Consider the following 141,082-nt stretch of genomic DNA (forward strand, 5'->3'; position numbering starts at 1 on the left):
GCGGGCCAGCCTCAGCGGGGCCACTGGGGTGGTCACGCCCTTTGCCCCGGGCCTGGTTTAATGCTTGGCTGGCGCCATCGTGAAATTCCTGGTGGGTTTTGGCCAAGGGGCCCCATGTCTTCCCTGTGCACTGGGTCCCCCAGATTATGGAGCTGGAGCGGCGCACGGCACTGTCCTCGGGGTAAGCAGGGCCTTCTCCCTAACTCCCGTGAGGACACAGCTCCCCGGGGCGAGGTGGCAATGCCCGCTCCTAATCTGCGGGTGTGAACGGACTTTCCCTGGCAGGTGTGAAGAGTGAGATGGAGCACCTGCCAGTCAGCAGAGGCTGGGTTCTGCCGGGTAACAAAACTCCCAAACCCGGGGGCTGAACCCAGCAAGGTGGGTTTTTCATACGGGTCGACCCGAGCAGCATCCGTCAGCTCCTTCCCAGAAGTGACACAATCACTTGGACTCACATTTCATCAGCCGAGGCAAAGCCATGGCCACACCAGCCTCGAGGGGCCAGCAAGGACAGGCCTGGACACATTTCCCAATCAGGGAGTCTACCACCATTGCCTCACCTTTTCCCCACTGATCTTAGTTGCCAATTTATCACGTCCTGTAATTTATTGGTATAATATTTGGCCCTCTTTTAATGTAGTCTTTCTGTTCCACTGATTTGCCTTTTGATGCCTGTGCAGAATTACTGTTTTAATTTCTGTAGCTTTATAATCTCACTTAATATCAAGCAGGGTAAGTGCTCCTTCATCATTCTCCTTTAAGATTTTTTCTGGTTATTATAGATATAACAGATGTGATAATCACTTTCAAGTCTCCCTTACTCTTCCTATGTGACTTTTTTGTTCTTTGTTGGGTTTGATTTTTGTCTTTATTCTTTTTGTTGTTGTTTTTCCTGTGATTTTGATTCAAATGGAATTGTATTTGTAGATGAATTTATGTCACTTTATAATATTGAGACTTATGATTTAATAGTCTTCTAAGTATCCCTGTAAGGCTTTATAATTTTCTTCAAATACAATAGTAGCTTCCTGTTATTTGATCCCTAGATATTTCATTTTATACTTATAGTGAATGAGACCCTTACTTCATTGTGTATTTTAAGTGTTGTTCTAGCATAACAGAGGAGCTCTTGATTTGGGGATTCCTTGTAACCAACACCCCCCGCCCCCAACTGAAGCCTCTCATTAGTGCTTGTGCTTTTCATTAAATTCTCCTGGTTTTTGCAGATTGCAATCAATTTATTTACAGACCTAACTAGTTTTTCTCTCCTTGTTCTCACCGACTCTCTCTTTTTAACCGATGCTATACGTCTCATTTCTACAGCAGGAGTGGAACTTGCTGTGTTGCCTGCTCACGGCCACTACTTTCCGCGACCCCTGACCGCTCCTCTCCGGCTTGGTGGCAGCTAGAATACTCTGTGCCTGCTGACTCAGGGAAGCGATGACACAGCAGACTGCAGGAAAAGGAAGTCATGTTCTTGGAATTCTCAGTTTCTGAAGCCTTTGTCGGGGTATAAATAAACCTGGAAGAGCAGATGAGGCGACAGCCAGCCTCTGTGCGACGTTCCCGCTCAAGGAGCCCAGCCCACAGCGGCCCACGGGCTGCTTCCTGCTGGATGTGAGGCGCTCAGCACAGAGACAGAGAACAAGCGTTTAGCAGAGGCACAGCGATGTGACGTTGCCGCAACATCCAAGTGCACGACTGGCTGGCGCGTGTCCCTGAACAGTGTGTGGAACGAACACGTTAATCCACTGACAACTGGAAAGGAAAGAAAACTGCCCCTTCATCTCGGTTTGGTTAAGTACTTCTCTAGACTAACTAAAGGTCTCTGGGTTCAGGTAAGAGGAGGTGTAGAAGGAAGCAAGTGGGTCAGAAGCTTCTACTTGCTCCTGTCCCCTGTCCCCCACCCCCTGAAGCCCAAGTACTGCCATCACTGGGGGTGGGCCTGGAAATCGGGGGTACTAAGACGCGGGACAACCTTTCACTCTCCTCGAAGTTCACTTAGTCTATTCAGGTTCTCCACGTTCTTCTGCATCAGTTCTAGTAACTTGTATTTTCTTATTTAAAAAACCCACGTCATGACAGTTTCCGGCTCTCACGTTTAGTTGTCCTGCTGCCCTCTCCCCTGAACCCTGAGCCCCACCTGAGGGCAGCCCGGCGTCCCCGGCGCACCTGCGCGCCCCTCTAACTGCCGCGGCCAGGACGCGTCTATCTGCACCCGTTCCTCCGGGTGCGGCAGCAGCTTCCTCCACTTTTCCTCACTCGTCTCCTTTTGTGCTCGCTCTCACCAGCCAGGGCCTCTTCTCAGGTTTACCCCAAGGAGTCTGGTCCCGTCTCAGGAACAGGGGCGGGCTCGACCGAAGGCTGGGGTCCTGGTTCTAATCTCCCACTCCCGGGTAATGAAGAAAAGCCGCGCCTTCTCTGGGCGACTTCCCAGAGGTGGAGCGGGTAGAGAGGGGAGGCTGAGCCCTGCGGGGCAGCGGTCGCGCTTCCCGGGCACGCCGGCGCCTTGACTTCACACTCTAGAAAGTTCCTGCTGCAGCCCTGAAGGCCTTGTCCAGGGTCCCGGCCTCCTGCGGCTCCTTCTCCTCCAGCAAAAAGCCACACTCCCTCTGACCCAGATCTTCCCGCACCTGTCGCAAGGAGCTCCACCCAGCCAGGGCCAATCTAGGGCACCGAGAAACACCCTCCAGCAGCCAGAAAGCCCTGGGGAGCAGATCTGATTACAGGGTGACCCTGGAGGAGACGCGAAAGAGAAGTCAAGCGGTGACAGGCTACAAAACTCACTTTGTTCCCTCCACTCTGTTTTCCCAAGTCCCATGTCCCCACCACTACTAGGGGGACTTGAAAGAGAATGAAAAAGTTCTAACCAGTTAGACTGCTTTGAAAAAAATAAATTCTCCAAAAGGACGTGCGCTTCGAGACTGAAGGGCCCAGGGTTGGTAACAGGTTGGATGAAAAGAGGCCAGCGTCAAGGCACATCATTGTGGCGTTTCAGAGCACTGGGCACAAGCCCACAAGCACCCCGACACTGAGCACAACTCTACAAGCACCCAGAGAGAAGAAGAATGGGTCCCCAGCTACACAGGAACCAAGAGTCCCGTGGAAGTCACGCTGGAAGCCTGAGGGCACCTGTGAGAGACAGGGAGGGCGGTGGGATCCCAGAAGTTCCTCGAGATAAGCACTAGGAGATGGCAGTTTGTGCTTGGATGAGGGACAGAGATACACGGGAAACTGTGCAGACGACAACCACACCAACCAGAACACCCAAGAGGGCCAGCTCCAGGAAACAGAAAGCGGGGTGGGAAGGAAAAAGGAGTGCCGCTCTACACACGCCTCGGCTGTGGATGGCGCTTACCTGGCCTTAGCAACATCAGCCCTTCCTGCCCGGCCCGGCGAAACAAGGACACAGTCAAGGCGGGACGGATGGGGTGTCGGAAGCACCCGGGGGACAAGGAGAGGAGAGAGCGAGACCGCGGGTAAGTCAGCTGACGAGGCCTGACAAGGAAAGCTCGGAGGGGTATCGAAATATCTCACGGGCAGCAGACTTGGCCCAGTGGTTAGGGCGTCCGTCTACCACATGGGAGGTCCGTGGTTCAAACCCCAGGCTTCCTGACCCGTGTGGAGCTGGCCCATGCGCAGTGCTGATGCACGCAAAGAGTGCCCTGCCACGCAGGGGTGTCCCCCGCATAGGGGAGCCCCACGCGCAAGGAGTGCACCCTGTAAGGAGAGCCGCCCAGCGCAAAAGAAATTTCAGCCTGCCCAGGAATGGCGCCGCCCACACGGAGAGCTGACACAGCAAGATGATGCAACAAAAAGAGACACAGATTCCCGTGCCGCTGACAACAGAAGTGGACAAAGAAGAACACACAGCAAATAGACACAGAGAACAGACAACTGGGGCCGGGGGTGGGGGGGAAGGGGAGAGAAATAAATAAAATTAAAAAAAAAAAAGAAATATCTCACATGGAGACACCAAGTCAATACCAAGAAAGGCAGCTGGGAGACGCCAGTGGCTTCCTCGGTGGGGAGAAGGGGAGGGCTGCGGAGGACTGCTGTTTGGTTCTCCACACCTAACCTTGTGGAACTAGGTGACGTTAATGTATGTGCAATGATCAATTTCAAGAAAAATAAAACTAAAAAAAAAAAGGAAACTACGAAAGTTCCTCATTCCTTAGCTGGTAACAACTAGTTCCATGTCGCCAAGTCGGCCTTATCCCCCAGTCCTTCCAACACCCAGCCTGTGGGCCCAGCGCACAGCACCCATCACCAGTGTTGGGCCAGCTCAAAGCCCCTCCCCACCTGCCCGGGATCTAGCTCTCGAGCCCCATCTCAGCCAGACACTTCAGGGTTTGCTGAGCCTCCTTTTTTTCTCCAAGTCACTTATCAGAAAAACAATTTTCTAAATTTTTCAATTTTTCTAATTTTTCCAGGCAGAAACAGCCTAGGAAAAAATATTCCAGGGTTTAGGACACACGGGAAAGGCTGGACATCACCCAGAAGAGAGAGGGGCACAGGAAAAGAATCCTGACCGCAAAACTGAGCTCAGAGCCGCAGCTGCTACTGCCCCCCCACACACACTTTACACTTCTGGGGGGGGGGGGCGGGGGCTACAGACAAAGGGGGCCTAGGGACCCGCCGCCCCACGAAAGGGGAGAGGGGGGACACAGTCTAAGGCGACTCAGCTTCCGACCCACAGGTCTGGTGTCCAGAGTCCAACAAGCGCCCCAGGCAGGTGGCCGGTGCATTGTTTGCCTTGGGAGACCTCCCACCCTCCCAATCTCCCCTCTACCGGCCAGGACAGGCTGTTGAGGACTCAGAGGGGAGTGGACTTACTTCCTACCAGGACAAGGGAAGGGGCTGCCAGTGGAGGCTGGAGAACTGCCCTGAGAGGTGGAATCCCGAGGCTCCTGGCCTCCGGCCATCCTCTATCACACTGACCTGTCCCCGGCCCAGCAAACACTCCAACCCCACACCGAACTGAGAAAGCGGCGGCGGAGCGCCATCTGCTGGCAGGCCACGGAAGTGCATGTGAGGAAATGGGTGAGTAAGAGGCTTTTCCCAGCCTGTCCAGCCTCCCTCCCCAGGACCCTAGGAAGCGGGTCTGCACCCACGGCTGGGTCCAGGGCACAGATCTCAACAGCAGGGGCAATCCTGAAGAACCAGGGTGAAGCAAAAACCAAAGGACAGCAGAAACACCTTCAGCCACTAAATCGCTACAAAAGAGAAAGAAATTGAGGATCTGAGTAAACTCACCCCTAATCAGATGGCTAGACAGCAGCAAAAAATTATGAGCCATACTAAGAAAATGGAAGAAATGGCCCAAGAAAACGATTTTATCAAAGTCCCAGAAGAGATGCGGGATTTGCAACAACTAATAACAAGATGCACACAGATTTCCAAAATCAAATTAATGAGTTGAAAGACAATATGTTTTGTGCTATCTATTTATCTTTAAAAAAAAAAAAAGACAATAAAAAATTTATTTTTCTATTTTTTTAATTTTTTAATTTTTTGTTAAATAGATCACATAGAATGTTACATTAAAAAAAAATAAGAGGTTCCCATATAAAGCACCCCCCACCCCCATCATCTTTGTAAATTGTATTTTTTTGAAGATACATCACAAAAAAAGTAATTTAATTTTAAAAAGAAAGACAATATGGCTAAAGAAATAAATGACATCAAGAAGACACTGGGCAACCACAAAGAATTTGAAAACCGGAATAGAAAAGTAACAGAGCTCATGGGAATGAAAGACATAGTAGAAGAGATTAAAAAAACACATTAGATAGGGAAGTGGACTTGGTTCAACAAATAGGGTGTCCACCTACCATATGGGAGGTCCAGAGTTCAAACCCCGGGCCTCCTGACCCCTGTGGAGCTGGCCCATGTGCAGTGCTGATGCACACAAGGAGTGCCATGCCACACAGGGGTGTGCCCTGAGTAGGGGAGCCCCATGCGCAAGGAGAATACCCAGTAAGGAAAGCCACCTTGTGCGAACAAAAGTGCAGCCTGCCCAGGAATGGCACTGCACACACGGAGAGCTGACACAGCAAGATAACACAACAAAAAGAGACACACATTCCGGGGCCGCTGACAAGAATACAAGTGGACACAGAAGAACACACAGCAAATAGACACAGAGAACAGACAACCGGGGTGGGCGGGGAGGGGAGAGAAATAAATAAATAGATCTTTAAAAAGAAATCAGTAAATATATTGAGACATATGAAAATGAGAACACAACTTATCAAAACTTATGGAATACAGTGAAGGAAATCTTGAAAGGGAAATTTATAGCCCAAAATGCCTATATTAAAAAAAGGAGGGGGAGGGCTAAAATCAAAGATCTAACTGAACAACTGGAAAAACAAGAAAAAGAACAGCAAATGAATCCCAAAGCAAACAGAAGAAAGGAAATAATAAAGATTAGAGCAGAAATAAATGAAATATAAAGAAAATCAACAAAACCCAAACTGGTTCTTTGAGTAGATTAATAAAATTGACAAACCCCTAGCTATACTAACAAAGAAAAAAAAAAAGATTCAAAAAAATACAATCCAGCCCCTACTTGACATAGATGTGCAATGGACACAACCAATCCAATGTCCACAGAGAAAATGTGGCATTGGTGTGGGAAGGGTGGCCATGGTGGCTGCTGGGTGCAGGGAATGAGAGGAAGAGATGAGATGGCGAGGCATTTTCGGGACTTGGAGTTGTCCTGGGTGGTGCTTCACGGACAACTACAGGACACTGTAGATCCCCCCAGGGCCCACTGGATGGAACATGGGAGAGTGTGGGCCATGATGCGGACCATTGACTATGGGGTGCATCGATGCCCAGAGATGTACTTACCAGGTGCAATGGATGTGTCATGATGATGGGAGAGAGTGTTGCTGTCGGGGGAGTGGGGGGTGGGGGCGGTGGGGTTGAATGGGACCTCATATTTTTTTAATGTAATATTTTTTTTAAAAATGAATTAAAAAAAAAACTGAAAAAAAAAATACAATCTGAAATGAAAAGGGGGAAGTTTCAACTGATCCCACAGAAATAAAAAGGATAAGAGAATACTATGAGAAACTGTATGCCAACAAACTAGATAACCCAGATGAAATGGACAAATTCCTAGAAGCACACAAACAATCTACACTGACACTAAAAGAATTATAAGAACTTAACAAACCAATGGCATTTAAAGAGATTGAATCCATCTTCAAAAATCTCCCAACAAAGAAAAGTCCAGGAACAGATGACTTCACAGGTGAATTCTACTGAACATTTCAAAAAGAACTAACACCAATCCTGTTTAAACTCTTCCAAAAAATTGGAGGAAAAATTACCCAACACACTTTATGAAGCCAACATCACCCTAATACCAAAGTCAGATAAAAACACTACAAGAAAAGAAAATTACAGACCAATCTCTCTAATGAACACAAATGCAAAAATTCTCAAAAAAATGAAAAAATAAAAATACTTGTAAATCGAAATCCAGCAGCATATCAAAAGACTTATACATCACGACCCGCTGGGATTTATTCCTGGTATGCAAGGTTGGTTCAACATAAGAAAATCAATGTAATACACCACATCAACAAATTGAAGGAAAAAAACACCACAATCATCTCAATCAATACAGAAAAGGCATTCAACAAAATCCAGCATCCTTTCTTGATAAAAACTCTTCAAAAGATAGGAATAGAAAGAAAATTCTTCATTATGATAAAGGGCATATATGAAAAACCCAGAGCCAACATTTTACTCAATGGGGAAAGGCTGAAAGCTCTCCCTCTAAGATCGGGAACAAGACAAGGATGCCCATTGTCATCAGTTATTCAACATTGTCCTAGAAGTTCTAGCTAGAGCAATCAGGAAAGAAAAAAAAAATTAAAGGCATCCAAATAAGAAAAGAGGAAATAAAACTCTATTTGTGAACAATATGATTGTATATTTAGAAAATTCTGAAATGTCTACCATAATGCTACTTGAGCTAATAAATGAGTTTAGCAAAGTGGCAGGATATAAGATCAGCACGCAAAATTCAGTAATATTTTGTACATTAGTATTGAATAACCTGAGGTAGAAATCAGGGGGTAAATTCTATTTACAATAGCAACAAAAAGACTCAAAATACCTAAGAATCAATTTAACCAAAGAACTACAGGACCTATAAGCAGACAACTATAAAACAATGTTAAAGAAATTAAAGAAGACCTAAACAAATGGAAAGATATTCCATGTTAATGGATTAGAAGACAAAATCTTGTGAAGATGTCGATCCTACCAAAACTTATTTTTATATTCAATGCAATACCAATTAAAATTCCAACAGCCTACTGTACAGAATTAGAAAAGGCAATTACCAAATTCATTTGGAAGGGAAAGTGCTCCTGAATAGCCAAAAGCCTTCTAAAAAGAGGGACATGGAGGAATTTCACTGCCTGACCTTCAAACATTACAAAGCTACAGTGGTCAAAACAGCATGGTATTGGCAAAAAGACAGACACATTGATCAGCGGAATAGAATTGAGAGACCAGAAATAAAACCTCACCTCTGTGGCCAACTGGTTTTTGACAAACCTACCAAGTCCGTGTTAACAGGACAAAAAATCTCTTCAATAAATAGTGGTGGGAGCACTGGATTCCATAACGAAAAGAAGGAAAGAGGACCCTACCTCACTCCCTATACAAGAATCAACTCAAAATGGGTGAAAGACCTAAATATAAAAGCCAAGACCACTAGAACTATTAGAAGAAAATGTAGGGAAACATCTTCAAGACCTTGTGGTAGCTGGTGGTTTCTTGGACCTTATACCCAAAGCACGTGCAACAACAACAAAAGAAAAACTAGATAAATGGGGCCTCCTCAAAAATTAAACACTTTTGCACCTCAAAGGACTTTGTCAAAGGGGTGAAAAAGCAGCCGACTCAATGGGAGAAAACTTTTGGATCACATGTCTGATAAGGTTTTAATATCCATGATATGTAAAGAGATGCTACAACTCAACAATAAAGACAAATGACCCAATTAAAAAATGGGCAAAAGGCTTGAACAGACATTTGTCCAAAGAAGAAATTAAAACGGCAAAAAGGAAAAAAAAACCATGAAAAAATGTTTGGCGTCACTAATGATAAGGGAAATGCAAATCAAAACTATAGAGATGTCCTTTCACACCTATCAAAACAGCCACTATTAAAAAGACAGAGAACTACAAGTGTTGGAGAGGATGTGGAGAGATAAGTTTATTCATTGTTGGTGGGAATGTAGAATGGTACAGCCACTGTGGAGGACTGTCTGGCAGTTCCTAAAGAAGTTGAATATAGACTTGCCACGTGACCCTGCAATGCCACTACTGGGTATATACCCAGAAGAACTGAGAGCAGTGACATGAACAGACATCTGCATACCGATCTTAATAGTGGCATTATTCATGATTGCCAAAAGTTGGAAACAACCCAGATGTCCATCAACCAATGAATGGATAAACAAACTATGGTGTATTCACATGGTGAAATATTATCCAGCTGTAAGAATAAAGTCATAAAGCATATGACAACATGGATGAACCTGGAGGACATTATCTTGAGTGAAGCAAGCCAGACACAAAGGGACAAATACTCTATGATTGTGTTATTATGAACCAAATATATTGTGTAACATATTGTATGATTCCATTGTATAAAGTAAAAATATAAATCAACTTATAAAGATTTAGATTAGTGGTTTTGTAAGGCTGGAAAGGCATGCTTAAGGGGTGTGTTTTCCTTTTTGGAATAATGAAATGACTCTATAATCTTTTTGTGGTAATGAATGCTGTAGCAGTTTGATATGGTTATGAACTCCAAAAATAGATATTGGATTATGTTTGTAAACTGATCTGTTCCTGGCATGATTATGATTAGGGCTTTGACTGGACCACCTCAGTAGTGTGTTGAGTCCCTTCCCCTTGGTGGGTAGGGACTCACAGATAAAAGGCATGGCAAGGGACAGAGGTGGAAGCATTTTGATGTTGGAGTTTGATGCGGGAATCTTGAGCTGGAGCTCTGGGAAGTAAGCTCACAGAGGAAAGAGAAGCAAGCCCCAGGAAGAGAGGATCTGAGCCAAGAGAAGAACACAATGAAGAGAGATGGCTCCTTAGACACCTGATAGTCCACAGCTGACCCTGTGGAGAGAGACAAAGTCTAGAGAGCCTCATAGACCTGAGCCCAGAGAGAAACAAGACCTGGGAAGAGAAGAACCTGGGAAGCCTGAACCCTGGCAGCCATCGGCAGCCATCTTGCTTCAACACGTGAAAACAGACTCTGGTGAGGGAAGTAACATGCTTCATGTCCTGGCAGCTGCAAGCTCCTACCCTTTTATAAAAGCCAGCAGGCTTCTGGTACTTTGCATCAGGACCCCTTTAGCTAATACAAATGCCCAACATTGTGATTATACTGAAAGTCACTGACGATACACTTCAGATAGATCGTATGGTATGTGAATATATTTCAATAAAACTGCTTAATAATTGTGCAAGAATCCCCAGAAATAGAAGGTATGTACAGCAGGGGAAACAGATCGAGAGGTGGAGAATTTTCTTCTTTTTATTATTATTGAAATGAAAATGCTCTAATGATTAAAGTGATGAATGCACAACTATGTGATTATACCAAATACCACAGATTGTACCCTTTGCATGAAGTGTATGCTTTATTAACATGTATCAATAAAACTGACTTGTGGGAAACGGACTTTGGCCCAGTGGTTAGGGCGTCCGTCTACCACATGGGAGGTCCGCGGTTCAAACCCTGGGCCTCCTTGACCCGTGTGGAGCTGGCCCATGCGCAGTGCTGATGCGCGCAAGGAGTGCCGTGCCACGCAAGGGTGTCCCCCGCGTAGGGGAGCCCCACGCGCAAGGAGTGCGCCCCGTAAGGAGAGCCGCCCAGCGTGAAAAGAAAGAGCAGCCTGCCCAGGAATGGCGCCACCCACACTTCCCATGCCGCTGACGACAACAGAAGCGGACAAAGACAGAAGCGGACAAAGAAACAAGACGCAGCAAATAGACACCAAGAACAGACAACCAGGGGAGGGGGGGAAATTAAATAAATAAATAAATCTTTAAAAAAATAAAAAATAAAAAAAAAATAAAAAAATAAAACTGACTTGTTTAAAAAAGTACTCTCAAGTCCTGAGCCTCGGTGAGCAGGACGTGGGAAGTAAACACGGCTCCACCCTGCCAACTCCCTAGGTGGACCTGCAGACTTTGTACCCCCTTGAGTTTTGTTTCTAGATAGCAAAATCGTAATCTCTTCCCACTGAGCAGAGCGATGGAGCTCCCGCCTGCTACATGGGCGGTGGTCCCGGGTTCGGTTCCCCACGCCTCCTGGAGAAGACGAACAAGACAACGGTGAGCTGACGCAACAACATGATGCAACAAGTAGACACAAAGAGGAACGACAATGAGAGACACAACAAAGCAGGGAGCTGTGGCTCAAGCGACTGAGCACTCTCTCGCGCATGGGAGATCCCAGATTCGGTTCCCAGTGCCTCCTAAAGAGAAGACAAGCAGACAGCAAAAGGACAGAGAGAGCAGACAGTGAGCACAAAGGGGGGTGGGGGTGGTAAACCAAGTAAATCTTTAAAATAAAATGAAATAGAATATGTAAGGAAAGTGGCACAATGTATGCCAAATATTCTATACAGCACCAGAGGATATAATTATGGCCAATACATAGTCAAAGGGAGTCTGATTTTGGCTCAATACAAGTTAATTCCAGAACAATCCCAACTGGAACGAGATTAAGAACACTGAATGTTCAAACAAAACAGCAAGGGCCCTTGGTCGGGGGACCCTCAGGAGATTCCTGCCTCAGGCAGGGAGCTGGTGGGAACCTGACTCCTCTGGTCTCTTCCCTCAGGACCTTATGATGACCACAGGAACAGGTGGGAAACTGCACCTATCCTGAGCACTGACAAGAACCTGTGGTCACGTACAAAGTTAGAGCATCTCAACAGTGGAAACCAGGTTGAATTTCTAAGCTGAACAACCTTGGCGAGTGACACCAGGGGAGCAGATCTTTACTTGTCACTTTATACCTATTCTGATTTTTTTTTTCTTACCAGCAGCAGCAGCATTATTTTTATAAAAAGGATCAAATAATATGACTAGGCCCAAGTCTTCCAACCTGAGCTTTGCCTTGCCCACCTGCTCACACGTTTCTTGTCAAGGCCCAAGAGCTCTAAGAGGACTGGAACCCTGGGCCACCCTCCCATCAATCACCTTGGCGCTGGCCTCAGGCCACCTCCTCCATGTTCCTCCAGGTCCTCTCTCAGTGAGCTCCTCCAGGCCTGCAGCTTCTCCATTTGTCAGAGCACTGACCCCTCCGTTTCAGATGCACACAACAGCCTGCTCGACAGCCCCCCTCGGGCACTGACTGCACATCTTAAAAATCTGTTCTACCCACAGCCTTCTAAGTATCAACTGATGACACTTCTAGTCATCCAGGTCTAAAACTTGGGGTAAAAGAATGACGACAGTATCAGCTACCTAAAATAGAGGTAGTCCTGGGTACTGAATAAAAAACATCCTACAATCATTAAAATGTTTCTGAAATATGTTTCAAGTTAATTCATTTTAATTCCTTTTGCATACAGGCCACTTTTTCAAGCTAGGACACAGAATCCCGCTGAGCCAGGCTGGTCCTCTGGCGGTCTCGGCCCGGCTCTCCATCTTCAGCAGAATGCCGTAACAGCACAGGGCGCAAACAAGGGGTGTAAAGAATGTCTTCATCCAGACCTTTCTGGATCAGAGCGACCCGAATCACATGCCGGCCGCCTCATCAGTGAACCTAGCAGAGCTGGCCAAGGACTAGCGAAGGGAAAGTGTTTACTTCGTGAAAACCTACTGTGAGGTTTTAAAATTCCCCAACTGCTGTCGATAAGCAAGCTAGTAAATGTACTGCAGATGCACCCACATTAATATATGATTTTACCTAGCTCTTCCCTAGAATACAAAGTTAGAGGAAAGTGTAGGAGGTAAGATCCTTAGATATTTTCAGAATAAATTCCTAATAAGAAATGATACACCCTGCATTCTCCCACTGGACAGGAGGACCACTTAAACGAGACGGTCAACCTAAGGAGGCTGGGGGCGGCCCTTCCCACCAGGGTCGCCTCTTCCCTGCCCACGCACGCTGCTATTCCTGCAGGGAATAGAGGGAGACGTGACGGGACCCTGCCAGCCCGGGGGGACAAGGCGTGCCCGCTCAGCTAGCAGGCTCCTGGGCGGCTCCTGGACAGACCGCGCAGCCCGCCCTGGCGCTCAGCCCTGGCTCGCCCTGGCTGGGGGCACCTCGGGGCTGGGGTGCTAGTCGTCGAAGTCGGGGATGTCGTCGTAGGAGTAGCCCCGGTAGCCCTGGGAGGCGTAGTAGGCGATGCGCAGGTGGTAGAAGCCGGGCAGGAACACCAGGATGCCGATGATGAGCACGGGCACGGCCCGGTCCGCCCCCTGGTGGCACAAGGAGGCAAGCGCGTCAGCACCAGTTCCCTTTCCACACCCGCTCCTGTTTGGGGCCTCGGGCTTCCCACAATGTTTTCTTTAGGCAGTGCCCTACCTAAAGGTTTACACCTTTTTTCCTCCTGATTATAAACTGTAGGAAAACTGCAGAGGACCAAAAGTTATGGAGAAGAAAATTCATCCATTCTCATCCATAATTATTTTGCTTTATTTCCTTCTGCTCTTTGAAATATTTTAGTTGTGACCACACCATATTCTGTATCCTGTTTCTTATTACAAGTAAATGCCAATGTTGAAAGCTCCGTTTTTTTAGGAGGTACTGGGGATTGAACCCAGGACGTCATACATGCAAAGCAGGCGCTCAACCGCTGGGCCACACCCACTCCCCCTCTTGCTGTGTTTTAACTATAATGGTTGTGTAACACTCCTTTGTAATGGGTGTACCATCACTCACTAACCACCCCAACCCCAGCCGTGGATACTCTGGTTTTTCCCCACTTTCTCCCTGGCGTGGGATTCCACAAGCAAATCCACTGGCAGAGGAGGGAGGAGCTGTGCTTAGAATCTTCACCAGTGGGATTCAACTTCTTGAGGAGTTCCATGAGGGCAGGGATTTTGTTCATCCCTTTACAAATACACAACAGATGTTCGATAAAGATGAAACCAAAAATTGGATTCACCTTTGTAAAATGTTTTAACTGCCTCAGTTTTTCAGGTGCAGTTTTAAATGTTTCTACAGTTAAATTTAGCCTCCTTTTCTCCATTGTGATTTTTTTCTCATTGTTTAAGCTTAGGAAGATTCCCTCATCTAAAGATCTAAACCCAATGTAAAAATCTTCTTTTAATAGGTATATTTAAACAGTACTGATTACCTATTTACTTTATATGGCTATTTAAAAAATTAAATAAGGTAGTACACATTAAGGCAAGTGGCCCTATCTGACACATCATGACTCAATAAATGCGTGCCTAACCCTACACAAAGGGCCACCTCAGGCCAAAGACAGGAGAATTAGAATATCAGAAAGAATAGAGAAGTCGGATGTGGCTCAAGCTGAGCACCTGCCTCCCACACAGGAGGTCTGGGGTTCAGTTCTGGTGCCTCCAAAGAACAAAAAACAACCAACCAGCAAATAAATGGGGGAAAAAACCAATCAGGGGAGCTGATGAGGCTCAGTGGTTAAGTGCTGGCTTCCCACCTTCCTACATTCGCCCAGTACCTCAAAGAAAAAAAAAAAAGAATACGGACAGCAACTACCACATCTGACTTACACTGTTACCATATTTTACATTTCTACCTTTCTGGTTCTTTTACCTTTTGCACTTACTGTTTACTGTATGTCTCTAACTGGCCATATCCTAAGGACAAAGAAAACTGCAAAGAAAGCTTACAGTGCACTCAGCAGTCTTACACTTAGCAATCATACTGCTATTGTTTGCAGCTATTACACGTACAATGCAGGATAAGGCAAGGAAGTAATCATGTCATCATCCTTGTAACAGACACACACAAATATATATATATATAAAATCAAGACAGTTAGGCCTAACCTCTACCAACTTAAATCTGCCCTGTAAATACCTGTATGAAACCCTTTCTCCCCTTCTTTTCTAAGGATGCGTACTTCCCTACTGTCACTGAAGAGGCCAGGAACCACCACCACCCACAGCAGCAAGCGCCATCGACGCCCAGGCTGGCCGCTAAGCCTCCCTCTCCCTGAGGGACACCAGGGTCCCTCGGGGAGATGGCCGTTTGGGCAGAAGGCAGGGGACACAAACGGGACGTGGATAACTTGCTGTGCTCCGAGGGTCGTGTCTAAAGGACACGGGAGGAACCTGGAGGCCCAAATACGGGCAATTTAGAGATGAAAAAGAATAGAGGTGCAACTGATTAAAACACAAGCACGCAAAACTGTGAGTGCACGATACTGACACACTCCTAATTCTTTGGTCACCTTTGGAGGTTGGTAGGTACATTTTTATAAAATGTTAATAAAGAGAAATAATCAAGTGCTTTCCTACCTTCCCTAATATGCAATGTAGTTTCAGAGTAAATTTCAGCTAAAAAAGAACTCTAACACTGGATTCACTAGTGGAAAAGGTGATGGGGGAAGTTTACAACAACGCTATTAGGCTGGCGACATCTGAATCCAGTTTCAGCATTTTAGGACAATTACGTGTGCCTCTTACTGTTATATACAGCAACAGTTCTCCAAAACGGTCCTGCGACCACCAGCACTACCGGGAACTTGTTAAAACGCAAACTCACCCCCCAAAACGCAAACTCACCCCCCACCCCACCCGCCTACTGAAACGGGATCCCTGGGGGAGGGACTGAGGCACTGAGAAGACCACATCTCAATAAAGCCACCAGGTGATTCTGGTTCTCACTCAAGTCTGAGAAGCAATATGCTACAGGAAACAAAACCTGAGCAAGCACCTTAATCTAATAAACAGTTTGCAAGTAATGTGAGGAATAGAGAAACAACATCAATGATATTAAAAAGACAGTGGCCCTGGGAAGTGGCTCAAGCAACTGAGCTCCTGCCTACCACGAGTGGTCCATGGTTTGGTTCCTGGTGCCTCCCCTAAAGAAGACAGAAAGCGGGCACGATGGGCAGGTGCAGCAAGGTGACAGAACAAGATGATGCAACAAGAGACACAAAAGGAAAACAAAATGAGAGACCCAACCAAGCAGGGAGTAGAGGATCCCAGTGCCTCCTAAAGCAGACAAGCCAGACAGAAAGCTAACACAATGGGCAGGTGTGGCAAGCTGACCCAACGAGAAACACAAAGAAAAACAAAATGAGAGACATGAAAGCAGGAAACAGAGGTGGCTTAAGTGATTAGGTGCCTCCCTCCCACATCGGAGGTCCCAGGGTCAGTTCCTGGTGTCTCCAAAAGAAATGAAGAAGACGATCAGACACAGCAAGTGCAAACGAGGGGGTGGGGAGAAATATATAAATAAAATAGGGAAGCGGATGTCACTCAACTGATAGAGCCTACCACATGGGAGGTCCAGGGTTCAAACCCAGGGCCTCCTGACCCGTGTGGTGAGCTGGCCCATGCGCAGTGCTGATATGTGCAAGGAGTTTCGTGCCATGCAGGGGTGTCCCCCACATAGGGGAGCCCCATGCACAAGGAGAGCACCCTGCAAGGAGAGCTGCCCTGTGTGAGAAAAATGAAGCCTGCCCAGGAGCGGCGCTGCACACACAGAGAGCTGATGCAGCAAGATGACGCAACAAAAAGAAACAGATTCCTCGTGCCACTGACAAGAATGCTGGTGGACACAGAAGAACACACAGTGAATGGACACAGAGAGCAGACAATTAGGGGTAGGGGGAAGGGGAGAGAAATTTTTTTTAAAAAACCTTAAAAAAATAAAAAGGCAGTGGCCCTGGAGTTATGTAAACACTATTAGAGATGCAAACTGAAGAAATACACTTAGAATTTCCCAGCAAGACGGTATATCTGGTATTTGTTTTAAGAGACAGGAAAAAACTGGGGGGTGGGGAAGAACAAAACAAGGTTAGCAAAACGCAGACAAGCGTCAGTGCTAGGTGGTAGCTACGTGGGTGTGTGTTACATTATTCCCTCGAGTTATTTTTAAAATTTCTGTAATTAAAAAGTGAAAAAAGGGAAGTGGATTTGGCCCAGTGGTTAGGGCGTCCGTCTACCACATGCGAGGTCCACGGTTCAAACCCGGGGCCTCCCTGACCCATGTGGAGCTGGCCCACGCGCAGTGCTGATGCGCGCAAGGAGTGCCCTGCCGCGCAGGGGTGTTCCCTGTATAGGGGAGCTGCACGCACAAGGAGTGTGCCCTGTAAGGAGAGCTGACCAGTGCGAAAAAAGTGCAGCCTGCCCAGGAATGGCACCACACACACAGAGAGCTGACACAATGACGACGCAACAAAAAGAGACACAGATTCCCCGTGCCGCTGACAAGAATACAAACGGACACAGAAGAACACACAGTGAGGGACACAGACAGCAGACAACTGGGGAGGGGGCGTGGAAGGGGAGAGAAATAAATAAAACATGAATCTTAAAAAAAAAAAAAAAAAAGTGAAAAAACCTGAAAGAAAAACCAAAGCAAAATATCTACTGGCGAGCAGATATAGCTCAGTGGTTGAGTGCCTGCTTCCCACGTACAAGGTACCAGGTTCAATCCCTGGCACCTCCTGGAAAAAAAAGATCCATTACTCATTTTCTTAATGAATCGTTGAACTAACATCTTTATCCTTCTTTCTGAAGAAGTCTTTCATAAACCACACAAGTGGAATGATATTTGCTGCAAGGGGAGCTCACCTTCTCCTCCACCTCTTCCACCTTCAACAGGCCCTCTCTGTAGCCCTGGGGTTAGTCTGCTAAGGCCTGCAGGTGCAAGGTAGCCAAGGAGCTTTGCCCCAAGGAAGCCTCACGGGGACCTAACCTTACAAACCAGGTGCAGCCATTGTATTCTGGTAGCAGAGCTGCCTCCAAACCCATTGACACTGCACTTAGGCCCAAGCTGTGCTCTCCGGGCAGTCACAGGACCTCATCCCCATCCCTCGGCTGGTGTGTTGAAGGCATCAGTGAATTACGCCTGAATAAGTTCAGAATTTGGAGGCTGTGCGCTGGCGCTGAGGGACAGTCCAAGAGAAGAACCATCACACACCACCCCAGGTCTCTCAGGACTCCCACCGAGGCTCCACAGGTGCTCCAACCAGAGCCACTGCTGGAACACGCTCACCAGGAGCCCAAAGCCCCAGGCCGACCCGAGCCTCTTCTCCCCAAGCGCTGCCACCTGCTGTGGCCCTGCAAAGCTGGGGCAGCACGCTGCCCGCCATGGCCAGACGTCCTGGGTGCCGGGCTCAGCTCTGCTGTTTCAAACTCTTAACAGTGGGCGAGGTGCCCGCCTGCCACCACCCACCGCAACGGAGCTCTGCGACAAGTCTGTTGTCACTCAAAGGAAGAAAACCATGTTTCACTATCAGAGACCAAAATCTAAGAAACCCCTCTTCTTCTTTCTGCTGTGAATATAGAACAAGAGCAACCTGGCTCACGTTCGCAAGCTCTCACGGCACATTCCTGCGCGCTTACCCCCTTGCTGATGTAGCCGGCCAGCAGGAGGGAGCCAATGATGATAAGAAAGGCACCGATCAAAAACAGCACGGTGGCAAGTGCGATGGCTTTATAAGGAATCTTAGGAGGGCTCTTCTTGAACTGGAAAAGAAACAGGGAGGGGAGACAAGGAAGCACGTTGTGGAAATACCAGGGCTCCAGCACTTTAAAAGCAGGGAGGATAAGAACCAACTGGCCATTTCATTCGTCCTGACACGTGTCCTACCGCCCAGCGGCAGCTCTGGGCCACAAGCGGGGGCAAGAGATAACGCTCCAGCAATGGCTCTCGCAGTCCCTCAAGGAGTCCAAGCAGGGTATCATCCTTTCTAGATCTAGTCTCATCCCACAGCCATTCCCTGTACCGTGAGGCACTATTCTCTTACAAATACAGAAACCACTGCATGTCATTCTCTCATTAGACACAATATTTAGTAAATGCTTTCTATGTACCACGCACTAATCGATGTGAATCTAAGTGTGAATATAAGAGTCAGTAATTACTGACACTCAAAAGTAAGCCAGCAAATACTTAATGGTTTCAGAAACAATTTCAGTTTTTTCTAAAACATTAGTTGCCTGCCCCGCAGAGCAATTAACCTGCCTGTGAACAAGGTCATCATTAAAAGTTCAGAGACACACCTTAAGGGTTTGGCTCATGGTTGTTTCTGACCTATTTGGCTGGAAGCTTCCCAGATCTACTTTTTAAAATCTCTCCTTCAAGTGCAGGTCCAGACAGTTCAAAGAATAACAGAGTTATTGATATTTAGAAGGAAAGTTCTTGCTACTTGTTCCTTGGCCCTAGGTTCCACCTGGACTATTCCATTCTAAGGGAAAATGGGAAAGAGGAGATGCCACCCTACTATTTTATAAACGATGATGAGGGTAAATACAAACTTAATAAATACTCTCTGTTTTACTTACTGTTTGCCACAAAGAATACCTTTAATAAATTGGATCTCATGACATCAGGAAAGAAGGAAGTTCCCCACAATCTGCTGGCTTCAGCAGTTAGTTTCTCCCTTAAAAGATGAACTGGCTTTGACTAAAGTGTACACAAACTGGTAATAGAGTCCTTAAAGAATATTCTACTTAGCAATGTACAAGTTGATTTTTCTCCAGATAAACTAAATAAAATTTACAATTAACGGGTTCTTGCACCTAGACTGTCATTCTATGATAACTATAAATTCTTAGTAAGGGACAGTCTTGATTTGAACCTGGCCTGCCGAGGTCCCTGCCTCTGCGGGCTACAGCTGGAAGGGTATCAGAGCTGAGCTTCCTTCCTTCTGGTCCCTCTAATCCCCGGGGACAATTAGTAAAACCTCCCCCTGGAAGGTCTTCCTGCCGACTCAAGAGAAACATGGCCAGCCAGTCTCACCCACTCTCTTCTGCATTTACCTGAAGGTCAATGTAGCCATCGTCTGTGCTGGAGAGCCTGGAGTACTTCACTTTACTACTGGGGATTCCAGTAGCCAGGTTGGTACGAGACGGCATCATAACAAGTTGACACAGCTACAGTCTGAAAACAAAGAAAATGATTATCGTCTGCAGACAATGACTGTGTTATATCCAACGAGTTCAGGACTCTCCCATGCTTCGCATACATTCTCATTACATGTCCTCTCTAGTTTGTCCTCTAGGCTCAAAGGGCAGGTGTGAATACAACAGTACACAGCCAGTCACTTTGCTCAAAACATCCCCATCTCGGGGAGTGGATATAGCTCAAATGGTTCAGCGCCTACTTCCCATGTATGAGGTCCCTGGTACCTCCTAAAAGCAAAACAGACCAACAAATGGAAAAAAACAACTCCTGGGGAACAGATGTGGCTCAAGTGGTTGAGTACCTGCTTCCACATGGGAGGTTCCAGGTTAGGTCCCCAATGACCCCTGAAAATAAACAAATAGTAAACAAACAAAAAAACCAAGTCAGGGCAGCTGATGTGGCTCAGTGGTTGAGTGCCGGCTTCCCACATACGAGGTTCTGAGCTCATTTCCCAGCCCCAGTACCATAAAAACAAAACAAAACAATACAATACAAAACAAAACACCCCTCTCACTGGGGAGCAGATGTAGTTCAATGACTGAGTACCTGCACCTGCTTTCAGGTACAAGGTCCTGGGTTCAATCCCTGGTATCTCCTAAAACATAAAATAAAAACCCCATCCCACTTACCATGTTGATACAGATTTGCAGGTTCCCTAAATGGAGGAAATGTGAAACTCTTAAGAGAAGACTACCCGAAGGAGGAACCATCTACCACCCAGAAAAACAGAGGTCGGTGGCAGAATGAGAACATCCCAAGCAGCTGCTGACTGCTTTCCTCTCCGGCACTGAGTGGAGTGAAAGCCAAGACATTTGCCAAGAGCAAGACCCCATATTATCTTGTCACCAACACTTCTACCTCCGAATTTTTCCCAAAGACAAAAAAGTACGAGGAAGTGTGGTGAATTAAATCCAGGTCCACCTGACACTGAAGTCCATACTCTCATTCACTCTGCTCTAAAGCTGCCTGCCCCTGCTTTATAGAAAGAGAAAAGCATATCCAGGTGATTCTCGTAACTGCCAGGAAGCAAGGGATGAAGTTAGACAATGGAATACACTTCCATTAGCATTTTGCCTATTTCCCCCTGATGGATGTTATCCTCTTAGTGCAAAGCATCCATAAAGCTTCCTGTTGTAAATCTGGAAAAAGCTACAGTCTATCAGTACGTGCCAGGGCCTTCTGCTAAGTCTGCCTCTCTGCCCCACCCCAAAAACAAAGCAGCGATTTCGCTTTCCAGATTACTTTTGTAGTTATGCAAAAAGACTAAATAAAAATCTGGTTTGTTGTTCAAAATAATCAAAGCAGACATCAGTAATGAAATCATGGTCAATTTAGGAGTTAGCAGACATTCTTTAAAAAAAGAAAATTACATGTTTCAAGAAGCACAACATAAAAAAACAAAATGTGGGAAGCGGATTTGTCTCCATGGATATAGCATCCACCTACCACATGGGAGGGCCAGGGTTCAAACCCAGGGTCTCCCGACCCGTGTGCAGCTGGCCCACGCGCAGTGCTGCTGCGCACGAGTGCCCTGCCACGCAGGGGTGTCCCCCACATTGGGGAGCTCCACAGGCAACAAGTGCGCCCCGTAAGGAAAACCACCCTGCGCGAAGAAAGTACAGCCTGCCCAGGAGTGGAGCTGTTAGGCCTCAAAGCAGGGCCTTTATGGATAACCAGACATGGCATGAAGAAAAACTTCAACACGAGAGTTAGGCACACTCACATTTATTATGTCTGCAGAGGTAAGGAGCCAAGGCCAGTCCAAAGTGACTCAGACCTGACTCCCTGTGCTGCAATTTCACTCTTGATTAAATACCCAAGTTACTACTTAGCATTTGCTTTGATTATGCATTAGTTTTTATGCATATGGATGAACACACATAGCTGGTTATATAATTGTATGATTAGTATGTTCAGGAAATCACGCTTGCACACACATTGCATGATCAAGAAAGGGGCGGATAATGCCACCCCTCGGGGAATTTTACTTTGTTAATTAAGCGAGTTGAAGTGAGGACAGCAAGGGCCTGCTTCTGCGCAGGTCCAGCCAACTGGCTAAAGCTGGTTTTCATACCTCATTGCTAGGATATTCTTGACCACCAAAAACGGAATTTGGCCCAAAGAGAGGGTTGCATTTCATTACCTTCTGATTTACATACAATTCTTTTCTTTGTATCCTAGCAACAGGGAGAGAAATAAGTTACTTTCAGGTATTTGGTGATCCTACATCCATCAGTGCCACACACAAAGACACAGCAAGATGACACAACATAAAAAGAGACAGATTCCTGGTGCCGCTGACAAGAATGCTAGTGGACACAGAAAAACACACAGCGAATGGACACAGAGAGCAGACAATGGGGGGAAGGGGGGAGAAATAAATAAAAAATAAATCTTTAAAAAACAAAATGTAAACTTTGGCCTTCTTCTGGTTTCACATTTTATAAATAATAACCATTACATAATAATGGCAGTTAGGACTCACCTAAGTGCTTTATGTATACTTAATTCTGAACATTCAAGAGTGTTTTAAGTGAATGGCAGTTAACCTAAAATAACTAACAATTTTAAGGAATTGGTGTTAAATGCTCATGTACCTTCTTGGTAAATACTGGTCCAGAAATCTAACATCGGAAAAAGAAAAGTAATGATGATTTATATGCTCTTCTAGAAAGGTTAGATGAAACTATGTCGAATACTAGGTTTCTGTGTGTTGCAATCCCGATAATCTAAATTCTATAAAAAATGTATTAAAGTTCAAATCTACCAATATGTCGTCGTCGTCCCCGCCCCCCCGGCATTTAAACACTTCCGAGTTGTGCCTAATTTTTTTAAATTACACATCCTGCCAGTAAGTACTTATACACCTGCATCAACACATTAAAGATCGAAAGGGAGGGCGGGGAGCGGATGCTTATTAGCGGCGGAATAAAGTCCTATAAGGAGAAATGGAAAGACCTAAATCAATACAGTATTCTCTAAGGACCAGGCCAAGTTACCAGCTTTTTCCCAGCTCCACTGCAACCCGCAAGTTTCCCCAGCACCTGACGGTCGCAAGACTTGGAAGGGCATTTTGGAGCGCTTGGCCCACAAACACTACTATCCTGCCCGTCTCCAGGTTCGCGAGGAAGGGAAAGAGAAAGGGACGCGACTTCGGGCGTAAACCAGACGCTTCTGGAAAGAGCCAACGGTCAGGGCGGACGCCACCTCCCCGGGGCCGAGGCCTAAGCCGCCGCCCCAGCACCTTACCCGCGCGCAGATCGCCACAGCCGGCCGCCCCTCGGTCCGCGCCCGCATGGCACGCCCCGCCAACCGCCAGCGGCCCGCCACTAGCTCCCCAGCGCGGCGCCGGAAGTGGCGCGCCGGAAACGACGTCACTGGGTGCGCCGGCTCCTCCGCGGCGCGCGCCATTGTCGTGCTAGGCCGGCGTCCTGGGGTGCCGCCGCGGGTGTCCCCCGGGTCCTCGTTAGGCCCAGGGCAGCCTGCTAACCTGCAGCGTGGCTCCCTCGCTGACCCTTCGGGGGCGGCAGCCGAGGCGGTCAGTGTTGGGACCAACGGCCAGGCCGACCTCAAACCCTCCCGGGAGCACGCGGCAGTCCGCGGCGGCCGACGTCCCACCGCCGCCCTCCTGAGGAGCCCCACACCCTTGTGCTTCCGTTTCCCTCTCCTGGTCATTAGTTGTCCAGCCGAGGCCCGCCCACAAGGGACGATTTACTGCACACAATGAAGCTTTGAGAATGTAATTCCTTAGGAACTTTTAAAAAGTCAGGTTTATTAAGATATAACTTACATATAACAAAGTACAGTAGGATGAGTTTTGACAAATGCATAGTCCTGGTACCATCACAATCTCAAATATATACTCATCATCCCAAAAAGTCCCAACAGGGCTCTCTGCAGCCAAACCCTCCACCACCGTGGCAAACAGTAAGTTATGTGTATTTTTCAGCAAACTTTTAGTCATTTAATCAACACAAAATATACTGGAAAAAAAAAAGGGACAATTATGATAAAGCAAATCTCAATATGTAGTATGCCAGTTTGTGACCTTCTAGCACAGCAATCACTTGGAGTGTTTGTCTTTCTTTTCATTTAGGCTTTCCCACTTCCTTGGTTAGATGCAACAGCCAAGACTTTAAGCCATCTTCATCTCTTGAGACTCCAAAAAGGCCACTTGAATACCAGAGACATTTTTGTAAAAACAAGACTCCTTGGGGCCTATGACAGATGTGCTATAACTTGCACAACTCTTGCATAAAAGTTCTGGAAGCTGAGGAAACACTGCCCTACAAAGCAATGCTAGTCTTATGAAGCCCTCTCGACTTTCGGCCCAGCAACCATCTAAAAATGTTAATTTTGCTAACTAAAATGACTAAAATAACAAATATAGGATTTGTTCTACTCTCTGCTGTTCATTATTTGAGTTCAAGTTAGAATAATAGCAAAAAAGTTTAGCAAACAAATCCTCCCCAAGATTTATATCCCACTGTATTTGAAATACTTTCTACTGCTACTTCCACAAAATATATCAGGCTATTCTATGACTTTTAAAAAAATGAACACATTTACATTAAAGGGTAGCTTCAGCTCAACATTTCCTTGGATACTTGTAACAGTGATGGTCTTAAAAGAAGGCACTGCCCTATGACATCTGATATTCAGATAACTTTATTTAAATTGAAAACATTTAGCATCAATACTCTTATTAGAAAAATCATGAGTATTTCTAAGTAAGGCAGAAGTACTTTTAGGTTAACAAGACCAGATTGGACTTGGACTTTATTTTTAAACTAGAGCATAGAGAAAAAATAGGTTATTTACAGAAATAGTATCTACATATGTACTCAGAGGTACAGATTTGGTGACAGAAAAGACTTAAGTACACGCTGGCATCTCAGAAGCAGTTCACAAAGAGCTTTGTTTTATTTTCTCAAATTTGAAGTATATTTAAGATGCATCTTCATCCTCAATCTTGGGAGCCAAATAGTACTTTAAATGTCCCATATCAGCAATTTTATATTCTATAACTAAAAGAAGATGGGAATAGTTAATTATCAAGGATTATCAATACACTACCTAAAAAATAAGATACAACAAATTTATTATCTTACCAAGAGGTACATCTGCAGACATACTGAGTGTTACTGTAGGAGAGAGTGGAGTGGCTTTTGTAAAGAAATTCAGGTACCTCAGTGCAAAAGTTAGCTGAACTGGCTCATTCATCTCTATGTTAACCTAAAGGAAAAAGAAGATTCAGCATACTCAATTAAGCACATCAAAAAAGTTGCATCCCGCCACCCTTACACTGGGGCGGGCAGTCAGGCTGCGCAGGCTCTTGGTGGCCACGATGGCGGCAGCAGCAGCAGCTTCTTTTCCTTTTCTTTCCTTCCACTTCTCTCTTCCTCTCCTGCTCCTCCTGTTCCTTCTTCCCTTGCCCTGCTCCCCCTTCCATTCCTTCCTCAGAGGGTGTTAGCTCTCCTGGTCCATGAGCAGTGGCAGCGGCAACCAGGGTGCATCCAGTTTCTGCACCCAGATTTTATTGAACTGATCAAACATACATAACTTGTGACTGCTGGCTGGAATCAAGGTGGTCTGAATCCAAGATCGAACTGCCCTAGATTTCCAGATTTGTCTTCTACAGTTTCAGTGTTAAGTGCTTAGTGTTGTTTATAATTTAGGTGCAACTTTTATAAAACTCTATTTTGAAAAGCTATAACTATGGAGGTACTTATAAAGAAAGTTAATATTAACGGAAATGGTCTCCTTCACACCTATTTCTTTAAGGCTTTACTTGTTTAGAAAACCACAGTTATACTGCTTGCCTCACCAATGTCTTATACCAGTTTTACTTCTCCCATTTGTTAAATATTCAAAATTTGGGATTTTTTTTTAAAAAGATGGTAAAACAAATATATCAAAAACCTTTAAAAAAAAAAAAGTTACATCCTATTAATTCTTTAAAGATTTATTTATCCTCCCCACCCTAGTTGTTTTGTGCTGTCTGCTGTGTCCATTTGCTGTGTGTTCTTCTGTGTCTGCTTGTCTGTTCTTTAGTCAGCATCAAGAACTGATCCTAGGACCTTCTGGAGTGGGAGAGAGATGCTCAATCTCTTATACCACCTCAGCTCCCTCGTCTGCTGCATCTTACTGTCTCTCCTCTGTGTCTCTTTTTGTTGCATCATCCTGCTGTACCAGCTCTCTACATGGGTCAGCTCACCTTCAACAGAAGGCCCTCGGAATTGAACCCTGGACCTCCCATATGGTAGACGGAAACCCAATCACTTGAACCACATCCACTTCCTGTCATTAATTTTTAATACACTCTGGAAACAGGCACAAGCCACCACCTATAAAGTATTCTTGCTTTCCCACTCCCAAAACAAGAAAACACCCTTAAAATCATCAGGCCTCTAGAACTGACAATCGCTCATGAGTTTATAGGAAATTTGGGGGAAAATGTTGACACAAGGATGCAAGAGGTAAAATCCAGACTACAGGAAATTCCACAAGAAAAATAATGTTTCTTCAACAAAAATTGTAGTGGAGGGAAAAAGAGAAAATAAAAAGGAAACAAATGGAATGGATGAAAAGGAATTTAAGAGGAAAATCATCAACCAATTGATATGTATGGACCCCATTAAAATTCTGACGCCAACAAACTTTAAAAATAATTATTTTGGGTGATCTACGTATATTTTAAAAATAAACTAAAAATATATTTTAAAAAAATAATCAGAGGGAAGTGGATGTGGCTCAACTGACTGGGCTCCCATCTACCATATGGGAGGCCCTGGGTTTGCTTCCTAGGGCCTCCTTGTGAAGGCAGGCTGGCCGGTGCCCACAGAGAATTGACAGCCTATGCCCTGCAGACAGCTGGTGCAGCAAGATGACGCAACAAAGGGCGACAAGCAGACACAGAAGAACATGCGGCAAATGGACAGAGGACAATAAGCAAGCAGCGGGGGGGGGGGGGGGGGGATAAATAAAATAAATCTTTAAAAATAAAGAATAGATGTAGCTTAGTGGCAAAGCACTGCCTGCTTCCCATCTCTGATAACTACTTAAAAAAAAAAGTGGACACTGAAAAACACCTTAATATCAAAAGTTTTCATGTTTATACTTCAGATACACACTAAAATATTTATGGATAATGTTTGAGATTTGATTTTTTTAAAAATCAAGGTTGGCAGGGGAATGGAAATATAATTTGGGAGACAGATGGACCAAGCTTGGTTATCAGATGAGTTAAAGCTGGGTGATGACCAAATGGAGGCTGGGCTGGCCTTATTGCTGTCTCTACTTTTATTTATGTGTATAAAAAGTTAAATAAAAAAATTTTAAAAAAGAATAAGAAAAAGCCTAATTTACGTAAAGATTGAAAAATACATAAAATCTTGATTTGTGTCCCATTTGGCTATAGTCCAAATAGCCCTTACAAAAAGGAATCAAGAGGCTCAGAAACAGTTGTTAATTTTATTAATTGTACATGTGTCTGCTTTCAAATCTCTAGCAAGCTAAAGTCAGCATCCACACTAGACTCTTGTTATTAGATATTAGTTTTTTTCTTTTATCTTTATCTAAACTGAGTTTTAGTTTTATTTAATAGGAAGGTTGACAATTCATTCAAGGAAGAAGAAAACACTATCTGATACTGTATACTTACGCTATGCCAGACAATGTGCAAAACACTTTGAATATGTTGTCATTTAGTCCTAACAACGCTGAGGTTAGGACTTTTTTACTGTCCCTGGTTTACAAAGAATTAACTGAAACTCAAAGGCAAGTAAAAATTTTAAATATTTTGTGCAATCATAAGATATTATTTATTCATTTATAAGCACCCTAAGGGAGTGGAGGTGGCTCAAGGAATTAGGCACCTCCCTCCCACATGAGAGGCCCCAGGTTTGGTTCCCGGTGCCTCCTTAAAAAAAAGAGAGACCAGCACACAACAAACAGATACAGCAAATCCAAACAAGAGGGTGAGGAGAAATAATAAAGTAAATCTTTAAAAAAAGAAAAAAGAAAAAAAAAGAAATACCCTAAGGATCTAAAAGTCAGTTGACCATAGGAAAACCTTGATGTGTGGATATTTAGGGATGACTGTTTTTTCTTGGGTACCCTTTTAAATTCAAATAAAAATACTCGGGCTATTTTACATGTAGTCTATATTTTAATTTTTGGCACAATTCTTTCCAAGTTGCAAGGAGTCTACTTCCTAGCATTGTTTAACCTTTTATTCCTACGGCCCTATGACTGGCTAAATAGTAACTTAATCTTGTGAAGCTGCTTCTCCACCTTTAAAATGGGGCAATTGGGCTTACCATATAAAGTTTTTGAATTTGCATTCTCTTCTCACAGATTTAGTCATAAAGTAGGTGGCAGGTTTCAGCAGTATTTTTTAAAATCCTCACAAATTAGTTACTTGGAAATACAAGCTTGTTTCTTTAGGAGTTTCTCTCATTGTAGCAATCAAACTAATGTCAAGCAGTATTACAATCTCCTTCAAAATATTTTTTACATTAAAAAAAAAAAACTATACTTACAGCTTCCTCCTCTTTATCGACATTATTCGTTTGTGACAACTTAATGTTTCCATTTCCAAGTTCTCCACTTGCAGAAAATTTCACTCCATCTTTTGCACAAGAAATTACAACAGCATCTCCAATATGACTGAGGTCTCGGCAGATACGTGCAAATTCACCAGAGGGCATCTTTACTACACAGCTATATTCTTGTTCCTATAAAAACAAAAACAAGAAAACATTTACCTTAATGGCTGATAAAGATTTAGTACCCTTACTTCAAGAAGCAACAAGAACTTAAATGACATGTTAAGAGAATATTTGCATAAAAAACAAAACACACAGAACTTTTAATAGTAAATGAATTATTCAGAGACCAAAAGCCTACTAATCATTCTTAACCAGGGTTCTATCAAGAGAATATTAGGGTATGACATAGGAACAATGATGCAAGAAGCCTGCTTTCTAAAACAAGAGATAATAGATAATGGGTACTTAAGACATCAAAGCATCTCTTCTCTCCTTTGATGATGATAAACCCAACTCTCAAAAATTTCTGCTTAAAATTGTTAAGCTTTAAAAATCTACTCTTAATGACAAAATATTGACCAACCACTAAGCCCCATCCTCGAAACATGCAAAAGAAATCTTTCTGGAAAGTTGTGTCAGGAAGTGGGGTTTTAAATATGAAGTTTAAGACTAGTGTTGATTACATGAACATCTTGTGTAACTAGTATGACTGTGTACAGGCTGCTCAACAGTCAGAAACTTGAGATACTCACTGGAATTCCAAGTTGTTCAACATCCAAATCCATTAACTTCATTTCATAGTCCGAAACTTTTTCTTGATCTACCCAAAACAAAAAACAAATCCAAACGTTGTTGAAGAAAAGGATGCAAAGTTTATATAACCATTAAAATCAGCATTTTAGATTTCTCAGCTTTGAGACATACCGAAACTGCATTTCAGTGTTTTCTACCTTAGCTTGGTGAAAAGGTATGACTTACTTGGTGCTTCGAACACGAGCGCCAAGGTGTCTGCGTTATCTTCCGCCCTTAGTGTAATGATGTCTTCGTTGCCGGCGCATTTTAGTATTTTGGACATACTACAACACAGAAGAGACAGGGTTTAAAATCGACATCTCAAAACCGTTAGGATTTCTAGTGCAACGGAACAAGGAGTTACCGCTTGTCGCCTGCTTGGCGGGCTGACACCCGGCGAGGACGACACCCCCGCCGCCGGAGGACGCGCGCGCCGGCCCAGCCATTTTGGAAGGCGGCCTGGCAGTGTGCGCGCCTGCACTGAAGCTGAGAACGCTCGCATCCCGCGGCCAGCGCGGTCACGCCTGGTCACCAGGCCAAGGGCAGCGTTCTCGGGCCGCGCGGCCCCTGCGCGGGTGCTGCAAAGCGCCGCGAGCGCGTCGTGCACGCGGGTAACGCTCGCAGGAGCGTCTGCGCTATGTGCGCGTGCTAAGTGCCTGGACAGGACGTAAAATGTCTTCCTGTCCTGAGTGGACAGGAAAGGTGGAAGCCGCTGCCCGGAAGACGCTTCCGCCGCCCCAGGGTCTTCGGACGCCCACCGAGGACTCAGAGCAATAAAAGGCCAGAAACGGCCGGCACGTCCTCGCCAGGGCACGTCCCCAAGGGGGCCCGCCACGGCCCCTTCCCGCCGCCCCCCGCTTTGTGGCTTTGGCGCGGAAAGGGGCGGCGCGCGGCGGCCAGCGCGGGCTTTGCCGAACCGCGCGCTCCCGGGCCCGCCCCCCGGCGCCGCGGGCCAATGAGAGGGCGCGGGCGGCCGGCTCTCGCGCCAAGCGCCGGGCAGGCCGCCCGCGGGCCGCGCTCACCTGGTCAGGTTCACGCCCATGGCCAGGTTGCGGTCGCAGCGGTACGTGTCGAAGCCCTCCGAGCGCAGGGTGAGCTGCACCAGGGAGACGTGGGACGAGTCCATGCTCTGCAAGTTCACGCCGCTCGAGCTGATGTCCCAGCAGGCCTCGTTGATGAGGTCCTTGAGCGCCTCCAGCACCTTCTTCAGGATGGAGCCCTGCACCAGGCGCGCCTCGAACATGGCGGCGGGGTCGAGCGACGGGGCTACGGGCGAGCGAGAGGAAGTTCTGGCCGGGTCGGGCGTGACAAGGACGCGGGAGAGCGCAGCACCGGGACGCGGGACCTAGAAGAAGCGTCCAACCCCTTCGTCGGCGACCGTTTAATGCTGCCGCCGCGGGGAGCGCGCGCTCTCCGCCCCGGACCGTGGCGTCACCACGCTGCCCCGCCCACGGCCAATCGTGTCCCTGCTCCGCATGAGGCCCGCCCCCAGCAGGCACCCATTGGCGGAGGCGGGCGCCTGGGCGGGGTGAGCACGCTGGGTCTCCGGGCGGGGTGACGCAAGTTGTCGCGGGGCTTCCGGTTTCCGGCTGTCCGGACCGGGACCCGAGGCCCGAGGGACCGTTCGCATAGCCGAGCCCCAGGCTTGTGCCCCTGCTTGCCGCTTCGGGCCTGTGGGAGTATAGCCTGAAAAGCACAGGCCCTTTTGGTCAGCGCTTCCATTTTGCTGCAGAATGACGCGCGAACGGCGAAGAGCGATGCGAAGCCGCGCTGAGGAGCGACCCCCGGCGTCCTGCCCGCGCGCGCTCCCGCGCCGCGCCGCCTGCTCTAGGCCGCTTTCTGGGCTCCACGCACACGCCTTTTTCCATAGAAATAGTTTCCAAAACAAAAATTCCTTCACGCGGTAAATGCTTACGCAGATGACTTAATACAATCCTTTAAGTTATATGCCACGGACATCTTTCCCATTATCAGTTCCTCCTAAAAAGATGTCAAAATAGTCTATATGTGTAACCTGATTTAACCAATTTCCTGTTGAAATGAACTCCTTTGCGTGGATGATTTTTATGAAATCAACCCCTTGAAGTAGTTCTGCTGGGTTGAAGAGCATACCCGTGTAAATTTTTGGTAAATGATAAATAAATTGATCTCTAAACGACTGCGATTTACACGCCAGTCAAGACTGCGAGCATGCTCATTTCCCGTTATTTTCCCCAGCTATAGATATTGGCAATCTTGTTTTTCATCTCTGTTCATTTGTGTGAAAAGTTCAATTTGTATATTAAAAAGTTGTTACAGGCTGCACATATATTTTTTTGGCCATGACATCTTTATATTATTTACCCTTTTTTTCAATTAAACTTTATCTTTTTCCTACTGATAAAAGGAGCTCTTCACATATGTTAATAATTGACCTATTATATATCACGTCTGTCCTCCCATATATATTGGTTATTTTTCTTTTCTTTGGCATTTCTCTTTAGTTGCTTTTAATACCTTGTTTTGGTCTGTAGCATTCTTCAGTTTTTTCTTCCCATGTGTCTAGGCATGGATTTAGTTTTATTTATCCTGTGATTCCTGAATCAGAAAATTCATGTCTTTCACCAAATCTCTAATATTCTTTCCCAACAATATGGCTTACAAATATTGCCTCTCCTTACTCTATTTTCTTCCTCTGACATTTTTGTTAGACACATCGATTTCAGTGCATATAAGATATCCTCAACTGTAAGATGCACCAATATTTTATGTAGCACAAGAAAAAACAATGTGTTCAAACTATTATACAACATTTTCTCACTTAGAATTTTTATTTTGTAATTACTGAAAGAGATTTTCAATTTTTAAAGCTTTTTTCTTTTTATGTTTTTCTGAAAGATTTAATTCTCCCTCACCACCCCTTGTTGTCTGCTCTCTGTGTCCATTTGCCGTGTATTCTTCTGTGTCTGCTTGACTTCTCTTTAGGTTGCACCAGGAACCAGTCCTGGAACTTCTGGAGTGGGAGAGAGGTGCTCAATCTCTTGCACCAGCTCAGCTCCCTGATCTGCGGTGTTTCTTACTGTCTTTCCCATGTCTTTCTGTTGGGTCACCTTGCTGCACCAGCTCTCTGCTCTGGCCAGCTTGCCGCATAAGCCAGCACTCCTGCGTGGGCATCGACCCATGGTCCTCCCATATGGTAGCCGGGAGCCAAATTGCTTGAGCCACATCCACTTTCCCTTTACATTTGAAAGGAAAATATAACAAAAATAAATTGGTTAAGGCACTCCTAAAATTTTCCACATTCGGTTTCCCCCCACAGTTGCTGAAAGTGTTTTTCCATACAATGTCATACTTTGTTGCAAAGGTGTTTACCCGGCATTTCTCAAGAGTGCTACACCATTGACTCTGGAATTTGTCCCATGATTCTGCTTCACTAATAGCAAATGCATGCTTCTGTTTCAGTGCTTTCTGCATTTTGTTTTAGGGCCAAATCTTTGTGTAATCATTTTGAAGACATTTTAAATGGCAATTAAACTTGACCCATGTGGAACCCACAGTGCACATGATCAGTTGAAATACAGTCAGATGAATGGCTATGACCAGCAGAGACGTCCTCTCTTTAAGGAAGTAGCATTTAACCCCAGTAGGTAACCATTTGGAGAGGGAAAGGAGAGCGTTCCAGGCTGAGAGAATAGCAGGTTTAAACAGAACATCATGTTAGAAGGTGTTCAGACAGGAAGGAGATTATTACGGTATTCAAAGTTCCACATTTCCCAGAAACACTGAGTAATGGGGAGAATGCCACAAGATTAGGTTGCAAAGAGAGGGGAGGTGAGGTCACACAGGTCTTTGTAGGCCTTCACTGTGAGCAAGGGAACATTACCAAATGCAGGTGCTTGACCCGATCAATTTGCATTTTAAGAGGATCACCTTAAGATCTAGTGAGGTGCTATTCCAGTCAATGGGAGAATGAATTAAGTAAATAATGATTAAGCGCATGGTTAAATTTTTAGAAAAGAATAAAGCTATAGACTTTTTTTTAAGATTTATTTATTTTTTATTTATTTCTCTTCCCTTCCTCCCCTCCTCCCCCCCCCCCCCCATTGTCTGCTCTCTTTGTCCATTTGCTGTGTGTTCTTCTTTGTCTGCTTGTGTTCTTGTCAGCGGCACAGGGAATCTGTGTCTCTTTCTGTTGTGTCATCTTGCTGCATCAGCTCTCTGAGTGTGTGGCACCACTCCTGGGCAGGCTGAGCTTTTTTTCACAAGGGGCACATTCCTTGAGTGTGGGGCTCCCCTACGCAACGGACATCTCTGCATGGCACGGGACTCCTTGAGTGCATCAGCACTGTGCGTGAGCCAGCTCACCACATGGATCAGAAGGCCCTGGGTTTGAACCCTGGACCTCCCATGTGGTAGGTGGATGCTCTATCCATTGAGCCAAATCTGCTTCCCAAAGCTATAGACTTCTAATAACAAAATAAATTCCAGACAAAGAGTTAACATTTCAAATAAGTGGAAAATAAAATTTTGATAAATATTTAAGATCTTGTTGTGGACTTCTAAACATAAAGGCAAAGAAAAAAAAACAGGTAAGAGATGACCTCATAAATTTTGAAGCTTTGGTTTGCCTAAAGGCACTGTATTGGTTAGTGTTCTTTGGATTTGCGTTGACAGAGAACCCAACTTAAACTGATTTAAGAGGCAAGAGAAGTTTGTTCATTGAAACAAAAAGATGGAGGTATCTGGCTTCCAGAGTTCCACACCCAGTCTTAGTAAATATACAAAGAAAAAGAAGTTAGCCACATCAATAAACAAAGAAGTGTAAATTAAGAGGAGACAGAATTTTTTTTTTTTAAAGATTTATTTATTTATTTAATTTCCCCCCCTCCCCTGGTTGTCTGTTCTCGGTGTCTATTTGCTGCGTCTCATTTCTTTGCCCGCTTCTGTTGTCGTCAGCGGCACAGGAAGTGTGGGCGGCGCCATTCCTGGGCAGGCTGCACTTTCTTTTTCACGCTGGGCGGCTTTCCTCACGGGCGCACTCCTTGCGCGTGGGGCTCCCCCACGCGGGGGACACCCTTGCGTGGCAAGGCACTCCTTGCGCACATCAGCGCTGCGCATGGCCAGCTCCACACGGGTCAAGGAGGCCCGGGATTTGAACCGCGGACCTCCCATATGGTAGACGGACGCCCTAACCACTGGGCCAAAGTCCGTTTCCCTAGATTTATTTTTTATTTACTCCCCTCCCCCCTTGTTGTTTTCATGTCTTCACTTTAGGAGGCACCAGGAACCAAACCTGGGACCTCCCATGTGGGAAAGTAGTGCTCAATTGCTCGAGCCACCTCAGCTCCCCACTTTGTTGTGTCTCTTATTGTCTTTCCTCTTTGTATCTCCTTATTGTGTCATCTTGTTTCGTCAGCTCACCACACCTGCCCCTTGTGCTGGCTCACTGTCTTGCTTGGCTTCTCCAGGAGGTACCAAGAATGGAACTGAGAACTCCCATGCAGTAGGCAGAGTTCAATCACTTGAGCCACATCCGTTTCCCAGGAGATAGAATTTTAACCTATCAAATTAATAAAAATTGTATTAACTCAGTGTTAGGAAAGATTCAGTGAAATGGCACTTTCATATATTGCAAGTAGGAGTATAAAATTGTATACTTTTCTAGTGGGAATTTGGCAATGTATATCAAAGCCTTAGAATTGTATTTACTCTTTGAAGCAGAAATTCAATTTCTAGGACTTTTCCCTAAGGAAATGATTAGCATTGCTTACTAAGATCAGGCAGGTTTAAGAAGTGGATGTGTCTCAAGCAGTTGGGCTCCCATCTATCATATGGGAGGTCCAGTGTTTGATTCTTGGGGCCTCCTGGTGAAGGCAAGCTGGCCCACATGGTGAGCTGGCCCAAGAAGAGAACTAGTGCAGCAAGATGATAAAGAGACAGAGAAGAGAGACAAGAGATGCAGCAGACCAGGAAGCTGACATGGCATAAGACACTGAGCATCTCTCTCCCACTCTAGAAGGTCCCAGGATCAGTTCCTGGTGCTGCCTAAAGAGAAGACAAGCAGGGAAGCAGATGTAACTCAAGTGATAAGGACTCTGCCTACCATATGGGAGGAGCTGTGTTCAATCCCTTGGGCCTCCTGGTGAAAAAAAAGAAGAGAAAGTGTATCTGCGCAGCGAGCCAGGTGCTGTGTGGTGAGCCGTGTCTGCACGGTAAGCCAAGTGCCCATGTGGGTGCCTGCACGGTGATCGAAGTGTCCACTAGGTCAGCCGAGGGCCCACACAAGTGAGTCATGCAGCAAGATGATGATGATGCAATAAAAGAGAGATGAAGGGGAGAATCAAGGTGAAATGCAACAGACACCAGGAATTGAGGTGGCACAATTGACAGGGGACCTCTCTCCCCATCAGAGGTCTTCAGGATTGAATCCCGGTGAATCCTAGAGGAGAAAGATGAGAAAAGAAGACCAAAAGAGAAATAGACACAGAAATCACACAGAGAATGGACACAGCAAAAATAGCAGGGCAGGGGAGGGGGATAAAAAAAATGTTTTAAATAAAGAGAAGACAAGCAGACTCAGAAGAAGGCACAGCAAATGGATACAGAGCAGACAACGGGGGGGGGGGGGAGAAATTTAAAAAAAAAGATGTTTCTTACAGAATTACTAACAATTCCATTGAAATCCATTGTTACTGTAACATCTAACAACATGGTCTTTGTTAGTAATTATGGTAAATCCATAAGATTGAAAACTCTATAGCCTTTAAAATATTCTGGAGGAGTATTTGAGGATAAAGAGAGAAGTCGGGTTATGAAACAGTATAAGCAACAGTGTCCAATTTTCTAAATTGCTACATCTGGATGAATGGGCAGAGAAACTAGAGCAGAAAGATAAGCGTGTTCATGTTTACAGTGATTATCCTTGGCTGATCTGAATTATTTTCATTATGCCTTTCTGCATTATCTGAACTTTCTTCAGTAAGCATGCATGTATTGTTGATCATAAAATGTTAATGTATGTTGGGAGAGAAAAAAGCTGTAAACGCTTGCATAGTTTCCAGCAAATTTCTTCACAGGGTGGTAATAAGCTACAGAATGATTCTCATGCTGATTGCTTATTAGAATCACCTAGAGAGCTTTTTAGAAAGGGAAAAAAAGTCTATTTCCCCTAGTCCCCATTTCCAGTTCTTATCTGGTAGGTCTGGGCTTAGGATTGAAAAGTACTGTTTAAACAATATGTGGCCAATGCAGGGTTATTTGTGCTTGGAGCCACCTGCTTCTCCCGGTAGGCTGTTGTCCTTCCCATCACTGATGGCTCCCTCAGCTGTTTGCTTGTTGTTTCTGCTTGTTGTCTGCTCATTGTTTGTCTTCTTTAGGAGGCACTGGGAACTGAACGCAGGACCACCCATGTTGGGAGGCAGGCACTCAACTGCTGGAGCCATGACTGCTCCCCTAGACTACTGTTTTGATAAAGTAAGATCCAGTTTGTTGAAGAGGAGCCTGACACATAGTTTAGGCGGAATGTCTACTGATGGAGCTCTAACTCTGTGGGAGTGCAGGATTTACATTTTTAAAGCTCTAATGTATTTGGCAATTCTGCAAAACCTCTTCCATTTTGCACTTCATGTGATTAAACTGAATAAAGACTTTTATCCCTCTGAGAGCACCTGTCAAACTAGGAACTATAAAAACAATATGGGGAAGCAGATGCGGTTCAGGAGATCACTGGTTTGGATCCCAGTGCCTCCTAAAGAAGATAGTGAGCTGGTGTGACCGGCAGGTGCAGCAAGCTGACACGAGATGTAAGAAGAAAGAGCACAGTGAGAAACACAACAAAGCAGGGAGCGGAGGTGGCTCAAGTCATTAGGCACCTCCCCCCCACATCAGAGGTCCGGGGTTCCGCTCCTGGTGCCTCCTAAAGAAACAGGGAAGGAGAACAGATTCGGCAAGTGTAAAACAACAAGGGATGGGGAGAAATAAATAAACATAAATCTTAAAAAAAAAAAAGGCAATATGAAGGGCATAAAAGCTTGTTTTAGCTTATTGACAATCCTTCAGTAAGAGAGGGGAAGCCGCTCATTCGGGTACATGAATTTTCCAGTCACTCAGAACTCATTTAGCGTTCAATTGTTAAGAATAGGGACGGTATTTTTGCTCATTATAAAATGATAATTGTAGCAGTAATTGCCAACTTACACTGAGCTCCAGGACAGCCTGCACATTCCTGGGAAATAGGAATCCCACACTATTTACCTCTACTAGTCAACATAACCAACTAAGGAGCTCAGGGAAAATAGGCTGCTTTACACCAGATATGCCCCAGCCACGGAAGGAATGACTCCGGAATGACAAAGGACAAAAGAGAAAATTGGGCGTAGAGGAGGAGGTACAAAGCAATGTGAAGAAACCAAATTCCTTTTTCTTTCACAGTGAGAACTGGTGTACACACTGTTACTCATTAATATATAGAAATACAAGCATATTATTTAGCATTATGTTGGTAATCTCCATCACAGAACTCAGATTTTAAAGCTCTTCCCTTTTTTTTTTTTTTTTTTTTTTTAAAGATTTATTTATTTATTTAATTTCCCCCCCTCCCCTGGTTGTCTGTTCTTGGTGTCTATTTGCTGCGTCTTGTTTCTTTGTCCGCTTCCGTTGTTGTCAGCGGCGCAGGAAGTGTGGACGGCGCCATTCCTGGGCAGGCTGCACTTTCTTTTCACGCTGGGCGGCTTTCCTCACGGGCGCACTCCTTGCGCGTGGGGCTCCCCCACGCGGGGGACACCCTTGCGTGGCACAGCACTCCTTGCGCGCATCAGCACTGCGCCTGGCCAGCTCCACACGGGTCAAGGAGGCCCGGGGTTTGAACCGCGGACCTCCCATATGGTAGACGGACGCCCTAACCACTGGGCCAAAGTCCGTTTCCAAAGCTCTTCCCTTTAGAGAGCAGAACTCAGCAGGGCTGGTGGTGGGGGAGATTTCTACTCTTAACTTCTACAATTAAGGAATAGGCCCAGAAGCTGGCCGAAAGATCTGTTAGTGTGACTTCTGCACATTTCCGAGCACCTGATTCTTTTTCTCCATGGCATTGCTTGACCTACAGCTCAGATCTCCAGGAGGGCTGAGCACGATGGTTGAGATGTTTGTTCATGCTAAATGGCAGGAGGTTCGCTACCAGTAATCACGCCGCTCATTCTAGAACTCTGGCCCAGGTGCTCTGGTTTTCCAGCCTCCTTTATACCTAGCTGGGTTTGAAAGGCAGCAGCTGAGCTTCAGTGCTGACGGGGCACTCACTCAGGTGTACACCTTTCAGAAAAGTTGGCCCCAACAGTAAGGGCGGGACAGTAGCTCCCCCACCAGTCATGGAGGATAGCCTTGCTGATCCTTCTGTGTTGATGTCCTTCCAGGTCCTTTAGATAATAAACCTTAACATACCCAAGAGATTTCTGGTCTATAGATCAAGAGTTGACGACTGACATTGGCCAAAAAGGAGGTCACACAATCCTCAATTGGTTACAAGAGTTTTAAAATCACTACCGGTTTATTTCCTTTTATAAATAAATAACAAAAGACAAGACAAAATACTACAAAATAAAGTCGTCTTTACATAAATAATGGCCTGAAGGGAGTGGTGGCTGTTTGTTTTTTTTTTTTAAATACATGTGCAAAGTAGTTAACTAGAAAACAAAACACACCCTAAGTGCAGTGCTCCTCCAAACCTACTGTCACTTAAAGCACTGATACAGCAACGTGGGACTAGACTGTTTTAGGACTCAGAAAAAAATATAATGCCCCTTCTCCAAATTCTCACTACTCCCCCAAGAACACACAGCTCAGTCCCAAATTACAAATGGGAAACGGCAACACTATGTATGCAAGTTTCTCTCTCTGTGGATTATGATATACTTAAGGGCAAGGATCCCATTTTGTACTTGTTTGACTTTAGATTCCTTACAGCAGCTAAAAGGAGGTTCTGAAAGCAGTCCTGGAGCAAGACAGGTGTAACAGTGAGTCCAGGGAAGAGTGTTCTATAGTTCTTGCGAGGTTCTTTCTAGGAGGGGATTTGGCCACATCATTTTCCTGTAGGAAGAACTTTAAATGCATTCAACAAGAAACGACGGACATGTCAGACACACAGGGATCCAGCATTAACAAAACTGACGTCACTTATGCGCGAGATGGCAAACAGTCTAGATAACCAGAAACCCCGCGCGGCAAGGGGCTCCTCTGGAGAGGACCACGGTCCCCACCCTAGCGTGTGTAAATCAAGCAGCACCAGGTAAAGACGGGCTCAGCTCTGCGTTAGGCCTAGCAGCGCTCCTCGGGCTCCGGCGCCTCCCGGCACGCACAGCCGTGGTCCCGGGCGGCGCGCCTGCCCTCCCGCGGGGCCCGCCAGCGCGCGCAGGACCCCCGGCCAAGGCCACGCCGGTCACGCGGATGGAGCTCGGGCCGCGCTTCCCACCTCGCGCCCTGCTCGGGCCAGCGCGCCCATTGGCCAGCCTCTCCCGGCCACACACGCCTTTCCCCGCCCCCTCGCGCTTCTGGCCAATGCGCGCCTCGAGCCGCCACTCGGCCCCGCCCCCGTCCCCCCGCCCCGTCTTCCCGGCACTTTGGCGCCGTGGGCGGAGCGCCCAGGCCGGGGTGGCGGCGGTGCGCGTGCGCGCTCGTGCGGGCGGGGCGGAGCTCCGGGCGGGGCGGGGCCTCGGGCGCGTGCGCGCTGGCGCGGCCGCCCTCCCGCGGGCGGGGCGCGGGCGGGGCGCGGGCCGGCGCGCGGGGCGGGGCTGCGGGGCTGCGGCGGCCGGGGCGGCTGGCTGCGGGCCTGCGGCTGTGTCGCCGGGGCTCCAGCATGACGGAGCTGAGGCAGAGGCCCGCGCGCGAGGCGGGCGCGGCGCCCGAGGACAAGGTGGGCGTCGGCGGCCCCGGGCGGGCGCTTCGGGGCTCAGCGCGGGACGCACCTCCGAGGCCCTGGCGGGGGGAAGCCCCTCAGGCCCCGGGCGCCTCACAGAGCTGCGTTTTATTGTTTGGGGAGGGGGCATCGGACGAGGCCGCAGGGTGTGCGTCCCGGGAGACCCGAGTCCCTCCTCGAAGCCAACCCGCCTGCTCTGAGCGTCCCTTGGCTCGCGCGGTGACCCCGCTCGGTAGTCGGCAGGTGTGGGGGTCCCCGCGAATGACTGGCCTGGTCTCCTGCCCCAAGCGCGTGCCTCGGTGGGCGGGAGGGGGAGGATGGTGATAAGGATGAGGAGGGGGAGGAGGGGAGGTAGGGAGAGGGGGAGGATGATGATGAGGATGATGAGGAGGGGGGAGGGGGAGGATGATGAAGAGGAGGAGGGAGGGGATGGGGGATAATGAGGATGATGGAGGGGAAGGGGAGGAGGAGATGAGGAGGAGTGGGAGGAGATGGGGAGGGGAGGATGATGGAGGGGGGAGGAGGGAGGGGATGGGAAGGGGGAGGATGATGGAGAGGGAGAGGGCGATGGAGAGGATAATGAGGGGGCGAGGGGGAGGAGGAAGGGGTGGGGAGGGGGGGTAATGAGGATGATGGAGGGGGAGGGAAGGGGTGGGGAGGGGGGGATGATGAAGAGGAGGAGGAGATGAGCAGGCATGGGAGGAGATGGGGAGGGGAAGATGATGGAGGGGGAGGGGGCGAGGGAGAAGATGATGGGGGGATGGGGGATTATGAGGATGATGAGGAGGGGCAAGGAGGAGGAGGGAGAGATGGGGAGTGGGCGAGAGGGAGGATGATGAGAAGGGTGGGGGTGGAGAGGGGAGGGGGAGGATGATGAGGGGCAGGGTGGGGAGGGGGAGGGGGAGGATGATGGAGAAGGAGGGGTGAGGGAGGAGGATGAGCAGGGTGGGGGAGGGGAGGAGGGTGGGGAGGAGGCCATCTTGGCAGGGTGACGGGGCAGGGCAGGGGTTGTTCTGGAGAGGGTGGAAGGGTGGGTGGGGGGCTTCCAGTTAGCAGTGGCCTGGAGCCCTGGTAGGGATGTGAAGAATGGACTGGAGGGAGCCTGGACCAGAATGAGGGAGCCTGGGGACCTCAACGTGTGCCCATGTTTTCTTTGGCTCCCATGTTGCTTTCAAAACTGGAAGATTTCTTCTAACACTCAGAATTTCCTTCTACGTCGGGTAATTCCAAGTTCTACGGTCACATTCCCACCTGTTAACGATTGGCTGGACTGGAGGAAACAGCCGCTCCTACCCATGCCTGCTGCTGCACGTCCAGCCCACATGTAGTCTGTAATTTTTGATTACTGGAGGAAAAGGGCCTTAGACATCAGGAAGGAAGAAAGCACAAGACTTGGTGACAGGATGTCAACAGCAGTTACGGGGAGTGTTGACAAGAGGAAGGAAGAGTTTGTGGGCACGGTCGGGGGCTTGTTTTGGGGAAAGATAATGAGGTTTTACACCCCTTGGTTGTCGGTGTTGACGGCGGGTCATCCCAGGAGAAATGCCCGCATTGGTTTTTAGAATGTGCTGTGGGGAGAGTTTAGGGCTGGGGGTGCAGATTTAGGAAGAGACAAGTGCTTTGAATCGCAGGTCTTCAGGTTGATCATCCTGGGTCAACCGACAGGACTTTACTTACCCAGCTAACGGGTGAGAGTTGCGATGCCTGTTGAAGCATCTGGATGACAGCTTGTAACTGATGTTCATGAAACTTTGTGGGCCAGAGGATTGAGAAGTGGGAGAAGAAAGAGATGGTAGCTGTTAGCTATAATTTGAAAGCTATTTGTAATAATTATATCTACTTATGGTGAAAAAACCATAGGCTCTGAGGTGAAACAAAGTTTCTACATGCCCCCCCCCATCTTAGATCCATCTACCGGGGATAAAGTGCATGTGATTCTTTTCCTCTCCCATGTTTTATAGATGGGGGGACCTGAGGAGCTGTCCAGCTAAAGGTGCCTTGATTGTTACCAGGGTGCTTTTACTGTGGGAAGAAGGCCTGTGGTTGTGAGGTCTGCTGTGATGTTCTCAGAAGCACAGCCTCTCCATTCTCTTAAAAGCCTGGGATCGCGTTAGCCTAGAGCAGGGCAGTCAGCCACCCCCCCCACCCCCAATCAGTCAGCATTTCTAAATATCTTGTATGGGATTTTTAATAATGACACATTTTAACAACTGTGAAAATGCACTATTTGCTTTTGATGTGTGTATGTATATATGTATATTTTTAATCCCGATTTATTCTGTCTCACAGTTTGGAAAAAGCTGCTTCCAATGTTCTGGCTTTGCTGATATCCTTATGGCAGAACCCAAAGAAATGCAAAGTAATAAAACCAATATCTCTTTAGGGAAACGCATTGTGGAATGGGACTTCCCTTCCTTACATCAGAGCAGAATTCAAAGAACAAAATTTCAAGTCTCTTCTTTAAAATAATCAGAACAAATTCAAAAGAATCCATAAATTGTTACAGTTGCTTAACTGCTGTGGCAAAAATGTCTTGAAAATAAGCAATCATTAGTTTCAAAATAATCTGGGGAATGTGTTTATTATATAGCAGAGGTATTTTATTGAATTTAGCATCCTAGAATGGAATTTTCAAAGTCAGTTGCTAATAAAAGAAATGTTCTCCTCTGGGAATAGTGCTTATGATTTTAAAATTCCAAAATGCTGTGTAGTTGCCAAACTAAGAAACTTGGAGTTGAAGCGTTGGAAATTTTCTGTAGGAGCTTAGGAAAGAAAAGAATGAAGCACGGCCTGATGATGGGCATCTTAAAACCTGTGCTTGGGTTGGCGGTTTTGGAGACTTTGGTGGAGGTTCTGGAAAGACTTGGGTGCTGCAGTGTTATTTAAATTAGACCTCGTTTCGTGCTTCTTTTCTCGATAGATGAAACTGGTATGGAGGAAAAAGTGACATTATGTAGAAAGGAGAGTTGACATTTTAACCACAGAAAGTAGTTAACGGGGGCTTAAGAGTCAAGTCGATCTGTCTCGAGCCTGGGTTCTGCCACTCATCAGCTGTGTCTCTTTGAACAAATCACTTGTTTAAGCCTTAGCATCCTTAAAATGGAGGTGTGATAAAATAGCATCTGTTTCATCGTGGATTTGTGTGAACTATTGAGAATGCGTGTTATGTGCTTAAGGCAGGGACTGGCGCATTGTACTAACTCAAATATTAGCTGCTATTGTTACATTTTATAGGAAAAAACTTTAATATTCCACCTTCCAAGAGTAGAAGGTGATTGAATCTTGAATTTGTGTTTGGAATAGCTGTTCATATCCATCACCTTTTAAGGAAAGCTGTGTAGAAAGGGCATCTCTTCAGTTTACCTTCTTGCTGAATTTTTCAATACTCAGAATCACAATCAAGTTTTAATTGTAGGGGGAGCACTGGGCATTGTGATAGGCAATTATCTTCCCTTTGTAACACCAGCTATACTATATTTTAGGATACTGGTAAACAGTTAAAAATGGTTTTCTAATGGGCTTTGAGAATGAACCACTAAAATAATATTTTATTTTAAAAGCTATAGCTACCTTAGATGTAGGAGAAAGTGCTTTTTTTTTTAGCTTGAGAAATAACTTGGAATTGAAAAAGTAGTAAACCTTATTTATGGTTCCAAGGCGTAAGTGGGGAGAGGAGGTGAAGGACTGATTTGTCATATAACCCAGTATTTTAAGTTCCTTATTTATGTTGACCAAATCAAGTAATTTTATTTTCAAAACTCAATTGTTTCCTAATTTATGACTAAAGTTTTTAAAAAGCTAGTTTTGCTTACAATGTTTTGTTTGCACAAATTTATATGTTATTGCATTAGGAGAATTTAATATGTTTTTCAGATGTTAATGGGATCTCATTGGCAGTTGGAGCTGGAAGGGCTGTTAGAGATGGTGCTTCGTAGAGGAGGGTCCCGTAGCCCAAGTTTACTTGCTCAGGGGCACGTAGCTGGCTAGGTGCAGACCGGTTAACAGATGAGGGTCTTCTGAGTCCTCAGTTTTGCTCAAATTGTTGCACAATGCTGCCTTCAAGGGTGCAGAATTAATTTACAGACTTTGAAAGCTCCTGTGTTGATTAACTTTGGTAGGATAAACGGCCAAATACCACCTGCTTTTCTTACGTAGCTACAAAATTAGAAAAACAGCAAAATGTCAAATGTAAAAAAGTAAGTTCTTATTTGTAAATGTGGAGCCTCTGAGAAAAAAGACTTTTTTTTTAAGTACAGACAGTTGGAAATGTTCAGTTTTCCTGGTTACTGGGTAACTTGGTGATTTTTGGAAGCATTTGAAGGTCTTCCCCGGGACCAGCCACTTGGGTCGCCTTAAAAGGCCTCCTCGTGCAGTGGGTGCTGGGAGACCAGAAGGCTCCTCACTCGGGGCACGCAGGAGGCTGCCGCTTAGTCGATAGCCAGCCACTCGGTGTTCTGCTTTCCTTCTCTTGGGAACACTTCCTGAGTCCAGTGTGCTCGATACAGGCTCCACAGCTCTGGGAGGGGCGATATGTCCGTGTTCACCAGCAGAATGTCCAGTGTTTTATGATGCCAATTTTGGCACCAAGTCTTTTTTTTTCTGTACATTTTTTTTCATATAATAAACTTTATTTTTAAAGAGGTTTTAGATTACAGAAAAGTTACATTGAAAGTATAAAGGGTTCCCATATATCCCACTCCCATCCCTCCCTCATTTTCCCCTATTAATGGCATCTTACAATAGTGTGATACATTTGTTACAATTGATGAATAAATATTGAAGCATTGCTGTTAACTTTCTGGTTTCCACTTTGTACTGTGCTATTTTATAGATTTTGACAAAATGTATAATGGCCTGCATCTGTCATTGCATTATCTTGCAAAACAATTCCAATGCCCTAAATAACGCCTTATGTTCTACCTGTTCTTCCTTCCCCTTCCCCTCATAACCTCTGGTGACCACTATCTTTATTTTATTTATTTATTTATTTATTTATTTATTTTTAAAGATTAATTTATTTATTTAATTCCCCCCCTCCCCCGGTTGTCTGTTCTCTGTGTCTATTTGCTGCGTCTTGTTTCTTTGTCCGCTTCTGTTGTTGTCAGCGGCACGGGAAATGTGGGCGGCGCCATTCCTGGGCAGGCTGCACTTTCTTTCACGCTGGGCGGCTCTCCTTACGGGGCGCACTCCTTGCGCGTGGGGCTCCCCTACACGGGGACACCCCTGCGTGGCAGGGCACTCCTTGCATGCATCAGCACTGTGCATGGGCCAGCTGCACACGGGTCAAGGAGGCCCGGGGTTTGAACCGTGGACCTCCCATGTGGTAGACGGACTCCCTAACCACTGGGCCAAGTCCGTTTCCCACCACTATCTTTATATCATTGTTACTACAACAATAACAACTCTACTTTGGTTCCTGGTTGCAGTCCTCCCTTAGGTTAGTTCATTCCTCAGTCTTGAGGAATTTGGTATGGTGATGCCCACTTGCTTCAGATTGAGAGGGGTCTTACGTCTTATGGGGCAGGCGGAAGGAGCTATTTTATTTACAGTTGTAGATACTCTCTTTTTTGGGATGGCCATTGTCCATCAACATCATTTTGCTAGCTATCCTGGGAGAGTGATGAATTGGAGAGTAGGTATTGGCTGCAACTCTTGCTGAGATTCAGGGCGGAACTTGAATATGAACAGACTGAAGATTAAGTCTCCAGGACAACTACTTAGTAGATATAGTGCTAATTATAAGTTCAAATAAAGGGGGTGGAAGAGTCCTGTGTTGGGGCGTTATAAAAGAGCCTAACTCTGTTACATTAGGGAAATAGGTTGTCACGTATTCCAAGGTGAGGCCCACCAGTGGGGTGCTGATTTGAAGGGATTGTGTGTCTTGCCTGTAGTGCCTGACGTCTCCAGAGCAGAGCTCTCAGGTGCCCCTCTGATTGAGGCTGTGTTTACTGTGGCAGTGAGATCTCCCTGAGACATGCATAAGTGTAAGCTCTGGAATGACCTCCTGACTGGTTTTGAAATCTCTTACCTGTAAAAACTCTGTTGTATTTAATGTTTCCCCCTTTTGGTCACAGTCTTTTTCCAAATGCATTGCTGGCTGGTGCTTGGTAGTAATCCCTCAGTGCCAGGGAGGCTCATCCCCTGGAGTCATGTCCCATGGGTGGGGGTGAATAGTGAGTTTATTTGCTGAGTTTGACTTAGAGAGAGGCCACATTTGAGTAAAAAGGAGGTTTTCAGGAGGTAACTCTTAGGTAATAGTTATTAGGCTAAGTTTCATTTTTACAAGAATAAAGTTCATAAATAACAAGTGTCAGTATTGAGGGCTTGGCATATTGGTCTGTTTTCTTTTATTAGAAATAGTTTTTTTTCTCCAGTGATTTGAATAAATACAATTTTGAATGCATCTGAGAAACTCTTAAGATGAATCTTGTAGCTGATTTCACAGTGCAAATGATCACTCTTTAAACTGAAAAATGTTGAACCTCAATATATGTGATTTTTGTATTTTTCCATCTTTTCTGTAATCCACATAGGTAGCATATATTAAATTTGTTAAATTCCAGTAGGCTTGGCAGATAGTTTTGCACAGTGTGTGTCTTGAAACTCACCTACATGCAGCTACTCTCAGACTGACCTGCCTCTGGAGGCTTTGGGGAGAGAAAGCGCAGCCATTCGTGCACAGTGCTGCCTAGGGTTTGGGAAGGAGAGAGGGACTGCCTCTGAACTGCTGATTTTGCCTGGGTCTCGTTGACAGCATGGTAATTTGTTCTTGGCATTGGACAGAGCTCTTTGCCTTCCAAGTCTTGTCACATGGTGCGGTCTTGGTTGGGGTAGTATGAGGTCCTGCCCACCTCCCCTTGCCATTCTGTGATGGCAGCTTGGTCCCCGTTAGCCAGCTCTCCGCCAGTCACTGATCTTTGTCCTCATGCTGTTTGTCCCAACAGTAGGCATGGCCTATGACCCACTAGGTCGAATGACCTTTATAAGAGAGTTAAGCTTTATCACATTATTTTGACCAGGCAATTCAAGGTTCAGTATTTGAGAGGAGCAAAGGGTATATACTGTGAAAGCCTCCCTCCCTCCTCCTTAGCTCTCCCTGCCCCCCCAGGTATCCCGCATGCCACCCTCAGGCCTTCCTGCCCCTGACGTCCTTTTGGTCGCTGCCCTTGGTGGCTCTTTGGTGTCAGGGTCCCCGCAGGGCCCTCCCGGGGCTCCCCTGTGAAGGTCTTCAGAGAGCACACAGGGCTGGGACTTACTGGCGGCATGCTGTCCTCCGGGTGTCTGATGCAGAGGCCCCTCGGCGGGTGGCACTGGGAGCCACGTCCCGCAGTCCGTGCCCTGCCAGTCCGGGGGCCCAGCGGTCTGCAGGACATTGCCGGCGTGTGCCAGCGTGTGTCCCTCAGTTGGCACAAGCTGCTTGGCTTCACATCTCATTCTCTCGCCTCTGCACTGCCTTTCCTGCTTGCTGCCCGCTGCTCTTCCTCCAGCCTGAGAGCCGCTAGTCCTTTGCCTCCTGGTCCTCAACCAGTCCAGGTGACAGACCCTAGCCAGGTGCTCCCGGGAGCCACTGCCTCTTGCTCTTGCCTGCCTTACGATTTTACTCCTTCGGGTTGATGCTTGCACTATGGTGAACCTTTCTGATTGGGCTTCCTCCCTTCGGATGGGTGATTTGTGCTGAGCCCCTTCTTATCTGTCTGCCCATGTATCGTCTAGAGCTCTGGTTTATTTCCTCTGAAACCACCCTGCGAACTATAGAAAGATATGTGCTGATCTCTTAAACTTGGCCCTTCATAGCCGGCCCATCCTCCTGCTGGTGCCTCTGGCCGGGGGTCCTGGCTCTTGCTATTTCCAGCCCTGAGATGTGCTTGTTTTCTGTCACCTTTCCCCCATCTCTCCCTATTTCAAAAATCCATTTCAGACATGTATTTATTGTAGAAACCACAGAAATGTGTACAAGTGAGAACGAAGTCCACCTACACTCCTGTTATTCAGAAAAGCAGCTGTTCATTCCAACGGGGACGTAGCTTTCCTGTGCTTCTTGCTACACACGGCAGTGTATGGTAGCAGCCGGCGTCATCTGCTTGCCTTTCTCTGTTGTAAGAAGCATTTTCCCAAGTCACTAAACTTCTTTGTAAACTTTATTTCAGACTTTCTTTTCATTATGAAAGAAACATATGAGTGTGAAAGATATTCATTATAGACGCACAGAAAAGAAAAGAAAAGAAATCACCTTAATTTTGCCACTCAGAGATAAACAGGTTACTGTTTTGTTATGGATCCTTTCTTTTTATACAAGCCTTACATTGCTGCATTACATGTGCTACTGTTACATAACCCAGTTTTTCCCCTGAAGAGTATGTCCTAAATGTTTTTTTTTTTTTTAAAGATTTATTTATTTAATCCCCCCCTCCCCCAGTTGTCTGTTCTCTGTGTCTATTTGCTGCGTCTTGTTTCTTTGTCCGCTTCTGTTGTTGTCAGCGGCAGGGGAAGTGTGGGCGGCTCCATTCCTGGGCAGGCTGCACTTTCTTTGGCGCTGGGCGGCTCTCCTTACGGGGCGCACTCCTTGCGCGTGGGGCTCCCCCACGCGGGGGACACCCCTGCATGGTGCAGCACTCCTTGCGCGCATCAGCACTGCGCATGGGCCAGCTCCACACGGGTCAAGGAGGCCCGGGGTTTGAACCACGGACCTCCCATGTGGTAGACGGACGCCCTAACCACTGGGCCAAGTCCGTCTCCCCTAAATGTTTTTCAGATCTTTAAACGTTCTAATCCAGCATCTTTTTATTATTATTATTATTTTTTTAAGGTGCCGGGGCCTAGGATTGAACCTGGGACTTCTTATGTGGGAATCTGGTGCTCAGCCACTGAGTCACATCGGCTCCCTTGAGTTAGCTTTTTTGTTTGTTTGCTGCTTGTTTGGTTTTTGTTTTGGGAGGCCCCAGGGACCGAGCCCCAGACCTCCCACGTGGGAAGCAGGCGCTCAGCTGCTTGAGCCACGTCCACTCCTGCCCGGCCTCATTTGTAATGGCTGTGTGCTGTTTCACTATATGGCAGTGTCTCATCTCATTGAGCCAGGCATTTACGTTCACTTTTTTTTTTTTTTTTTTTGCTATTGTGAACAATGCTGTGGGAAATAGCCTTGTAAAAAAGCCTTCCTGTGCGTGCATGGTACCCGGAATCATTTCCTGTGTTTAGAACTGCTGATTCAAAAAGGGATGTGCACTGTGAAAGCGAATGTAGCAGCCGCAGCGCCACGGGGTGTCCTTGGGACCCCGCCTCCCCCAGGGCCTTCGCAGCCCTCGTGCTCATGAGCGCCGCCTGGCTGCAGGCACGTGCGGGTCGGCTGCCTGCGCACTGCGGCCTCCCGGCTGGCTGGCCTGTGTTCTCAGCTGGACAGCGGGGTGGGTGGCAGTATCTACTCACAGGGTCCCTCCTGTCCTCAACAAGCTGTACCTTAGAGTGACCAGACGCTTGATTCGAGAAGTTTGTCTTTATAGAAATAAGTATAAAAGGATGATAGGTTCAGAATTTTAGTATTTTCTGACACCCAGTGAATTAATAGAAAAAGGCAATAATGTCCAATGCTGCTGACATCACAGAGCCAACTAGATACTTTGTGCCTCCTGATGGAAGTATGTAACATTCCCTTTGAAGGAGGTGATTCCCAAAAAAAACCCCAGGAGGCTAATCAAGACACTAGTTCTGGGTACTAGAATTTACAGGAAATTCAAGGGGCCAAAGAAGAACACGTTGATAAACAAAAGCATCACAGGACAGATGACCTGGTTGCTTTAGTAAATAAATAGAGACCGCCCGCCACCTCCCACGGGGAGGGAGAGAGGGGGAGGTGGGCTTGATGGCTGGGGAAACCTGTAGGTTAATAGACGAGGCATCTCAGTGATTCCTGGACCTTATCCTAATTCAGTCAAACAGCTGTACAGACAAAAAATGGATGTTTTTTGGTAAATTTGAATACTGTATATCTAACATGAAGGAACTGTTCATTGTTTAAGGCATAATAGTATGGTGATATTTAATGTACCCTGTACATAAAAAGTAAGAACTTCTGTTTATGAAACTGTTAAGTGAAAAGCCATAGGTAGCAAGGAGTTATTTACAAAAAATATATCTGACAAAGGACTCACCCAGAATCTGTAAAGAATTCCTACAAAACAAAAATATAAAGAAATAATAAAGATAACTCAGTATGAGAAGATGCCCGGGTGCCTCAGGAAGACGGGACCATCTTGAGTCTGCTTGTACTTTAGAAGCTCCCTTAGTTATTCTGGTATGCTTGGTAGCCATAGATGGCACCCACATCCACAGCTCCAGGGGTGTAAAGGGGTCTGAGACCTGCTGCCCTCACGAACTGCTGCTCGCCGAGGGGGAGGAGGGTTGGCAGGTCGCTGCCAGCGGGTGTGGGAGGTGGCGGTGCGGGGAGGGCTGCCCCCTGTGCTCGCGCGTCTGGCTGGGGGACTCCTCACAGGGGTCCATCTCGGTGGGCGGCCAGGCGCAGCGAGCAGGTCTGTTTTGGCGCTGCTGTGGAGCTTCGGGGCAGGTGGTTTCGGATGAGAAGCCAGGGAACGAAGCTTTGCTTTCCTGGTTTTCACACTGAACAGTGTCTCTGCAGATGCTGTAAGACGTCAGGCCGCTTTTTAAAAGAAAGCTCCTCATCTCTTCACGAAGAGCATGATGCCAACATGCCTCTCCAAATGCCAGCAGCTTTGGAGACACACATCTCCCTTGAATTTGACCCAGCTCTCAGAACGTGTACCGATTGTGAAATTCTCCCAGCGATGCTTGGGACGGAACTTGAAACTTCCCCACACATTGTTTTGTTAAAAAGGTTGATGGATTTTTGTGATGTAATTGACATTTTTTTTCTGTGTAAACATTGAAAATATCATATCGAGGATCATATGCCATTTGTGCCTTAGAAATCAAAGTGTGCTTTACCAGCAAGTGTGAGCTGGAGAGGCTTTGCAGGGTGTGCTGGCGCCGTCCAGCCCTCCTCTCCTTGGCCTTGAACACATTCACTTGCTCCCCAGGGGAGGGGGATGGAAGTCCGCCCGTCGTCGCCGCGCGGGCGTGGGTGGTGCTGTGGAGGGATGCGGGGAGCCGCTTCAGGTCCCGCAGCTGTGACCCGAGGGGAGCGGTCACCCCCAAGCACAGGTGCGCAAGAGAGACGGGAAAACCGGAATTAGCCTTGCCACCCCGCCAGGGGCAGGTGGGGGGGTCACAGCAGTACCGTGGCCCATCTCTTGAGTGGGAATTGTTTTTTTGAATCAGAGAAGTTGTAGGTTTCCAGAAAAATCATGTGAAAAATAGTGTACCTATATACCACCCAACCCGTTATTAACACTTTGCACTAGTGCGGCACCTTTGTTACAGTTGATGAAGGAATTTTATAATTGCAGTATTAACCGGACTGTAGTCCAAAATACCATCCTATTAACACCTTGCATTAGTATAGTACATTTGTTAGACTTCATGAAGGAACGTTTTTATAATTGTACTGTTAATTATCCATCATTTACATAGGGTTCGCTGTGTTGTACAGTCCTATGTTTTAATTTTTATTCTAGTAATATATGACCTAAATTTCCCCTTTTAATCACATTCACGTATATAATTCAGTGCTTTTAATTACACTCACTGTGTTGTGCTGCCATCATCACCATCCATTTCTAAACCTTTACAGTCAACCCAAACAGAAATTCTTTACAAGATAAGCATTAACTCCCTCCATTCCCTTCCCCCAACCCAGCCCCTAGTAAGCTATATTTCTAGATTCTAATCCTGTGAGTTTGTTTGTTCTAATTATTTATCAGTGAGATTGTACAATATTTGGCTTTTTGTGTTTGGCTTATTTCACTCAACATAATGTTGTCAAGCTTTATCCATGTTCTAGCATGCATCAGACTTCATTTTTTTTTTTTTAAGATTTTTTTTTTTTCTCCTACTGCCTCTTTGTTTTTGTTCGCTGTCTGTTCATTGTGAGCTTGTCTTCCTTTTAGAAGCACTGGGACCTGAGCCCAGGGCCTCCCATGTGGGAGGGAGCCACCTCCGCTCCCTGCTTTGTTGTGTCTCTCATTATGTTTTCCTCCTGTGTCTATTGTGTCATCTAGTTGGTCAGCTCGCCATGCCAGCTCATTGCGTCAGCTCTCTGTCTTGCTCGTCTTCTTTAAGAGGCACCGGGAACTGAACCCAGGACCTCCCGTGTGGTAGGCGAGAGTTCATTTGCTTGAGCCACATTGCTTCCTGCTTCATTCCTTTTTAATGCTGAATAGTATTCCATTGTATGTGTATACCACATTAAAAATTTTTTATTTTATTTTATTTTATTTTTTCTCTTTATTTTTAAAAAATGTTATATTAAAAAAATATGAGGTCCCCATATACCCCCCAACCCCCTGTGTACCACAGTTTGTTTATCCATTCATGAATTGATGGACACTTGGGTTGATTCAGTCCTTTGCCAGTTGTGAATAATGCCGCTGTGAACATCGGTGTCAAATATGTTTGAGTCCCTGCTTTGAATTCTTTTGGGTATATTCTGAGTAAAGGGATTGCCAGGTCTTATGGTAATTCTCTATTTACCAAACTCTCTTCTCAATGGCTTCACCATTTTAAATTCCCACCAGCAGTGAGTGAGTGTTCCTATTTCTCCATATCCTCTCTAACGCTTGTGATTGTCTACATTTTATTTATTTATTTGTGTATATTTTAATAGCCATTCCAGTGGGTATGAAATGGTATCTCATTGTGGTTTTGATTTATATTTCCCTTATGGCTAATGATGTTGAGCATCTTTTTATGTACTTTTTAGCCATTTGTATATCTTCTTCTTCAATGTCTGTCGAAGTCCTTTGCCTATTTTTAAATTGGGTGGTTTGTCTTTTTATTGTAGAACTTCTTTATATATTCTGGATATTAAACCCTTATTGGATATGTGGTTTCCAAATATTTTCTCCCATTAAGTAGGTTCTTTAAACTTTTCTTTTTATTTATTTATTATTTTTTTTTAATTCATTTTTTAAAATATTACATTAAAAAAATATGAGGACCCCATGTACCCCCAACCCCCCTCACCCCACTACTCCCCCCATAGCAACATTCTCCTCCATCATCATGACACATTCATTGCATTTGTTGAATACATCTCTGTCTTTAAACTTTTCTAATTAAGTCCTTTGAGGCACAAAAGTTTTAAATTTTGATCAAGTGCTATTTATCTATTTTTTCTTTTGTTGCTTGTGCTTTGGGTGTGCAGTCTAAGAAACCATTGGTTAACACAAGATCTTGAAGATGCTTCCCTACGTTTTCTTCTAGGCGCTTTATAGTTTTGGTTCTTATATTTAGGTGTTTGATCTATTTTGAATTAATTTTTACATATGGCATGACACGGTATGCATATGGATATCCAGTTCTCCCAGCACCGTTTGTTGGGGAGACAATTTTTTCCCAATTGAGTGGACTTGGCATCCTTGAGCATGTACCAAATCTCTTATCTTCTCTCCCATTTCTCAAAAAAAAAAAAAAATCATTTGGCCAATGTATACTATGGACCATAATTAGAGGTAATTGTCTGATGCTATTATAATCTGTAACAAATGTTCCACGATTGTGTGGTGTGTTGGTGAAGGGGTATTATATGGGAATTCCACACATGTGCATGATTGTTCTGTAAGTTCACAACTTCTGTAGTAAAAATATATTTTTAAAAAGTAAGTGTACGATTATGAAAATGTGCTTTTTATCAGTTGTAACAAATGTACCATGCCAGTGCAAAGCATTATTAATTGAGTGATCTGTGGGAATTCTGCATTTCGTACATGATTGTTCTGTAAACCCGTGTATGTGTATCCTCTGATTCAAAAAAGTAAGTGCAAAAACAAACACATTTGGCCATAGATGTGATGGTCTATTTCTGAACTCTCAGTTTGATTCCCTTGGTCTGTATGTCTGTCCTTGGGCCACACTGTGCTGTTTTGACCACTAGTAGGTTTGTGATAAGCTTTAAAGTCAGAAAGTGCGAGTCCTCCAATTTCGTTCTTTTTCAAGATGGTTTAGGCTATTTGATGAATGGCTTTTCTGTATCTACAGATTAGGCTGTTGGATTTTTGATTGGGATTGCATTGAATCTGTAAATCATTTTTTGTAGAATTGACGTCTTAATAGCATTTAGTCTTCCAATTCATAAACATGGAATGTCCTGTTTATTTGGATCATTTATTTCTTTTGGCAGAGTTTTGTAGTTTTTTTTGTGTGTAAGTTCTTTACATTCTTGATTCTTTAGTTATTGTAAATGGATTTTTCTCTTGATTTTCTTTTCAGATTGCTCATTACTAGTGTATAGAAACACTACTGATTTTTGTGAGTTGATCTTGTACCTTGCTACTTTGTTGAAATTCATTTACTAGGTGTAGCAGTTTGATATTACTGATGAATTCCAAAAAGAAATATTGGATTATGTTTGTAAACTGATCTTTTCCTCTGGGCATATTAGATTATATTGGATTCATAGGTTTACTTGATTAAGTAATTACGTAAACCTCTTGTGCCAGTAGGGTGTTGAGTGTCTATGGGGATTCACAGATAAAAGGCATGGCAAAGGACAGAATTGAGGGTTTTTGATGTTGGAGTTTGATGCTGAAGCCTTAAGCTGGAGCCCCGGGAAGAGAGGAACCCTAAGCCCAGAGAGAAGCAAGACCCTGGAAGGGAGGAGCCCAGGAAGCCTGAACCCTGGCAGACGTCGGCAGCCTCTTGCTCCAAAACATGGCAGTAGACTTTGGTGAGGGAAGTAACTTATGCTTTATGGCCCAGTATCTGTAAGCTCCTACCCCAAATAAATACGCTTTATAAAAACCAACCAATTTCTGGTATTTTGCATCAGCACCCCTTTGGCTGACTAATACACTATGTTTAGGAGGTTTGTTGTAGATTTTCAGGACATTTATATATAGGATCATATCATCTGTGAATAGTGGAAGTTTTACTTCTTTCTTTCTAATTTGGATGCCTTTTATTTCTTTTTCTTGCCTAACTGCTCTGGCTAGAACGTCCAGCACAATGTTGAATAACAGCAGGCATGCTTGTCTTGTTCCAGATCTTAGAGGGAAAGCTTCAGTGTTTCCCCACTGAGTAGAATGTTATCTGTGGGCTTTTTCATACATGCCCTTTATCATGTTGAGGAAGTTTCCTTCTAGTCCTCTTTTTCTAAGTGTTTTATCAAGAAAGGATGCAGGATTTTGTCAAATGCCTTTTCTGCACTAATTGAGATGATCATGTGTTTTTTTTCCCATTAAAAAAAATCAGTTTTATTGATACATAATTAAGCATACAGGCCACCCAGAGTGTACAATCAGTGGTACTCGGTATAATCTCATAGTCATGCATTTACCACTTTACTCATTATTAGAGCATTTTCATTATTCCAATAGTAATAATAATAATCCATATAAACTCTACCCCTTTGATAATCACCTCTCCATCTCGCTATGCTTACCCTGCCATACAAAGCTGCTGTTCTGTTTCCCTTTCTCTACTTTATTTGTATTTATATTTTGTATAGATGGAGCTAAACAATATGTAGTACCTCTTGTCTAGTTTCTTTCATTTAGTATATTTTCCTTAACCCTTATTGGAAGATTATTAATATATTATTACACACTGTTGCTCATAGTTTGCTTTGGTTGTATTTTTGCCCAATAGTAACATCTTGTAACATTAACGCATGTTTGTTCGGGTTAAAAAAAAACAGTCTTATATATGCAACATTACCCACACTTTTTTTTTTTTTTTTTTTTTTAAGTACCAGGGTGGGGGGATTGAACCTGGGACCTTGTATGTGGGAAGCCAGAGCTCAACCACTGAGCCACATCGACTATCCCATACTCATATTTTACATGAGGTTTTGCTATGCTCTACAATCCCATGTTATATTTTTTAGCTGCCCTTCTAGTAATATACATGACTTGAGACTTTCCCTTTCAACCGCTGTCATACCTATGTATTTGTATAGTTACAAATACTATAATGTGTTTTCACCATTTCTATTTATTTCCAACGATTTATGAACAACCTTTTTACCAATTCTGTACAGATTTACCCTCAGCTTTCCATTCTCTAACCTCATTCTATTTTCTGGTGACCTCTATTCTGGTTATTCACTCCATGAGTTTATACAATGTATTTAGTTCATAATAGCACAATCACACGGTGTTTGTCCTTTTGTGTCTGGCTTGCCTCACTCAGGATAAGGTCCTCTAGGTTCATCCATGTTGTCATATGCTTCATGACTTCATTTCTTACAGCTGCATAGTATTCCATTGTATATATACACCACCGTTTGTTTATCCCTTTATCAGTTGATGGACACCTTGGTTGTTTCCATCTTCTGGCAACTGTGAATAATGCTGCTGTGAGCATTAGTGTGTGGATGTCTGTCCGTGTCACTGCTCTCCGTTCTTCTGGGTATGTATACAGTAGAGGTATTGCAGAGTCACATGGCAAATCTACCTTCAACTTCCTTAGGACCTGCCAGCAGTCCTGCACGGTGGCTGTACCATTCTGCATTCCCACCAGCAGTGAGTGAGTGTTCCTATCTCTCCACAGCCTCTCCAACACTTGTCGTTTTCTGTTGTTTTCATAGTGGCCATTCTGATTTGTATGAAATGATATGTAGCTTTGATTTGCATTTCCCTAAAGGTAAAGCCAGTGATGCTGAACATTTTTTTCATGTGTTTTTCATCATTTATGTTTCTTCTTTAGAGAAAATGTCTGTGCAGGTCTTTTGCCCATTTTTTAATTGGGTCGTTTGCCTTTTTGTTGAGTTGTAGGATCTCTTTACGTATCATGGATATTAACCCTTATTGGACATGTGCTTTCAGAACATTTTCTCCCATTGAGTCCTTTGAGGTGCAGAAGTGTTTAATTTTGAGAAGGCCCCATTTACCTATTTTCTCTGTGTGTGTGTGTGTGTGTGTGTGTGCATGCTTTGGGTGTAAGGTCCAAGAAACCACTACCTACCACAAGGTCTTTGAGATGTTTCCCTACATTTTCTTCTAGTAGTTTTATGGCCATGGCTTTTATATTTAGGTCTTTGATCCATTTTGAGTTGATTCTTGTAGAGGGAGTGAGGTAGGGTCCTCTTTCCTTCTTTTGTTATGGAATCCAGTTCTCCCAGCACCATTTGTTGGAGGCTTCCTGACGGGAACTCCTGGCTGCATTTTCCCTGTTTTATTCCATGCATCTTAGCTCTTCAGTCCACTTGCCATTCACACATTTGTTGGAATCTCTTATCCACTGGTGATCCCTGTCCGCCGCCGTTTCTCTTGGAAGCCGTGGCCTCTTCCTTACTGTACTTGTTGACATTCATTTCAGTGGCGTTTGGAGTCAGAGGCCTGGATTCTGTCTCCTTCTTTAACAGGAAGTTTTGAGTTTTGAGAGCCGGAGCTGGCATTACATCATAGAAGCAGGTAGTTGCAGTATGTTTTGTTCTGTTCCGTATGTGTGATGAAGGAATAGAAATGGTTCCTCTTGTTGATGGAGGCTGCTGGGGAATTCTGAACCTGTGTATGGCCTCAGTGTCCTTTACCCTTCCCTCACGTTATATAGGTACTTAACCTGCATTGTTTATTGGTGTTTTTATAATTTGCTTTTGACATTGAAATCTTTTGTCCATTTGAAGTATATTTTAATGAATGGTGTGAGGTAGAGCTCTAAACTGTGGTATTGCTCTTAAAAAGTTTTTTTTCTTAATAGTACACATTGATTTATTTAAAACCTTCACAAAAAAGCACAATAAAATAGAGATTATCTGTGTATGGTTACCAACTTGACAAGGGGTGGACTGTGATGGTCAGGCCAATGTGTCAGCTCGGCCAGGTAACTGTGCCCAGTTGTTTGGTCAAGCAAGCACTGGGCTAACTGTAATACAAGGGCATTTATGGACTTTAGACACCATTGACTTTACTGCATAGATAGCTGATTACATCTACATCAATCAGGAAGATTATCTGTCAGCAGTGAGTGAAGATTTATCCAGTTAGTTGAATGCCTTAAAAGGGGAATTGATCCAGAGAGAATTTCCCAGCTCTTCTTTGGACAGCCAGTGTCTTCTGAGAGCTCACAAGGACCTCTGTCGGACCTTCATCGGAACCCCTGGTTTGCAGCCTGCCTGCAGAACCTGGACTTGTGCGTCCCCAGGTCACCTGAGAGACTCTGATAAAATCTCATTAGATTGACAGATATCTCCTGTTGATTCTGTTTCCCTAGAGATCCTAACTATACATTATCCTTGGAATTTTTAGTGTTTTGTTAGAAACCAGGTAGGTTTAGAGGGTAAGAAACGGGTGGGGGAGCTTCCAACTGCCTGAGTAGTTGTGAGGCTTTCGGTACAAGGCAGTTGGTTGCACATCCACTGACTAAAGGTCTTCTAAAGCCGCCTTCCGTTTTCACAGTCCTGCGCCGTGCTGGCTGAGGAGGCAGGCTGGCTTGTGTGCGCGACGTGCTCGGCAGGCCGTGAGGGCGTCAGGCCCGCCACGCGCGGGCGATGCGTGGCTAGAAGTGGACTTGCTCTGCTTGCTCTGGCTCCTGCTTGACGGACCTGCAGGTCAGCACCGTGGCCGAACTAGAGTTTATACCCAAACGGGCTGACCCTGAGGGCCGTGCTCTTTGCCGTCCGTTCTGCGCTTGGCCTGCTGTCTCCCCAGACATTTTTGCTCCATGGTTTGACCAAAGAGCCCTTAAAGCAGGAAGAGCCGTGAGCTTCTCAGGGTCAGCCGGCAGTGCTGTGCGAAGTGGGGAGCCTTGCCTCACTCCCCACCCCGTCTTGGAGCGTACAGCAGTGACAAGGGCCAGTGAATCCTTGATGACTGCAGGCTGGACACGGGGACATCCTGGAGCAGGCCCTGCAGGCTGCAGAGCAGGCGGGGGCCGCCCCAGACAGGCTTGCTCTCAGGGTCCCCTTGGCCGGCAGCCTCCTCTGCAGGCTCCCGCGGCCCGCCCTGCCCAGGCCTCCTTGGGCGCGGCCTCCTGAGGCCCTGCTTGGCTGCCCTCTCTGGGTTCTCCAGCCGGGGCTCCTGCCTGGGAGATCGACCTCCCAGGTCGGCTCTCCTGAGACTTCTGCGGAGCTCTTGGCCGTGCCTGGCACAGAGTGTGAGGGGTGCTGGGTGCTAAATCAGCTGTGAAGATTAGCAGCTGGCCAGGCAGTGCGCCCTGGGCCTCCGGTTTCACGAGGAATTTGTCGTGCTCAGTGACTGCAGGTGTGGGGCAAAACGAACCTCCATGCCGAGTTGGTGTTTATTTTTAGTATGAAGTACTCAGTTAAGGCTCGTGGTACACTTAGTATCAATTCCAGTATTTTATTAGAAAGTGTTTAGAGTTTATGGAATTAAAAAGGCAGTATAATTAAATAGTTCAAAATCAAAAAGTGTGGACACATTATAAAACAAATAAAAGCCTAAAACTTTAAATGCTAAAACATAAATTCCTATTACTATATATGTTAGTAGGTAAAATAAGTAAAATTTTAAAAAAATCATCAAAATATTGCTACTAGCTATAGCCCATGTCTTACATTTGGTGTATTTTCTCCTCAACCCACCTGATTATTAACACCCTGTATTAGTATTATATGTTTTTTATTGTTCATGAGAGAATGTTCTCATATTGTCCTATTAACCATAGTCCATCATCTACCACTTGATTCCCTGTGATTTACAGTCCCATGCTTTGTACAGTTCATCCAGAGTGTACACTCCGTGGCTGTCATTTTCATCATAGAGTTGTGCTGTCATCACCTCAATTTTAGAATGTTTTAATTACTCCAGAAGGAAAAATCCTATACCCTCTTATATCCCCCTATTGTCCCTTAGTATTGAAATAATATCTTGCCATTGCTGCAAAATATTACAATATTGCTGTTAACTATCATCCATAAGTTATGTTAGTTGCAAATTTTCCCATGTATCACCATATTCTTGAGACTTTGTAAAAGAAGAATATTCTTATACTATTAACCACAATCTTCATCCACCACTGAACTCACTGTTATCCATTCTCTAGATTATTCTCTGATTTCCTTTCAATTGACAGTGACATCAACAGACTACCCCTTTCAGCCACAACCACATTTTAAAATCAGCAGTGTCAGTTATACTCACTTTTACAATTAACTTTATTAAAAATTCTATGTACATTAAGCATCAGCTCCCTTTCTCACCCCATGTTCTATCTCCTAGTAACCTATACTCTAGAGTTTACCTCTGTGAGTTTATTCATTGTATTTATTATTTTACTTTGAAAGATTTATTTATTTATCTCCACCCCCACCCCCATTGGTTTTGCACTTGTTGTCTGCTCTCTGTGTCCATTTGCTGTCTCTGTGTCTCCTTGTCCTCTCTAAGCAGCACTGGGAACCGATCCTGGGATCTTTCAGAATGGGACAGAGATGCTCTATCTCTTGTGCCACCTCAGCTCCCTGGTATCCTGCATCTCTTATTGTCTCTCCTCTCTGTCTCTTTTTGTTGTGTCATCTTGCTGCATCTGCTTTCTGTGCAGGCCAGCACTTCCTGTGGGTCAGCACTCCTGCGTGGGCCGGCACTTCTATGTGGGCCAGCTCTCCTGCACAGTCCACTTTACTGTGCAGACCAGGTTGGCTTCACCAGCAGGCCCCAGGAATCGAACCCTGGCCCTCCTGTATGGTAGGTGGGAGCCCAGTTGCTTGAGCCACATCCTCTTCCCTTACTCATTGTATTTAGTTTACAATAGTGAGACCATCCAATATTGGTCCTTTCGTGTCTGGCTTCTTTCTTTTTTTTTTTTTTTTTAAGATTTTATTTCCTCCCACTCCCTCATTGTTTGTACTTGCTGTGTCTTTTTGTCTTCTTTGTTTCTTTAGGAGGCACCAGGAACTGACCCCGGAACCGCCGATATTGGAGGGAGGCACCTAATTGCTGAAGTCACCTCTGTTTCCTTCTTTGTTGGGTCTCTTATTATGTTTTTCTCTTTGTATCTCTTGTTACATCATCTCATGGCATCAGCTTGCTGTGCCTACCCATTGTACCAGCTTGCTGTCTCCTTTAGGAGGCACTGGGAACCGAACCAGTGACCCCCCATTTGGTAGACAGAGCTCAATTGCTTGAGCGACATCTGCTTCCCTGGCTTATTTCACTCAATATAATATTCTCTAGGATCATCCATGTTGTCATATGCATCTCAATTTCATGTCTTCTTACAGGTGAATAGTATACCATTGCATCCAGAGAGAAGATGCAAATAAATAAAATAAAAAATGAAAACAGAGACATTACTACTGACCCCACAGAAATAAGAGATCATTAGAGGATATTATGAACAACTGAACACCAACGAACTAGACAATATAGGTGAAAGGGAAAAATTCCTAGGAATGTGCAGACAACCTGCACTGACCCTAGAAGAAATAGAAGACCTCAACAAACCAATCCCAAGTAAAGAGATTGTGAAACTGTCATCGAACAGCTTCCTGAAATGAAAAGCCCAGGACCTGATGGTTTCACAGGTGAGTTCTACCAAGCATTCAGAGAAGATGTAATACCAGTCTTACTTAGACTCTTCTAAAAAATTAACAGGAAGGAATGCTACCAAATCCATTTTGTGAAGCCAGTATCACCCTAATACCAAAGCCAGCTAAAAATACTATGAAAAAAGAAAATTACAGACCCATTTCTCTAGTGAATACAGATGTAAAAGTCCTTAACAAAATACTTGGCTAATTGGATTAAAAAAACACATTAGAAGAATTATTCATCATGATCTACTGACTTTTATACCAGGCATGCAAAAATGGTTCAATACAAGAAAATCAGTGTAATACGCCACATTAATAAATCAAGAAAAATCACATGATCCTATCAATTGACACAGACAAGGCATTTGACAAAATACAGCATCCTTTCTTGATAAAAATACTAAAAGTTAGGAATTGAAGGAAACTTTCTCAACACGATAAAGGCCATATATGAAAAACCCACAGCTCACGTTGAACTCAGTGGTGAAAGGCTGAGAGCTTTCCCGTTGAGATTGGGAGCAACAAGGATGCCGCAGTCACCACTGTTGTTCAGTATAGTGCTGGAGGTTCTAGCTAGAGAATCAGGCAAGAAAAAGAAAAGGCATCCAAGTTGGAGAGGAAGAAGTAAAACTTTAGCTGTTTGTAGATGACATGATCCTATACCTAGAAAGTCCCCAGAAATCCACAGCAAAGCTGCTAGAGCTAATAAATGCTTTCAGTGTAGTGGCAGGATAAACAAACGTCAGTAGTGTTTCTATACACTAGAATGTGCCATCTGAGGAGAAAATCAGGAAAAAAAGTTCATTTGCAATAACGACTAACAGAATCAAATATTTAGGAATAAACTTAACCAAAGATGTAAGCACTTGAATTCAGAGAAGTGTAACTATTGCTAGAAGAGAGAAAAAAAGACCTACATCAATGGAAGAACACCCCATGCTCATGGCCTGGAAGACTAAATAATGTTACGATGTCAGTTCACCCAAATTGATACACAGATTCAATGAAATCCTGATAAAAATTCCACCAGCATCTTTTAAACAAATGGAAAACACAATTATCAAATTTATTTAGAAGGGTAAGGGACCCCCAATAACCAGAAACATCTTCAAAGTCCTTGTTGCTTGGGGGCAGTGCTAATCTTCTGCAGAGCTTCTCTAATTTTAGTGTATGTGCTACGAAAGTGAGCACCTCTCCTCTCCTCTCATGTAACTATCTCGCGGTGTACATTTCCCTTGGGCCTCGTGTTGGTTTCCCCGAGGACCCTGTGTAATAATGGTCAGTTTGGGTTTATCCTGTTGGAGTTTGTTGAGCGTTTTGGAAGTGTAATTCGTGTCTTTCACTTTGATTGGGAAGTTCTCAGCATTATTTCTTTGAATATTCTCTTTGCTCTTTAGGAACCACAGTTCATATCCTGTCACGCTCTGTCCGCCGGTTCCTCGGGCTCTGGTCGGTTTTCTTCATTCTTCCTGCTCCTCCGACGGGACGATTTCCGTTTTCTTATCCTCAAGTTCGCAGATTCCTTCTTCTGCCAGAGGCTCCCATGGGTGGAGAGAGAACACTTCGCAGCGTTCGCGGCCTGCCCGTGCCGGTGCTCTCCTCCGGCCTCGTCCGCACCGTGGGTTGAGAGAGCAGGCCCCGCACAGGGCTGCCCTGCCCTCGGCCGTGCTGCTGTGCTTGTGGCCCGGGTGTCGCCGGGCAGGCCCCCTCGTGCCCGGGCAACGGTTCTCTGGTGGTCTGCAGCCAGCAGCCCCTACACAGGCAGCCGCTGGACTGCCCGCCGCTGCTCACAGGACGGCTGAGCGCGCTGCCTCCGGCTCACAGGACGCCTGCGGGCCAGGGCCCCGGGCAGCGGCCGGACTCTTGGGCCTGCAGACAGGCCCCCATGTGTGCCAGGCTGCTCGCTGCCTGCCCAGCCGGGACCCGCGGTCGGCCCTGGGCACGGGCCGCCTCCCCGCCCCGGTGGCGTGGGCTGAGGAGGGGCCAGCTCCTCAGTAGGTTTTTTTCCTGATTCAGCCTTAACCCTCTTTCCGTAGTTCCTCACGGTTTTCTGGAACTCTGGGTTGGATTTTTCTGCCAGTTTTGCTGATTGTTGAAAGCTTCTGTTGGGTTGGAGCTCTGAAGTATCTGCCATCTCATTGCCCCTCAGTTTGCCAGTGTTTTGTTGAGGATTTTTTGCATCTGTATTGATAAGAGATACTGGTCTGTAATTTTCTTTTTTGCTCTGTACCTGGCTTTGGCATCAGGGTAACATTGGCTTCATAGAGTGACTTAGGAAGTAATTCCTCATCTTCTAGTTTTCATAAAGATTTTAGCAGGAATGATGTTAAATCTTCCTTAAAAATTTAATAGAATTTAGCAGTACAACCACCTAGTACTAGAGTTTTCTTTGTTGGAAGGTTTTCAAATATTGAGTCAATCTCTATTGTTATGCCTCTGTAGACATTTAATTTTTTTTTGTCAGATCAGGTAATTTGTATGTTTTTAGAAATTTGACCAGTTCATCTAGGTTTTCTAATTTGCTGGCATATAACTGTTCGTAGTACAATAAATTTTTGCAAGATTGGTAGTAATGTGCCTACTTTCATTCCTGATTTTAGTTGTATCCTTTATTTTTTTATGTCAGTCTGGCTAAAGGTTTGTTGATTTATTGATCTTTTCAAAAAACCAGTTTTTGGTTTTGTTCTCTCTTGTTTTTCTGTTCTTTTTCTTTTCTCTCTAATCTTTACTGTTTTCCTTCTTTCTCTTAACTTAGTTTGCTCTTGTTTCAGCTTCTTTAGGTGTGGAATTAGGTCATTGATCTGTGGTCTTTTTTAATGTAAGCCTTAGAGGCATAAATTTCCCCATGAGCACATTAGTTTTTGTATGTTATGTTTTTGTTTTTGTTATCTTAAGATATTTCCTAATTTTCTTTGTGATTTCTTCTTTGTCCCACTGGTTGTTTGAGTTCTTTAGTTTCTACATATTTGCAAATTTTCCAGTTTTCCTTCTGCTAATTGATTTCTAGCTTTATTCCATTATGACCAGAGAAGATACTTTAATTTCAATATTTTTAAATTTATTAAGATTTTATTTGTGCCCCAGCATATGGTCTATCCTGGTAACCATTACAGGTGCATTTGAGATGACTGTGTTTTCTACTCCTTTTGGGTGGAGTGTTCTATTATGTCCATTAGGTCTTAATTGGCCCTCTGCTTCCTTGTTGATACTCTGTTTAGATGTTCTATCAGTTATTGAAAGTGGTGTATTGGAGTCTCTAACTATTGTAGAACTATCTGTTTCTACCTTCAGTTCTGTCAGTTGATGCTTCATATATTTTGGGGCTCTGTTCTTAGGTGCGCATCTTTTTAATCATTATATGCTCTTGCTGAATTGGACCTTTTAGCAATATGTAACCCCCTTCTCGTCTCATTATCTTTTTTTTACCTTAGTCTCTTTTGTCTGATAATAATATAGTCCTTATGAATCTCTCTTGATTGCTACTGTTTGCGTGGTATATCTTTTTTCTACCCTTTTACTTTGAATCTCTTTGTGTCTTTGTACCTAAAGGGAGTCTTCTGTAGAAAACATGTAGATGTTTTTCATCCAGTTCATCGATCTCTGTCCCCCTCCTGATTGTTGTTGTTTTTTTGGCGCTACTTGGATTGAACCTGGGACCTCGTCTATGCGAAGCAGGCCTCAGCCATCGGGTGCACCTGCTCCGCCCTGCCTTCTAATAGGCAGTTTAACCCACAGATGCTTAAGGTAACTGAGAAGGAACAATTTCCTTCTGCCTTATTCTGTTTGTTCTTCTCGTTTATGTTTTTTGTTCCTTAATTACTCCATTACTTCCTTTTTTTTAGTTGCTTTTTTCGTATTGTACCATTTTGATTCCTTCTTTCCTTTTTTTAATATTTTTTCCTTACTTTCTTAGTGGCTACCTTTGTAAGTCCAATAAACATCTCAAACTAATAATAGCCTTGTTTGACTTGTACTTAGTTTCAGTACTGAACAAACTCTCTACTCCTATAGAGCGCTAACCCTCCCCTTTGGTATTGTTGTTGATTTAGATTATACCTTTATACATTGTGTGCCCATTAAAATAGGTTTAAAATGTTATTTTACATGTTTTTTTAAAAAATATTTATTTATTATTATTATTTTTTAATTACATTAAAAAAAATATATGAGGTCCCATTCAACCCCACCGCCCCTGCCCCCCATTCCCCCCACAGCAACACTCTCTCCCATCATTGTGATACATCCATTGCACCTGGTAAGTTCATCTCTGAGCATCACTGCACCCCATAGTCAATGGTCCACATCATAGCCCAGACTCTCTCACGTTCCATCCAGTGGGTCCTGGGGGGATCTACAGTGTCCCGTAATTGTCCGTGAAGCACTATCCAGGACAACTCCACATCCCGAAAACGCCTCCACATCTCATCTCTTCCTCCCGTTCCCCACACCCAGCAGCCCCCATGGCTACCGTTCCCACACCCATTCCACATTTTCTCTGTGGACATTGGATTGGTTGTGTCCATTGCACACCTATGTCAAGTGAGGGCTTAGATTCCACATGGGTACTGGATGCACTCCTCCCGCTTCTAGTTGTAGACACTCTAGGCTCCATGTTGTGGTGGTTGACCTTCTTCAACTCCATGTTAGCTGAGTGGAGTAAGTCCAATAAGTCAAAGTGTAGGAGCTGAAGTCTGTTGAGGCTCTGGGCCTGGGTGTCATATTATCAGTCCAGAGATTCAAATCCCCTACATATATCTTAAACTCAGCACCAACTACAATTTCAATAAAGTAGCATGCAAGTCTTGTGAAAAGAGATCCCCTCTGAGTCCATTTCCATCACGCAGAAACACCAGCTCCAAAGAAGGGCCATCTGTCATGGCAGTGAACCCCTTCTGCCATGACCATAGAACCCGTGGGTCTCTTTATCCCTCAAAAGAACCAATACCTGGGGTTGTATCTACCTTATCTGTCTCTTAGACTCTGTTCAGTTGTACATAGGGGTATTCCTTCTGACAACCTCCAGACTCTTTTTTGGAGACTCACAGCCTTATAATCTCATTTCTTCTTTCCATTTCCCCCTTACATTAGGTCAAACCGCTTCCCGAAGTCATGTTATTATATGTAGACAGGTATATTCTGCTGTTCCGCATTGAATCTTTAATTCAAGGTCATTTTCTAGTTGCTTCTTCAGCTGGTATGTGGTAGTGATCCCTCGGTGCCAGGGAGGCTCATCCCCGGGTGTCGTGTCCCACGCTGGGGGGAATGCATCACATCTACACGCTGAGTTTGGCTGTGAGAGTGGCCACATTTGAGTAACATGAAGGCTGTCAGGAGGAAACCCCCAGGCACAATGCTACTCTAGGCCTTGTTCTTATTGCAGGTGCATAGGCTCAAAAGTGTAGCCATTAGTATCAAGAGCCCACTGTTGGGCCCTCCTTCCTTCCTGGTTCTTGCCGTTGCACCTGGAGGATTGCCGCTGCTCTCCCAGGGCCCACAACAGTGACCCCCCGGCCAGGAGCCCAGTACCCCCCCAGCTGTTGTTTTTAATTGTTTCCACTATGAGTATATATAGACATTACCATATACCCTGGGCATATGCCCTGTATAACTCCCTGTCAACCATATATATCCTGTCAATAACATCCCATATCAGTATTCCTCCGCTGCCATTGTTGAACCACTCTGTGATCCAAAACTTCCCGTAAAGTGAATCCCAACATAATGTCAGCTTCAGAAGAGTCTTAGATCACCAAAATTCATATATACAATATACAGTATTTCCCCAGATCCACCATAAAACCTTTTCCCTTCCACAGCAATAATCTTTTAACTTATTCATATCATATTTCCTGAAACTGATGTACAGATTCCGAAACTATAGTTTTCAAACAAGGTAACATTTGTGCTTACTATGTGGTCCATACTTTAGGTTGTACAGTTTTCTAAATTTTTTAGTTATCCTATGTTTTGTCTTATGGTTTTCATTATTAGTCTGTCGTCCCCTATATGTTTTTGGTGTAATATTAGCTGTTTTATATTCATCCTCGTGTACTCTCACATAACTCCTCTTTTGCCCCCTTATTTACCTTTGTTCTATCCATTGCACGTCCATTTTCCCCTCCCCTTAGGGCCCACAACGCCTGCCAATCTAATGCCCTGGGAGCCGTCCTTTCTCACGAGAGATACAGTTCTCTCTATTCGACGGCATTAGTCTTCCCCAGGATATGGGTCCACCCCACCCAATGGTAGAACCCACCTTGGCAAAATGAGCCTTCAGCTATTCCCTCCGGAGTCCGTCCCGCATCAGACCATACCCCCTGAGCGTCCTAACCAGGTGACCCTCCTACTTACACTTTGATATGTTTTACTCAACATTTAGTTCTCAACGAACTTCTGGCACTCTCCCATGTTTGTATGTTGCCCCTCCCTCCCACCTATTTCTTGGACCATATTACCCCTCTTCCCATCCCCAGCCCCCCTCAAACCCAGAAAACCCCACCCGAAGGTGACCCCTTGCCCCCATTTTGTCCCTTCTTTGTGCTCATACTTACCCCCAGCTCATCACAGATTCCACCCCTACAGACATTAACTCACATCCTTCCTCCACCCCCCGATTTCCAGTAAGCCACTTTTCCAGACTCTAGCTCTCTGAGGCAGTTAACTTATTTCATATCATTGAGGTCATATAGTATTTGTCCTTCAATGCCTGGGTTGCTTCACTTAACATAAGATTCTCAAGGTTCATCCATGTTATCACGTGCGATTGTAGTGTATTGGTTCTTACAGCTGAGTAGTATTCCATTGTGTGTATATACCACATTTTATTGATCCACTCATCTGTTGATGGACTTTTGGATTGATTCCAACTTTTGGCGATGGTGAACAATGCTGCTATGAACATTGGTGTACATATATCGGTTTGTGTCCTTGTTTTCAGATCTGATGGGTATATACCCAGCAGTGGTATTGCTGGGTCATATGGCAAATCTATGGATAATTTTTTGAGAAACTGCCAAACTGTCCTCCAGAATGGTTGGATCCTTCTGCATTCCCACCAGCAATGGATGAGTGTTCCCCTTTCTTCACATCCTCTCCAGCATTTGTATTCTACTGTTCTTTTCATGGCTGCCAATCTTATGGGAGTAAGATGGTATCTCATTGTAGTTTTGATTTGCATTTCCCTGATAGCTAGGGATTTGGAGCATTTTTTCATGTGCTTTTTAGCCATTTGTATTTCTTCTTTGGAGAAGTGTCTGTTTAAATCTTTTTCCCATTTTTTAAATGGGTTGTTTATCTTTTTGTTTTTGAGATATATGAGTTCTTTATATATGCAAGTTATAAGTCTCTTATCAGATATATGGTTGCCAAATATTTTCTCCCATTGTGTGGGTTCCCTTTTTACTTTCTTGACAAACTCCTTTGAGGTGCAGAAGGCTTTAATTTTGAGGTAGTCCCATTTATCTATTTGTTCTTTTGCTGCTCGTGCTTTTGGTGTGATATTCATGAAGCCATTTCCTATTACAAGGTCCTGTAGATGTTTCCCTACACTGCTTTCTAAGGTCTTTATGGTCTTGGCTCTTATATTTAGGTCTTTGATCCATCTTGAGTTGATCTTTGTATAAGGTGTGAGATGGTAATCCTCTTTCATTCTTCTATATATGGCTATCCAGTTCTCCAGGCACCATTTGTTGAATAGGCCATTCTCTCCCAGTTGAGAGGGTTTGGTGGCTTTATCGAATATTATATGGCTATATACATGAGGTTCTATATCTGAACTTTCAATTCGATTCCATTGGTCTGTGTGTCTCTCCTTATGCCAGTACCATGCTGTTTTCACTACTGTAGCTTTGTAGTATGTTTTGAAGTCAGGAAGTGTGATTCCTCCTATTTCGTTTTTCTTTTTCAATATGTCTTTGGCTATTCGGGGCCTCTTTTTATTCCAAATAAATTTCATAGTTAGTTTTTCTAGTTCCTTAAAGAAGGCTGTGTTGATTTTTATTGGGATTGCATTGAATGTGTAGATCAGTTTTGGTAGGATAGACATCTTAATAATATTCAGTCTTCCTATCCATGAACAGGGAATATTCTTCCATTTATTTAGGTCTTCTTTGATTTCCTTGAACAATCTTGTATAGTTCTCGATGTATAAGTTTTTTACCTCTTTAGTTAAATTTATTCCTAAGTATTTGATTTTTTTATTTACTATTGTGAATGGTATTTGTTTCTTGATTTCCTCCTGATCTTGCTCATTGTTGGTGTATAGAAATGCTACTGATTTTTGCGCATTGATCTTATAACCTGCGACTTTGCTAAACTCATTTATGAGTTCTAGGAGCTTTGTTGAAGATCTCTCAGGGTTTTCTATATATAGGATCATGTCATCTGCAAATAATGAAATTTTGACTTCTTCCCTTCCAATTTGAATGCCTTTTATATCTGTTTCTTGTCTCAGTGCTCGAGCCAGTACTTCCAAGACAATGTTAAATAGGAGCGGAGACAATGGTCATCCTTGTCTTGTTCCTGATTTTAGAGGGAAGGATTTCAGGACTTCGCCATTGTAAACAATGTTGGCTTTAGGTTTTTCATATATACTCTTTATCATGTTCAAAAAGTTTCCTTGTATTCCGATCTTTTGGAGTGTTTTTATCAGGAAGGGGTGCTGTATTTTGTCAAATGCCTTTTCTGCATCTATAGATATAATCATGTGGTTTTTTTCTCTCAATCTGTTTATATGGTGTATTACATTGATTGATTTTCTTATGTTGAACCATCCTTGCATACCTGGGATAAATCCCACTTGGTCATGGTGTATAATTCGTTTAATGTGTTGTTGAATACGATTAGCAAGTATTTTGTTAAGTATTTTTGCGTCTAGGTTCATTAGAGAAATTGGTCTGTAATTTTCCTTTCTTGTGATGTCTTTGTTTGGCTTTGGTACTAGGGTAATGTTGGCATCATAGAAGGAGTTGGGTAACGTTCTTTCTGTTTCGTTGTTTTGGAATAGTTTCAGCAGGATTGGTGTCAGTTCTTTCCGGAATGTTTTGTAGAATTCACCTGTGAAGCCATCTGGCCCTGGGCTCTTCTTAGTTGGGAGATTTTTAATAACTGATTCTATCTCTCTGCTTGTGATTGGTTTGTTAAGATCATCAATTTCTTCTTTTGTCAATATGGGCTGTTTATGTGTTTCTAGGAATTTGTCCATTTCCTCTAGATTGTCATTTTTGTTGGAATATAGTTTTTCAAAATATCCTCTTATGATAGTCTTTATTTCTGTGGGGTCAGTGGTGATATCGCCTTTCTCATTTCTTATTTTGTGTATTTGCATCTTTTCTCTTTTTTTCTTTGTTAGTCTCGCTAAAGGTTTGTCAATTTTGTTGATCTTCTCAAAAAACCAGCTCTTGGTCTTGTTTATTTTTTCAAGTGCTTTCTTATTTTCTATTTCATTTAGTTCTGCTCTTATCTTTGTTATTTCCTTCCTTCTTCTTCCTGTTGGGTTACTTTGTTGTTGTTTTTCTAATTCCTTCAAATGTGCAGTTAATTCTTCAATTTCTGCTCTTTCTTCTTTTTTGATATATGAATTTATGGCTATAAATTTCCCTCTCAGTACCGCTTTTGCTGCATCCCATAAATTTTGGTATGTTGTGTTATCATTATCATTTGTTTCAAGGTAGTCATTGATTTCTTTTGAGATTTCCTCTTTGACCCACTGTTTTTCTAAGAGTGTGCTGTTTAATTTCCAAATTGTCGTGTGAAGTCTGGGTCTCTGTCCCTTGCAAATTTCCAGCTTGACTCCACTGTGGTCAGAGATATTGTTTTGTATGATTTCGATCTTTCTGAATTCATTAAGCCTTTCTTTGTGGCCTAGCATATGGTCAATCTTGGAGAATGTTCCATGTGTGCTTGAGAAAAATGTATATCCTGCTGTGTTTGGGTGTAATGATCTATATATGTCTATTAGATCCAGCTCTTCTAATATACTGTTCAAATGTTTTGTTTCTTTAGTGATTCTCTTTTGAGATGTTCTGTCCAGAGTTGATAGTGGTGTATTAAAATCCCCCACTATAATTGTAGATGCATCTATTCTTTCACTTAGTTTTTCCAGCGTTTGCCTCACATATTTAGAGGCGCCCTTGTTAGGAGCATAAATATTTATGATTGTTCGATCTTCTTGACAAATTGTCCCTTTCACTAAAATATAGTATCCTTCTTTGTCTCTCACAATTGTTTCGCATTTAAAGTCTATTTTGTCTGCTATTAATATAGCTACTCCTGCCTTTTTTTGGTTGTTGTTTGCTTGTATGATTGTTTTCCAGCCATTCACTTTCAACCTCCATGAGTCTCTGGGTCTAAGATGTGTCTCTTGTAGGCAGCATATAGATGGGTCGTATTTCCTTATCCAGTGTCCCAGTCTGAATCTTTTGATAGGTGAGTTTAATCCGTTGACATTCAGTGTTATTACGTTTAGAGAGTTATTTATGGTAGCCATATTTTGGTTGGATTTGTGTTTGTTATATTTTGTTTGTATTATTTTATTTTCCCCTTCTATTTTTGTCTTTCTTGTTGCTTTTACACTCTCCTCCATCTCTGACTGTCCTGTTTTTTCCTTTCTTCCTGCAGAATTCCCTTAAGAATTTCTTGAAGGGGAGGTTTCTTGTTGATATACTCTTTCAGTTTTTGTTTATCTGTGAATATTTTGAACTCTCCATCATTTTTGAATGCTAGTTTAGCTGGATAGAGTATTCTTGGTTGGAGATTTTTTTCCTTTAGTACCTTGACTATATCATACCACTGCCTTCTTGCCTCCATCGTTTCAGATGAGAAATCAGCACTTAATCTTATGGAGTTTCCCTTGTATGTGATGGTTTTCTTTTCTCTTGCTGCTTTTAGAATGTTTTCTTTGTCTTGAGCATTGGATAATTTGACAAGTATATGTCTTGGGGTGGGCCTGTTGGGGTTTATGACCAGTGGAGTGCGCTGTGCTTCTTGGATATGTACATCTGTCTCTTTCAGTAGATTTGGGAAGTGTTCATTCATTATTTCCTGCAACACTCCTTCTGACCCCTTTCCCTTCTCTTCTTCTGGAATGCCTATAATACGTATGTTTGAGCGTTTTGCGTTATCATTCAGGTCCCTAAGTCCTATCTGGATTTTTTCTACCTTTTTATTGACCACTTCTACTATCTGTTTGATTTCCAATGCACTGTCTTCCACATCACTAATTCTCTGCTCTGCCTCTTCTAGTCTGCTGATATTTGCTGCAAGTGTATTTTTGATTTCTTGAATTGTGGTGTTCATTTCCATCATATCTGTTATTTTTTTGCGCATGTCTGCAATTTCCCCTCCAAGTGTTGTCTTCACGCTGTTAACCTCTTTCATTACTTCATCAAATTTGTCGGTGATAAATGTTCTGAGATCTTTCATTGCTTGTGCGAAGTCCTGCCCCCCTTCCTGATTTTCAGTTTGTTGATTGGATTCAGCCATGTTTTCCTGATTACTGGTTTGGTTTGTAGATTTTTGTTGCTGTCTTGTCAACATTTTTTCTTGACGGGTTTAATCAGTTCCTTAGCTTCTTTGTCTAGTCTTGGAGATTAATTAGCTGTTGTTTTTGCGTAAGTGTTATATCTTCTCTTTGTCACTTTGTTCTTCTTATTCCAATTTCTTATTGCTAGTTAAGCTCACTTTAAAGGAAAGTATTAGTGCTGTGGAAAGTCAATTGTGTAAGGAAGGAAAAAGTGTGAAGTAGTATTGGTGATATATGTTTACAAAGCAACAATATGAGTTCTGGGAGGATGGAGGTTAGATCATGTAAATTGTGTAGAGTTATAGTAGTAGGAAAGTACCTATAATGAGGTAGGCGACTGAATATGGGAGGAATGTGGTACGTACTAAGAGGCTATTGTTTTCGTGAGAGAGGGAAAGAGAAAAGAAAGGTAATAGTTTCAGGGATGAATACCAGATGGAAAACTAAACAAAGGTATTAGAAATTAAGAGTTAGACACTTTGTGGATCAAAGAAAGGGAGATGGAATATAGGAGAGATAGCAGATGGTGGCGGATATCAAGTTGTAGGGGAAAGGGGATAGTGTAGATAGGCTAAATCTATTCACAGAGAAATGAGGCAGTGGAGGGTGAGGAAACCCAGCAAATGTGAGGTATTTCCTGTAGGACCTATTGTATTGTTAAGGTAAAATAGTATAAGAAGAATATTGGGGACAAGAAAGAGAGGATTGAAAAAAAAAAAAAACAACAACAACAAAAAATAAAAAAACAAAACAAAACCAAAGAACAGAAACCCCGCCGCTAGGCTCTGCTGGGCTCAGCTGGGCTCCGGTCCCCCGCCCGCCGCCCGCCGCGGCTCGGCTGGGCTCGGCTGGGCTCGGCTTCCCCTCCTGCCGTGGCTCGGCTGGGCTCGGCTGGGCTTGGCTTTCCCGCCCGCCGCCCGGCGCGGCGCGGCTGGGCTTGACCGAGCTCAGCTGGGCTCGGCCTCCCCGCCCGCCGCGGCTCAGCTGGGCTCGGCCGGACCCGGCTTCCCCGCCCACCGCCCGCCGCGGTGCTAGCTGCCTCGGCTCCGCCTACCCAAGGAGGGAGTCCTCCACACGTAGCTGGGATCTCCGTGTATATTTCACAGATGGATCCTCTCTGTTACCTTCCCTCCAAATCGATGTCAAGACACCTCCGGACCAGGAAAAATCCCGAAACAGCCGGTCCCAAAGAGTCTCCGACGCCTCCTAGCTGATTCCCCCCAGGAGCTAGTAACCGGGAAGTTCACTCAGCCGCCATCTTGCCTCCCCCTCCTTAAAAGTCCCAAATTATATCTTATAGACCAGTCCTTTCCGTTACCTTCCCACCAAATTGATGTCCAGACACTTCCTGCCCTGAAAAAATCCCGAAAAAGCCTGGTCTCGGAGAACCTCCAGCGGCGCCCAGCTGCCTCTTCCCAGGAGAGACGGCAAGGCAAGCTCACTCAGCCACCATCTTGCCCTTTTACATGTTGATTATCAAGTCATATGGGAGTGGGAAGCAGTTACAAACCCAAAATACAATAATATAGGATTTTATATTTACTTGTGTAGTTACCTTTATCAGTGTTCTTTATTGTCATATGACTTCAAGTTACTCTCATGTCCTTTTATTTCTGCCTGAAGGATGCCTTTGAGCATTTCTTGAAGCACTGGTCTTTCAGCTTCGTTTATATGTAAATATCTTAATTTCTCCATTTTTGAAAGGTAATTTTACTGGATATATAATTCTTGTTTGAGAGTTTTGTTTTTTCTTTTTCCTTGAAGGACTTTAAATATGTCATCCCACTGTCTTCTAGGCTTCTTAGTTTTTTTTTTTTTTTAAGGTTTATTTTATTTATGTATTTCTTTCTACTCCCTTGGTGTTTTTAACTTGCTGTGTCTGTTCGTCTTCCTTGTTTCTTTAGGAGACCGGGAGCCGAACCTGGGACCTCTGATATGGAAGGGAAGAGCCTAATCATTTGAGCCACCTCTGCTCCTGCTTTGTTGTGTCTCTCCTTATGTTTGTTTCCTCCCCGTGTCTCTTGTTGTGTCCTCTTGTTGTGTCAGCCACACCTGCCTGTTGCGTCAGCTCGCTGTCTTCTTTAGGAGGTCCTGGGATCTGAACCAGTGACCTCCCATATGGTAGTTGGGAGCCCAGTCTCCTGAGCCACATCCGCTTCCCCCGTCTTAGTTTTTGATGTGGAATCTACTCTTAATCTTATGGGGATCCCTTCTATGTGACAAGTTGCTTTCCTCTCGCTGCTTTCACACAGCTCTCATGTCTTGGGCTTTTAACCATTTTGCTGTGGTGTGCTTTTTTTTCTTTTAATTTCTCTCCCCTTCCCCCCTCCAAGTTGTCTGCTCTCTGTGTCCATTCACTGTGTGTTCTTTTGTGACCACTTCTATCCTTATCAGCAGCACTGGGAATCTGTGTCTCTTTTTGTTGCATCATCTTGTTGTGTCAGCTCTCCGTGTGTGTGTGGCGCCATTCCTGGGCAGGCTGCACTTTCTTTTGCACTGGGCGGCTCTCCTTATGGGGCGCACTCCTTGCACGTGGGGCTCCCCTACGCGGGGGACACCCCTGCGTGGCAGGGCACTCCTTGCGCGCATCAGCACTGCGCATGGGCCAGCTCCACACGGGTCAAGGAGGCCCGGGGTTTGAACTGCAGACCTCCCATGTGTAGGTGGACACCCTAACCACTGGGCCAAGTCCACTTCCCTGCATGGTCTGTTTTGGGGTGGCTCTCTTAGAGCATCCTTCCTTTGGAGTTCGTTGTTGAACTTGCTCGTTGTGTATATTTGTGTCTTCCATCAGGTTTGGTAAGTTTTCGGCCTTTGTTTCCCCAAACGCTTTTCTGCCCTTTTCTCCCTCTTTTCCCCGGGGACTCCAGCGGTGTGCATGTTGGTATGCTTGATGGGGTCCCCCAGGCCCCTTCTCTAACTTTTCCTTCTCACACTGGATACTCTCCGCTGTCTTGTCCTCAAGTTCAAGTATCCTTCTTCTGCCTGATCATATCTGCCGTCGAGTCCATATAATGAGATTTGTCATTTTAATCACTGTACTTTGCAGCTCCAAAATTTCTGTTTAGTTTCTTTGTATAATTTCCATTTCTTTATTTTGTTTAGACAACAATTACTTTATTTTCTTTAGTTTTTTTGAATGTTGATGTAAAGTTTTTAACTGTTCCACGGAATGAGCTTCCTCTGGGATGTTTTCTGGGAAATTTGTTTCCCTGTTTCTTTATGTGTTTTGTATTTTGTTGTTGAGATCTGGACCTTCTGAGTATTATGTTGCTGTAACTAGAAATCTACTTCTCCCCTATTCTGGGATTGCTAGGGTTTTTTTTTTTATGTTGTTGTTTGTGGGCTGGAGGTGTCAATTTGTGCATTTTCCAAACTATTTTTGTTCACAAACAGGGAATGAAAGAGAAAAGAGGAAAAAAGAATTTGTCTCTAAGACTCCTCTGCCACTTTTGTCTCTGGTGGAGTGGGGGTTTGACCAGTGGCTGCCCTTAGAGCTGGGCCCCTGGGGTCTGAAGTGGCTGATCAGAAGCAGTGACGATTGGTCAGACTCCACACCCTGGCTTTTGGGGTGCCCAGTGACCTGCTGCACCAGGGGCCCCAGCTGCAGTCTCCACGCGGCCCACCCCAGGGGAAGGGCTGTGCTGGTCACCGCGCGACCAGCTGCCCCCGGCGCTGCCTGTTCCGTGGGGCTCCAGCTGCCAGGGGTGGCCCAGGCAGCTCCTGCTGCTCCGTGCTGGCTCTGCTGGAGGCCGGCTTCCCGCAGCCCTCCAGCACGCCCATGTTTTTAAGTGTGTTTTTTCCCCTTCTATCTTCCTGTGTATCATTTGGAGCTTTGTATCAGCTCGTGTCTCATCAGGATGCCATCAGTAGCTTCATTTAAGTCATTGATGATATGTGAAGAGGAAACAAAGTAGGACCTGGGTGTTCAGTGTAATTACAGCTGTTACTGACCTTAGAAAAAAAGACTAGAATGCAATAGAGCAGAGCGTTACTTTGGGGGGCTGTGGTGCTGTGGGTGGGTTTAAGGATGCGTACCCATAGTCTTTAAGGAATCGGCACCACTTTGTGAGCCGCGTTTACCAGAACCCCACGGGGGCGGAGCGCCCTGCACTCCCTAGTGCCCTCCCTCGAGGCGGACTTTAAAGATAATTTTCCAGCCCTGGTAAGTGCGATGAAGAGAAGAGGCATTTCAAGAGGATGGAGAATGGTGCACGTGGGGTCGAGCCATTTTTAAAACAGATTTGTCAGAAGAGCCCTCTCTGAGGAGGGGCCGTTTGCGCAGCCCGAGTGATGGGGCAGTGGGGCCCAGGCCCTGAGTCCGGAGGCACAGCACGAGGGCCACTGGGCCGCGGGGCCGTCGGGCTGGGGGCTGTCGGGCTGGGGGCCGTCGGGCTGGGGGCTGTCGGGCTGGGGGCCGTCATCCCTGCAGATCCCGGCATGCGGGGAGGGGGTGAGAGTGGTAGGCAGGCAGCTGGGAAGGCACCCTAAGGCGGGGAAGGCTGGAAGGGGCTGTAAAAGGGGTAGACACATGGACTGATGCACGTTTTTGAAAGATCACCGCCCGCTTTGGAGGAGAATGGAGGGAGTGGGGTGAGGGGGCTGGAAAGAGCAGTTGGGGGTCCCTTGCGGGTGAGAGGTGGCGGCTGGGATGAGCCTGGTGACTGAGGAGATAGAAAGGGTGTCTTTGGGATAGATTTGGCCGTGGAACTGTTGATAGTGGGTTGTTCTTCAGTTGCAGGTGGTAGTCACTCCCTCCGTGGCTCTGCCTGTCCCTTGTCGTGCCCCTCTGCCCTCCAGGTGTGGCGTCATCGCAAGCCTGGCGCCCAGGGCCAGGGCCACCTGGATCAGCCCTGCTCCCTCTGCTCTGTCCTCCCTCAGGCTGGGGCGGGGGAGAAGGCGAGAGCCAGTGTCTGGTCACATCCTAGCTCTCTAGTGTGACGGTTCTAATGTGACGTGCCCGCTCCACAGCAGTCCAGCTGCCGGGCGGCCTGGGGTGGACGCCTGTTCTGAGCAAGGTGCTCTCTAGGCCCCCCCGCCGAAGCGGGCAAAGGGACGGCGCTGCAGTAACGAGGCTGCGCCTCGCCGGGGACGGGTCAGCCGCAGTGTCTGGTACCCGGGGGAGGAGGAGAGAGACGAAGCAGGGCGCGCAGGCGTCTGCCGGTGCGGGAGGTGGGGTGTGGTGGCTGCTCTGCCCCGGGCTGCGGGGCTGGGCGGTGCCAGCAGCTCCGTGGAGCTCTCCCTGGTGGAAAGGGCTGTCAGCAGTGGGGTTGACACAGGTTCTGTGGTCATGGCAGATGGAGCTCAGTGCCATGTCAGTTGGCCCTTCCTTGGAGTTTGTGTTTCTGTGTGATGGAGCTGGACTCAGATGTGATCTTTGTCCACAAGCCTCTCCTGTTATTTTACCGGAACTGTAGTTGTTGCTGGGGTTTAGTGTATACCCAGGGGACCTGAATCTCTGGACTGACCATGTGATAGCCAGGCCCTGAGCCTCAACAGACTTCAGCTCCTACATCTGGTTTATTGGACTTATACCACTCAGCTAACAGGGAGGTGAAAAAGGTCAACCACCACACCAGGGAGCCAAGAGTGCCTACAACTGAAAGCAGGAGGACTGCATCCAGCATCCATGTGGAATCTAAGTCCCGTCTTGATATAGATATGGAGTGGACACAACCAATCCGGGGTCCACAGGATGAAGGAATAGAGTATGGATTGGAGTGGACTTACTGATATTCTATTCATGAACTATTGTGATTAGTAATCAAAGAAAATGTGGCATGGGTGTGGAGAAAGTGGCCATGGTGGCTGCTGGGGTAGGGAGTGGGAGGAAGAGATGTGATGTGGGGGCGTTTTTGGGACTTGGAGTTGTCCTGGGTTGTGCTGCGGGGACAATTACTGGACACCGTATGTCCTCCCATGGCCCACTGGGTGGACTGGGGGAGAGTGTGGGCTACGGTGTGGACCCTTGACCATGAGGTGCAGTGGTGCTCAGAGATGTATTCACCAAATGCAATGAATGTCTCATGATGGAGAAAAAAAAAAAAAGGAATGGGGGTTGGAGGTAGAAATGTTGGGGTCCTCGGCGTGGATAACTGGGCATGAGGCCAAGGCACTCAGTCGTCCAGAACGGAGCCCACAGCGAGCCCACATTTAGAAGTCAGGTAGAGGGAAAAGAGCACGAGAGACAGACCGGCCTGGCGGGTGGGGGAGCCTGGGAGTCTGGTGCCCAGGAAGCCGCGGGAGGGACCGGCAGCTGGACGGAGGGCTGCCGGGAGAAGCGGTGAGACAGGATGGGACAGCCCTGCGGTTCGCAGCATGGAGGCGGCTCTGTTTATTTTACACGTTTGAAATTCAGATTCACATCTGTCCCCAGAGACGCGCGCGTCCCACGGACCACGGTGCTCTTTCTCTGGTGAAGGACAGAACGTCTGGCAGGCGCTTGCTCTTGAGCCGATCAGGTGCTTTTGGTCCGCTGGGGACGTGGCCTTTGGTAAAGGCCAAGGACAGCCCAAGACTTCCCTTTCATCCTGCTGCAGCTGCATTCTGTTGCTTTCCTGGAGGCTCTTCGTATGAAAGAATTTCTCTCATTTAAAAAAAGCTTTTATTAAAGGAAGAATTTACTAAATTCCCATGTACGCTTTGTGCAGGATGGGTGTGATAAACACTTGCCCTTTTCTTTTAATGATCCAGTTTTCAAGAACATGATTTGGTGCCCCAGCAGCTTTTAAAGGTGGTCAATGTGATTTTTTTTTACAATTATCATTATAAATTCATAGGTTTTTATATATTTATATATTTGCTTTAAAATTATGTTTAGTTTAATGTTTTTTAGTGCTCATATTGACTTGTCTGTGGTCATTAGGAATCCTTTATTTCTCAGATCATTTTCTCATTTTCTATTTCATCTTTTCCCAGGAATTTTTAGCGATTTATCAGAAAAGAAAAATTATCTTGTAGTGTTGCTCTCAGAAATTGTTCTGCAACTGATACGGCAGTTTTGGGACTGAGAACACTTTAACTTCATGGGCTTCATGGGAGAAATGTTAGAAGCCTCTTGCACAACGTTTAGTTTCATTACTCTTAGCTGGTTACCAGGAGACCCAGATGTCACAACGCGCTGTTCCAAGTACAGCAAGCAGCGCAGAGTGCCCGCCGGCCTGCAGGGGCAGGGAGGCTCGGCGTGAGGCCTGGGCGTCGCCCTGGTGTCCACGCGCCTTGTCCAGCGTCTAGAAAGTGCTGATGAGTGCTGGGGGTTCTGAGGCAGCTCCCGGTGGTGATCGGGGCTGCGGGCGCGTCGCGTGGCGCCTTCTGGCAGGCAGAGGTCCAGGGCGCACGCGCGTGCCGTTTTGAAATTGCACATGCCCTCTTCTCTCCCAGCTTAGTAAATCTTTTGGCAATAAGGGAGCACGTGTTCCTTAGAAGAGCCTCATCCTGATAAAGGGGAAATGAGAGGGGTTTTGTTCCATCCAGGGAGGCTGAGGACAGGGTCGAGGCCTGCCTAGGGGACGGCGGGAGTGCCCCTAGGTGCCGGAGCACTTCTGGTTTCCTGTGGCTCTGCCCCAGCCTGGAGGACAGTGGACAGCAGGTGCCGTCATCAGACCACAGCTGTGGGCAGAGCTGCCCCGTGCACCCAGGTGCTTTCCCCCACTTCTGGTAGTTTCTGTCTTGAGTTAAACAGTGGCTTGTGATGATGGTTGGCACTTCTGCAGCCATTTCGGACGAGAGCTGTAAGCTTGTTCTTTTAGCAGAGAGATGCGCTTCCTCCGGAGGGATGCTCTAACGGGAGGGCCGGAAGGGCCGAGGGAGGGCTCTGCTGGTCTCGGCTGCGGTGCTCTGGGCTCAGGCAGGAGCTGGCAGTGGGAGGGGGCTGGGCTGGAAGCCGCGCCTCCTGAGGTGGTCCCAGGCCGCCCTCCTCCTCTTCTGAACTTGGGCACAGACATGCTGCTGCTACGACCTCTGTACTTTTTTGAATCCCCTGGTATTACTTAGAGCACATTTGACTTCAAGTGACGGAAGAACCAGAAAGACAGTGGCTTTCCAAGTGAGGCATCTCTTTTTAAATGTTGCTGCGTGGTTGTCCCCTGTACCTAATTTCTACCTCATGGTCGGTTCCTGTTATCCTGTTCCTTGGTCATTCTCAAGAGGTGGCTTCTGCTCGAGTCCCAGGTGGCTGCTGCAGCCCCCCCAGCCAGTCCACCTTCCAGTCCGCCTGCAGGAAGCATGGTGGGCTTGCACGCAGCGCTTCCTCTAACGCCTCCTGCTTCTTCTCAGCTCACTCCTAGACTTCTGTCACAGCATGAGGGAGAGGAGACTGGACCCCGAGGCCGCGGGTGCCCCCCGCTGTGCAGGGCTGGGGAGGGTGTAGGGGCTGTGGGGCCGCTGCGCAGGCCCGCCCTGAGTCGGATCTGCCAGTCCGGTGCACCCTGGAGTCCGGGGACACCGGCCGGGGCTGCCAGTGCCAGAGCGGTGAGACCTGCGCGTGGTCTTGTCCCGGGCGCTGAGCGGGTGTGGGCGCTGCGGTGGGGAGGGCCGCCCGACCCGGTCCTCAGAGACGATGGTCAGAGGAGGAGATGGGACTGGGTGGTGCTGCCGGGGCAGCGTGGGCACCCGGGGGAGGTTTGGGAAGGGCTCTCCTGGCAGAGGTCAGAGGAGAGCCTGGACTTGGCCCGCGGGAGGGAGCTTCTGGGAGGAGCTGCTTGGCTGGTGGGAACGGCGCGGGCAGGTGCAGCCCGCTCTAGGGGCGATGGTAGCGGGACAGGGCCGCAGGGGACGAGACCCAAGGGGCTTGTGAGCCATTTTAAAGGTGGGCGCCGGTCAGGGAGGGGCTGGCGCTGCGGCGTGCAGGCACCGTGGAGGCGGGTGGGCCCAGAGCGCCGAGGCTGCTGGCGTCAAGGCAGGCGCGGGGCGCCAGGGGAGTGGGGCCTGGAGAAGCGTGGAGGTGGGGTGGGCCCGAGACCGCCGGAGGCTCTGCCCAGAGAGCGCTCTCAGGCCCAGGCCAGGCCTTCTGGAAACCCCGGGAAGGAAAGGGAAGCAAGGGGGGCAGGGGCCAGCCGGGCTTCCGCCCGGAGGAGGACGGTGCACACGGCTCACAAGCCTCTGCCGGCCGAGCCGGTCCCTCCCGCCCGGCAGCTGGCCTGGCTCTGCACCCCTGTTCCGGGGGCTGCTCTGCTCAGGCTGCCCGAGCTGGGGAGGGGGCTGTGGAGAGCAGCTGGCAGGGACAGGGGCGCCTCGCCAGCATGCTTTTCCCCGAGCCCTTGACACCCAGAAACCCCCGTGCCCTCTACCCCAAGTGCTGCTGCCTTTCCCTCTGGGGTCTAAGTGAACTAGCAGGCGGGGCCTCGGGGGCCCCCTCAGAGCAACGTTCTGGCTTCCTGTTTTCACCCACAGCGCAGCCCCCTGGGAAACGGCTAAGGAACTGTGGGAGGACGGGGCGTGCTCCGCTCGGCCTCCATTCTGAGCCCTTGGGATTTGAAAGGAAGGAAGGAGCAGGGGGTGCCTGGGAGCTGGGGTGAGGCCAGCTGGAAGCATCAGGGAGCCGCTCCCAGAGCTGTCGAGCCGGGCCCTCGCTTCCACTGCCCGGTGGGGGCGGGCGGTCCTGCCGCGGGAGCCAGGGCACTGGCCCTGGGCGCTGGGAGGCGGGCGGGGGCTCTGGTGCCTGGCCTGGGGCGCCTGCGGGGCTCCAGGCGCTGCTCGGTGGAGTGGGGAGCAGGGGCCCAGGCCCCGGCGGCACGTCTGTTAGAACGCGTGCGAGGGCGGGAGAGTGAGGCTGAGGAACCACAGTGGAGAGGAGTGCTGTGCCCTCACGCCCGCCAGGCAGTGTTGCGGGCACCCGCTTCAGAGAGCTCCAGGAGGGCCGGCTGCGGTGGCCGTGCTGTTTCCGACCACGCCGCCTCGCTCAGGAGCCCTGGAAGGAGCATCGGCGCCAGGCTGGGGCTGCCCGTGGGTGAGGAGGAGCAGAGCAGGCAGGTGCTGCCTCGCAGTGCATAGCACGGGGCCGCAGCGAGGCCTGGCTTGCTCGCGCCCCACTCTGTCCCCCTTGGGCGGGTGCCGGGTGCCGCGGTGTCTGGGGGGCGCTAGGCTCTCACGCTCGGCCCGCGCTGTGCAGAGTTGGTGGGTTGCCGGGGTGTGGATGGCAGAGGACCTTGTTCTGGTTCACGGGCTTCGGTCACGCCAGCGTGTGCCCGGGGCAGGCAGTGCTTCACCGGGAGGCCTGGGAACCAGGCCCGAGCCGAGGTGGCGCGTGGTGAGCTTCCTGCAGGAAGCCTTCCTGGGCTCTGCCCACTGCGCTGACCCTCCTCCAGAGGAAGCCCCAGGCATGAGCATTCCCCGGGTGGAGGCCGCTGCCCACGGGCTGGGGAGGAGCCAGGAAACTCCAGGTCCCTTCTGTTGCAGCCCCTCGGCCTGCTGCTCAGTGATGCTCACGCTGGGGTAGGGGGCCGGAGCCCGAGGGCACGGCTGCCCGTTTGAGCTGCAAGAGGCTGTCCTTGCTGGCAGTGCGCTTTCAGAGGGCGTCCAGGATGCTGGGTCATAGCCCTGGGCTTAGACTGGACAGTCTGAAGTTCTGTGCTTAAAGTGGGAGAGAAGGTTCTGGGAGGATGGCATCGGAGTATCCCGGGCAGGGCGCGGCTTTCTTACAACACGGCAGAAAGCACAGCAGTCATCCTGCGGACCAGGAGGGTCTGGGGACAGAGACGAAGAGGCCACAAGAAGAGCTGTAAGTTGGTGTCCCCCCCTCACCCGGAGGCAACCAGCCTGCTAGGACCTGCCTAGCGGCCGGTGGAGGGAGGACAGGTTCCTCCCTGGGAAGAGGGAGGGCGCGGCCGAGGGCGAGGGTGGTTTCTCTTTAGCGAGTTTAAGCATAGCCTGGTTTGAACTGCAGTGAGTGGAAACGGAAGGCTTCGTCTCCATGGAAAGGTTTGCCGCGGCACCATCGCCGGCCAGCTGGGAGAATGGAGCCATGAGGCTGGCCTCCCCCGTGCCCTTCCCAGGCCTGCGAGCTGGTCTGTGCCCCGTCACTGGCTCTCTGCCCCTGCTTTGATAACTTAAACTGGGCAATCTTAAAGGTTTAGAAAAAATTGACCCCCAAATCAAGGAAAAGCTATGAAATAAAACCACTAAGCAAGGGAGAGAAGTTGATCAGCAGAGTAAAATCAGCCACATAGCCAGATGCCTAGATAGCAACCAAAAATAAAAAGCCCCAGTGAGAGCCAGGAAGCTATGGCCCGGCCAAAGGAGCCCACCAAGGGTCCAGATGAGACAGGATTTAAGACAGCTAGTCACTGATGTTCTCACAAACCTCCTTAACCAATTTAAGGAGTTGATTGAAAATATAACTAAAGAGAGAAAGGATATTACGATGGCTGTGAGTGAGCATAAAGAACAATTTGAAAGCTTGCGAGGAAAAGTAACAGCTTTTGAGAATGAAAGACACAATGGATGAGATTAAAAATACATTAGCAGGGAAACGGACTTTGGCCCAGTGGTTAGGGCGTCCGTCTACCACATGGGAGGTCCTCGGTTCAAGCCCCGGGCCTCCGTGACCCGTGTGGAGCTGGCCCATGAGCAGTGCTGATGCGCGCAAGGAGTGCCGTGCTACACAGGGGTGTCCCCTGCATAGGGGAGCCCCACGCGCAAGGAGTGCACCCTGTAAGGAGAGCCGCCCAGCGCGAAGGAGGGAGCAGCCTGCCCAGGAATGGCACCGCACACACTTCCCGTGCCGCTGACGACAACAGAAGCGGACAAAGAAACAAGATGCAGCAAAAAGACACAGAAAACACACAGCCGGGGGAGGGGAGGGGAGGGGAATTAAATTAAAAAAAAACAACAAAACATTAGCCACATATACTAGTAGATAGCAGTTTTTTGTTTTGTTTTTTGTTTTTGATAGATTTGAATTGCTTGAGAACAAATGAGTGAATTGGAAGAGAGGATCTTAATTTGAAAAGACTGAAGAACAGAAAGAGAAAAGAATGGGAAAAATTGAACAGGGTCTCAGGAAATTGAATGATAGCACGAAACACATAAACATACATGTTACAGATGTCCAAGAAAGAGAATGGAATGGAAAAGGGGCAGAAGGAATATTTGAGGAAATAATGACCAAAAATTTTTCAACTCTCATGAAAGACATGAGTATCAATATTCAAGAAGGGCAACACGCCCCAAACAGAATAAATCTGAACAGATCTACAGCAAGATGTCTACTATTCAGAATGTCAAATGCCAGAGGTAAAGAGAGGATTCTGTGAGCAGCAAGAGAAAAGTAATATGTCACTTACAAGGGAGACTTAATAAGACTAAGTGCTCATCTTTCATTGGAAACCGTAGAAGGGAGAAGGCACTGGTAGGATATATTTCAGGTACTGAAAGAAAAAAAAGTGCCAGCCAAGAATTCTTTATCTGGAAAAATTATCTTTTAGAAATGAAGGTGAGTTTAAAATCTGCACAGACAAACTGAGAGAGTTTGTCACTAAGAGACTGGACTTTCAAGAGCTATTAAACGATATGTTTAAAACCTGAAAGGAAAAAGGCGGTGAGAGGTCTGGAGAAGAGTGCAGGAGTGAAGGCTGTAACTAAGAGTAACTGAAAGGGCTAAAATACGGGCAGTAAAAGTAAAACCTGACCACAGAAAGCTAAGGGATAAAATGGATGAGGTGATGCCTTTACAGTAGTAACAATGTTAATGGATTGAACTCCCCAATCAAAAGACAGACCGAATGGATAAAACCAACAGGAGCCACCTATTGTCTACAAGAGACTCACCTCAGGTGCAAGGACACAATCAGGTTGAAAGCGAAAGGTTGGAAAGGGCTTTTCCATCCTAACAGTGATCAAAGAAGATCTGGAATAGCAATGCTAATACCAGACTAAACAGCTGCCCTGCCGTGCCTCCCTTGTCTGTTTGCGTGCTTTTGCTTGCATGGGGGGAGGCGGGTGCTCAGCGGCTCGAGCGACAGCCGTTCCTCGTTTGCTTTTCTGCTTGTTGTCTGCAACAAGCAAAGCATTGTCTTGTTTTTTTTTTTTTTCATTGCTTAGGTTTATTTTTTAAATCTTAAATTTACTAAAAGAGCATATTAAAAAAGAATCCAAAAAGTGAAGAAGACGTAAACTTTATAATTAATGGGTCTACTGCTCTACACCCCCACCCCCAGTTCTGCACAGCAGGGCCGCTCATTCCACTCCAGCTTAGGGTTTACGAAGGAATAAAACAGATACAAATCAAATATTGCGTTAACCACTAAAATAAGCCTTAAAATTATTTAGAGTAGAAAAATTATTCATGTCAATATCTCACACAATTCTTCAAGAGTAAAAGGCGAATCCAATGGCTTGCTTATTTCCCAGGCTTTAAAAAATACCACCACTCACTCTCCACGCCCTCCCCACAATTCCTTCCCTCCCTCCAGGAGCGTGTAATAACGGTTTCCTTTCTGGCCTGGCAGGCCTCGCGCCAGGGATCCGCAGGCTCCCTGCGCCCCCGAAAACAACGGGGATTCCCAGCCCTTGTCCTCCGTGGCCCCGAGTGTCACCAGCAGTGCTGCGCCTTGCTTTCGTTTGATGTCTGCTCGTTGTTTGTTCTCCGTGGAAGGCACCAGGAACCGAACCAGGCCCTCCCTTGTGGGAGGCGGGTGCTCCTCAAAGTAGATTTTATTTTTTAAAATTTTTTAAATTTTTAAATTTTTGTCTTTATTTTTTTTAATGTTATTTAAAAAAATGAGGTCCCTGTATAGCCCCCACCCCCCTCACTCCACTCTTCCCCCCATAACAACATCCTCCTCCATCATCATGAGACATTCATTGCATTTGGTGAATACATCTCTGAGCATCAAAGTAGATTTTAAATGCAAAACTGGTATAGGAAATGTAGAAGGTCACTATAAACAAAAGGAACAACTCACCAAGAAGAAATAACAATATTTTTTGTTATTTTATGTGTCTAACTTAGGTGCCCCGAAATACATGAGGAACATAGTGGCAAAGCTGAGAGGAGAAACAGCTGTCCTCATAGTGGCAGTTGGAGACTTCAACACCCTGCTCTCAGCACTGCACAGAACACAGGGCAGAGGACGAAGAAGGCAACAGAGAGCTCGAATGTATGATAAACGAACTAGATCAGCAGACATTTACAGAGCATTTCACCCCCAAACCAGCAGATAAACATTCTTTTCTAGGATAGACCATATATTGGGCCATAAATCACATCTCAATAAATTTAAAAAGATTGAAATACACAGAGCACTTTTTCTGATCATAATGGAATAAAGTTGGAAATGAATAATAGACTGAAAAAGGGAAGATTCACATATATGGAGATAATACACTCTTAAATAATCAATGAATGAGAAGAAATTGCAAGAGAAATCAGTAAATATCTCAGGATGAATAAAAGCGAGAACATGACATATCAAAACCCATGGGATAGAGTGAAAACAGTTCCCAGAGGGAAATTTGTGCCCTCAGTGCTTATGTTAAAAAAGGGAAAAAAAGCTAAAGTCAAAGACCTTGCTGAATACTGGAGAAGCCAGAAAAGGAACAGCAGTCCCAAAGCAAGCAGAAGGAAGGAAAAAATAATGATCAGAGCAGACATAAATGAAATGGAGAATTAAAAAAGAATCTAAGAACTGAAAGTTGGTTCTTTGAGAAGATCAACAAAATCGACGAATCCTTAGCAAGACTAACAGAGAAAAAGAGAAAAGATGCAAATATATAAAATAAGAAATGAGAGGGGGCCCGTTACCACTGACTCAGCAGAAATGAGAGATCGTAAGAGGATCCCATGAACAGCTGTACACAACGAGCTTGGCAACGTTGATGAAATGGACAAATTCCTAGAAACAATTAATGACCCACACTGACCCTAGAAGAAGTGGAAGAGCTCGACAAACCAATCACAAGTGAAAAAGAACAGCTCCCTAAAATGAAAAGCTCAGTGCCAGATGACTTCGCAGGTGAATTCTACCAGTCATTTAAAGATCTAATATCAACCTTACTCAAATTCTTCTAAAAAATTGAAGAGGAAGGAATGCTACCAAACTCATTCTGTGAAGCCAGCACCACCCTAATAACAAAGCCAAGTAAAGATGTTACGACAAAAGAAAGTTACAGACTACTGTTTCTCTAATAAATATAGATGCAAAATTCCTCAACAAGATACCTACTTACCAAATCCAAAAGCACATTAAAACATACATCACAATCAAGTAGGTTTTATCCCAGGTATACAAAGGTTGAACATAAGAAAATGTGTCAGTGTGATATGTACCACATTAATAAATTGAAGAAGAAAAGTATTATTTCAATAGGTGCATAAAAGGCATTTGAGGGAAGTGGATGAGGCTCAAGCAGTCGGGCTCCTGTTTACCTTATCGGAGGTCCAGGGTTTGATGCCCAGGCTCTCCTGCTGAAGGCAAGCTGGCCTGCACGGTGAGCTGCCCCACGCAGAATGCCGGCCCACGCAGGAGTGCCAGCCAATGCGGAGAGCTGGCACAGCAAGATGACACAAGAGACACAGAGGAGAGACAATAAGAGAGGTAGCAGAACAGAGAGCTGAGGTGGTGCAAGAGAATGATCACCTCTCTCCCACTCCAGAGGGTCCCAGGATCGGTTCCCAGAGCCGCCACCTAATGAGAATACAAGCAGAGTCAGAAGAACACGCAGCAAGTGCACACAGAGAGCAGACGAGGGAGAAGGGAGGAATAAATCTTAAAAAAAAAAAAAAAAGGTATTTGACAAAATACAACATTCTTGATTAAAACACTCTGAAAGATAGAGGACACTTTCTCAATATTATAAAGTTGCATATATCAAAAACCCACAGCTAACATTAGTATTCATTTGTGAAAGACTGAACGCTTTCCTGCTGAGATCAGGGACAAGACAAGGATGCCCACTCTCTCCACTGTTGTTTAATACTGTGCCAGAAGTTCTTTCTAGAGCAATTCGGCAAGGAAAAGAAATAAAAGGGAAGAAGTGAAATTTTCCCTCTTTGCTGATGACATGATCCTATACCTAGAAAATCCTGAAAAATCCACAGCAAAGCTATTAGAGCTAATAAACAAATTTAGCAAAGTGGACGATGCAAGATAAATATGCAGAAATCAATAGCTTTTTTTTTTTTTTTAAAGATTTACTTATTTAATTCCCCCCCCTCCCCTGGTTGTCTGTTCTCTGTGTCTATTTGCTGCGTCTTGTTTCTTTGTCCGCTTCTGTTGTCGTCAGCGGCACGGAAGTGTGTGTGGCACCATTCCTGGGCGGGCTGCACTTTCTTTCACTCTGGGCGGCTCTCCTTGTGGGCACACTCCTTGCGCGTGGGGCTCCCCTACGTGGGGGACACCCCTGCGTGGCAGGGTACTCCTTGCGTGCATCAGCACTGCGCATGGGCCAGCTCCACACGGGTCAAGGAGGCCCGGGGTTTGAACCACGGACCTCCCATGTGGTAGACGGATGCCCTAACCACTGGGCCAAGTCCGTTTCCCCAATAGCTTTTCTATTCATTACTAATGAGCAAACTGAGGAGGAAATCAGAAAAAAAAATTCCATTTACAATAATGACTAAAAGAATCAAATATTTAGGAATAAATTTAACTGAGGACATAAAGGACCTGTATTCAGAAAACTAAAACATTGTTAAAAGAAACTGGAGAAGACCTAAATAAATGGAAGGACATTTTGTGTTCATGGATTGGGAGACTAAATATCATTAAAATGTACCTAGACTGAGCTACAGATTTAATGCAATTCCGATAAAAATTCCAATAGCCTTCTCTGTAGAATCAGAAAAGCCAATTATCAAATTTATCTGTCAGGATAAGGGCCCCCGAATAGCCAAAAATATCTTTAAAAAGGAGTTTGGAGGACTCTCACGTCCTGACTTAAAGCATATTACCTGGCTACGTGGTAAAAACAGCATGGTACTGGCATAAAGATAGAGGCATAGACCAATGGAATCAAACCCAGAGTTTGGAAATAGACCTGCACATCTATGGTCAGGTGATTTTCAACAGAGCCATCAAACCACCCAGCTGGGTCAGAACAGTCTGCTCAACAAATGGTGCTGGAGAACTGGGTCTCCATAGCCAAAGGAAGGAAAGAGGACCCCTGTCTCACACCTTATCCAAACATTAACTCAAAACGGATCAAAGACCTGAATTAAAAACTTTACAACTCCTAGAAGAAAAGGTAGGGAAGCACCTTCAAGATCAAATGCAAATCAAGAATGTTCTACAAGATGTTAAGAATATGGTGATATTTGGGAAAGAGACAATGTAACTTATAGACAGTAGTTAATGTTGTAATGTTTTTGTAGCAAAGACAAGACCCTGTATTAATGCTAAAGGTCAACAGAAGAATATGGGGTTGAGTTTTATGAGATGGTGAATATGATCAAGCATTTTTTTTTCATTTTCATTAACGAGGAGACCTTGCCATGTCCTCTGATCTGTGCTCATTTAGGTATCTTTCTGAACACTGGAGGAACAATTGAGTTTGTTTTTAGGAGTAAATGAGATAAATGTGCCTGAACAGGATTTGTTTGAGTAAGGCTTCCCTAGTTTGTTAAGTTGCTTTTCGTCTGTTAGTTTATTTTTGAAGTTGAAATAAAGTTTACTTAAAAAAGAGAGAGACAGGGAAGCGGATGTGACTCAGGAGACAGGGCTTCCACCCACCATGTGGGAGGACCTGGGCTTGATCCCTGGGGCCTCCTGGTGGAAAAGAAGACGAGAAAGTGTGCCCGTGCGGTGAGCCAGTGCCTGTGCGGCGAGCCAGTGCCCGTGCGGCGAGCCAGTGCCCGTGAGGCGAGCCAGTGCCCGTGCGGCGAGCCAGTGCCCGTGCGGCGAGCCAGTGCCCGTGCGGCGAGCCAGTGCCCGTGAGGCGAGCCAGTGCCCGTGCGGCGAGCCAGTGCCCGTGCGGCGAGCCAGTGCCTGTGAGGCGAGCCAGTGCCCGTGAGGCGAGCCAGTGCCCGTGCGGCGAGCCAGTGCTGGCACGAGTGACTGCGAGTGCCCCCATGGTGAGCCAATGCCCACACAAGTGAGTCATGCAGCAAGATGATGACGCATCTAAAGAGACAAGGGCAGAGTCCAGGGGAAGCGCAGCAGAGACCAGGACCTGAGGTGGTGCAATCGACAGGGAACCTCTCTCCATGTCAGAGGTATCTAGGATCAAATCCCGGTGAATCCTAGAGGAGAAAAATGAGAAGAGAAGACAAAAAGAGAAATAGACACAGAAGACCACACAGCGAATGGACACAGACAGCAAAAACATCAGGGTGGGGGTGGGGGGGAGGAGGGGAGGAAGGAAAGAGCGAGAGTGACAGGTGGCGCTAGGAAGCCGGTCTCAGGTGGGCTCCTTCAGGCTGCTGCTGGTCTCCCCGGTGTCTTGGTGGTGACGGTGTCTTTGTGATGGTTCTCTGCCTCCTTTCCTTTCTCGCCCAGATCCCTCCCTTTTGCCCTTTCCTGGCAAGGAGGGGAGCTCAGATGAGGCGGTGTTTGCAGGACGCAGCTGGGTGCCCAGGAGGGCCCTGAAGGCCCTGGGGCCGGCACCCGCCTGCGCCTGCTCACCCTCTGCTCTCCACTCGGCCATCAGCTTGTGTGCTCTCCTTGACAGCAGGGTGGCCAGGTTTACGTGGACCCCCTTGGGCCGGGCCTTTGGGGGTGCGTCCGCATGCGCATTTGCCTCTGGAGCTTGCGCAGTCCTTGTGGCTTCACTGACGGGGTGGTGGATGTGACTTTCAGCACCCCAGAGAGGGGTTCTGATGCCCTGGTCGGGTGCAGCCGGACCGCAGAGGGGTCTGGAGGTGCTGCCGGGTTTCGGTGCCGCTAGGGGCAGGGGCAGGAGCAGGACGCGGCATGGCGGAGCTCAGAGGTTTCTCTTCGGGTGCCCCTGGAGAGCAGGACCCCTGCCAGACCTATGTGTCTGCCTGGACATGAGGGCCAGAGGCGCTTGGTGACGTGTCCAGAGCTGCTGGCTCGGCGTGGCTCTTGCCCTCTGCCCCTGCCGAGGCCAGCGCTGCGCCGGGGAGGGACTTTGGGCTCGCGCTGAGCTGTCTGACCAGCAGCCCCGCTCGGGCGTCGCCCCTGCTGCTGTCCTAGCACAGGTGCAGCTCTCCGGAGACGGCGCTCTCATCCTAGCCTGGCCACCATGAGGGCAGGGGCTGCGGGTCTCTTCACCACACCAGGAATTAAGTCTGTCTTCCTCCCGCCACCGTTCCGTCCACTGCTAAGTGATCAGTAAGCATCTGCTCTGTACAGCTGGGCGTGGGGATGGAAGGAGAACAAGATGGCATGTCAGCTGGGACACCGTCTCAACTCTCCCACTGAGTGCACACTGGCTGGCAGAGGGGAGAGGAAGGGGCCAGGCGTCCACAGACCACTGTGGGGAGCTGGGAGAGGGCTTCCCCGACAGTGACCTTCAGGCTGCCCTTGACGACGAGCAGGGTCCCCGGCCCAGGGCAGGTTGGGGACAGCTCTTGGGAGCAGCTCCGAGAGTGCTGAGTGGTCTTTCTCTGCGTTCTGTGAGACTAACGGGAAGTCCCAACTCTTTTCCTTCTGGGCTTCTGTGCAGAGGCCACTGCCTTGCCCGTGGGCTTCGCCCAGGGGCCTCTGCCCTCTCGAGGGCCGGCCCAGCGTATCTGTCTCCCGGCCAGGCAGGTGGGTGTGCTGAGCTGCTGACGATAGGGTCCTCCCTGCGGGTCTGCCAGGTGGGGGTCTCCCCCCTCCACAGCAGAGACTCCTTAAGCAGGGGGGGCATGCCAAGGGCCAGTGCTGGGTTGGCTGGGGCGGCACCTGCCGCCTGGCACAGATCTCCCAGAAAGAGCAGAGCCCCACCAGCTGCCTGTCGCCCCTGGGTCAGGAGTGCAGGGAGCTGGTGCTGCGCTCTGCCACGTGCCTCTGTGCCCACAAGGTGGTGTCTTTGGCGATGTGGCGGTTGTGCTGGGGTCGTGCTGCGCTTTGCTGGCCTCCCGCCATCTTTGCCTCCCCTCTCCTCTCGCCTTGCCTGCCCACCACATGCATCCCCTCAGTGTCTCCTAACGGAGGAACCTGTGTCGAGCTCCACCCAGGTACCACTAGCACCCCGGCGTGTGCAGCCCTGGACGTGCCGCGCTCCGGGAGGCTGTTGGAGCGTGTGCCTCTCCAGGCCCCTCCCTCCCCTCCTGGCCTGCGTGGGTGTGGCTGTCTACTCTGCCGCGGCGAGGCCGTGCGAGCGAACCCGGCTGAGGTTCCCTGGCCCGCTTCAGGCCCAGGGCGTCCCTCCAGACCTCACGAGGGCGTCCAGTGAAGGAGCCACGCCACTGCCCCTGCGTCTGCCGCCCTGTCCCTGCTCTCGCAGGCCCGGCGCAGCTGCTCTGCGTTCTCCACAGGGCCAGCCGTGGACTGTCAGGCGAATGGCCAGTCTCTCTCCCAGGCCTTGGCCATGCCTACTGGAGCCTTCTCTCCTTCCTCACGGATCTGCTTCTCTGTGTATTTACTTCCTGGGCTCCAGCATTAAACTCCCACATCAGAACTCTAACTCTCTCCTCTGCCTTGTTGTTTTCTCTGCGAGTCCCCCCACCAAGGGGGCAGGGACTCAACCTCGTGATGTGGCCCAATCAAAGCCTCAGTCATTGTTTAATCAAGTAAGAGTAAACCCTTGAACTCAGTACAGTCTAGTATGCCTTGAGGGACAGACCAGTTCACAGGCATAACCCAGTACCTATTTTCGGAATTCATGAACAATTCCATCCTGCCACAGCGGCATGGCTCTTCCCTGTGCTGGCATCAGCTCCTGGGTGGGGGCTGCAGCAGGGTGGGCTCGGGACTGGGCAGGCGGGTGCCTTTGTGCTCTGCGTGGCGGAGCAGCATGTGCCCCTCTGGAGGTGCTGGGGCGGGGGTGCTGCCGAGGGCAGGTGCCGCTCTCCAGCAGAGCCTGTGCCGTGGGGCTGCTCTGGCCCGTGCGGCTCCCCCTGGCCTCCCAGCGCGTTGGCCTCAGGAGTGGACGCAGCAGCTGGGCTTACCCTCTCCTGTGCTTCTGTTTCGCACTAGGAGCCAGAGGCAAAGGTGGATGGCGAGACGGCGTCGGATGGCGAGGGGCGTGCGGAACCCGCTGCCCCGCCCGCCTCTGCCGATGACACCCCGGAGGTCCTCAACAGGGCGCTTTGCAACTTGTCCTCGAGGTAAGCCCCCTGGGCGCAGGGCTCACAGGGCCTTGCCCTGTGTCCAAGGCCCCGGAAGACCCGTCCTCAGAGCCCGCTGGTTTACGGGTGCCGGTGGGTGGCCCTGACCTCGACCCCAGGCTCCCTGCTTCGCCCGGGGCTCCAGGAGCACGCGGCGGGCGCCAGCACAGTCCGGTACTTGCCTCAGTCTCCCTGCTCTGCCTGGGGCTCCAGGAGCACGCAGTGGGCGCCAGCGCAGTCCAGTGCTTGCCTCAGTCTCCCTGCTTCGCCTGGGGCTCCAGGAGCACGCGGCGGGCACCAGCGCAGTCCAGTGCTTGCCTCAGTCTCCCTGCTTCGCCTGGGGCTCCAGGAGCACGCAGTGGGCGCCAGCGCAGTCAGGTGCTTGCCTCAGTCTCCCTGCTCTGCCTGGGACTCCGGGAGCACGCGGCGGGCGCCAGCACAGTCCAGTGCTTCCCAGCGACTGGGCCTGCATCGGGTGACCAGGAGGGAGGGCAGCCCTGCCTGGGAGGCTCTGGGGCTTGAAGGGTGCCTGGGCCAAGGGGCGGTGGGCGAGGCCAGCTGGTGTGGAATATGGGGAGGTGGGTGTGGTGGGCGAGGTGGTGGGGGGGGGAGGTGGGCTGACCTAGAAGACGGGGTGGTGGAAGACACCCAGCTGATAGAGAATACGGGAGGTGGGGGGAGGTGGCAGTGGGGGGAGTCTTAGCAGGTGTAGAACACGGGGTGGGGGTGGTGGGGGTGGTGGGGGTGGGCGAGGCTCGGCTGATGATGCCTGCAGAGGAATCTTCCTGGGCTCTGTAGTTCACCGCTGGATTCTTCTCACTGCAGATCCCAAGAGTCTGGTTGAAGTTTAGTTTTCCCTTTCCTCTCTATTTTTTTTTTTAAATTTTATTCATTTTGTAAAAATATTACATTCAAAAAATATGAGGTCCCATTCAACCCCACCACCCCCACCCCCCACTCCCCCCCCCCCCCCCGCAACACTCACTCCCTTCATCATGACACATCCATTGCATTTGGTAAGTACATCTCTGGGCATCTCTGCACCTCATGGTCAGTGGTCCACATCATGGCCCATACTCTCCCATGTTCCATCCAGTGGGTCCTGGGAGGGTTTACACATCCATTACGAATAGGAAGAAATTGAAAAACATCAGCTCGGGTGAATCTAGGGGTAACATTTTTGGCCTCTGAGGATTTGGTTCTTTGAACACCCGCTATTTGGGTAGATGTCCCACAAACCTTACCTGACAGCGCCGCATTGGCGTGCTGCCTCGTGGCCCCTGGAAGGGCTGTGGTGTGCAGTGGCTAAGGACGCAGACCCTGGAGCACAGCCCCTGAATCCGCAGCCCGCCCTCCCCAGCTCTGCCCTCTCCACGCCTCCATTCCTCCTCCGTACGAGCCAGTTGTGAGACGAGAAGGCGCTGGCGTGCCTGCCTCCGGTGTGCTGGGTGCACGCTGCGAGCTGCGGCTCTCCTTTAAAGCTCCCAGCCCCTGTATGGCGCAGGGGCACCACACCAGAGGGTTCTGCCGCAGGAGGACCTCACGTGTCCTTCAGACCGAGGTGGCCGCAGGCACACCCGAGGAGCTTCAGAGGCAGAGGCACCGCGCGCCCTTGCGGGTCTCCGCCTAGGGCTCTCCCGTGGGCCGGGCACCGGCTCAGCAGGTGCCTTCCGGGCTGCTGATTGCTCTCTTCCTCCTGCCTAGATGGAAGAACTGGTGGGTGAGAGGCATCCTGACGCTGGCCATGATTGCATTCTTCTTCATCATCATTTACCTGGGACCGATGGTTTTAATGATGATCGTAAGTGCTGCTTGCACACAGTTTGCGTCCTGCTTCCCGTTTCCCCACAGACCCCGTCTTCTGTTGCCTCTGGGAGTCGGCAGGGGTCTGGGTGTCTCGGCCCTTCCCTAGAACATCCCCCTGCCCCAGCGGCCCTCCAGAGGGACCCCGCACGCGTCTCTTCGTTTCACAACGAGCTTTGTTACCCCAGCTTTGGGTGACGCGGTTTTGCTGGTGCCCTCGCTGTGCCTCTTCGATTTGCTTCTTGTTCTCCTGGGGCTTAGGTTCCCGTGAAGGAACCCCAGTCCACGGTGCTTTTCCCTCAGCCCCCGCCCCATCATGCTCAGGGTCAGCTTAGTGACAGCTGACCGCCGAGCAAAGCCGTTGCTGGGTTTCTGGTGTTTGTTTTCAAAATCTAAAGGGATAGGGATGGGCTGAGATCTTGGTGCTCCTAGAATAAAAAATTAATGGAAATAACAGGTATGTGTGTTTATTGGGGAGTTGGATCTACGTCCTGTGACGTGAGTGGCTGCATTGCTCTGTGGGATGGTGCAAGAGGGAAGGGTGGAAGAGAGCAGAGTCCCTGTGGGGCGGGCATTTTTCTTAAATAAAATGGCTTTTCTTGAAAGCCGTGACCTGTTCGTCTGGTTTCCTGCCCTGCAGGTGCTGTGTGTCCAGATCAAGTGTTTCCACGAGATCATCACCATTGGCTACAGTGTGTACCACTCCTATGACCTGCCCTGGTTCCGGACCCTCAGCTGGTGAGCCCTCCTGCCCAGCCTCGGGGGTGGGTATTGGCAGCGCTGGGGGGTGGGAGGCAAGGCGACAGCCCCCGACTGCTCAGCTCCGCTGAGGCCAGACCGCGGCTCCAAGAAATTAGCCTGGCCGCGTTTGCCTTGGAATTGGGGATCCTCGGGTGCTGCACTGTGACCCCCTGTTCCTGGAGCTCTGTTTTCCATGGGGGCTACCCGGCATCCCGCTAGCCTTGTCCGGAGGACGGAAGTCTTGGTGCTGGCTGCCGCCGCAGGAACTTGGCTTTCTCGTCTCTGAAACAGGCGCTTGGACTTGGTGGTTCTCAGACTGCGGCTCAGAGCCCTGGCTCCTCGGCGGGTCCTCGGTGCCGGAGTGGGCGGGCGGGGGCTCTGCGGAGGAGCTCTGCCCTCCTGCCCAGGCCGGGGCTCTGCTGCCCGGGGGGTCTTGCCCGGCTCGATGGCGGGAGACTGCACTCGCTCCCACCTCGGGTCCTGGTCTCGGTGCGGGGTGGCAGCTGCACCGTGCCTCTGCCGGGGTGTGTGCTCCGGCTTCGCCCCTCAGGCGCTCCGGTTGAGAGGGTAGAAGCAGGTGAAGCGGCAGCGGTCGTGAAAGGGTTATCTGTCAGCCAGGCTTCAGAGCAGGAGGTGCTTGGAGATTGGAGAGTAATTGGCCAGGTGAAGAGCAATTCCCCCTTGCTCTGGGAAGGCAGGGGGGTGGATCCCACGTTAGGCTGGGCAAGGTTTGTGAGGAAAAGCCTCCATGAGCAGTGGGCAAAAAACGGGCAGGTAGCGAGGATGACCCGGGCAGGGCACAGCTGGCAGTGGGGAGGCCACTGTGTTGATGGGCGGGGGCGGTCCTGCTGGACAGCGGGCGTGGGATGGGGCAGGCAGAGGGCATCGGGCATCTTCAGGCTCAGGTGCTCCTGATGAGCTTGGGAAGTGATAAACGGGGCAAAATCATAGGCCCCAGTTTGAATGGAGAAGAATGACAGCTGCCACCAGTTTCTGGACGAACGGCTCACCTGCGGTGCCACCAGAGGAGGTGCCGCTGCGGCCTGGCCCTCTGCTGCCCGGGGCGGCGGCGCCCTGGCCCTCTGCTGCTGGCCCTCAGCTGCCCGGAGCCGCGGCGGCCTACCCTCTGCTGCCCGGGGCGGTGGCGCCCTGGTCCTCTGCTGCCCTCTGCTGCCCGGGGCCGCGGCGCCCTGCTCCTCTGCTGCCCGGGGCCGCGGCTGCCTGGCCCTCTGCTGCCCGGGGCCGCAGCTCCCTGCTCCTCTGCTGCCCGGGGCTGCGGCCGCCTGGCCCTTTGCTGCCCAGGGCGGGACTGGCCGGCCTGTGACCTGGCTCTGTTCACAGGTACTTCCTCTTGTGCGTCAATTACTTCTTCTACGGGGAGACAGTGACCGACTACTTCTTCACTCTGGTCCAGAGGGAGGAGCCCCTGCGCATCCTCAGTAAATACCACCGGTTCATCTCCTTCACGCTTTACCTCACAGGTACGCCATCCGTGGATCCCCGCTGCTCACACCTGTCAGCCCCACGCGTGCTGGCAGAGGCAGGCGTCCCCGGTCACCCGGAAGGCTGAGCCTCGCCTCTGCCCGTGCAGAGCAGGGCTGGCCTTGGGCCCCGGCCGCGCTCTCCAGTCAGGGAAGCGGGGATGGGCCTGCGGGTGGGAGGAGCTGCAGCTGGGCCCCGTCCCTGAGAAGGGCACACGGGAGGGGTCCTCTCGGCAGAGCGCAGGGAGCCAGCAGCCGCAGGAACGCGGGCCTACAGCCCGGGGGCAGCTGTTCAGATGCGCACCGCGGTGGTGGAGGCGTCCAGGCCTAGAAGGCTGACCTCGGGAGGGGCGAGGGCAGGCGGACACTAACCTTTCTGGGTTTGAGTTCTTTTGTACTCTAGAAGTAAACTGTAGGGTTACTGTGAGGATTAAATCAGACTGATGAAAGGTTGACAAGCAGTAAAGTGCTATAGTAACGTAAACCAGTTATTCTAATAATGCTGGTTTTTTCAGAGTTGCCTTCCAGGCCCATTTGAGGCATGTGATAAATTCATTCTTTACTCTTAGCCGGCCTTGTTTTTGATCAGCTGGGGAGCAGCGGGGGGTGTGCCGTCAGTGGGGTACACAGGGTCCTTCCACTGGGGGCTGGGGCCTGCATAGCAGCCCCTCGCTGCGGTGAGTGTGGTGGGCCTCGCCTTCCTTCCTGGAGAAGGGGAGCTGCAGGCACCTTTACCCCTTCTGGTGAGCAGGCGAGGGAGGCACCCTGCCCCGGGACAGGGCTTTGCATCTTTCCTTAAAGGCCCAGCTGGTGGGTGTGGCATTTGGGGTCACGTGCTCGTCACGACCACTCAGGTCTGCTGCCGTAGCCATAGACAGTATCTAAACAAATGGGCATGCCTGTGTTCCAAGAAAACTTTATTCATAAAAGCAGCCAGCCGGCCTGGACATTGTTGGCTGACCCCTGTGCTCAGAGCAAAACCTTCCCTCCTGGTGATCGGCACCCTAAAGTGCTGTTCCCGCAAGGTTCAGCGTGCCTTGGGGTGGCTGTCTTGGAGCCACGCCCTCCTGCCTGACTCCCCCACTCGTGCACTGGTCAGCTGCTGCCAAGAAATGAGCCAGGGGCCTCCAGCACAGCTGCAGGCGGTGACTGGAGGACGAATGCAGGCTGTGACTCACTCTGCCCTCTCCTCCCTCCCCGCCCAGGGTTCTGCATGTTTGTGCTCAGCCTGGTCAAGAAGCATTACCGTCTGCAGTTCTACATGGTAAGGGAGACCCGTGCGCCACACAGTCCTTGGCTCCCGAGGCTCTGTGCAGAGACTCCACAGGCTTCTCGTCCTTTCGGCAATAAATCCGGGTGGAGCACAGCCGTTCCCCGTCACCTGGCACCAGAGCCTGGGGAAGAGCGCTCGCTTGGGTTCTGGGCGCCATCCCCGTCAGCCCACACAGCCTTCCTGGGCCTGAAGGCGGGCTGCAGGCGCGGCTCCAGGGGCTGCCCAGTGACAGCCTGCCTCAGGTCACCTGGCTCTCACCTCTTCCCTGAGCGCTCCCCTCCTCCCTGTGCGCTCCCCTCCTCCCTGCGCCCAGCACCCAGTAAAGGCTTGCTGAGAAAACGGGACGTGAGCACGGAGGGGCGCCCGTGGGAGCGGGTGTGCTGTCCTCCGGGGCCGCGGGGTGCTTTGGACGGGGCGTCTGGCTGGGGCACAGAGCGTGGCTCCAGAGCCCTGCTGCGTACCTCCTCAGCCCAGCGGCGCTGGCGCAGCTGCTCTTCCTGCCTGTGTCTTAGCGGCTTTCTCCTTGGTACTGACTGCCCTTTGCGGTTGCTCTCAAGCACACTGATAGGCAGAGCTGACCCTTCCTTCCTTCTCGTGCAGTTCGGCTGGACTCACGTAACGTTGCTGATCGTTGTGACCCAGTCACATCTCATTATCCACAACCTGTTTGAAGGAATGATCTGGTGAGTGGCGCTCGAGGGCTTTTCCTGGTGCTTTAGTGGTGCTTCCCCGTGCAGATCAGGCTCCCAGCCCTGCTGTCCCTCCTCGGGCTGCAGCAGGACCCCTGAAGGCATGCTGTATTAGTCAGCAAAGGGGCGCTGATGCAAAATACCAGAAATCGTTGGTTTTTATAAAGCGTATTTATTTGGGGTAGGAGCTTGCAGATACCAGGCCATAAAGCATAAGTTCCTTCCCTCACCAAAGTCTATTGCCACGTGTTGGAGCAAGGTGGCTGCCGACGTCTGCCAGGGCTCAGGCTTCCTGGGCTCCTCTCTTCCTGGGACTTGCCTCTCTCTGGGCTCAGCTGCTGTGCTCTCTCCACAAGGCCAGATGTACACTATTAGGTGAACTGCTTGTTTCTCTTCCAGGGCCTTTTTTCGTTCCTCGTAACCAAGTTCCTCTGTGTGTTTACTTCCTGGGGCTCAAAATCTCCAACCTCCCTTCTCTGTGGTGCAGTTTCTCTGTGAGTCTCTGCCCACCAAGGTCCAATCAAAGCCTTAATCATTATTTAAGCAAATAAAAGTAAAACCTCTGAACCCAGAGGAAAAGACCAGTTTACAAACATAATCCAATATTTCTTTTTGAAATTCATCAGTAATATCAAACTGCTATACTCCACCCTCTGAATTCCAAAAAGACATTACAATATTCAAGAATGTTAAATCAGTAACAATGAAAGTACAACATCCTATCACAATCAATTTAAAGAAATATGGTTTGTTTTGGGGCAAAGTCCTGTCTGGCTGTAGATCTCTAAAAATTTACAAAACATTTTTTCTGCTTCCAGTACACAAATGGATAAACAAAGGCTAAACATTTTCATTACCATAAGTAGAATTTGGGAGGGAAACATGAGTCATGGCTCCTCTGAAGTTCAGTAAATCTGCAGGACATGCTCAGTAGATGTCAAAGCCTGAGAGTCATTCTTAAGATGATGGTTTCTTCTCCTTGGGGCCACATGGGGACCCACCTTTTTCCACAGGCTTGCCCAACAGCCATTTTCTTGGCTCTACCCTCATCAGGCATCTGTTGGGGTGACTTCACTTCACCCAATCTTTGGGTTAGAGACTCACCCCCCTACTACAGTGAGGTGCAAGCAACATCCTGCCTAACCTTTGGCACACAGGCTCGACCCTGTTAGAGCAACGACTTGACCACCTGGCCTTCCCTAATCCACGGGCGCAGGCGCACCCCTCTCAGACCTGTGGGGTGCTGACCTTCACCGCCCAGTCCTTGGGGAACGTGCTCCACCCTCTCTACCCTGGGGCGGCAAAACTCTCTGAACATCAGGTGGGAACATCCACCCTCTTCAACTGCTGGGGCAGATTCACCCTCTCTGTACACATGGGTGGGGTTCCTCTCTTGGTCCAAGGCGATGTCTCAATTCCAGATCTCAGCTTCCATGGTTTTCCTCTTACAGCTGTTTCTCCTTCAGTCTCTCCTCTCCATGTCCCTTTTAGTCCAAGCTGACAATGGTTTTGTTCATACAGTTCTCTCAAAAAGCTTGTTGGTTTCGCATGCAGGAAGCAGGGGTCCAAGCCATCAGACAGTAAGACTTTTCCACAAGTCTTTCTGAGAAAACTGCATCTTCAATCCTGATTTACAAGTTCCAAGTTTAGTTAAGTCCTCCAGTGGGGCACTATCATTTGGGAGCTTGATTTCTGGAGGCTTGGACTTTCCAGAATCAGTTTCTGTTTCCTTTGTGCCCAACAGTTGCAGTTCTCAGCTTATGCCACTTGTCTAGCATTTTGCCGAAAGCTGCAAGCAGAAGCCAAGCCGCATTCTCCGAGTTGACTTTGGAAGGTTCTTCAGCTAAATGCCCAGACTTGCCATTTTCAAATTCTGCCTTCCATAAAACACCAGGAGTTAATCTTGCTAAGTTCTCTGCAACTTTAAAACGTGCATTACCTTTCTTCCAGTTTCCAATAATAGTTTTATCATTCACTTCTAAGGCATCATAAGTCTCTTTAGTGTCCATATTCCTACCAACAGTCTCTGCAAAGAAATTTCGGCCTTTTCTATCAAGCATCTCACAATTCCTCCAAAAAAGACCCTTTACCCATTTATAAAACTATTCTACCATTTTGGCAATTGCAAAAGCACTTCCCCACTCCTCGGTACCAAGTTTTCTATTAGTCAGCCAAAGGGGTGCTGATGCAAAATACCAGAAATTGGTTATTTTTAAAATAAAGGGTAGTTATCTGGGGTAGAAGCTTGCAGTTACCAGGCCATAAAAGATGAATTACTTCCCTCACTAAAGTTTTTTGCCACGTGTTGGGGCAAGATGGCTGTCAATGTCTGCCAAGAGTTCAGGTTTCCTGGGTTCCTCTCTTCCCAGGGCTTGCCTCTCTCCAGGCTCAGCTGCTCTGTTACCTCCACAAGGCCAGCTGTAGACTCTTGGATGAACGGCTTGTTTCTCTCCCTGGGGCCTTTTCTCTTTCCTCACAACCAAGTCCTCTGTGTGCTTACCTCCTGGTGCTCCAGCTCAAAAACTCCAATCTCCCCTCTCTGCAGTGCAGTTTCTCTGTGAGTCCCACCAAGGGGGCGGGGACGCAACAGCCTACTGATGTGGCACATTCAAACCCTTAAGCATTATTTAGTCAAGTAAAAGTGAAACCTCTGAATCCAGTACACTCTAATATGCCCAGAGGGAAAGACCAGTTTACAAACATAATCCAATGTGTCTTTTTGGAATTCATCAATAATATCAAACTGCTACAGTGGCTGAAAAGGTGTGCTGGGCCCACCCCGAGTCCTGACTCCACAGGCCTGGGCGGGGGCCTGAGTGTCTGTGTCTCTGGACGCCCCCACGTGCCGATGCTGGCTGGGGCCCTCACCTCAAGAGCCCCGTTCTAGACCGAAACATGCCATCAGTCAGGGTGCAGCATGGCGCAATGAGTTTGAAACCCTAGAGAAAAGTTTCATGATTCCTGGCAAGTGTAAACCAGTAAAAATCACAAGAAAATTCGAGGAGGCCAGTAACGACAGGAGAGCTTGGGAAACCAAAGAACTCCCCCCTGGAAAGGGAACCAGGGTCAGATCGGGTGACGCTGGCTCTAGCCGACCCTTCCTGCCTAACACCATGTGCCATGAGCATAAAGGGAGCAGGAGTGGCCACGGGCTGCTTTACGATCACAGAGACTTCGTTCTGATATTCAAGGGGGTAGCACCAGAATCTGGCAGTGTCCAAACAAGAATGCGTTACTGCCGCGTAGGTGGTGTTCCAGACATGCAGAGGCGGTTTCAGCAGGAGCTCTGTCTGCCTTGCTCGAAATCAGCAGGATGCCAGGAGAATAGGCAAAGGCATAGGAGATCCCAGACTGCCCCTGTGATGCTGGCTCTAGGCATGTTACGTTCAAAACGGCTGCAAGGACGCGGGGAGGTGCCAGGGCCTTCCCCCGCTCTTGGAGTGTCACAGATGAAGCCCTCATCCTTAGAGCCAAGCATAGCCTCTGGTTTTGCGGTGAAGAATGTTAAAAACTCAAGGTACTGATTTTCAGAATCAGCCTAGATAGGAGAGAGTACAGAGAATAGAGCAGAGGACACGCATGGAAGCTTTGACAAAGGAAACAGTGTCACAGGGAGTTGGGAGGCAGACGCGGTAAGGAGAGTGGCGAACGCGGTAAGGAGAGGACACGTGCTCAAGCCCTCCTTCAGCAGGCATGGAAACCAGCTTCCTCCCTCCCCAGAGCTGCCAGACCCAGGTCGACGGGGAGAGTCTCAGAAAATCCTGCCGAAAGTGACGGGCCAGGAAGTCGAGATCAGGTCTCTTATGTTAAGCAGTAATAGAAGAACAAAAAAATGAACGAAAGAGTGGGAGTGAAGAGAGGAGGGAGGGGGCACAGGTGCTGAAAGCACCCCTTTCCCTGGTGGGGTGACGGGTGAGCAGGGGCGGCTGAGCGAAGGTAGCTGAGCAGGTGGTTTGCTGTCAGTGCGTCCAGAGAAAGGTACGGCTCGTTAGGCTAGTGATACAGACATAAGAGCAAGCCAATCAGGTCATAGACATGCAATGTGTTTAGGTTAGATTCTACTAGAAGAAGAAAAAAATGATTAAAGCAGTTATTTTTGGTAACAGGTGGGGGAAGAAGGAAAACTTACTTTTTCATTACAGTTTGAATTTGTATAATACACACATATAATTTTATAATGTAAAAAGAACAGAAGACATTGCAGAATGTTAGCTCCATTAATTAGTACTCATCCAGTAAACATTTCAGTTCTGCTGTGCGCCAGGTATTAGGTGATAGGTTTGGCTTTTGTTTGTTTTTTTTAAGATTTATTTCTACGCCCACCCCATTGTTTGCATTTGCTGTCTGCTCTTGGTGTCTGTTCGTTGTGTGCTCATCTTTTTTTTTAGGAGACACTGGGAACCGAACTGGGACCTCCCATGTGGGAGGGAGGTGCCTGATGGCTTGAGCCACCTCCACTCCCCGCTTGTTGTATCTCTCATTGTGTTTCCTTGTTGTGTCTCTCTGTTGCATCATCTCATTGCATCAGCTCGCACTCTTGTCTTTAGGAAGCACCAGGAACTGATCCCGGGACCTCCCTTGTGGTAGGCAGGTACCCAACTGCTTGAGCCACATCCACTTCCCTATTTTATTTTTTGTTACTTATTTCCTAATAGACCTCAAGTACTTGGGGGTTATTTTGGTGCTAGGGTCTGCATCTGGGGTTGTTCTGGGGCTTTCGAGGTGCCGTGTTGGGTTGACCCTTCCTTTGCTTTGCCGACTAGGTTCATTGTCCCCATCTCCTGTGTGATCTGTAACGACATCATGGCCTACATGTTCGGCTTTTTCTTTGGTCGGACCCCGCTCATCAAGGTCAGTAGATTACTCTAAAGTGAGGCGTGGCGGGGAAAGGTGGCACTTCCCACGGACCAGCGCGCCAGCCTGGGAAGCAGAGGGGACGCCCAGCTGGCATGGACGGTGGCCACGTCTTCACGTCATCTTGGCGAAAGGCTCGGCTCACTGGAGCTGGAGGCCAAAAGAGAACGTCGCCAACCACTCCTAGGGAAGAAGAGCTCGTAAAGGAAACATTTCTGCAGATTGTAGAGGCGCGTTTGGGGGCTTTGGTCTAGATTTGAATGTTGTCGTTTAATTAGTGTACTGTTTCTAAAACATACTTAAAATATTTGCACGACCAGCTGAAACACAGAAAACCGTGGGGTTAGAGAGGGGCCAGGAGCCCACGCTGGGGGCCTTTCAGGAGGAGGGCGGGCCCGTGCGCCCCAGCAGAGGCTCTGCTACGAGGCGGGCTCTGGAGCCGGCGCGGCCGTGCCCTCTGGCTGAGCGCCTGCCCTCTGTCCACAGCTGTCCCCGAAGAAGACCTGGGAAGGTTTCATCGGCGGCTTCTTCGCCACCGTGGTGTTCGGCCTTCTGGTAGGTGCTGGCTCCTGACCCCAAGGCAGGCCCCGTCCTGCTGGGTGGCGGCCTGCGTGCAGGGGCCCGCACGACAGCCACCCGTCCCCGGCTGTTCTGGCCCTCCGGGCATCAGGCGAGGGTCTTGGCAGCTGAAGAGCAGGGTGCGGGCGTCGGTGCCCCCTCTCGTGCCTCGGTGGGCAGGATGCCCTCAGCGGGCAGCGTTCTCGCAGGGTCAGGGCGAGGTTGGGGTGGGGCTGTGCCCGCTCCCGGAGGGAGCACTCTCTCCTGCTTCCAGCCCTCCCGCCAGCCTGTCTCCTCTTGGGGTCTCGGCCTTCTCCACCTGCCCCTTCCTGGCTGGCCGCCCTCACTGGGCCGCTCCCCGCCGTTACCGCTGAGTAGGGTCCTGAGTGCAGGATCCGTCAAGTCTTCCCCGGGTCCCGTAGGCCTGGCGTAGGGGCGAGTGCGCACGTGCGCGTGGCGTGCCTCGTGCTCAGGTGCGACGCGAGGCGCACACGTGAAGACGCGCCCCTGACGGCGCAGGCGGCCTGTGGCCCGTCCAGGCCGGCTGGACCTGCCCCTCTGCTATGTCCTTCGTCCTCAGCTGTCCTACGTGATGTCTGGGTACAGATGCTTCGTCTGCCCCGTGGAGTACAGCAGCGACACCAACAGCTTCACTGTGGACTGTGCGCCCTCCGACCTGTTCCGCCTGCAGGACTACGGCCTTCCCGGGGGGCTCCAGGCGGCCACCGGCTGGGTACGGTCAGGTGGAGCTGGGCCTCGTGGCCAGCGCGGGAGCGGCCCGGGGCCTCGTGGGGACACAACCAGGGAGGGCACCCCTGCCGCTGCTCGGCCTTCCCCTGTTTGAAAACAACCACCACACATGGACACTGGCTCCCTCCCTCCCCAGGACGGAGGTCACTGTTGGGGTCATTTCGTGGTGAGGGCCGGAGGGGAGACCTTTTGGGACCTGGTGGGCGAAGCCGCTGGCACCTTAGCGCAGGCCAGGTAGCGCCTCCAGCTGTAGTGGGAGTCGCCAGATTCTTCATGCCACACACTTGCAGTAAAAAAAAAAAAAGCATTTGTTAAAAGAAAGCAGCCCCATTTAAGAGTGTCTTACTAATTTTATTAAGTCTTGACTCTTGAATACTCACCTTTATGATATTTTGGATACCAGAATGGACAGCCTTTATAACGTGCCCTGACACGTGTGCAGGTAGGTGCTTGGCTAAGGAGAAGCACCTGCACAGCCATGTGAGTTGGGGGCTGAGCCAGCTTTTTTCTAGGAGCATAGTTTTTACTTGAAAACAACTGACAAGCCATGGTTATTCACACGTGGGTGGCTGGCCGACATTGTCTTGAAAATGCGTGAAGTAAGCCTTCCCACCGAGGAACACAACTGATAGTACTTGCTGCCAGTGATACGTTTGGCATTCAAATGGGAAATAGAATTTTAGGAAACTTGTATCTGCCACTTTGAGCTTGACAGCTTCCTAATAGTTAAAGACTTCCTCATGAAACCTGTGGTGATATTAACATAATTTTTTTTTGACATTGTGTAGTGAATTTTTTTTTCCACTACCAATCTCTAATTGGGAGATGTATGGAACTCAGTGAACCAGTATTTTCCAAATACCCAGAGTACTGTGTTCAGTAACCTTGGGTAAAGCTCCATTCAGAGGGCTGAGCAGGCTGGTGTCAGCGGGACAGCAGAAGGTTCACTGAGGGGTTTCGGATTCCACAGTGCACCTGAATTAACTTCCGCTTGTCAGGTGTTGGAGTAGTGTCAAAGAATACCCACAGTGATCTGAAATGCCGGCTAAAATAGTCTTTTATCAGCTGCATATCTGTAATCTCTATAAAGCTGGACTTTCTTCATACGTTTCAACCAAAACAACAGATTGAACACAGAATTACCAAATTACAAAATGAAAAAAATCCATTCTCACGCTTCTTACTAATTAAAAAAAAAATCAAGTTAGCTTCGGAGCAGCTATCTGTGTTACTGCGTCGTCGGCTGGGCTTGCGGCGTCCCGACTCGCTTCGTTGTATTCTTCTTAGAGAACAGTCCGGATGTACCCGTTCCAGATCCACAGTATCGCCCTCTCCACCTTCGCCTCGCTCATCGGCCCCTTCGGGGGGTTCTTTGCAAGTGGATTCAAACGAGCCTTTAAGATCAAAGTAGGAGAACCACCCTTCCGTGTTGTCGTTGTCGCTCCCCCCGGGTCCCTCTCCGCCCTCAGCCCTGACTCCTGGCCTGTGCTCTTCCTGGCCTGTGCCGGGACCTGGGGCGTCAGATGCTCAGGCTGAGGTTTCAGTTGGTGTTCACGCACTTTTCTGCGGAAGGGCCGTGTCCTGTCTTGCCCGGCACTCCCCTTTCCCTTGACCTCGGCTCCTGGAGGCGGTAGCTGGGCGTGGGGCGGGACGGTCAGGCTGGCCTTGGCCGCCGGCTGCCCAGGCTCACAGTCCTGCCGCCGCCAGGACTTTGCCAACACCATTCCCGGCCACGGGGGCATCATGGACCGCTTTGACTGCCAGTACCTGATGGCCACTTTCGTCAACGTCTACATCGCCAGCTTCATCAGGTATGGCGCTGCCGCGGCGGGACCAAGGGGGATTCTCAGTCTGAGGACATTCTAGAATTGTCGCATTTCGAAGTTGAAGTAAAAAAGCGTTCCAGACATGGGTGCGGCTTTCAGGGAGGGGCTCCCCGTGCCTCACTGCCCGCTATTAGCACAGGGAGCCCAGGGGGGCAGTGCCGGGACAGCCGGGCCTGGAGGAGGGGGCTCCCGCCCACGGCCGTGCCCCCCACTCTGTTCCAGGGGCCCCAACCCGAGCAAGCTGATCCAGCAGTTCCTCACCCTGCGGCCGGACCAGCAGCTGCACATCTTCAACACGCTCAAGGCTCACCTGATGGACAAGGGGATGCTCGCGGCCGCTGCGGAGGACGAGTAGGGCCGGAGAGCCGGCGCAGGACCGAGCAGCGGAGGTTTCCAGGCCGAGCCCGGCGGCTGTGGCCTAGATGACGACAAGGCGACCGCTCACTTTTTTTTTTAATAGTGATTTTTCATTGTGAGTTTTTAAAAAAACCTGTATATACAGTCTGTGTTTATGATTTGGGTTAAGTGAGTAAACGATGGCTTTGAGTTAGAAAGATGTCACGGGATAAAACCGTTTGGGCTTTTTAAACAAACACTGATGACCCAGAAGACGGTGTCCCCCAGCGTGGGAGCGTCTGCTTGGTGGTTCCAGCGCCGCCAGGGGAACGGTTCTGGGCTCAGCAGGGGCAGGGGAACCTGCCCGAGTGGACAGTGCGCGGCGTGGCCGACTGCTGCCCTGGACAGCTGTCACCTGCCGGCTTCTCGGGAACCCTTGCCTGGTGGCTTTGGGAGGTTGCCTTCTGCTAGGCTGGAGGGATGAGGCATGTTGATCAGAAGCATTTTACCTGCACCCGTATTCTGCAGCATGTAAGCCCTGCTTTATGACTTCGTTTCACCTTATTTTATCACAGGCTGAAGGAAGGTTTCCGTTTTTGAAAGCACGAAAAATTATAATTTCCTGGAAAAAAAGAACACTGTACTATTTCACATGCAGGCAGTCGGCTGTCCCGTAAGCGAGCTCTCCCTGCATATCTAGGCTCAGGTGTCCTCCGAGGGGCAGCCCGCCGACTGGTTTCAGGCAGGCGGCTGTTGACGTGGGAGCGGCAGACTTGCTGCGGCTTTTCCCGGGAGCACTCCCAGGAGGCGGGGGGCAGGGGAAGTAGCTTCCGGTCTGCGCACCCTTTGTCCCGCCCACCATTAGCTGCTGTGTTGCATATGTCAGGTGTGTGTCCGTGTGTCTGTGTTTAAAAATCCCTTATTTCTTATAGTGGTTTCAATTGTACCATGACTACCCTTTCACCACCAAGTCCTGCTTAAAACTGTGGCAAACCTAACTTGATGAGAAGTTGAATACTCTGAAGATTAAATGTATACTTTTTATATACTGTGACCAGTTTAAAGGTAGTTTGTGTTTCACTATTTTACGGGGGGACCTTTTTTTGTAAACTGTGATTTATTGTTTCTTCCCTAATTCCAGGAGTGAGACTGACTTTGGGAAGACAAGTCAGTCACGTGTAGAAGCACTGGGTGCTGTGCTGGGTGCTCTGAGCCGCGGGGCTGCCGGTGCCCGTGGAGGCGGAAGCCTGGCACTCGTGGGCTGTGCTGCAGTCGCCCGAGCTCTGGGGGCTCAGCGAGTGCAGGCCCCGCAGCGTACGCAGAGGCTTGCGCCCACAGGTGGCTGCAGGGCGTCTGCGCAGCGGTTGCAATACCTTCTTTCTCCTCCGCTTCTGCTTCCGTTGCAGTCTAGTGGCTTTTCTTTGAGGTCCAAGACCCTCTTGGAAAGAGACTGTTCTCACACGGGGCTTCGTGCAAGCCGTGTGCCCCTGGGCGGGCCCTCGCGCAGCCTTTGCTGGTTCTGGCCGAGCAGGTGCCTGCCCGGAGGCCGTGCGGGTCTTGGGCTCTGTCCTGCCAGGGCGGGGGCCTCGGGCCTTCCTAAACGCTCGTCCCAAGACACCAGCTCAGAGGTGAGGAAACGGGTGGTTTTCTTTTTTCTTTATTATTTTTTTTTAGGACGTTCTGGGGCTTGAGCCCAGGTCCTCGTCCATGGGAAGCAGGTGCTCGCCCACGGAGCTCCGCCCGCTCCCGGTGTCCTCTAGTTGGAGAAGGGGCGTGGAGCCCCAGGCCCGACGCACAGGGTGCCTGGTGGGCCCCGAGCTGCCGCAGGGTGGGCCCCCGCCGGCACCCGCCTTCGAGGAGGACTGCCTGTGCGATTGCCGCGCAGGGCCCTGTGGGAGCGGCTCCTGGGAACTGGAATTGGAGGTGGAGGTGGAGGTGGGGAGCCACTGGGTCCTCCCCCAGAAAGGCCAGCCCTCGCCTGGTTTTCTCCTGGGTCCCCGGGGATTTCTGAACTAAGGTGTTTCCAGTGCCAGGGCCGGGGCTCCAGCGCCACCCTGTGGCCCTGTGTGTGTACAGCACGTTGCCTGCATCCCCTGGTTATGTCTTTCAGACGTTTCACTTAGAGATGCCCTGTGAGGGGTGACTCACGTGTGCTGTGTCACTCTTACTGATTGGCCTGATTGGCTTCAGGTCCTTTCCCCCCCGCAAATAAAACGTGAAACAGTCGAAGCTGTGCGTGTGCCCTGCCTCGTGAGCCCACTGCCGTCGCCTGTGCCTGCTTTCGAGCTCATAAACGCCATGCTCTCCCGTCCACAGGGTCGTGTCCCTCGTTTGCGCCGTGTGCGGGCTAACAGCAGCCTTCCGAGGTGCTGGGTTCTTGGCACCGTGGGGAAGCTGAGGGCAGAGAAGGGCCAGGCCACCTCAGCCCTGTGGTGGAGTCGAGACGCCCTCGTCCCTGTGCTGGCCGCTGGATGAGGCCAGGGCCTCTCCCACCCATGGCCTGGGGAAGTGGCCTGAGTGCACCTAAAAGGTCACGGCATCTCTTTTCTCAAACTCAGGAGGCCTGACCTGTAGTCCAGCTGGAGCTTCAGTCGCTCTGGCCACATACCTGGTGAAACGAGAGGGAGAGCAAGGGGTCCCGTAGGCCGGGAATACCCGCAGCCGCCTGACCTGGTCTTCCCTTGGTGTGGGCGTGCCGCCCCCTTCCCCACTCTCCGGGCGGAGCCCCTCCAAGGCAGCCCGGGCTGCTTGGCTTGGTTTACTCTTTTTTTCCTTGTCCATTCTGTTCCCTACCTTGGGCATTTGAGTTTCCATGGTGTACCTGCATTTAAGATATCTTCTCTATGGCAAGCAGATTTGACTCAGCTGAGAGAGTGTCCATCTACCACATGGGAGGTCCGCAGTTCAAACCCCAGGCCTCCTGACCCATGTGGAGCTGGCTCACGAGCAGTGCTAATGTGCGCAAGGAGTGCCGTGCTACACAGGGGTGTCCCCTGTGTAGGGGAGCCCCACGCTCAAGGAGTGCACCCTGTAAGGAGAACTGCCCTGTGTGAAAAAAATACATCCGGCTCAGGAGTGGCGCTGCACACATGGAGAGCTGGTGCAGCAAGATGACACAACAAAAAGAAACACAGATTCCCGGTGCCGCCGACAAGAATACAAGCAGACACAGAAGAACACACAGCGAATGGACACAGAGAGCTGACAACTGGGTGGGGGGGACGGGGAGAGAAATTTAAAATATTTACTCTTAGTGCTGTACAATTGCATATGTGTGCTTGCAACTAATCTGATTTTAGAAGACATGAAATAAAACTTTTAACCACACAGGTGGACTTTGAAACCATTTTTATAGTAGCATCCCACACTGGGCTTTTCTCCTCACTTGACCTAAATTATGCAAGATTCCAGAATATATATGTATCTTAAGGGAGACTTTGCAGACCCTGTGAATCGAGCCTGCCTTGGGTGAGTAGCCTGGGCGCTTGGGGCTGACCCTGGGATCTCTGAATTCCCGTCTTGAGGATGATGCTGCGCTCCCAGAGGGCTCCAGGCCCTTCCTCCTGTGGGTGGAGGGGGATGAGGGAGGATGCGAGTGACTTGGGGCAGAGAGTGGCGAGGCTTCTGGGGAAGTCCGCTTGGCCCCGAGGCTTGGGTGCGGGGCGCTTTCTCAGCTCGCGGGGCTTATTCCCAGCGGGGAGGTGGCATCGCTCCTCGAGGCCGTCCCTGCCTGCTGCGAAATCGCAATGGCCTTGGAGCTGCTCGTGCTCGCCTGCTTGTCGCCGTGGGGCGTGGGGAGGGAGCTTCATGACCAGGCCCTCGCTTCAGGTCCTGTTGTAGCACGGTCAGCGGAGGCAGCGCCCGCAGACGCAGCTATCCAGGTGCCCGTCGTGGACGCGCCGCCAGCCAGTGGCCCTGGACGGCTGGTCTGGTCCCGGGCTCAGAAGAGGCCCCCAGGCCCCCAGGTCCCAGCAGTGCGCCGCTTCCTGGGCAGAGCGCCCACTGTCCGCCCTCGTCTTGGACGCAGCCCACTTCCCTTCCCCTTACCACCCTCCACCCACTCGCCCAGCTTCCAGGGTTTAAGAGGACCAACAGCTCCCACTTCCTGACTCGGTTTCCCCTGTTGGGGCCGACCTGTGTAGGGAGCTGGGAGTTGGGCGCACGCTGATGAAGGGGCCTCACCTGGGCGCCCTCCTGGAACCCCCCCCTGCAGTCTCGGCTGTGTGCCCGCTTGAAGGGTCCTGCGCGCCCCGGTCCGGTCGGGCCAGCCGTGCTGGGCTCACGGTGGGTGGCCCTGTGCCTACGGCCACCCGGCCCTCGCCTGGCCTGGGATGTGGCCTCGTACTGCACCTGTTTCCCTAGGCAGAGCCTCGGCTTGGGGGCGGTTTGGGAAGTCGAGATCGGAGGTGCAGCGCGGGGCTTTAGGGCGGCCACGACTTCGGGGGCAGAGGGGCGGAATGCGAGAAGCCCAAGCCTGGCCCGACGGGCGCCTGGAAGCCCCGTCCCTCCGCTGCGCTGCTGCAGGCCTGTCTGCCCTCCTTTCTCGAGCCGGTGAGTGTGTCACCGTGTTCAGCAGTGACACGGCGCTCACTGGGTGCCTGGCTCGGCGCTGCCTCGCCCTCGTAAGCCAGAAACCAGTCTCGTCAGGTGTCCTGACCCCCACTCTGCCGGGCGGAAGCTGAGGCGCCTTGGTCAGGGCTGGGAGCGGTGGTCGGGGGCTTGGGGCCGCAGTCCCGCTCCCGCCGGGCCCTCACTAGCCACGCGCCCCGGGTGTGCGGGTGGCGGTCAGGGTGTCATGGGATAATGCCCGTGAGCCCTTGGCACAGGGCCTGGCACACGCATGCGCTCAGTAAGTGGTGGGCGCCCCGTGGACTCAGCTGGAAGTTTAGCCCAGGCCAGTGGGTGTCGGGCGCTGGATTCCTGGCTGCCCCCGCCGTGCCCACAGCGAGGGTGCCTGCATCTGGAAACGAGCCCCGCCTCCCCTGCAGGGTCTTGCCGCGTCGCCCTGTCCAGAAGGCCTGGCAGCAGGGAGCCTGGGCTCTGCGCCCAGGCCGGTGCCAGGGCCTACCCTTCTGCCGCCCCCACCTCGCCTGCGGGCGGCCTGGGGAGGGACCCCCGGCCTTGCCCGGTGGCACCCCGAGCGTGGCAGGGAGGAGCAGGGGCCCGGTCCAGGGTCCCTGTGCAGCTCAGCCTGCCGCAGTCCCCGCAGCAGGCGTCTTCAGGGGACGCGAGGGTCCCAGCGGGGCGGGGGCGGGTGGCGCGGGGCCGCCAGCCCACCGGGCAGGACGTGCCAAGCCGGCGGAGGGTCTTCAGAGCTGCCTCTGGGCCGGCCTGTTGCCTGGGGCGCGGCCAGGTGGGGGGTGCTGCCGGGCCTGGAGCTCGGGGGGCCTGGCCGCCCCGGCGTCCCCGTACGTCGTGCAGAGTCCAGCTGCGAGGCCCCTGTGGCTGTCCCCAGGGAAGTCCCTGCCCACGTCCTCCCCCTCGCCACTTCCAGCTGCCCCAAGGCCGGCGCTGTGGCTTTGCACAGACACCACCAGGGAGGGGCCAGGCGGCCTGGCCGGGCAGGACGGGGGCACTCGGGCCTCGGGCCTCGGTGTGCTGGGCAGCAGGGGCGCTGGTGCCCGTGTGTGGCCGCGCTGCTCCCCGCCCGTGGCTGGGTGACCGTGGGTGACGGCGAGGGGGGCCTGGCAGTCCCTGAGCGAGGGCCAAGCGCAGTGATGTGTGGTTGTCAGAGGAAGCCCAGGCTGGGAAGCCACGGGGGTGGCCGCTGGGGGTGGGTGCTGGGGGAGGGGCACTTGGGTACTGGGGGCGGGGGATGTGGGGTGGGGTGGGGCACAGGTGCTGGGGGGCAGGCGCGGCACGTGGGTGCTGGGGGCGGGGCATGCGGGGGCGGGGGATTGGGGTGGGGCGGGGCACGTGGGTGCTGGGGGGCGGGTGCTGAGGGCCGCCGCGTGTCCTGCGGGCGTGGGGCAGGGGTGGGTGGCAGAGGGGACTTGGCCGCGGGGCTGGGAATGCCTGTCCGGGGGTCTGTGGCTGCCGTCGGGAGTCAATGCTTGCCCCGTGTTCTAACTCGAGTTGCCGTTAGAGCCTTCCGGGGCGGTGGAGACGCAGCCCCGCGGGGCCGTCCACCTCCTGAAGCGTGGGCGGGCCCCGGACCCCTGGACACTGTGTACCTGCGTGTTCAACAGACGGACAAGCACGTCTGGAGTTCCAGGTAGCGCGTGGGTTTTCCCGGGGGAGCTGGGTGGAGTGGGGTGGGGGGGCGGGAGGCTGGAGGCGGGCATGGCCGACCCCCACCTTTCCGCCTTTCCTCCTTGGCGCCTGGGCTGCTTCTCCTGCCTTCCTGGGGACCCCCAGCCTGCCCCTCGGTGGCCGAGCTCCACGGCCCCTCTCTCCTCGTGTCCCGTCACGCTCAGAGCTCCCGTACCAAGGGCCGACCCCAAGTCTGCCCCCAGCTGTGTGTCTGGCTGCCTCAGGCCCCTGTGTGCTGGCCAAGCCCCAGCCCTGCACCTAGCCCAGTGCCCCGTGACCCCCGCCGCCCCGCGATAAGGGTGACCAGACGTGACCCAGCCGGTAGCCACGATGCCTTCCACCTCCTAACCGGCTGCCGGCCTCCGGTCCAGGCCCCGTCCCAGGAGGCCCACGCACCCGCTGTCCCCCTGCCGCCCCGTCCCTCTTCTAATCCCCCCTCCACTGCAGCTGGGCTGAGCTGCCTCCTCCGAAACCCTGCCCTGCCTTCCGTGCTTTAGGTAGAAGCTTCTTAATGGGGTGGGACATGCACACAGGATGCCTGCCTGGGTGGCCAGTCCAGGCGCATGGTCTGGGCTTGGCATAGAAACCATCCCCGATGGCTCCCTTGTCCGTTTGCTCATTGTTTTTTGCTTTTTGCGCTTGTCTGCTCATTGTTGTTGTTTTTTTGTCTTTTTTTTTTAGTATTACATTAAAAAAATATGAGGTCCCATATACCCCCCACCCCCCTTACCCGACTCCTCCCCCCATAGCAACAGTCTCCTCCATCATCATGAGACATTCACTGCACTTGGTGAATACATCTCTGAGCACCGCTGCTCCTCATGGTCAAGGGGCCACACCATAGCCCACACTCTCCCCCAGTCCACCCAGTGGGTCATGGGAGGACATACAATATCCGGTAACTGTCCCTGCAGCACCACCCAGGACAATTCCAAGCCCCGAAAATGCCCCCACATCTCATCCCTTCCTCCCACTCCCTACCCCAGCAGCCACCATGGCCACTTTCTCCACACCCATGTCACATTTTCTTTGATTACTAATCACAATAGTTCACGAATAGAATATCAGTAAGTCCACCCTAATCCATACTCTATTCCTCCATCCTGTGGACCCTGGAATGGTTGTGTCCACTCCATATCTATGTCAAGAGGGGGCTTAGATTCCACATGGATGCTGGATGCAATCCTCCTGCTTTCAGTTGTAGGCACTCTTGGCTCCCTGGTGTGGTGGTTGACCTTCCTCACCTCCATGTTAGCTGAGTGGGGTAAGTCCAGTAAACCAGAGTGTAGGAGCTGCAAGTCTGCTGAGGCTCAGGGCCTGACTATCACATGGTCAGTCCAGAGATTCAGGTCCCCTGAGTATACACTAAACCCCAGCACCAACTACAGATCCGGTAAAAGTAACAGGAGAGGCTTGTGGACAGAGATCACATCTAAGTCCAGCTCCATCACACAGAAACACAAACTCCAAAGTAGGGCCAACTGACATGGCACTGACCTCCATCTCCAGCTTATCATAGATTTCACCCATGTAGGTGTCAGCTTACATCCTTTCTCTACCCCCCAAATTCCTTTAAGTGCTCATTGGTGTTTGCTCGTTGTCTGTTTTGTTTTGTTTTTTCTTCAGGAGGCACCGGGAGACAAACCCAGGACCTCCCACGTGGGAGGCGGGCAGTCCACTGTTTGAGCCATGCCTGCTGCCTGGGCAGAGACATTGGAGGGATCAGGGTGGGATGTATTCTCGGCCCCAGCCTCGAGCTGGTGAGAGCCCCCGAGGAGAAGAGGCAGCCTTTCCCAGTGCACCCGGGCGCACGCCTCCTTCCCTGCACTGAGCCAGCACCCCTCCCGCCCGGGGCAGTGTCCCTGCCTGGACAAAGGTCTGCGTGGGGTTCGTGCCCCCTGGCAGCAGCCAGGCAGCTGTGGACACCTCCCCCGGGGAAGGGGCCGGAGTCCAGGGGCCTGGGCCCTTCCTGCCGGGAGGAGCGGCACCGCGCCGTGCCTTTTTGGTCTCTTGTGGGAATGAAGCGGGAGAAACAAAACATCCTATAAGGGATTGTTTGAGGACAGGTAGTTTGCAGAGCCCCAGAGAGTGGATCTGTGGCCTGGCTGTGACAGTAACTCAAAACCGCGCTGCATTTGCCAAGGGACACGACCAGTTCCCAAATCAACCCAAACCAGGGCGCCGGCCGGTGGAATAAAACCGTCCTGGCCCTTCCTTAACGGCTCCCGTCGTTTTTTTTATTTCTCTTATTTCTCCCCGCAGTCCACTCTCTGCTCTGTGTCCATTCGCTGTGTGTTCTTCTGTGTCTGTTGTATTCTCATCAGGCAGGTCCAGGAACCCATCCTGGGACCTTCTGGAGTGGGAGAGAGGTGATCATTCTCTTGCGCCACCTCAGCTCCCTGGTTCGCTGTGTCTCGTATTGTCTCTTCCCTGTGTGTCTCTTTGTTGCGTCATCTTGCTGCGTCAGCTCTCCATGTGTGCGGCACCGCTCCTGGGTGGGCTGCACTCCTTGTGCGGGGGGCACCCCTCTGTGGGACACTCCTTGCGTGCGGCAGCCCTCCACATGGGCCGGCTCGCCACACGGGCCAGGAGGCCCTGGGTTTGAACCCTGGACCTCCTATATGGTAGGCGGACACTCTGTCCGTTGAGCCAATCGCTTCCTCCCTGTCGGTGTCAAGGAGCTTCAGCCCACCTTTCGGGTGGGTTAGGCTCGGCGTGGGTTCTGGTCTCAGCTGACAGAGGGCGGGGGGGTGCTAGTCCTGCCCAGGGATGGGGTCCCTGGTCTTCCCCAGCTCCTGGAGGGCATGGGTTGCCACGGCCACGAGACCAAAGCACGTGCATGGCACTGAGTTCGAAGTGCGCTCTATGAGGACTCATGCACAGGAGAGGGGCTCCCGGGGTGGCAGTCCAGAGGACGAACAGAGCGCCCCTCAAAGAGGCGGGAGAGCGAGGGTGACGGAAGGGCCCTGGGACAAAAATGCCCCTGGTGAGACAGGGCCCCGAGGACCCACGCGGGGTCTGGTGACACTCCCCTGTGGATGTGGAACGAGGCTTTCCTGCTGTCGGAACCTCCTCTCCCATCCAGGGCGGCTCATCAGCCCGCAGCTTAGGCCCAGGCCACGGGTGCCTGCCCAGTGCGGGGTCCCCACGCATGCGGCCCCCGCTCGCCCAGGTTTGGCGCTGTCGAGGCGCTCAGGGCGCTGGCTGGGAAGCGAGGCCGCAGCTGCGTCTCCCGAGGAGCTGGGGGAGCGGAGCGCCCGGTGACCAGGCCGAAGCCCCGTCTGACGAGCCCCCTCTCAGCCGCCCCTCGACGAGCCCCTGCAGGGCCGCTCCAGGGCTGGGCTCCGTGGCCCGGGGACCCTCTGCTGTCACCCTCGGCGCGGTTTGCGTGGAGCTGGACGTGGTGGGCCTCGCCGCCTGCCTCTGGCGCCGTGGACAGCCCGGCTCCTCCGCCTGCGGGCGTCCCGGCCGCTGCCCGCTGCCCCGGGCTCCCCTCCAGGCGGCCCCTTGCTCTTTCTGCTCTGACGCCCGAGGAGTGACCTTCATCTCCTGGCTCTGCCGACCGGCCCTGGACACAGGCTCCCCTTCCTGGCCCCGTCCTGCCTGCGGTGGGAGGGAGCTGAGGCCCCGCCGTCCTCGTGCCCCCAGCCCCTGCGCCGGCGTCTTCCTCCAGCGGGTCTCGGGGGTCCCTCCACCCCTGCCTACCCGAGAAGCCCCTCTCGCCCGTGATGTCGTCATGGAGGTAACCCTGCTTGTAATGCACCCCAAGAAATCACGGAAGCTGGGGCACACGGGCACAGATTTAACTCTTTGTTTTGAAATAATTTCAGATCTACAGAAAAGTCGAGAGACTGGTGTAAAGAGTTCCCCCGTCCTCCCATGGTCCTCCAGTGTTAACCTTGCCCTGTGCTTTTTTGTTCTCGCGCTCTACACACACAGACATGTTTCTTCTGACATTTTTTAAAAAGATTTATTTATTTATTAATTTATTTCTCCTCCCCCCCCCACCCCAGTAGTCTGCTCTCTGTGTCTGCTTGCTGCATCCTCCTTGTCCGCGTCCGCTGTCGTCATTGGCACGGGAATGTGTGCTTCCTTCTGTTGCGTCAGCTCTCCATGTGTGCGGCGCCATTCCTGGGCAGGCTGCACCCTCTTTTTTTTGCACTAGGCGCTTCTCCCCACAGGGCGCACTCCCTGTGCTTTGGGCTCCCCCACGCGGGAGACACCCCCGCGTAGCAGGGCACTCCCTGCGCGCATCAGCACTGCGCATGGGCCAGCTGCACGTGGGTCAAGGAGGCCCGGGGCTTGAACCGCGGACCTCCCATGTGGCAGACGGACGCCCTAACCACTGGGCCAAGTCCGCCGCCTCTTTGTCCACTTCTGTTGTTGTCAGCGGCATGGGAAACTGTTTCTTTCTGTTGCGTCATCTTATTGTGTCAGCTCTCCGTGTGGGTGGTGCCACTCCTGGGCAGGCTGCACTTTCTTTCGCGCTGGGCGGCTCTCCTTATGGGGCGCACTCCTTGCGCGAGGGGCTCCCCTATGCAGGGGACACCCCTGCGTGGCACGGCACTCCTTGCGCACATCAGCACTGCACGTGGGCCAGCTCCACACGGGTCAAGGAGGCCCGGGGTTTGAACCGCGGACCTCCCATGCGGTAGACGGACGCCCTAACCACTGGGCCAAGTCCGCCGCCTGACTTTTTTTTTAAAGATTTATTTTATTTATTCCTTTCCCCTTCCTCCCCGTTGTCTGCTGTCTGTGTCCATTCACTGTGTGTGTGTGTTTTTTTTTTTTTTTAAAGATTTATTTATTTATTTAATTTCCCCCCCTCCCCTGGTTGTCTGTTCTTGGTGTCCATTTGCTGGGTCTTGTTTCTTTGTCCGCTTCTGTTGTCGTCAGCGGCACGGGAAGTGTGGGCGGCGCCATTCCTGGGCAGGCTGCTCTTTCTTTTCACGCTGGGCGGCTCTCCTCACGGGCGCACTCCTTGCGCGTGGGGCTCCCCCACGCGGGGGACACCCCTGTGTAGCACGGCACTCCTTGCGCGCATCAGCACTGCGCATGGCCAGCTCCACACGGGTCAAGGAGGCCTGGGGTTTGAACCGCGGACCTCCCATATGGTAGACGGACGCCCTAACCACTGGGCCAAAGTCCGTTTCCCCACTGTGTGTTTTTCTGCGTCCGCTTGCATTATCCAGCGGCACGGGAATCTGTGTTTCTTTTTGCTGCGTCATCTTGCTGTGTCAGCTCTCCGTGTGTGTGGCACCATTCCTGGGCAGGCTGCACTTTCTTTGGCGCTGGGCGGCTCTCCCTATGGGTGCACTCCTTGCGCGTGGGGCTCCCCTACACGGGGGACACCCCTGCGTGGCAGGGCACTCCTTGCGCACATCAGCACTGCGCATGGGTCAGCTCCACACGGGTCAAGGAGGCCCGGGGTTTGAACCGCGGACCTCCCATGTGGTAGGTGGACGCCCTAACCACTGGGCCAAGTCCACCATCCCGATACATCTCTTGTATGAACTGAATCCGTGCCTTTGTTTGGGAGATACAAGCACAATCGTGTTAATCTCCGATCCACTGCCTAGTCTAAGCGGCTGTGGCTGTCTGGGCCTGTCGGCACACAGCTCCCGCCACGTGGACTGCCACCTCCCGCTCTGCTCCAGTTCTGTAGCTTTCGTTCTGAAAAAAAACTTTTTTAATTGTCCTGTTATTTTTCCTTGTGCTCACATTTTTAAACTATCCTTTAAGCAAGTACAAGGAGCATAAATCTTAAGAAAATGTAACTACAGATGTAATTCATCAGCAGAGTCAGAGAAATTTCTGCAAATCATTTATAGAAGGGAATAGTATGTAAATCCCAAGTTGACGGATTTACATACGTGATTTATCAGCAGTTTGATAAATGCTGCTGCCTCCAAGCGCTCTGGCTGGGAGAGGATTCATCACAGATTAGCAGTTACAGCAGCGCCAGTGAAGAGGGGAGCGGGGAGTTTAGGGGAGGGGCGGGCGAGGGGGGTTCCCAGCCCCGGGCAAGTCCCCTCAAGGCACCCCCACCTCGGGCCCTTCCCTCAGCTCCTGTGGGTTTCCCAGCTCCCCTCACGACCGGGATAGCCAGACAGAGCAAAGAAAAATCCAAGGAGCCCAGTTAAATCTGAATTCAGATGAACAATGAATCATTCATAGTGTACGTATGGCCCATGCAATATCTGGGACATACTTACACTAAAAATGTAATCATTTCTGGAATGCAAAGTTAGGCAGGGAGCTGGTATTTTGTCCACCAACAGATTAAATCCCTCCATCCCAGACTTCACTGGGAAGCAATACAAAGCAATCATCTCTTTCCAATGACCGTTCTCCATGGAGGTCTTTTGAGTGTCCTTTCCCTGTCTGAAGCAGAAACTGCGGGTTGCTTCCCGATTTCTAGTCTTTACTTCTACTTTAGTAACAGGGCCCCATTGTCCATTGCCCCCCAGCTAAAGGACTATGCTGCCTAGTGTCCCCGTAGTGGGCTTTGGGGATGTGACTCAATTCTAGCCAATGAGCTATAGGAGGAAGTAGAGGGCAGCCCTGGGAATACTCAAAGGAAGTCGCTTCCTCCACCCTCATTCTTGGAAGATAGTTGTGATGACCGGAGCTCTGGCAGTCACATTGGACAGTGAAGACCAGGGTCACATCCTGAGGATGGTGGAGCAGACAGCTGGAAGGAGCCCAGGGCCCTGGCAGCTTGAGTCACCACATCGTCCCTGGACTCCCACTTCCAGAAACCTTTGACAGGAAAGAAACCTCAGCTTCTGTCTTGGTGTAGCTGCTGCGGTTTGCGGTTTCGGGGTCTGCAGCCAAACTTAACCCCCCCCCCCCGTGGGCAGCCCCCGTTCTTTTCTGGTCCCTCTCAGGGCAGTCTGGCGTGAAAGTCCAACCTCACACTCAATGGAGCTCTTATTTCCTGCCCGTTTCCAGGCTTGCTTAGTTTGGCGCTCAAGCACCTTGTGTGTGGAGGGGGTGGCGAGTAAGACAGGCCTGGAGGGGACCGTCAGGGAAGGAGCTCCCGGGGGGAGGAGGCTTGCCAGAGGGGAGGAGCTCACTCCCGCGGGATCACAGAGGCCCCGTGGGGACGGTAGCGCTCGAGCAGCTGGGCCACGATTCCCACAGGCGGGCACTGTGGGGGCGAGGGCAGAGCCCCCGGCCGAGCCCGGTCCCCGAGGCCTGCGTGCACGCGCCAAGAGCAGGGACGCAGCGGTCACCCGAGAGTTCCATCGGGCCTCGCGCTGGTCTCCGCTGCCCCAAGCGCCTGGGAGGTCAGGGGCGGAGGGGAGGGCTGCCGGCACCCACCCTCGGCCCCCACCCACCCTCGCCCCGTGACCGGCTGCCTGGGGCTCCCCTGCCCCTCCACGCTTCTCAGGGGAAACCCGTCCTTGGGGCTTCCCGACCAGATCAGCCGGGCGTGTCTGCCCCGTCCCCCGAGCCGTGCACCTGACACCACCGTCTCCCCAGCCCCTCGGCCTGGGGTTTGCTTAGGGGGGCGTGACGTGGCGCTGCACAGGCGAAACCCCCTCTCAGAGCAGGGCCCTCCTCATCACCCGGGGCCCTCCGTCGGGATCTCCCCCCTGGCTACCGGGAACTGGGGCTCCGAGCCTCCACTCTCGAGCTCTGCCTTCTCCTCCCCATGGGGGGCCAGCGACCCCGCCTCACTAACGAGACGCGCGGGCCGAGGCCTCGGCGTCACCGTCAGCCAAATGGGATGGCACTCGGGGCTATTGCCGCCCCACTGAGTGCTCGGCTGTTGCAGCCCCACTGAGTGCTCGGCTGTTGCAGCCCCACTGAGTGCTCGCCATCGGGCAAGCCCTGTGCTGCCCGTGGGCCTCCAGGCACCTTGAAGCAGATGCCAGGTGCTGAGATGGCAGTGCCGCGGCGCCAGCTCCCCTCCGCCTCTGAGAGCCGTCGGCGCCTCCGCACTCGGGGCCTTTGGAGGCCGTTTCATCAGAGAAAGTGGCAACTTCCTTCCAGCCCAGGGAGAAGGCTCTGGACCAGAGCTGTCCCCTCCGGAGCCTCTTCAGGCTGACCCCAGGTGCCCTTCCGCCAAGGGACTGGTCGGACCGTCCGGCAGCTACCGACGAAGGAGGCAGCAGACGTTGATTGGAGTCTGGAAAGGTCTCTTTCGTTTCCAAGTGCCGCTGCCAGCTGGGGACGGACGAGTCAGCGAGGTTCCTGTCCCCGAAGCCAAGTGACCCGGGAGGCCTCGAGCGAGGTGCACCCTCTGCGGCCTGCGGGGACATCGTCAGCCGCGCCCACTTGCTGACCTCCAGGAGGAAAATCACAGCAAAACCCAGCAGCAGCCCCTGAGGGACAGGTCTGCAGTCAGGAATGTCACAGTTTAGCGATTCCCCGGAGCAGCCCCCTGGCTTCCTGCCGCACGGATTTCCTCTCCATTTCCAAGTGTCCTCCCCGTCCCCTGCCCTGGCTCTCCTGAGCTCCCCAAAGCCCCCCACTCTGGTCCACCCCCAAACCTAAACCAGGCAAAGCAGGTCCTGAAAAGGAAACAACGTCCCCCTCCTACCCAGAGAAGCGGGAGTAGCCGTGGGGCAGGCAACGCCCTCAGGGCTCTGCTGGCGTCTGAGGCCTCGAGCCTCCCTGCCCCTGGCCCCGAGCCTCCCCTCCTATGGCCTCCCCCGCCCCTGGCCCTGAGCCTCCCCTCCTGTGGCCTCCAGCCTCCCGCCCCTGGCCCTGGCCTCCCCGCCCCTGGCCCTGAGCCTCCCCTCCTGTGGCCTCCAGCCTCCCTGCCCCTGGCCCCGAGCCTCCCCTCCTGTGGCCTCCAGCCTCCCGCCCCTGGCCCTGAGCCTCCCTGCCCGTCATGGTCATCCTCTCCTCCTCCGCCCTGGGCTGCGGGGGCTTGTTATCTCCACGCTGGCCTCACGCCCAGGGCCTCACTCACAGCAGGCGCCCAGCAAGCAATCCAGAACGCTCCAGGATCTGTTGCCAGGTGGCATCTGCAAGGCTTACGAGGGCTGGGTTCCCTCTCAAGGGCGTCGTTCTCTGGTGCTTGTTCTGTCTGACCCTTTCAGACCATGTACTAGTCAGCCGAAGGGGCGCTGATGCACAACACCAGAGACTGGTTGGCTTTCGTAAAGGGCATTTTACCTGGGGCAGGAGCTCACAGACACCAGGCCGTGAAGCATAAGTTACCTCCTTCACCAAAGTCTATTTGGAGCAAGACGGCTGCCGACGCCTGCGAGGGCTCAGGCTTCCCGGGTTCCTACGTTCCTGGGGCTTGCTTCTCTCTGGCTTCAAGGCTCCTCCCTTCCTGGGGCTGCCTTCTCTGTCCTCTGGGTGCTGACTTCCCAGATCTTCAACATGAAACTCTAACATGAGCAATCCCCAGCCCTGCCTGTGCCACGCCCGCTATCTGCGAGTCCCACCTACCAAGGGGCTGGACGCACCGCCCTCATCGTAACTCAGTCACGCCCAGGCGCAGATCAGATTACAAGCATAATCCAACATTTCTTTCTTACTTTTTTTTGTGGAGAACAAAATAATTTATTTTCAATCTTGCAAGAAGGGGTGCACAACCAGGAAACATGGCAGGTGCCCTGAACAAAGGAAAATGACACAATTTATACCTGTAAGCTTAGCATGTAAGCCCTTCCTTTGTTTCTCCATAGATCGGATACTTCAGCGGTTACAGCCTATCTGAGAAGTTTAACTTTCTCACACAAGTTCTCCAGTTTAAGAGCCCCCCCATCATATTCCAACAATGTTGGCTTTTACCTGCTCTTTTTACCACATTAGGGATGGAATTTAGTGTTGCGTTGGTATTGACTTAGCTCTTTCTTGTGCACCCTTTTTTCCAGCTATAGGACTGGCTTCAGCTGGTTTCCTTTGTTCCTGCTTAACCTGGGATTGGGAGACTGAGGCAGTAGCTGCCAGGTGACATTAATCAATATTTTTTTCCTTCCTGCTTTATATTGCCTTTATGTGGAAACTAAACTGATCCCCATCTCTTACAATCACCCCTCTTTCTTTTAAACTTTTTTTAGTTTTCACATTTTCATTTTTCCAATTTTTTAAGAGCTATTTTGAACTCATAAGAATTCTTTCTTTAATGGGGTACAGATTGTTGTGTCCACACTCTCTGGGCATTTATTTGGTTACAGTGGTTTTTATGAGTCTATATTTCTTCTTTAATTCATCAATAATGTCAAACTGCCACAGACCACCTTCCGCTTTTCTGTGGGCTCGGGCCTCCCCGTTAGCGCCCACCATTCTCTGCCTCAGGATCCCTGAGAGGAGGAAAATGAGCAGAGGGGAGTAAGCACTGAGACCCCTGCCTACGAGAAGGGCCTGGAGGCTCGGGCCAGCGGCAGCCCCCGGTCCTCCTGCCTCCACTCAGCCACCTTCCATGCGGGGGCTGGACTGGGGGCTGTCGGGTTGCGCCTCAGCGAGGTCTGCCTGTCCCCTGATAGGCAGGGTCTCAGCATCTTGTTTGCCTTTTTTCGTAAGGCCCCACACTCCTTCTGGGGTGGGCAGGGGCATAGACGTGAATCCATAAAGGAAGCAGCGGGGGCGGGTGCCTGAGGCTGGGCGGCCCCAGCGCCTCGGCCCTTACGCGCCCGCAGGGCGGTGGGTGACGAGTTAGGGGCCAGCCCCCCAGCCTGCAGGTGGACCTGAGGGTGCGCCCCAGGCGGGCAGGGCCACGTGCTGGCGACACACCCAGCAGAGCTCGGGGCCTGGAATGAATGGACTCGCTCGTCCTCCTGGTCTCCGCTTGGATGCGACCTGCAGGGAGCAGCCGGGGGGTGGGAGATTGGAGGCCTCACGGCAGGGAAACCTATCTCTTCAGCCCTTCTGGGTCCCGAAGGCAACTTCCCACGGAAAGTGCGGTCGTGCGAGGAGCCGTTCCCCTGCCCCTGAGGAACACACACCTTGCCCGGTCATCTCACGTAGGCGGCGCTTGCCCTCCCCGAGCAAAGCCAGACTCTGACCGCACCCCCCTCCTCCGCTGCCTTTGCCCTGGTCCTGCCTGCCGCCTCTCTCCCTGTGGTTGTTTTTTTTTTAAGACAAGGCTTTTTAAAAGTATTATTTTTTAAAGATTTGTTTTATTTATTCATTTCTCCCCACCCCCTCCTTGTTTGGACTTGCTGGGTCTTTAGGAGACACTGGGAACTCAACCCAGGACCTCCAATGTGGGAGGGAAGTGCCGAATCACTTAAGCCACATCCATTCCCTTCCTTGTTGAGTCTCTCATTATGTTTTTTCTCCTTGTGTCCCTTGTCACATCATCGTGTTGCATCAGCTTGCTGCACCTGCCCGTTGTGTCAGCTTGTTGTCTTGCTTGTTTTCTTTAGGAGGCACCGGGAACCTCTGCTCCCTGTTTTTTTGTTGTGTCTCTTGTTATGTTTTCCTTCTCATGTCTCTTGTTGCATCATCTTGTGGTGTGAGCTTGCTGCTCCTGCGTATCGCACCTGATCTCTGTCTTCTTTAGGAGACACCAGGAACCGAGCCATGAACCTCCCATGTGATAGGCAGGAGCTCAGTCGCCTGAGCCACATCTGCTTCCTCTCCCCTGCGTTTTGGCAGCATCTTCCTCCCTCGCCTCCCTGAGTCTCCCGTCACCACTCTGCCATCTGTTCTCCGGACCCCAACCAGGGCGACACTTGGAAATGGGGATCCGAGCACGTCGCAATGCAGCCCCAACACTTTCAGAGGCTTCTCATCCCAGGTAGAGCAGATGCAGAGTCCTTCCTTCCAGGCCCCGTGCTGTGCTCCCAGACACCACCCCCCAGCCTCACTGCCCACTCCCTCCCCACCACCCACTCTGCTTCTCCACCTGGAGCCCCTGGGGCCTGTGCACCTGCTGTGCCCTTTGCCTGCCATGTTCCACCCCCCACAGTCACCAGGTTCTCTCCTTGCTTTATTCCATTCCCGCTCAAATGCCACCTCCTCCAGGCAGTCTTCCCTGATTACTCCTTTAAAAGGGCACCATGCCCACCCGACTTGTCCCTCTGCACCCCCTTACCTCATCTTGCCTTTCTTTATAACGCACCCCTCCCCACCTGGTATCACGTTGCACTGAGGAAAGGCTCGTGTATTTGTTTCTTGTCCATCTCTCCTATTTAAAGGCACGCCCTGTGAGGCAGGGACCGTGTCTGTCTAGGTCAGCACTAGTTCACTGTCTAGTACCAACTGCCCAGCGTGGGGCAGTGTGTGACCGGGATTTGTTGACTCAATGAACTCCCGCTCTTTGGTGAGACTTGGAGGGATGGAGAAACTCCGTCAGAAGCCCGGGGTGTAGACGGTGGCTCTGCCCGGCGCCCGGGCTCCCGTCTTTTCCGAGTCAACACAGCAGGGGCAGCGTAGGGCGACCCTGGAGCTGTATCCACGTGCCGTGGGCTCTCGGCGCGCCGCTCGGAGGACGCCGTCTCATGGGCTTACTTCATTTGGCAAGAGGTGATGAATCGTGCGCCTCGTACCAGCAGCCCCGGGTGAGAGCGGCCTCTGCTCCTGAGAGAGCCCCCGCGGTTCTGCAAATCAGATGAGCACTGAGTAAATATTCCACGATGCTCCCCTCCAGGCCTCCCTTCCTGGCTCACTGTCATTAAATATAATCTTGCAGCCGAAATCCACACTTGGCTGAGCCTTGTGTGGGAGAGGGGTTTCCAGTCTACTCAATTAACATAAAAAAAACCAAAACCCTTAACAGCAGAGGAAGGAAAAAAGGAGAGAGAGCCCACGCCAGCGCTTCTAGAAAGCCCCTCAGGGCACTTTTGAATTTTGAGTTTTCCCAAAGGCCCACCTGGGCTCCTTTCCATAGGAGAGCTAAGTGGGGCCAAGAAGGAGAAGCCGGCCGCTCGTTGGCTACTTGCCAGGCTTGCACCTGCTCGTGGCCCCACCCCCGGCTGGCCCCACCCCTTTGAGTGCCTCGCACGGAGAGGTCCCCGGGCATGTCCCCTGCTGTGCGTGTCCAACGAAGCGCCCTGGAGTGGGCACTGGGCTGTGTGGAACGGCCGGGGGGGCTCAGCTACCTAAGAGCGCCTTCTGGAACTTTTGTGACTACTAACAGAAGAAATTGTGTCATTGTCAGGGAGAATGTGGCCACAGTAGTTGCTGAGGGCAGGGAGTGGGAAGAAGAGATGTGATGTGGGGGCATTTTCAGGACTTGGAGTTGTCCTAAATGACATTGCAGGGACAGATGCTGGACATTAATATCCTGCCATAACCCACTGAATGTACAGGGGGAGAGTGTGAACTACAGGGTAAACTACTACCCACGTGGGGCAGCAGTGCCCCAAACGTGCTCACCCAGTGCGATGAGTGTGCCACAATGATGGGGGAGGTTGTTGGTGTGGGAGGATTGGGGTGGGGGGTGAGGGGTAGGCGGGAACCTCTTATGTGTTTTATAATGTAACCTTTTTTGTGATGTATGTATCTTCCAAAAAATACAATTTACAAAAATGATTGGGGTGGGGGAGTGGGGTGTGGGGTATTTGGGAACCTCTTAGTTTTTTTAATGTGATGTTCTGGGAACCCGCCTTCTGGGTGGAACCCGCCTCCTCCAGGGCCCTCTGCCCTGCAGACCCCACCTGCCTCCGCAGCCCCCAGCTCCAGGCTCTGGCTCCTTTCCTCGGGGGCACAGCCCTGCACCTCCCTTGCCCCTGCCTGGGACCAGCTGCTCGGTGGAAACGCCCTGTTTCGTGGTCGCTGGAGGAAGCGTGGCCGATGTCCTTCCTCCGTGGCAGCCGGGTCTGAGGTTTGGGTACCTCCTTCCACCAGCCGGCCCCCGGGACGTCCTGCCTGCAAGTCCGCAGGGTTCCCAGGAGGAGTTTCCCAGGCGCCTCTCCAGGAGGCTGAACGCTCGACTGCACAGAGGCGCCTGGTGGCTCCCGGCGCCCTGGACCAAGAGCCCCATCAGTAGGTCTGCTGAGGGTCCGCAGGGGGTGAGGCCGCCTCCTCCACGCCGCCTAGCCTGCCTCTGGCCAAAGGGGCAAGGTGCGGCGGCTAGCTCGGTCGGTAGAGGTGGGGTCTGGCTGCGGGCGAGGGGTCGGTCCAGCTCTGGACGAGGGGTCGGTCCCGCTTGGGACGAGGGGTCGGTCCGGCAGCAGACGAGGGATCGGTCTCACAAGGGGTTGCGCGGTTCGGCTGACGGGGTCGCCCGGCGAAGCCGGCGACGAAGGGGTCGCCCGGAGAAGCAGGCGACGAACTGGGGACAAGGGAGGCCAGGCCCTTGTCGGGGGCTCTCAGGACTGGAGGGCGCACGGCAGAAGAACTACCCCGGAGACAAGGTAAACACGCAAGTCCACTTTACTGAGGGAGAGGCAACAGTTTTATAGGGGCTGGGGAAGGCTGATTGGTTGAAGCCACGCCCTGTTCTGATTGGTTGCCGGCGAAAGGTCAGTGGGCGGTACTGGACGGGGGAGGGGTGGTGGTTAGGGATTGGCTGTCGCTGTTGCTGGGGGAAGGGGCAGGGTTTAGGGATTGGTGGCTGCTGTTGCTGGGGTGGAGGGCAGACTGGATTTTTCCGCCCACGCCTGGCTGTTGCTGCTGTCGGGGGAGGGGAAAAGGGCGGGCTGGATTTTTCCGCCCACACCTGGCTGTTGCTGCTGTCGGGGGAGGGGAAAAGGGCGGGCTGGATTTTTCCGCCCACACCTGGCTGTTGCTGCTGTCGGGGGAGGGGAAAAGGGCAGACTGGAATTTTCTGCCCTGCGCCTGCGCAGGGAGAAGGAAGAAGAAGGGTGCCGCCCCACAAGGCATCGGGTGGCGCCATCTGGGAGGAGGGGCGGCCGCGGAAGCATGGCTGCCGAGAAGGGGAGACCCGAGGGCACTCTGCGCCCATGCCGAGCTTCCTTCAGGGGTGGCGGTGAGTCCAACCAGCCACCCTATTATGGGGGCAGCGGAATTAGGCCTACCGCGGCCGCTCCCCTGCCAGGCCAGCAAACCACACTTCAGCCCGAGGGGTGACCGCATTTCCCCCTTCTTTTCAAATAAGGGCCAGGATGGCAGCAGCAACAAGTAGCCGAGGCCCAAGAGGCAGTAAGCAATGAGGGAAGCGGGGCTGAAGAGGGAGGTGAGTATGACGGGGATACAAATGTACAATTTGGGGGGCAGTATCTTGCCCTTGCAAGCAAGGGTGGCCAATGTCCAATTCTTGTTGATCTCGGTGGCTATAAGGTCCATCTGCTTGTTAAAAGTCCAGGATGACAGCGTGTTACAGGTAGTTGATCTCTTCTTGGCGGCGAAGAGCGGTAGAGGCAGACTGTGTGATGGTCTGGAGGATCGCAGCGGTGAGGACAAGTCGCGTCAGGGCACCAGCGACGGTGGTGGCGGCAGCGTCGGGAGTGGTGGAGACGTAGGCGAGGACAATAAGAAGGCCAAAGTCTTCACGGGCGCGAGAGAGGCCGATGTTAATGGGGCGGGCCGACATGGGGCAGCCCAATCTGCAACGCAGTAGGGGTTCAAGCGAAAAAAGGAAGGGGGGCGGGGGACGAGAAAGGACGCTTTGGATGGCTGAGAAGAGGAGTGAGGTCGAGACAGGAGGAAGCTCCGCAGAAGTATGGGGAGGCAAAAGCAGAAACGTTATTAGATGCTAGAAAGCAGGCCGTGGGCTGGGGAAAGTGGGTTGCGGGCCGTTTAGTGGGGCTGGAGCTGCTTGAGAGCGATGGCGGCATGGGGGGCCACGGTTATAGAAGACTTGGGGCTGTTTCAGAGAGATCTTACACCGGTGAGTGTCTAGGAGACCGGCGAGAGCCCGAACTTGTGGGGCTTGCTTAGCAGATAGGATGTTACCCATTGCTAATGGCCTTTTGGAGCCGATAAGAAAAGGGGCCCTTACCTTGAGAGCGCGGCGATGGGAGCCGAGATGCGCGGTGAGACGAGGGGTCGGAGCCGGTGGGGCTCCGACGGTGGTCGTGGGCCAAGAGAAGGCCCCGACGAGGGGAGGGCGGGACGACGAGCAGTGGAGCAAGGCAAAGGGGAGCAAGCGCAGAAGGGAGGAGGCAGAGGTGAAGGCAGGGGTGGAGGTGCTCAGGCACGTGCTCCTGAGAGTTTTATTGGCGCCTCTTAATCATAGCGGGTCGGTATAAGCCCCCGACATGGAAGGAGAAAGCCATCCAGCGATTCTCCCAGACCGCCGTGGATCATATGAGGTCACCAAGGTTCAGGAGCAGCAATGCAGAGCGAAAAGATAGGGGTGAGAAGAGAGGAGAGCGTAGGGCTATGGTAGGATTACTTCAGACGTGCAAGCGCGCGCTCCCGAGAAATCCAAGGCTCCTCTTAATCATAGCGGGTCGGTATAAGCCCCCGACATGGAAAGAGAAAGCCATCCAGCGATTCTCCCAGACCGCCGTGGATCATATGAGGTAGCCAAGGCTCAGGTAGCAGCAATGTTGCACGAGAGAAGTCCCAAGGTGAGAAGAGAGGAGGGCGTAGGGCTGTGGTAGGATTACTTCAGACGTGCAAGCGCACGCTCCCGAGAAATCCAAGGCTCCTCTTAATCATAGCGGGTCGGTATAAGCCCCCGACATGGAAGGAGAAAGCCATCCAGCGATTCTCCCAGACCGCCGTGGATCATATGAGGTAGCCAAGGCTCAGGTAGCAGCAATGTTGCATGAGAGAAGTCCCAAGGTGAGAAGAGAGGAGGGCGTAGGGCTGTGGTAGGATTACTTCAGACGTGCAAGCGCGCGCTCCCGAGAAATCCAAGGCTCCTCTTAATCATAGCGGGTCGGTATAAGCCCCCGACATGGAAGGAGAAAGCCATCCAGCGATTCTCCCAGACCGCCGTGGATCATATGAGGTAGCCAAGGCTCAGGTAGCAGCAATGTTGCACGAGAGAAGACCCACGGTGAGAAGAGAGGAGGGAGGGGCCGCCAGGTTATGGAGTGAGGCTGTGGTGGGGTTGCCTTGCCCCACGTTGGGCGCCAGCTGCGGCGGCTAGCTCGGTCGGTAGAGGTGGGGTCTGGCTGCGGACGAGGGGTCGGTCCAGCTCTGGACGAGGGGTCGGTCCCGCTTGGGACGAGGGGTCGGTCCCACCTGGGACGAGGGGTCGGTCCGGCAGCAGACGAGGGATCGGTCTCACAAGGGGTTGCGCGGTTCGGCTGACGGGGTCGCCCGGCGAAGCCGGCGACGAAGGGGTCGCCCGGAGAAGCAGGCGACGAACTGGGGACAAGGGAGGCCAGGCCCTTGTCGGGGGCTCTCAGGACTGGAGGGCGCACGGCAGAAGAACTACCCCGGAGACAAGGTAAACACGCAAGTCCACTTTACTGAGGGAGAGGCAACAGTTTTATAGGGGCTGGGGAAGGCTGATTGGTCGAAGCCACGCCCTGTTCTGATTGGTTGCCGGCGAAATGTCAGTGGGCGGTACTGGACGGGGGAGGGGTGGTGGTTAGGGATTGGCTGTCGCTGTTGCTGGGGGAAGGGGCAGGGTTTAGGGATTGGTGGCTGCTGTTGCTGGGGTGGAGGGCAGACTGGATTTTTCCGCCCACGCCTGGCTGTTGCTGCTGTCGGGGGAGGGGAAAAGGGCGGGCTGGATTTTTCTGCCCTGCGCCTGCGCAGGGAGAAGGAAGAAGAAGGGTGCCGCCCCACAAGGCATCGGGTGGCGCCATCTGGGAGGAGGGGCGGCCGCGGAAGCATGGCTGCCGAGAAGGGGAGACCCGAGGGCACTCTGCGCCCATGCCGAGCTTCCTTCAGGGGTGGCGGTGAGTCCAACCAGCCACCCTATTATGGGGGCAGCGGAATTAGGCCTACCGCGGCCGCTCCCCTGCCAGGCCAGCAAACCACACTTCAGCCCGAGGGGTGACTGCAACAAGGGACAAGAAGAAAGTCAGAAAAACAAAGATCCTGCTTTGCGCTGGGCAGATTCCTCCCAGAATCGCCACGCGGCGCCCACGCTGTGCGGCTGAGCCCAGCAGGGCCGGGCGGGGTTGGAACACGGTGACGTGCTGGAGCCCGCAGCCCTCCCAGCGGCAAGGCTCCCTGCGGCCGTGGCGGCTTGCACTGCCCACTCTGGCTCGGAAGCCGAGCAGCGGCTGACAGCCTGGTGTCCGGAGGTCACCAGGACTCCAGTGGGGACTTTGGGATGTCAGAGTTTTCCATAGAAACCACCGTGGTCAAGATAAATGGTTTTTTAAACTATGACTACTAATTTTTACCGTTTCACTGAGTGGCTACTTGTGCTATTTGCTTTATACTCGTGACATTGACATTCATCATCTCCTTTCTTCAGATGAGGAAATCGAGGCTCAGAGAGGTATAGCAACCTGCCCACATCACACAGCTGGTATGCAGTAGTACGTAGGGATTTGCACTCTGCACCATGACACTGAGTTGCTTTCTGTGTTCAAAGCATAAACTTGAAATGGTTTTTAGGTATGAGTAGGCACTTAGTGAGGGGGAGAAAAACACAGCTAATTTGGCAAACACCTGTGATGGCACTAAGGGGGTGTATTTCACTGATCCTTTGGTGTCCTTTTTCTTTCACATTCTAGCATCTCTGAGATTTGGATTCATCTTACACTGAAGCTGTGTCATAGTTAAACCATTCTTTCTTAGTGATGCTTAAAATAAGTTTGCCTTACAGTCTATGGCCAGGGTGGCAAGCTTTTTCTGGAAGGGTTAAATATTTTGGACTCTTTGGGCCATAGGGCTGCTGTCACAACTCCTCAACTTGGCCTGTGCAGCCACAGGCACTGTGTCAATGAATGGGCACAGCTGTGTGCCAAGAAAACTTCATGCACAAACCAGGAAAAGGACCCAATCTACCCGGGGCCCTAGTGTGTTAGCTCCTCATGCGTGGCATCTTGTAACCACAATTGCATCTCATCCAAGTGTCATTTGGATGTTCTTGTTACACGTAGGTTTCAAAAACCAAAACCAAAACCAAAAACAGGTTCAGAGAGGTTAAGGAACCTGCCTTAGGACACTCAGCGGTGAGCGGCAGAGTGGAAACTGGACGCAGGCTGCCACCAGCTGGCCCGAGCCCTGCCCGCAGGGCCTCAGCAAGGCCGGGCTCTCTCCCGGGGTCCCCCGGGCATGCTCTGGTTAACGGCATCCGCTCCTGCCTGGCACCTCCTGCTGTCTACTTCAATTGGGTCTCAGCCTCTGAAAGCACAGCCCCTCTCCTCCTTTTCGGGTTAAGAACTGTGGATGGAGAACTGAAAATAGAAGAGCCGCTGCCTGTGTGGGGACTGGGCAAGCAGCAACCGCAGCCCGTCAGTTGCATGCTGGGGTGAGAGGTTCCGCCGGCCCCGGGCTTGCGCTGGCTCCCACTTTCCCTGGAGCAGGCCTGGCGCCGGTGCTGAAGATCTCACAGAGCGCCGGTATCGGCCCTGCCCTGGGGATGACTTGGAGCTTCTGGAAAACGGACCCAGAAGGACAGCGTTTCTCTCTGGCACGGGTAGCCGCGTGTGCAAGCCCAGGGAGTGGGAGAGGAGGGGGACGGGAGAAAAGCCTGTTTCAGAGGATTTCACTTGCTTCTGGCTCCTCGAGGCTCAGCAGAAGGTCCGCTAGGCGTACGGGGCTTGGGCTTCAGAGACTCAGTGGCCTGGGTTCAAGTCCCAGCTTTGCCACTTGCTAGCTGTGTGACCCTGGACAAGTCACTGTACCCTCCTGTGTCATGTGGATGACAAACCCAGTTTTCCACTTTTGGGTCTCACTTTCTTGAAACTGTGGCATAAAACAGGAGGAAAATGCAAGCAATTAAGAAAATGACCTTGTATGTGGTTATGAAATCCTGGGCAACCAGGGCAGGCCAATGCCAAGTTGAAGTGCACAGAGTTTGGGTTGCACGGACCTGGCTTTGAATGCTGGGCCCTTTCCAGCCGGCTGAGCTTGGACAAGTGCCCTGGTTTCTCAGACCAAAAAGAGGGGAGAACAGTGGTTCTTGCCTGTGGGTGGTCAGGAGGATTCGGGGCGCCCCCCCTGCGGAAGGGGCCTCCCACGAGCCCCCCGTGCTCGCCAGTGCTCAGGATCGCTCTCTTATGATTTGTGCTTAGGCCTGGTATGATTTAACCAGGAAATGTCCCCAAGCAGGGGCCCAGCAGCAAGTCACTGCTTCCTAAATGGGCCTCGTCCTTGTCACCACTGTCGTGACCTCTGTTGGTCCATGGCAGCACGGGGTCGCGGCCGGACCCTCCACGCGGATCTAAGTTGGGGAGCAGCTGCAGCAGCTCAAGCATTCATCCGTCCAGCGGAGGAAGGTTCCAGCAGGCAGGGCCGGACCCGGAGCCGGTGCCAGGGCAGCGTGAATTCACGCTCAGCCCTGCTTTCCCGGGCGCAGCTCTTCTCGGAGCCCCCCACCCCGTCACCCCTCATTGGTTCCTCGTCTCTAATGCCGTCGGGGTCTCCTTCCCCTGCCTGGCCTCTCCCCAGTTGCCTCTTTCCCACCCACGTGCCTGGCCCTTGATGGCTGGAGGGGGTGCGAGCAGGACACTGCCCGGGGGGCTGGGCCTTCACGTGGGGTCAGGAGGCTGCAGCCTGGAGGACAGGCTGGTGTAATGGGCAGGGCCAGGAGCCCCCGCAGGGCCACCAGCCCCTGGCCAGCTGCTCCGGCCCCAAAGAAGACGTGACGGTGCGCTGGGACCTCACGCTTCCCCACCGCTCCCTGGAAAATGCCCCCCCCCCCGCAGCCCCGAGGCCTGTCCAGCCCAGCTCGAGCCCTCCCAACTCCTCCCTCATCCGCCCATTCCCTGGCTCTGCCCTCACTCTCCTTTCCGGTGCCCCAGGCGGTGCCCGGCCATGCCCTCCCTCTGCTGGGACCACCAAGGCAGGAGAGCCTGTGGTGAGAGGGGCCTTCGTGGCCATTTCACGGTGGACCAGCTCCTTCCCTGCTGGGATCCTGAGCTTTTCTCTCTGTAACTTAGGAGTGCTATACACACTTACCCGGGGGGTCATGGGGCTGAAAGGGGTGTGATGTGTGTAGAGGGCTTGGAATATAGTTGGCACACAGTAAGTGCTCAATAAATGCAGGTCGTTGTTGACGTTATCCCCACTTGTGTCTGCAGAGTCCAGCGCAGGTGGCCCCAGGACAGTGTGCACCGTGACCTTGATCACTAACTGTGCTTGGAGCACCTTCAGCTGTGGGCGGGGTCTTGTGGACATGACCGCTGGGGCCCGGGAGAGGGGCCTGGGTTGCTGCAAGTCTCTGGTTAATTCCAGAGTTCTGAAAAAGCTGCCTCTGGCAATTTTCGTGGGTCTTCTCATTGCCTTCATGGAACAGAGCATTTTCGGAGGGACTTACTGTGCCATTTTTTGCTGATGTCCCTGTGGTTTCCTTTTATTTATGGCAAATGAATCTGGATTTCCATGTGTGGTGTGATATTGCATTTCCCTTTTAAACAAATTTATTTACGTAAAAAAAGTAGTTGTTTTTAAGAAATATCTTCAGTGCAGGGTAGTGTAGGCGATATAAGTGTATGGCAGAACTCATGTGGGAAGTACCTAGATGATTCACATATGAGAAGCATGACCAGGGAACTCTGTATCACAACTGTGGTCTCTGGAATGCAAGATAATGACGAAAAAAGCTAAATGCATTGAATAAAAACCAAAAAGAGAGCTCTTGGGTCTGCATATGTTGTACCCAGGTACAGCTGGCTATTAGTCGTTTTTCTCTGTTTTAAAAGGTAAGAATAACAGGAAGCCAACGACAGTAACAGAGAGACATCCGGTGTGAGCTGGCCAAGGGAAAAGCCCCTCAGAGGGGGAGAGAGGAGGGAAGACGTTGGAAGGTCCCAGTCAAAAACCTCCGGGGCTGTCAAAGCCGTGGACGAGACGGTGAGGCGGCTCAGCTTCCCAGGAGCGGCCACGGCCACCCGGCAGCGGACAGCGGGCTTCTGCGTGGCCCCGGAGCTCGCTGAGGACGGGCTCCATCCCCCGGACGCTGCTTCGCGATGCAGGCGCCAGGCTTTGTGCTGAGTCTGCGTGGGACACGGGGATGAGTGCGGAGTCTTGCCCCTCCTGAGCCTTTCCTGGGAAGCTAAATGGGAGGCCACGGGCGGGAGGCCTGTGCGGGTGGAGGGAGGGCGGCCAGCACGTACTCTGCCGCTTGCCCAGGGTCTCAGGGCTGGCGACCCTTGCCTGTTTCCTCCCTTTTCTCTTCTGGAAAATGGGCTTGGTCCTCCACTGACCTGTGCGTGTCCAGCAAAAGGCCTTCAGGAGAGTCCTCTTTGGGGGCGGCGCCGTGGCGGCGCTGCCTGCTCTGCACTGCGTCCCGCTGCCTGGCGCAGCACCTGGCCCACGGCCGGCACCCCAGCAGGTCAGGAGGCAGGCTGCGTGGCCTCCCCTGCTCTCTAGCCCAAGGCCTGGCACCCCGAAACCCTCCTTCCAAGCAGCGGGCGTGCGTATGCACAATGGTGCCAGGCCCAGGATGCAGACCTACCTGCTAGCTCGGCTCGTCCTCAGCCAGCTGCGGGGCTGTGGGGCTCACCCCTGGGAACGCGGCCCACTCTGAGGCCTGGAGGGCCGGTGACCTTGGGACCTCAGCCGGGGAGACTGACTTAGAGTATCTGAGCAGGAAGCTTCCTCCCCCTCTATTTCCAGTTGCAGACACCTGGTGAGGCTGGCGTCCCTGGGGAGCCCGGCTTGCAGGAGGCTGCCTCTCCGGGCTTTCGAGATGGAGGCACAGGCCCTTGATGTATTATTCAGGCGGGGTACAGATCAATGCCAGACGGGCCAGCCGCCCTCCGCTGGGTCCCCCTGCTGGGGCTCTGCCGCTTCCGGGGCCAGGGCTGCAATCTGAAGAGAGAGCCTTTGTCTGGCTGCAGCATGAGCACTTGGCACCAGCCGTCACGAGGAGACACTCGTTCCACTTTGATCGCTTCATTTCCAGTTTTCCGGCTGGTGGAATCACTTCTTGTTCCTTTAGCCTTGGTGGGGGGCGGGGGCGGCAGGGGAAAGCCGGGCTCATCTCCGACCTGAGGCAACGGGGTGTCTGGTTTTGTCTCCTCACCTCAAGCCAGTTGCACTCAAAATGGAAACACCTTGGGAAAAATCAGACACGAGCAATAGACTGGCCTGAGCCATCCTGCGTGCGTGCAAGGCACTGGGGCGCTGGGCGTGGAAGCGGGAGCCGGGGCGCTGGGCTCCTGTCCTCTCTGCTGCCGCTGAGCTCGGGGGCCTTTGGGCACATCGCTCAGCTCTGCTTTGTAGGTATGGAGACTGAGGCACGAGGCGCGATCACCAGGCCTGCTGTGCCCACCTCATGGGGGCGCGAGCTGGGAAGATCTAGCAGGAACTTTGGCCGAGTGTTCTGGAGCCAGGCTGGCCTGGGCTCGAATCCCAGGTCTGTGTTTAGCAGCCGGATGACATTGGGAAGGTGATTTCCCCTCTGGGTCAGTTTCCTCATCTCTAAAATGAGGACAGTAATTGTCCCTTGCTCCTGGTGTTAGAAAGAAAGCTGCACCTGTAACGAAACAAAAGCTCACCCGGTTGTGGGGGAGAAAAGAATTATATTAACGATATTGCAGGAACGGGCGCTGGACCTGGATAAAGTGGCCACGGCGCCAAACAACAAGAAACCGTGATATTTATACCCTCAACCTAAAACGCAGGTCCCTCCCCTGTTCCCATAGATTGGGTACTGCAGGGGTCACAGCCTGTCTGAGAGAGCTAACTATCTTAAGGGGTTCCCGCTCTGATTCCAGGCTCCCGTGTTCCCTACACTCCCGCGGGCTGGGTGGGCTCAGCGGCACTTGCACCGCTGGCAGCTTTTCAAATTTGGTGCAACTTTCACTGCTGGCCCCACCCCCAGCATTGGCTCTCCCAGCTCTGGCCCCGCCCCCAGCACTCACCATTGGCTCTCCCAGCTCTGGCCCCACCCCTGGCATGCACCATTGGCTCTCCCCACTCTGGCCCCGCCCCCAGCACACACCATTGGCTCTCCCCACTCTGGTCCCACCCACAGCACACACCATTGGCCCTCCCTCATTTCTGTGCCACTTTTCAAATTCTTGGTGCCCAAAGCTTCTAGAACCCCTACCCTCTGTCCTCTAACAGCAGAGCCGCCTCCGATTGCCCCTTTGTGAAAATTAAACTTAACCCTTTCCCACAGTGGGGTGGAGGAGGAACGATGCGTGGCATGTAGTATGTGCTTAATAAACACTAGCCTCTATTATGAATCATGGTACTACGACTAGTTATTCCTCTACTAAAAATATCCACCGCCGATGTGCTCACAGCAGTGCACTTGACTGTGCTGCACTCGTGCTTGAATTTCAGCTTCCCAGTAACCCCGCAGGGGACCCCGGATTACCCGCCCTGGAAAATGAGCCTCAGGAGGATGAGGGGGTGGCGCTGGGCCTGAAGGCCCTGCCACTCGGGCCGCAGATGTCGAAAGCGTCCCTGGAGCAGCCGGCTCAGGGGAGGCGGGCTGGGCTGGGCTCTGCGTCACGTAGGAGCGGAGGCAGGGGCTGACGCAGCCCAGCTCCTTAGTGGAGGCTCAAGGACCCCGGGCCCTTCTGCTCTGTCTACCGACATGGCCTCCCCGGGGACTCGCCAGAGCTGGTCCTGCTCCTCTGCGCCAGGGCCCGCTGCTCTTTCTCACCGTGCTCTCCGCCCTCTCTAGAGCCAGCGTGTCCTTGGAGATGCTCTCGCCTGTGTCTGTGTTTAGCGTCTATCCTCCATCTCCCTCCACCCCCTCGCCCATGAGAACAGGGACGGCGAATAAAAACGCTGTCGCTTCAGGACATAGAAGCATCTTTGGCACATAGTAGGTGCTTTCTAAATCGCTTCAGCGGCTGCCCGACTCAGTCGCTGGTAACCTCTGTGAGCTGCAGTGGGAGGAAAGGGGGAGGAGTGGAGCCAGGAAGGCTTCCTGGAGGAAAGGAGAAGCCCCTAGTCTGTCCTCCAGACCCGCTCTCCTCACTGCCCCATCCTGCCTCCTGCCCCAGAGGGGGCTGGCCTTTGCGGACCACCGCAGCGGGCTCTCTTGAGTCCGTTGTACCTCCAGGTGGATTTGGCTGCTGGGTGTGGGGCTGGGGCCCAGGCAAGAAAGGAAGGGAGGGAGGAGAGGCGGGGCTGTCTCCAGGCTCCACCTGCAGGGTCGCCCTTGACCGCCTCGGCTCCGCTCCAGGTGACACCCCGCCCCCACGACCCTGTCTCCAGGTTCTGGTAAAGGTTCCCGCCCTCCCCCTTCCCCCTGAGGGCCGTGACCACTCCCCGAGGGTTCTCAGTGCCCTCTGTAAATAGTCCCTGCGTTAGGGTCCTAGGGACCGCAAACGGGGTGACTTTAAAGAAGAGAAACAGCTCTGGAGGCTGCACGTGCCAACTCCAGGTGTCAGCAGGGCGGCTTCCTGCCAGAGGCTTGGGGGAGAATCATCCAGGCCCCCCTCCTAGCTCATCTCGAGCCTTAACTAACCACATCTGCCAAGACCCTGTTTCCAAACCAGGTCCTATTCAGAGGCTCCAGGAGACATGACTTTTGGGGGACATTATCCAACCCCGTAAGTCTCTTTATTGCACTTTCTTCCGATTGTCCCAAGTCGAGGGTGCTGTTTGTTGATGGGACTGAAATGGCACTGAAACGATGAGTTGGCTGGGAAATACGCCCTCAACAGAGAAGGCACGGGCATGGCGCTGGGGCGGGAAAACCACGCTTTTCCTTTGGGAACCGGCCCTTTGCACAGGGTCTGCCTCCCCTCTGGGGGTGTAAACTCCACAAGGAAGGCCCCACATCTGTCCCCAGGGCCTGGCACATAGCAGGTGCAACAGATGTTTATAAACAGCACTCCAAATTATGGGACACATGACATTGGGCAGGGATGAGGGGAAATAACTTGTGCTCACAGAATGAGAAAGGTTCCTTGCCAGTCCTCTTGAATCTTTCCAGTGACCTGAGGAGAAAGCGTTGGTTCGTCCTGGCACGCAATTTGTACTTGCTTTCCACTTGCTGATCTTCTCCTTTAGCAAAGAACGAGCAGACTTCTGGGGGAAGCGCTTTCTGCAAGT

At 50.4% G+C, this 141,082-nt stretch overlaps 3 protein-coding genes across 4 annotated transcripts; 1 reads left to right on the forward strand and 2 right to left on the reverse strand.

Moving 5' to 3' along the window:
• Positions 1 to 12,596: 12,596 nt before the first annotated feature.
• TMEM230 (transmembrane protein 230) lies at positions 12,597 to 23,787 on the reverse strand. Of its 2 annotated transcripts, none has more exons than XM_004465241.5 (4): positions 23,636 to 23,787; positions 20,001 to 20,121; positions 18,582 to 18,704; positions 12,597 to 13,490 (listed from the first exon to the last, which is right to left on the reverse strand). In XM_004465241.5, exons 2-4 carry the CDS (start codon positions 20,097 to 20,099, stop codon positions 13,350 to 13,352), a joined length of 363 nt encoding a protein of 120 aa, XP_004465298.1. In that variant the 5' UTR covers positions 20,100 to 20,121; positions 23,636 to 23,787; the 3' UTR covers positions 12,597 to 13,349. The 2 variants fall into 2 exon arrangements, with proteins under 2 accessions (XP_004465298.1, XP_004465297.1); XM_004465240.5 differs by lacking the exon at positions 23,636 to 23,787 and adding an exon at positions 23,395 to 23,501.
• A 101-nt stretch (positions 23,788 to 23,888) lies between these two features.
• On the reverse strand, positions 23,889 to 30,939 carry PCNA (proliferating cell nuclear antigen). The gene is made up of 6 exons (XM_004465242.4): positions 30,512 to 30,939; positions 29,676 to 29,773; positions 29,450 to 29,517; positions 28,689 to 28,883; positions 25,257 to 25,380; positions 23,889 to 25,172 (listed from the first exon to the last, which is right to left on the reverse strand). Exons 1-6 carry the CDS (start codon positions 30,730 to 30,732, stop codon positions 25,093 to 25,095), a joined length of 786 nt encoding a protein of 261 aa, XP_004465299.1. The 5' UTR covers positions 30,733 to 30,939; the 3' UTR covers positions 23,889 to 25,092.
• A 9,274-nt stretch (positions 30,940 to 40,213) lies between these two features.
• CDS2 (CDP-diacylglycerol synthase 2) lies at positions 40,214 to 112,234 on the forward strand. Its single transcript, XM_058287516.2, has 13 exons — positions 40,214 to 40,368; positions 94,466 to 94,596; positions 96,301 to 96,397; positions 97,040 to 97,137; positions 98,482 to 98,621; positions 99,827 to 99,885; positions 100,495 to 100,577; positions 105,347 to 105,434; positions 105,924 to 105,992; positions 106,576 to 106,728; positions 108,033 to 108,152; positions 108,453 to 108,556; positions 108,794 to 112,234. The coding sequence occupies exons 1-13, from the start codon at positions 40,312 to 40,314 to the stop codon at positions 108,924 to 108,926; spliced, it is 1,332 nt and encodes a 443-aa protein (XP_058143499.1). The 5' UTR covers positions 40,214 to 40,311; the 3' UTR covers positions 108,927 to 112,234.
• Positions 112,235 to 141,082: the final 28,848 nt, after the last annotated feature.

The sequence above is a fragment of the Dasypus novemcinctus genome, chromosome 24 (assembly GCF_030445035.2).
Source record: "Dasypus novemcinctus isolate mDasNov1 chromosome 24, mDasNov1.1.hap2, whole genome shotgun sequence".
Taxonomy (NCBI): domain Eukaryota; kingdom Metazoa; phylum Chordata; class Mammalia; order Cingulata; family Dasypodidae; genus Dasypus; species Dasypus novemcinctus.

Bases quoted from the DNA above. Each gene is read 5' to 3' on its own strand.
- TMEM230 (XM_004465241.5), bottom strand. From the start codon at position 20,099: ATGATGCCGTCTCGTACCAACCTGGCTACTGGAATCCCCAGTAGTAAA. The intron at 18,705-20,000 runs GTAAATGCAGAA...TTTCTTTTCCAG, and splicing joins ATGGCTACATTGACCTTCAG to TTCAAGAAGAGCCCTCCTAA. The intron at 13,491-18,581 runs GTAAGCGCGCAG...TTGTGCCACCAG, and splicing joins CCGGCTACATCAGCAAGGGG to GGGGCGGACCGGGCCGTGCC.
- PCNA (XM_004465242.4), bottom strand. From the start codon at position 30,732: ATGTTCGAGGCGCGCCTGGTGCAGGGCTCCATCCTGAAGAAGGTGCTG. The intron at 28,884-29,449 runs GTGAGTATCTCA...TTGTTTTTATAG, and splicing joins TTGAACAACTTGGAATTCCA to GAACAAGAATATAGCTGTGT. The intron at 25,173-25,256 runs GTAAGATAATAA...ATCTTCTTTTAG, and splicing joins GTCTGCAGATGTACCTCTTG to TTATAGAATATAAAATTGCT.
- CDS2 (XM_058287516.2), top strand. From the start codon at position 40,312: ATGACGGAGCTGAGGCAGAGGCCCGCGCGCGAGGCGGGCGCGGCGCCC. The intron at 105,435-105,923 runs GTCAGTAGATTA...CTCTGTCCACAG, and splicing joins GTCGGACCCCGCTCATCAAG to CTGTCCCCGAAGAAGACCTG. The intron at 105,993-106,575 runs GTAGGTGCTGGC...CTTCGTCCTCAG, and splicing joins CCGTGGTGTTCGGCCTTCTG to CTGTCCTACGTGATGTCTGG.